Source organism: Notamacropus eugenii, chromosome 5 (assembly GCF_028372415.1).
Source record: "Notamacropus eugenii isolate mMacEug1 chromosome 5, mMacEug1.pri_v2, whole genome shotgun sequence".
Classification (NCBI taxonomy): domain Eukaryota; kingdom Metazoa; phylum Chordata; class Mammalia; order Diprotodontia; family Macropodidae; genus Notamacropus; species Notamacropus eugenii.
The window spans coordinates 130,338,480-130,463,723 of record NC_092876.1 but is presented as its reverse complement, the minus strand read 5'-3'; the positions used below and the strand labels follow the sequence as shown (position 1 = coordinate 130,463,723).

The following is a 125,244-nucleotide window of genomic DNA, read 5'->3' as shown; positions in this document are numbered from 1 at the left end:
GGTTTTAGAATCATAAAATGTCAGAGCTGGAAAGCTTGTTGGACTATAGACTGTCAGAGAACATAGCAAGTCGGGGCTGTCAGGGAGTTCAGAGAACAGCAAGTTAGGCCACAGACTATAGAATCTAGTAAGGGGCTTAGAGATCATCTAATCCATCACCCTCATTTAGGAGGAATCTGGTGCTCAGAGAAGGGGAGATGACATGCCTATGGCTATATAATTAGTTAGCAGCAGTCAGAAAGAGAACTTACATCTCCTGGTTTTCAGAATCTTCTTTTCCCTATCCTGACTCTATTTGAAGAAGTGCCCCCTTCAGGTAGCAACCTGACCGTACCTGGAGGCAGGCTTAGCCAGGTAGGAAAGGGTTGGGGATGTCTGAAAGCATTTTTGACACGCAGTTGAGGATGTGTGGTGGGGGAGAGGGGAAAGGAGACTAGAGGAAAGAGATGTGGAGGTAGAAAAGAAAACCACTGATGGAATGAGAGATTTGGTTCAACAGAGACATCTGCTGGTTCCAGAAGACACAACTGTTTCTCATTTCACATTCTTCAGGAGAGTTACCTATTTTTTCCCCAACATCATATTTTGAGACATATATGCTGACCTTTTAAGGTTAAATTTTTAAAAAATCATTCCAGAATACAAGCAGTTGAAAACATAGTTCCGGAATGTATTCCCACTTCCCCTCCCCCTACTAGTCATTACCTAGCCAAAGGTTATTATCATATCTTTAAATCCCAATTCCAGTCCCACCTTTCCTATGAAGCCTCCATGACTAGCCCAGCTCAGCCCACAGTGATGTCTCTTTTCTGGAATTCCTGCATCACTTACTAGTCTGTTCATAATCAATTGTATGAAAGCACTGGGTACCTGCTTCATACTAACCACATAATTTAGCTGCACTATGGGTAAAGAAAGTCCTGGAGGAATTTGCTGTGTAATGGAAAGAGAACTAGATTTGGAGTCAGGATTTGGATTCACAGTCCAGCTGTGCTCCTTCCTGGTTGAGTATCTTTGAGCCAGCCAACTCACTTCTCTGGGGTTTCTTTGTAATCCTCTATAAAATAAAGAGGTTGAACTAGTTATCCTCTGTGGTTCTCTTCTAACTCTGTAATACTACATTGAACCAACAGTTTCAGGTTAATGACATGGCAGTTAAAATGAAGCCTGGTGTAATGTACTGTCCTTAAAGTCAGACAGATCCAGGTTCAGATCTCACCCCTAAACATTTGCTGGCTATATGGCCCTAGGAAGCCACCTAATCTCTTTGTATCTCTGTAACTCCCAAAGACAAGGGTTCTTAGCCTGAGATTTTTAAAAAATTTTTTAAATTGATAACTGTATTTAATATAATTGGTTTCCTTTGTAATCCTATGTCTCTTATTGTAGGCATTTAAAAATATGATTCTGAGAAGGGGTCCATAGACTTCCCCAGACTGACTGCCAAAGGGATCCATGACACAGAAAAAAAAAAAGGTTAGGAACTCTTGATCTAGAGCTTATTTACTAAATTATACCTGGTTGCCCTGGTTGTAATGGTGGAGGGAGTTCCCATACCAGGAGATCCTGTCAAAGTCACATCTCCTTATTTGAATAGAATGGGAAACAAAAAGCTTCATCTTCTCCCAGACTTGGGAAGTAGATCCGATTGGCCATTTAAATAGATCCAATTTTGAAAAACATGTAGAGGAGGTGGTAGAAGAAGCCAAGTCTACGTTGGCTGATAGTATGTGACTCGTTTCTCTGAGGGTCTTTTGGGGGCGAGGAGCTGGCACGCTGAGGTAAGGCAGGAGAAACATGGTGGGATCAGGAGTGGAAGAGCCATGACAGTTTCCATCTGCCCCCTGGTGGCAGTACATCCACATCACAGTCTCAGGAGAAGGTCAAGGTTGAGCCTAGGGGTTTGGGGCTTAGATTATTTGTTGCTGGTCCTTCTTCTTCTCAAAGAGGACCGATGACATCAGGAGGGTGATGTCTTGACTTGGACGTGAATTAGATTTAAGTGAGGCAGAGCTGGGCAGTCACCAGCCTCACTGTCTCCTTCAGTCTTTGGTGTCCAGTGACAAGACAGCTCAGGAAGACTGGCGAAGGTCCTGGATGCGGTGGGAGACCTTGGCCTTTTTAAGCTAAAGTCTTTCTCAGGTCTTAGCTTATGTGAGACAGTGTGGGTTGTGGCTGGATGGCTCAGGGCCTTCAGAAGACAAAAAACGATGGAAGTCTGAGCATTTAGAAACCAACAAGGTCCTGGTAGATAGGCCTAGATAAGTCACTGTATTTGTGACAAAAAAAGGACTTCAGTGAACAGAGGGAGCTGTAATGTAGTCTGGTTTGTTCTTTACAAATTAGAATGTGTTTGTTGATGATTACTAGGTTCACAATTAAAAAAAAATTAAGAGTCAGGGTGGGGTAATGGAGAGCTATCTCTGAATCCTGAATTAGGAAATGTGCATTTAAAGCCCCATTTGGGCACCTAGCAACTCTGTACCTAAGACAAGTCATAAATCATTGCTTTAGAGATCAAGTCATCTGACTCCTTCATTTTGCACAAGAGGAAACTGAGGCCCAAAGGCCAGTCATGACTTGCCAGAGTAATACAGCTAGTCAGTGACAGAGCAGGGCTTTGAACCCAACAGCTCCCTGGACTCCACATTAAATGTTCTTTGTAACATACTACATTATTATTTCCCTTTACCTCTCTGAGAAGTTTCCTCATGTGCAGAATGAGAATAATAACTCATGTTAGTGACCTCATAGGGATATTGTGATAAAAGCATTTTGTAAAGATTAAAGTGTTATATAGTGGTATTACCATCCCAGGGAGAGAGTATGACAGAGTAGTTTAAGAGATGGTCTCAGGGTCAGGAAGACCTGGTTTCAATCCCTGCCACTGGCTATGTGGCCTTGGGCAAGATTTATATTTAATTTAATTTAATTGTCTAAAGTATCATTTTTCAGTTTCTCCCTCTAAGTCAGGGGTTCTTCACCTTTGTGGTGTCATGGATCCCTTTGGCAGCCTGGGGAAGGTCATGAATCCTTTCTCTTCCCCTCCATTTTGAGGAAGGGCCCAGACCAGCCTTGCCTTCTTCATTCTCTGGACTTCACCGCCATACCTTTCCTCCTCTGCTCTCCACTGCTCTTTTTAACCTCTCTCTGGACATGCAAATCTTCTTCACTCACAGAAGGGCAGTGACTGCTTGAAGTATTTGTGTCCCTAATGCTCAGAACAGTGCCTGGTGTATAATAAGGGTTAAACAAATGTTTGTTCACTTGATTAAACACGTTCTCCTCTTGTTTATTCAGTCTTCTTCGCTTTTTCTCTTACGCTGTAGTCACTCATCTGGGCACCATTCTTCTGCTTTTTTTCACTTTGCGCCATTTATGAAGACTTTTACTCTACTACATCAATGGGGCAGCTAGGTGATTAAAATAATACATTGTAATTTATTTATTCCTGGATTGACTTTTCTATCATTTCCAGTTTTGGGGAGGTCTGTAACTTTCACACTATCTTTTACTGAATTGTTCTCCTCGTTTGGGTCTTAGCTTTCCAATAAGACTAGAAGTCTCTTAAAAGAATGTTCTCCTTTCTCTCACACTTAGTATAGCTAAATCCCGAGTTTGGCCCATGGTGAGTGTTTCTCTGTCTGTCTGTCTGTCTGTCTGTCTCTCTCTCTCTCTCTCTCACACACACACACACACACACACACACACACACACTTCCTCCCATCCTTCCCTCTCTTTCTTTTCCTCCCTATCTGTCTCTTCCCACTCCCATACTTTCTCTTTTTCCCATTCCCACCCTGTCCTCAAGAAGACCTTGAGCTCCTTGAGAAGAGGGCTGTTTTTTGTCTTTGTATACCCAGCACTTAGCACAGTACCTAACCCATAGTAGGTACTTAATAAATCCTAGATGATTGACTGAGGAGAGCCTGATTGATCTGCTTTAAAATATGTTCTTAAGACCTGACATTTATATGGATTCACAGAATTTCAGAGTCAGAAGGGACTTAAACAGCTACTTACTCCAATCCATAGCTGATTCATTCTATGGTAAACCTGAGAGGATCATTCAGTCTCTGCTTGAATTCCTCTTCTCTACTAACTCCCTTCAAAGGCAACCGGTTCACAATCTGAATACTTCCTTTCCCTCTTTGCCTCTGTTTCCTTATATGTAAAATGAGGGGGTTGAAATAGACAATTCTGAAGCTCCTTTCTGTCTGTCATAGCCTATCTCTAAGCAATCTTATGCAGTACCCCTCTCAATCTGCCTATTTCCCCCTCTGCTTCATGGACTTTGGTTGCCTGACGGGGTAGTGAGAGAGCTACAAGAAGTGAGGAGATGAGGAGTATGCTGGAAAATGTTTAACCAATTTTAACTGGCTCTCTGAAAAGGCAGGACACACTTTTAAGTTTAATCTGCATTTTTAACATTTTCTCATCACTTTCATGAGTCTAGACACTAGACAACCAACAAAACAAAAAATGAAGTCCTGATTTGTAGTATTTGCTGGTTTCTGAGCACTAAAATAGAACAAATGACTCTGACTCAGGGCTCTAGGGCTTCCCCAAGTACAGCAAGAGCTAGATGTTTTGGACAAGATACGCAACATACCTTACAGACACCAGAGACGGGACTAGAAGGTTTCCAGGTCAGAAAATTCTTGCCAGGGGACTAAGGCTGAATCCCCTCCCTCCACCCCATAAAGAGTCTGTCAGCCAAGTTAAGAAGCAATGACAGGACACTCAGAGGAAATCACCGGCTCTGAGAACTTCAGATCCCAAGCTTGCGCTGGGCAATATTATAGGAAGACAAGGTGCTTGTCTTCACTTAATAACCAACGCTGCTGGCTACTGTAAGTTGGATAGGAGCTGTGGGTTATGTTGTATATTCTACACATAGGATAGTAGTATAGGGGACAGTTAGGTAGTACAGAAGATTAGAGTGCCAGGCCTGAAGTCAGGAAGACTTGAATTCAAATCCAGCCTCAGACACAAGCCATTTAACTTCTATCTGCCTCATTTCCCTCACCTATCAAATAGGGATAATAATAGCATCTACTTCCCTGAGTTATTATAGGAATGAAATGAGATAATAACTGTAAAGTGCTTAGCACAATGCATGGCACACAGTAGGTACTATATAAAATATTATTAATATAATTATTATTATTATACATCTACCTGCTCACAAAAGTAGGTCTGTGAGGGACTTAGCAAATCAAACCATGTCTCTTCAATGTGGTTTCTTTGCTTATTTCATCCTCTGGTTCTTCTCATCAGCCTTTGTTTTTGCTTGGATCTTAGATATTCTCTCCTCTCCTTTTTTGAGACATTACTCTCTCCTTACTCTTCTCTTACCTATCTGGCCAATCCTTTTCCAAAGATCCTATTCTGGATCTTTGCCTGGGTCGTGACCACTACCATGAGTATCTGTCCTGGGACCTTTTCCCTTTTTACTCCATACTATCTCACCTAGTGATCAATTTTTTTCTCTATGCTGATGATTCTCAAATCTGCTTATGTAACTCTAATCTTCTCTCCTGACCTCCAATATCACCTCCTCAACTGCCTTTTGGAGATCTTGAATTCAGCATGTCAGAAACAAAACTCACCAAATCGTCCCCTCTTCTGAAATTTCCTATTACTTTCAAGGGAACTGACTTCTGGGTCATGGCAGGCTAGACATTTTCTTTGATCATCATGATATCTCAAAGTTCTCTAAAACATAGAGAAAATAACCTCAGCTGTTTCCATGGTCTAGGACACTTAGAATCCAAAAGAAGGTTTAAAAACATCAAAACTCAGGAGCAGATGCTCACTGACCCTAAACTCACTCAGCACCCTTCTCCCACCTCCCACACTACTGATATTGAGGTCAAACTAGCAGATCCAAGGACATGACACAAACAAATATCAGAACCCATCCCTATTCTCCATTCCCCATTCTCTTTCCAGTGCCATAGAAACACTAGTTTCTGGGTGTGGAAGTTATCTCAGACCTCAACATGCATGTTGGGCAAGCCCTTTGGGAGCAAAAGCCTGCTGAGAGCTACAGCCCAGAAGCATCAGTGCTGATAAGCTGGCAGTGCCAGGCTAGAGAAGTGAGGAACAGAGGTAGGAGGACAGGATACCATTCATGTGAGGAGCTATGCAGCACTCCATCAAGCCTGGGGAAAAGAGCATAGCCCTGGGTCAGTTCTTATCATCCAAAAGTCAGTTGGGGCATACACTGGTGAACCAAGAATTGCCCAGTATGGGAGGAGGCTGAGATTCTTTGAAAGTCATCTCCCTAGGAGACCACAACCAAAGGGGAGGGAGTCAGGAAGTGAATAACAAGGAAAATAAGTTGGGGGGGTGGAATCTAAAAGTGCCAAAGATTTCAGGAAGAAGAAATGTCAAAGACCTTGAACATAAACAGAGGAATCAACAGGAAAAATTGTAACAACAGTCAGTAAACAAGTTTAGGCATCTATAAATAAATACTGCCAAATGAAGGAAAATGATCCTATACTTGATGAACCCTGTGGAATTTGAGAACTACAACACAGTATTCCTGAGTGGTTTAAGAAAGAAATAAGAATTATGGGAGCAGCATTTATGTCGTGCAGAGCAAAAATAATGAGCAGAATAGAAAAACTTGAAATTACAATGTAAGCCTCACCAAAAAAAAAAAAAAAAGACAGAACAATAGGTTGGAAATGAAAATATACAAAAATGAAAAAAAATCTGGAAGAGAAGTAAAAAAACAGGAACATTGAAAGAAAATGTGCTTACTACCCAAGTAAACACATGGATCTTGAAGATGTGTACATATAGCCTAAGGCTCATAGGTCTACCAGAAAAACAAAATAGGACAAAAAAACCTAAATAGCACAATAAAAGAAATAATAGAAGTGCCCAGAACTTCTGAACATAGAAAATGAAATTCCAGTTGGAAGATATCACAGATCATCTCTAGAAGAAAAAGAAAATCCCAAAGCTGCAAACTCCCAGACACATAGTGGTTAAATTTAACAATTTAATTCAGAAACAAGTTCTATAAACCATCAAGAGAAAGACCTTCAAATACTTTGGAAAGAACATTTGAATAGCAGAAAACTACTACACGCCCACTAAAAAAAATGGAAAAGACATGAAATATAGTTTTTCCTTATACATCATGGGAGTTAGGTGCCCCCTTCACCCCTTACCCCATGTAAAATTTTTTGGCCTTTCCTTCATACCAGATGTCTGAATCTTTTCTTTTCCTCTTATGAGGTATTTACAATACCTTATTGTAAAATATGGGTTAGGTATTTTGTCATTGGCTCCGTTCTATCTGCTGGTCTTCATGCATTGTCCGTGGCTTCTGCAAAGCCCCCCAAAAATTCTGATTTAATTTCTTATGCTGACCCATATATCAAAACCCATGATGGGGAAAGTTGTGATGGGGAAGGGATAACTGTAATGTATTCTGAAGAGCAATGAAGCTAGGTATGAAGCTGCAAATCTGAGCTTAATCATTCAGGACAAAAGATGAATGTCCAATAATAAAGGAGAACTTGAGTCATTTTTACAAATGCTTCTTGAACACCGTGAATGATAGAAATGCAGGAGTGAATAAATGCAGATAGCAAAGCAATAGAATGGCAATAGAAAGACCGGTAATATAAATGTACAAAATGTACAAATACACAAAAGAAGACAGGGGTGAAAGCAGAAATCTGGTATAGGTAACAATGAAGAGGCAGATGAGGATAGATTATGGATAGAACCTGGAGATACTCTGCCTGCAGGTGAATACTTCTTTTGTAATACTACATTATAACATTCCAGGGTACGTGAAAGGGGTGGAAGGGAGCAGAGGAATAGAGAAAAAGGAGTGATGCATATTAAGGGCTAGTAATAAGGGGAAAGTAACCTTTGGGGTCTCAGAAAAAGAAGAGCCTACAGGGGAGAGAGTGAGGAGGAGGGGGTAAAGATTGAGAAGCTGGGGAAAGGAAGGCCTTCCACTGATGAATTCTCCTATGGGTAAAAGGAAATGAGGACTTTATGCTGGATGAGGCCTGAGGGATTTGGTGCCTGAAAAGTCTACTTGTCTTTGGAGGGGCTGAATTGGAACCCTTAGGGGTAACTGGCAACTGGAGGAGTAGGAGAACATGAACACAGAAAGATTTCCAGCAAAATGAAGAAAGAAAAGGTCAACAAGAGAGGGTATAGATTAATGAAGGAAGAAGGGGGAGGAGGTAGTGCCCTGTCATGGAACAGTGTCCTCTCTGACACCTACAGTAGTTGGCACTATTCTGAGAGTGAGGCACAATAGAAAAAGGGAATCCAGTGATAGAAAGTTCCTAGAGCCTAGGATGGATATCTTGAAAGCTTTGATTGTACAGAGAATAGAGAGAAAAGAGAGAGACCAGTTGGTTATAGAGGTTGTGTCTAGAATAAACAGTAAGAGAAGATGAATAATAAAGAGAGTGAGAGAAATCCCTTTTTGAAAAGGTACAAAAGTTGAAATTAAAAAAAACTAATGAACTAGCTAAAGTGGGGGAAAGGGACAATCTACTTAACTAAGTGAGAGGGATAAAGAGAGGAAAGAAATATATAACCAGATAAAAGTAGGAGAGAGGAACTAATAAACAACATCTTAAAGGGAAAGAGGTAACAAATGAGAAGAGTGGATTAGGGGTGAAGGAAAGAGAATCAATGGGAACAGGGCTGCCTTAAAAAAAGACTAAAGCAACTGAAGAAGAGGGGAAAATCATAACTTCAAAAAAATCTAATTTTAGAGACAAATAGGGGAAAATATAAAACTAACTCATAATGTAAAATGTGAATGGATTAAACAATCCAATAAGATGAAAAAGAGTGATGGACTAGATAAGAAAATAAAACCATCCAACCTGCTGCTTAAAAGAAACACATTAAAAAAACAAAGACGTACACAAAATAAAATTGAAGTGATAAAAAAATCAGGAATTACCATCTCAAGGGAACTACCATCCTCCTAGTCTCCCAGGCTCATAACTTTATTTTTATCATCAACTCCTCACTTACACTAACTCCACATATCCAACCCATTTGTCGACTTTGTCATTTTAACCTCCATAACATCTCTTGCATGTGTCCTTTTCTCTCCATTCACTCAGCCACCACCCTGGTACAGGCCTTCATCCCCTCACATATGGCTAAGACTATTCCATTAGCTTTCTAATTGGTCTCCTTGTCCCCTGTTTTTCCTCATTATAATCCATCTTTCTCTCAGTTGCCGCAGTTCGTTTCCTGATATCACTGCCTGACTCAGTAAACTTAGTGGCTCCCTAAGATCAAATATAAAAACAAATGTTTAGCATTTAAAGCTATTCACAACCTGACCTCCTCCAACCTTTCCAATTTATTTCTCTCCTTTACTTTCAGACTTTGGGCATTTTTACTGTTTGTCCCCCATGCCTGAAGTGTTCTTCACCTCCACTTTCTTGTTTCCTTGGCTTCCTTCAAGTTCCGGGCAAAATCCTCTATAGGAAGCCTTTCCCCATCCCTCTTAATTCTAGTGCCGTCCCTCTGTTGATTATTTCCAGTTTTTCCTGTATATTGCTTGTTTGTACAGTTATTTGCACGTTGTTTTCTTCATTAGATTTTGAGCTCCTTGAGAGCAAGGTGTGTCTTTTACCTTTGTTTGTATCCCTAGCACTCAGGCTGGCACATAGTGAGTGCTTAATACATGTTTATTGACTGACTGACTCTATCTGCTCTACTGCCATATTCTCTACTCTCAGTTATACTGTGTTTCTTGTTGACGCCTAAATAGGATGTATAATCTCCCCACTCCATGCCTTTGTAAGGCTGTTCCCCATGCCTGGACTGCTCTCTCTCCTCACCTCCTCCTCCTTGTTTCCTTCAAAATTTAGCTCAAATTCTACCTTTATTACCTTCCATCAACATTGTACTTACCTTGTGTGTACACCATTTTTTTGGTATTGTCTTCCTCATTAGAATGTGAGCTCCTTGAGGCAAGGCCCTTGTTGTAGCTTTCCTTTATAACCCCAACACTGAGCACAGCGTTTGGCGTGGAGAAAGCTCTTGATATGTTTTCATTAACTAGACCTGTGATTTCATTAACATATGGGACTCCCAGATGAAGAAACTCTCTTTATCAATGTAGGTTGGTACCTTCTTTGCAATTGTTTGGCTTAGAGAGTTGCCTAGAGCCCCAAGGGGTTAAATGATTTGCCCATGGTCTAAGCCAGTTTGTGTCAGAATTGGAATCTGAACCCAGGTCTTCTTGGCTTTAAAACCAGTTTTCTTTATCTGTTACATATGCTTCCTCTGTCTCAAGACAGAAGAGCTAATTTTTTTTTAAATTTGCTCTAATAATGATAATTTTTTGCTTTAAAAAATGTAGTAGTCTTCAAAAAGGAAAGTCTACTTTGAATCTGATTCTCACCCAGGAGAAGGAACTGGTGGTTGTGGTGGAAATGATAGTAATCTTGGGAGAAGTAACAGCTCCATGTTATAATTTCTGATTCAGAAGAAAGCTAGGCAGCTCTGACAAGCATTCCAGGTTATGAGAGAACATAGGTCAAAGGGTTTAGAGACATAACAGACAAGTATCTATAGCCTAAAATTCTAAAGAAGTCAGTCATTGAGGAATGACAAGTATTTAAGCAAGCCAGTCACAAAGTTTATGAAGCACCTCTATGTACCAGAAACCACCTAAAGCAGTGGAAACACAGCTACGTCAAAATTAGTGTGAATAATGAATTCCCAGAAGTGGTCCAAGTCTTCAGATTTGCACTATTCAAAGTTACATTTGTGCAAAATATGGTAATTGATTCCAGCCTGGTGGAAAAATTCATTTGAATTCAAATAATGTACCACCACTTCAGAGGAATTTTTAATATACAAATTGGAACCTAACTGTACAAAGAATAGTAAAAAAGTTCCTGTCCTAAAGCAGCTTACCTTCTAACGGGGCAAACAATTCATTAATGAATGGGTATGCACAGATAGTGGATGAAGGATAATTTTAGGGAAGAAGGCTCTAGCAGCTGAGGGAATGGGGAAGTAGGCCAAATAACCTAAAAGACAGAAGGAGTATTCCAGGATGTATTCCAGGCATGGGAGATAGCCAATATAAAGGCAGAATGGAATGTTGTGTGTGAGGAACAGAAAGAAGGCCCATGGAGTACCTACAGGTAAGGTTAGTAAAGTGGGAAAAGATTGGAAAAGTATGAAGGCACCAGGTTGCAAATACCTTTAAATATATAAAAAATGACTTTATATTTGATCTTCCAGGTAATAGGGAGCCACAGCAGTTTATTGAGGGTGGGAAAGGAAGGATGATATGGTCAGGCCTGTACTTTAGGTTACTTGGCAGCTTTGTAGAGGGTCAAGTGCAACGGTGGACAAACTTGAGGCAGGGAGACCAGTTAGAAGGCCACTGCAATAGACTAGGCAAGAGGGTCTCAACTAGGGTGGTGGCTATATCAGTGGAGAGAAGAGGATGAATATGATAATGGATAAGACTTGGCAACAGATTGGATATATGGAGTGAGTGAAAGGGAAGAGTATAGTATGATACAAAGGTTGTAAACCTAGATGACTGGGAGGGGTGGTAGAAAGTCAAATGCGGCAGCACACCTGAGGATGGCTGCTGTGAATGACTTCAAGGGTCTAATCTCATAGTATAATGAACTCTCTGTTTATTCAGCAATAAAGTAAACGTTCAGTAAAGTAAAGTATAACATTCATAGCCACATCCTTAAGTAAAACATGTCATTCAGTTTATGTATCTCATAACAATGGCAACATCCTTAATCAATACCAAGTATCCAAGTAAAGTCCTTTTTTCAAAATACCACAGCATCCACCTCTAGGTCACAGTAAGAACAATCTTCTTAATCAATACACAGTGTCCAAGTAAAGTCCTCTCACATCTTTACTCAAAGCTGACTTCCAAACCCCATGGCTCCTCCTCCATGGGTCTGATGCTCCCAGATCTTGCCTGGGTTCACATGCAGAGAGCATCTCCTGCTCCTTGTCCCAGCTTCCACTCCAAATTCTTCCTGCTTCTGCCTGACAGCAAGCTCCAGGGGCTCCTGCCCGAAGCTTCTGTTTCTAGGAAAACAAAGCTTAACAGATCTATAACCATATTTATACACATTACTACTGCCATCATCTCAATTCACTCGTAAAGACCAATAGACAGGGCTTCTGTCTGAGGAATTAACATAGATCAACAGTTAGAGCACTGACATCACAAACATTCTTTTTTTTTCAATTTTTTTATCAGTTATTTGTTGTTTATTCATTATTTAGGGTTAGTATGACACTTGAGGAATTGGTTGTGTTGTTGTACATATGCAGATCTTTTTATATAACATGGAAATTTACAACTATTGTGATACACACACACACACACACACACACACATAGGCAAACAAAATCAGGTCCTCTGGAAAGGTGATACATTAGTGCCCTAATGGAGGGGAGCACAAAGGTAATCAATGCATCAATAAAGAATTACTACTGTATGGTGTTTTGTATCTAGGAGTGTTGTCTTCTGGCCCTAAGGGAACCTGTAGCACCTAAATACAAAGCAGGTAGTTTATATACCTATGGGGCACTGGCTGTGCTTGGCACCAACCACTGAGACTCTACAAGTCATATCCAGCATCATATGCTAACTACAACAGGGTTCTATTCCCCATTTCTAACTTTAGGAAGAAACTAGAGTGTGTTCACAGGTTTTACATTTCTGGTGTTTGTTGTTGTTGTGTTCATCCTTCGTTGCCGAAGAAGACCACGCCATCAGAGAAATTATGACATGACTTGCACTTGACTTTGTTTTGAGTGAGTGAGGGCTGTGCAGGTCACCAGCCTCACTTCTCCTCCAGAGCCATCTGAATCCAGTGACCAGATATTCTTCAGGATGACTGGAGATGACCCAGGATGAGGCAATTGGGGTTAAGTGACTTGCCCAATGTCACACAGCTAGTGAGTGTCAAGTGTCTGAGGTAAGATTTGAACTCAGGTCCTCCTGACTCCTGCACTGGTGCTCTATCCACTGCACCATCTAGCTGCCCCAGAATCATAGATTTAACACTGGAAGGAACTACAGAAGTTATTTGAGTCCAAACTTCTCATTTTATAGATGAGAAAACCAAGACCTGTAGATGAGAAAAGATGGAAAATGAATTACTGGGTATTGAATGGCTTCTTGGAAATGATGATGTAACTGAGCAAACGATACTCAGATCTGTAACTGTTTATGAATAAAACCAGGAAGTTAAGGGTAGATATAAGGGACCCCAACAGTGAAAGAATGCAAACCAAGGTAGATCTTTTTTTTTTTAACAACTTGTGCTAAAGGTATTGTGTGAGTTTGGTTTGTTTTTTAATTTGGCTTTTGAGATACCCAACAGAATTATGCCATGTGGACTTTGTTGTGGTTTCTTTGGTCCAAACTATTTGGGAAGCCTCTTAGAAGAACCAGTGCTTAATTCCCTCCCGGAGCCCAGAGGTCGTTCTAGAATTGAAGATTTTGATGCCAACTGCACTCCATTTAGTTTTCTGATGAGAAGGTTGCTGTTCTGTTGCTTTCTGTGCTGCTCTGTGACATTTCCTGAGCACTGGCAAGCAATCCTAAAGTGGACTTATCAAACTAGCAAGTTGGGGGGTTCATTGAATTGGAGAGAATGACCAGAGTCTGGAAAGGAGACAGCAGCACCACCCTAACCCCTGGACCTGACGATTAGTCAAAATACTTTATAGGTCCTGATCTCATCAACTGAGGTGGCCCAGTCAGGGGAAGCCAAGCCCCTGGCCTGCAGCTTTCAGCATGGCGGCGGTGGCAGGGGAGGTGGTAGTGGCAGTGGAGGTGGTGGTGGTGGTGGTAGTGGTGGGGGCAGCAGCAGCACCCACAGCACCCCTGGGGAGCAAAGAAAGACAGTGGCAATACAGGCCTGCAGCAGCCCTCTGCATAGGGAGATAGTCAGGCCTGCCAAAGGGGAGACAATCATCCCTTGGCACTGGCAACAGCTTAGCACTCAGGTCTACAGTAACAATCTGCCCTTGCACAGGGCCAAAGAGCTTGGGCTCTAGCAGTGGCAGGTGTCCTTCTCTGGAAGAGAAAAGGTGCTGAGCTGGACAGATCACAGCAGCCAATGGAGCAGCACAAAAGAACGTTACTGGTTATGTGCAGCATGTAACAAGCAGGTCCAGTGTAGCCCACTGCAATGCAAAACTGACTTGGTCCGCCACATTGTTGCCAATACAACAGTGTACATAGTGTGACTGTGGTAACATAACTCTTCCACAAGGAAGACTTAAGAGTCTGTAATGCGCCTAAGGAGGAACATCCTTCCAATGCCTGTTCTTATAAGCCCCCAGCTAAAAAAAATTCTTATATTTTTAAAAACAAAAATATTTCTGGTGTTTAATCACTAATCAGAGGAAGGGTCTGCCCTATTTGAAAAGCAAATCATACATAACCCCTCAACCCCTGTCATGTTCTCTTGATGGCAACACACTCAAAGGTTTCAAAATTGTAGCTCCTTCTGGATTCCCCAAAGAGTGTCTGCGCTCTTCTTTAAATAGCTCTCCTCCTCCAGGTTCAGGTTGACCTCCACCACATCTGAAATGCCATTCTGCCCTAAGACACATGGGACAGTAAGGAAGACATCCTCATTAATGCCATATAGAGCCTTAATAATGGTGGAAATTGGATGCACTCTCCTAAGATTCTTCATAATGCTTTCTGCCAGATCTGCCACAGATAAGCCAGTGGCCCAGGAAGTGTAACCCTTCAGTCTGATTACATCATAAGCACTTTCAACCACCTGTTTATGAACATCTTTCCAATTCTCTTCATCAGAATCAGTTCTCAGAGAAGGATGAAGGTTCTTTAGAGACACATCAGCAAGATTCACACCACTCCACACAGGAACACTGGAGTCTCCATGTTCCCCAAGGACCCATCCATGACAACATGAAGAATGGACACCAAGTCTCTCCCTGATTAGATAACAGAAACAGGCAGAATCCAGATTGCAACCACTTCCAATAACATGTTTTTTAGGAAAACCACTTAGCTTCCAGGTCACATATGTCAAAATATCCACTGGAGTGGAAACAATAAGCAGCTTACAATTAGGGCTATATTTAACAATATTGGGAATGATGAATTTAAAGATATTCACATTATGCTGGACCAAATTAAGACGACTTTCTCCCTCTTGTTGATGTGCCCCAGCTGTAACAATGACCAGTTTTGAGATTGCAGTCACACTGTAGTCTTTACCAGAAACCATCTTTGGTGTTTTGAGGAAAAGGCTGCCATGTTGGAGATCCATCATCTCTCCCTTTAGAGTGTCTTCTATTACATCAACTAGGGCAAGTTCATCAGCCAATTCCTTTGTTAAGATACTAATTGCACATGCCATGCCAACTGCACCAACCCCAACAACAGTGATCTTGTTCTGGGGAAACTGGTCTTCTTTTAGGACATTCAAGATAAGCTGATCCTTGAAAGTTGATGCAATTTTGGAGGGCAGCTGCGGGGATAGTTGGTCAGGCTGCAAAAGTTCTGAGTGAGATGTGAGGTTGCTGCTCCCAGGCTTGCACCACAAACTTCTTTCTGTTAGGCCTCCCCATAAGCAAGTTCCCCTATCCCCTACATATATATATGTATATATATATATATACATATATATATATATGTATATATATATATATATACATATATATATATATATATATATATATACACACACATATATATATGTATAGTTTCCAACCAAAGATTCTTGATTGATTCAGAGGCAAGACTCAATCAAAGGCCTTTGATTGGCTAAAACCCAAACAGCAAAAGATGCTACTTTGCTTGCCATTACAGATGGTGGTACTCTTTCCATTAATAACAAAATTCAGAATCAATCAATCAACATTTCATAAATAGTAATATAATTTGTTTGCATAAAACAATCATTAAACATTTGTTACACACCTACTACGTGCCAGGCACTGTGCTAAGTGCTAGGGAAACAAAAAAAGGCAAAAGACAATCTTGACCCTTAAAGAACTTACAGTCTAATGGGGGAGACAGTATGTAAACAAATATATACAAATCAAGCCATATCCAAGATAAATGTCAAATAATTAACAGGGGGAATGCATTGGAATTAAGAGGGAAAGCTTCCTGTAGGAGGTGGGATTTTAGTTGGGACTTAAAGGAAGTCAGGGAAGTCAGTAATGGAAACAGAGGAAGGAGAATGTTCCAAGTATGGGGGACAGCTAGAGAAAATGCCTGGAGTCAGAGATGGAGTGTCTTATCCAGTGTCACTGGATTGAAGAGTAATTGTTAGGGGGTAAAGTACAAGAAGACTGGAAAGGTGTGGGGGCTAGATTATAGAGGGCTTTGAATGTCAGAGAGCATTTTGTATTTGCTCCTGGAGGCAATAGGAAGCCAGAAGAGAGACTAGTTTGTGGGGAAAGATAATAAGTTCTGTCTTGGGTAAGTTGAATTGAAGATGTCTGTAGGATACATAGTATGAAATGTTCAGAAAGATGTTGGTGATCTGACACCAGAGCTCAGAAGAGAAACTAGGACTTGGCATATAGTTCTGGGAATTGTTTACCTAAAGCTGAAAACTGAATCCATGTGAGTTGATGAGAACACCAAGTGATATAGTATATAGAGGAAAGAGAGCCTGGGACAGAGTCCGGGGATTCACCCATAGTTAGAGGGTGTGATACAGATGAAGATCTTGTAAAGGATCCTAAGAAAGAGGGGTCAGAAAGTAGGAGAACCAAGAGAGAAAATGACATGAAAACCCAGAGGAGAAAATATCCAACGACAAGAATCACAGCACCAAATGTTGCTGAGAAGTTCAGAAGGATGAAAATTGGGAGAAAGACCACCAGATTTGGCATTTTAGAGGTCGATGGTACCTTTGGAGAGAGAAGTTTCAGTTGAATGACGATATCAGAAGCCAGATTTAAAGTGAGAAAAGTGAGGGTTTTAAAGTGAAAGGAGAGTAAATAGAGGCAACAAAGATAGATTTTTCAAGGAGTTTAGCCATGAAAGGGAGGAGAAATATAGGATAACTAGATATGATGATAGGATCAAGTGAGAGGATTTTTTTAAGGGTGAGGGGGACATGGGCATGTTTGTAGAAAGTAGAGTAGAGTAGAGTAGAGAGTAGTAGTAAAAAGTAGAGAGAGAGCAGAGATAAAAGAGGGGATAATCTTGGGGGAAAAGGGAATTGGGACAAGGGCATATGTAGAGGGCCTGGCCTTGGCAAAGACATCAGAGACTGGACTGAAATTGGACATAGTAGGTGATGATGATAGAGGCATGTGAGATAAGAGAAGTAGAGTTCTTGGTGAATGGCCTCAGGTTTGTTTCTGTTTGGGTGATATGTGAGAGGGTTCCTCAGCTGAGAGAGAGGGTAGAGAAGGTGCAATGGGAAGTTTAGGTGAAATGAGGTTTGTTCTGAAGGCAAGCTAATGATGAAGAAATAGATGAGTTATCCAAAGAGACCCATGTGAATGCACAGGGATTTTTATTCAGGAAAAGCCTATTCTAGATGGCCCCTGGGGTCCTTTCCAACTTTGAGATTCTATACAGATTGATCTCATTCAGGAAGTACATGTACCCTTTTCCTCCCCTCTCTCTTAAAAAGAGTAGTTAGCATCTTCTCTCCGCTAAACGTTATTATTATTCCTCTTCCACAAATAAGAAAAGAAAGACCTAGAGAAGTCTGGTGATTTCTTCAAGAAGCCACTTGGAAGTGGTTAGATTTAAACCCAGGTCTCATCAGAGTCTTAAGTATGGCAGTTTTTCCATTATGCTTCCATCATTCAAAGAAAGGGAAAAGTAGAGAATTCGGTGAGAATTGAGGGAACCTATTTCACTCTCAGTTTTTTTTATGAGGAAGTCATTCCTGATATGAACCCTGAATGCCCCTTCCTGTAACCTCTCTCCACTGCTCTAGGTTCTATTTTTAAAGGTAAAGGAGAATACACCTAATCTCTCCTATATCAGATGTTAGAAGACAGTTATTATCTTCATTATCATCATAACTGACATTTGAATAGTGCATTAAAGCTTTATATAAATGATCTCATTTGGTTCTCCCAACAACATTATAGAGCAGGTTCTTCAGATATTCTTTCCATTTTCCAAATGAGGAAACTGAGTCTCTGTGATATCTTCACTATCATATATCTTCACATATCATAGCTATATGATAGTGTCAGGGGCCATTTTGAATCTGGGCCTCTCTTTCCTCTCTACTTCCTTGCCTTTCTCATGCCATGGGGCTTATAGCTGTTGTTGTATTCATCCTTCGCTGCTGAAGAAGACCATGCCATCAGGGAAATGATGACATGACTTTCACTTGACTTTGTTTTGAGTGAGGCAGGGCTGTGCAGGTCACCAGCCTCACTTCTCCTTCAGAGCCATCTGAATCCAGTGACCAGATATTCATCAGGATGACTGGAGATGGCCCAGGATGCAATGGAAGACCTTGGTGTCTTTAGGCCAAGGTCTATTCAGGTACTCACTTAGGGTGAGGTAACCCCATTTAAGAAGTAATCAGGGGATGGCCCCTTTAATGAGGTAAAGAAAAAAGGGCTTATAGCTGAAGGAATTACTTCAGTTATCTGGACTTCAGCTGGAGATCTCTTTCTATTCAAAGCAGTATAGCTCATAATTTTTTAACTTGCTTTAATGATAATTTCATCCTTCAAAAGTGAAATAGCTTTAAAAATTGTAACAGAGCACTGGATCTAGAGTAAGACCACTTGAGTTCAAATGCAACCTTAGACATTTACTAGTTTTGTGACCATGAACAGGTCTACCTGCCTCAGTTTCCTCATTTGAAAATACAGATAATAGTAGCTACCTTCTAGGGTTGTTTGTTGTGAGGATCAAATGAGATAAATACAAGTTATTATTATTATTATTACCCATTCCAACTTCATTTTACAAAGGCAAATTTAATGGTCTGAGTGAAGAAGGGACTTGCTCAAGAGGTCACAATGATAATAAGGGGTAAAAATGGGGTTTGAGCTAGATCCTGAGACTCTAAGATCTGGGTCCTCTGATCTAGGTCCAGTCTAAAGGTCCAGTCTTTTTTCTCCCATCTGCTTCTCTTCCTTTAGGCTAAACAAAGTCTCAATTCCCTGTTAGAGACTGTTAGGTGGTGCAGTGGACAGAGTGCTGGAGAGAATCTGAGTTCAAATATGACCACAGACACGTACTAGCTGTGTGTCTCTGGGCAAGTCACTTAACCTCTATTTGCCTCAGTTTCTTTGACTGTAAAAGGGGAGCCACCAACCTCCCAGGGCTGTTGTGAGGATCAAATGAGATATTTGTAAAGCATTAACTCCGTGTCTGCCACATAGAAGGTGCTTAATAATTACTTGTTCCTTTTTCTTCTCTGGTCCAGCTTATCCTTCCTAAAATGTGTTCCCAGAAATGAATTGAAGAATAGGTTCTTTCCTGTTCCATCTTTCATTGTTCCTCCAAAGAATGACAGCTGCCTTCTCTTATCTCTTTACCTCTCCTCTAGGCTGCTAGATCACCATCACCCCATGCACCACCCCCCAACTTCACATAATGTGCATACACTCACACTTTACAGTAGATCAGTACAGCAGTAGACTTTAAAGGTTTAACTGATGTGCTACTCTGCATCACTTCACCCTGGTCCATTGAAGGCAATGCTTTGAGCTGTAGGCAGCATGAGGTACAAAGAGGTCACAGAAAGGAGCAGTCCCATCTGGTCAGAGGGAATCAGGTACAGCTTTATGGAGAAGGTGATATTATAGATGAGTCTTAAAAAATACTATTTTAAAAGATGATCAAGGTTTCTGGGGCAGTGATGGCAGTCCAGGTGGAGGGAATAATACCAAAAACAAGTGACTTACATATGCATTATCACGACTGATCCTCACAACTAATTACCCAAGCCCCTTTTCAGATAGTTTTCCTGATGACAAAACTAGCCCCTTTTCTCTGCCTAATTGCCTAGGAATCAATGAATATTTCTTGACTTCATTTGAAAATAGATCGATAAATAGGCAGTGAAGACAAAAAGACCTCAAGGTTGACTAATATAGATAGATCTTTCCTGGCAACAGCCCAAAGGAAACATCCCCAGAGGAAACCTGAGGTAATTATCTAGATAATTCAAGCCCCAAAGCCCAGGGAGTCTCATTTATCTGCTTATTTACAGGCAGTAGTATTATTTTAGCCTAAAGCTTCCTGAAAATTGCCTCAACTAGTCATAAAGGCAGACGCCTCTAATACACTTTTCTCCAAATTGCATGGAAGGGATAGTTATTCTCAGCTCAGAGGAGGTCAAAAGGCACTCCCAAAGTCCCACAACTATCCAATGATGGCGCTGACGCTCGAATCCGTGTCAGGGAGCTCCCAGTCCTAGGAGGCTTGAGATAACCACACCACCCTGTTTCCTGCCTATGTAGGCTAGACTTGGCCAGGAATTTCCTATGCGCCAGGCTTCTATGCGGGACTGAGGAGCACGTCAGGGGCGGAGCCAAAAGGGACATTATGAATATTTATAAGACCACCTCTAGCCCGAACCCAGTCCCCAAAAGGTTGGCAAGAGCTGGGTCAGCTTGTGAATATGCAGAATAGCTATATGTCGCTCGCCCCCGCTCGAATCTTCTCCCTTCTGAAGACGTGGTCTCAGCACACTAGAGCCCCGCCTCCTTATGAATATTCAGTCAAGCACCACCTAAATAGGCGTTGCCTCGCCCTCTATCTTTTTCCCACTTCCCCTCCTACGGCCGGGCCGCTGAGTATCCCGAATTTGTAAATAGAGCACCGCCCCCCTGAGCTTACGGCCTCTCCCCCTTCGTTTCCACTAGCCTTCTCTGTGGGGCAAAGGCGAGTCTCAGAGAGCGTGAGCCACGCCCTCTTATGAATATTCAGATAGCCTACTCCCGAAGTGATACAGCCCCGCCCATTTCTCTCTCTTCTCCTGGATAAAAAGAGCCACAAGAGCCTAGGCCGCTAATGAATATGTAGATAGATACTGCCACCCTCCCTCCCCCCGCCTCCGCCTCCGCCTCTCGCCCCCAACGGTCTCTCCCTTCAAACGCGAAACAAGATGGCGACGGCGGCCGCTCTGAGGCGGCGGGGCCGGCGGGGCGGCGGGGAGGAGCTAGCTGCGGGCACGGCCGCGGCGGCTGCCTGCCCCGGTTGTTTGGCGGAGGCGGTGGTCCTTCCGCGCGGCCACTCGCTGGGCCCGGCCTGCGCCCCGCTGGCCGCCGAGGCGGGGCCGGGCCCCGGGCCCGGGCCGCCCTCCGGGCCCTCCTGCTGCCCGCGCTGCGGCTGCCGCAGCAGCCGCCCCTCAGGCCGGGCCCGCCGCCGCCCCCGCCCCCGCCCCAGCGGCCTGGCCGAGGCCGAGCTGTGGGAGCGGCTGCACCGCGGCCGCCGCCGCCTCCGCCGCCTGGACGGGGAGCCCGCCGGGGCCAGCCCGGGAGCCGGAGCCGGGGCCGGGGCCGGGGCCGCGGGAGCAGAGGAGCAGCGGGCCGCGGCCGCCGAGGAAGGTGCAGCCTCTAGTGCCCCCTCCTCCGGGTGCCCCCCACCTTCCTCCTCCTCCTCCTCCTCCTTCCCGTGCCCTACTGCCCCCCTCCTCTTTCCCTTTCTCCTTTTCCTCCTCCCCGTTTCTTCTTTCCCATTTCCTACTTCTCCTTTCCCCTTCCACCTCCCCTCCTTTTCTTCCTCCTCCTATTCCTTTCCCTTCCTTCTCCCTCCTCCTCCTCCTGCTTTCTCTTCCTCCCTTTCCCCCCTTCCATCTCTTTTCTTAACCCTAGTACAACCCAACATTCCGGGGGCGGGGCCTCGCGCATGGGGGAGCGGGTCAGATTTGGGGAGAGGAGAAGCTCCTGGACCCGGAATGGGGCAGGAAGCAGGTTGAAATGATGAGGATTGTGGGTCGGGGTGCTGGAACCCCGAGAATTCCAAGGCAGAGTTGCCTGGAATAATTCCTACACTCAAGCCTTCTCTTAATCAAGTGGCAAAGAGTTTATTGTAACACTAGCACAAGTGAGCAAGGGGTCCTTGGGGAACCTGTGAGGCTGAGGATGGGGCTGAGGTTTATGTGAGAAAGGAATGCCAGGGGTGCTAAGTAGGTAATCTAAGGATCCAGGTGTCTTTGGGAGCTGTGGATGGGAAGGTATAAGGAGTACACCAGATACTGAGGGAGTTGTCAGAGGCATGGACTTTGGGGATCTGGCAGGAGGAAGAGTCCTTGGGCCAGGCACCCCTTTGTTCTGGTAAGAGAATGTGTTCTGCAAAGAGAAAATTTTCTCACAAGTCAGGGGCCTTCTGAGACATTGGGAGGCTTCCAGAGACATGATCTTAGGTTTGGGGCTTGAGCACCCCACTAATGCAGTTTGAATTTAGAGGAAGACTGAGCAAGGTTTTTCGGCTTGGAATGAGTCTGGGAGGTAGGTTGAATTTAAGTTGAGAATCAGGAGGAATAATGGCACCTGAGGTTTCAGGGAGGTGGTTGGGAGGGGTGTGCGTGTAGGTAGAGAGACATATGGGTTTGAGATGATGGAGTTGAGGAGTGAGATGGGCCCCTTGGGCTCAGGGGCAAATTAGGGTTGGGGGAAGATTGGAGGTGGATGCAGGATGGGTTAGAGGCAGGTTGAACTTGAGGGGGAAAGAAGGAATGTTGTGGACCCAGTATGACTTGAGGACTAGGTTAGATTTGGAAGGAGGGGATAAAGTGTATTTGGAATGAGTGGGCTCATCTTTTGGCATGGGTCTAGGAAAGTTGGAAATTCAAGGAAGTTTGTAGGCTTGGGATAGGTTGGGGACAGGTTAGATTTGGGAGAAGGTGGATTTATTGTGGATGGGAGATTGAATTTGGTGGTGGTGATGGAATCCATTCTAGGTCAAGGATGGATCCAGGGGATGGGGGGAGTGGTTTGGTGGGGACATCAGGAATGCTCTTTAGAGCCCTTGGTAGGACACTGAGCTTTATTATTGAGAGCTGTTAAATTGTCCTTTAAAGGGAGAGGGCTCTGGAGATTCAGTTTGTCGTACAGGTTTGGTGCGGTTTGTTGGTACGGTTTTGGGACTTGGTTTCTTACCATACCTTCCCTTCATACCCCTCCGTGAACAAGTCTGTTCATTGAGATTAATCTTGCCCACTGGCTGTTTCTTGGAATGAGAAGTGTAGACTGGAATGAAAGTGTAAAGAGCAAACAAAAACCAAAAGATGATGTTGTGACTTGCCTTCGGGCTATGATGAGGTTTACACAGTTTTCTCTGGCAAAATTAACTTGGCTTATCTCTAGATAAAAAGTTGTCTCCTTCCTTCAGTTTATGGAATGGATTATCAGAGTATACAATGCTGCTCCTGCTGTTGGCATGCTGGGAGCCCTGGCATGTGCAATTTTCATAAAGGGGAGGAGAATATTGTTATGAAAAAATCCAATACTGTAAACTACAGCTCCCAGAATTCAGTGTTCTGTTTTCATCTAAATAGTCAGTGAGTAGCAACTGTCATCTTCCTGGGCTTTAGTGCTTTTATTAATGAGATCATTCTTGGCTGCACTCTACCCTCCTTTTTTTCTTTCAAGTGCTTTGGGAGGTATTACCTTAAAGCCTAACTTGATTTGGCATTATTGTGTTATCACTGCACATGTCACTTAATATAGTTCCCTTAATTAGCATCATATCTTTAGTAAGTGGTTAATAGAACTGTAGCCCCTCTGGGGTTAGTTCTGTTGGCTATTTAAATGTCAAATGGGATGAATAGAGGATGAGGGTTTTTATTCCTGCACCCTTTTAAGCCTGCATTACCTTTAGAATTCTCAAGTGTGAAGTTGTAACCACCAGAGATATTACAGATGGCTAATGGTTGGAAAGGGTGAGTGAGTAGCCCTTGATGGACAGTCATGGCTGAATTGCAGTTACCTTATCTTTCCTTTCAAATCCACCTTCTTCTCAACTTTGGCATTTCTATCAGGAATATCACCATTCTTCAAGTTTTCCAGGTTTCCACCTTCTACTTATCTTTTGACTTCTCTTTCAACTGAAATTGTTCTCTTCGAAGCTACCAATAATCTTTTTTTAAAAATTATTGCTATCTTTTTTTCATGAGTTTTCCCCATATGTCCCTTCCCACTACTTTCCCAGTGTACTGTCTCTTATACCAGAATAAAAAAGGGTGAAAAAAGTTCAGCAAGACTATACAACATGTTGTAGAAGTCTGGCATTGTGTGCCTTGTTCCACATCTGTGGTCATCCCACATGTACAGAAGAGGTAAGAGGAGGTATCTTCTTTTATCTCTTCTTCAGTGATGATCTGATAGTTTTTTCTCAGTCTTTATCCTTCTTGATCTTTCTGTAGCATTTGACATTGTTGACCATCACCTTACTTTCTCCTCTTTGGGTTGTTGTGATGCTGCTCTTTCTATGATTTTCCTCCTATGTGTTGCTTCTTACTTTTGTTTGTTGGGTCATTATTTGTATACATCTTCCTAACTGTGGGTGTGTCCTGAAGCTGCATACTGGGCATTCTTTTCTATCTCTATATTGTCTCTGTTGGTGACTTCATCAGCTCCCATAGGTTTAATTATCGATTCCGTGCAAATGACTCACACAGGTCTTTATATACGATCCAAATCTCTCTACTGAATTCTAGCCTGTCTGTTGGACATTTCAAGCTTGGTGTACAATATGCATCTCAAATGCAATGTCTTAAATGGAACTCCTTACGTTTGGCCCCAGACTTACCACTCTTCCAAACTTCTGTTTCTGTTGAGAGTGCCAATATTCTTCTAGTCACCTAGGTTTGCAGTGTTAGTGTCATACTTGACTTTCCCTTACCCTACATATCCATGCAGTAACCAAGTATTACTTCTAGCAATATAATGTCCTTCTGTCTACTCACATCACCACCAGTTCTGTTTGATCTCTTCACTTCTCATCTGTACTATTGCAGTAATCTCCTACCTAATTGATCTCTTTGCCTCAAATCTTTCCTTTCTCAAATCTGTCTTCCAGTACGTTTGCTGAAGTGATTTTCCTAAGCACAACTGATGTCACTTCCTACTCAGTAAACTCCAGTGGCTTCCTATGTACTCTAGTATCAAAAACTCATCCTTTTTGATATCTTTTTTTTGTATAAGTTTTGTAATATATTAGTACAGCAGTACATGTGTATAATTTATAAATAAGTAAATATTTATGCATTGGGGGTATGCTCAAAAAGCCTTTTATTAATAGGATCAGCAAAGTTTGAAGACCAATATATTTAGAGTGTTAAGCAAGCAGATTTAGATTGATTTAGATCTGGAGGGGACCTTAAAGATTATCTTTCCAAACCCCTTCATTTTATAGAGGAGGGAACTGAGACCCAAGAGAGGTTCACTGATTTGTTTCAAAATGCTAAATGAAACCTTATCACCCCAGAAGAATCACAGTAAGCATCTTCTAGGAGGTCAAATTGATTTGTACTTTAAAGGATGAATAGGAGTTCAGTAAGTATAGGAGGGGTTAGAGGACATTCCATCCTTAGGAAATGTTCCAGTAGGCAGAGAGGAGGTCAGTTTGACTGGAACTTAAGAGTGTATATGTAGGGCTGAAATAGGACGTAAGAATGAAAAGGCAGGTTGGTACCAGATTGTAGATGGCTTTCAATTCCAGGTAATGAATCTGACTTTGCAGTAGGAAGCCACTGAAGATTTTTGGACTTAGGAATGACATGATCTAATTGATGCATAAAGCCTATTACTTTGGCAGTTGCATGAAAGATAGATTGCTACCCATTCTGAGCTTCAGGTTCCTTGCCTTTAAAATAGGATGTTTATACTTAAATTACATACCATGAAGAAGGTGCTTTGTAATCCTTGAGGTGCTGTAGAAACATGAGCTGCTATTGTTATTACTACAGTAGCACTTTGTTTATCTGGCATTCCAAGGGAAACAAGGGAGGCACTCAACATGTGTATTTTGGTGGTTACTAAAGCTTATCTATATTATTGTACCCATTTTTTTAAGCTATACTCTACCTCCTCCATCTTATTTCTCATGCTTATGATTAAATCATAAATTATTCTTTGGAAGATGCAATAAAATATCAAGTAAGCAAGAATGACACAAAGACATGCATATGTTCAACAAAGGTTTTTGATAGACATCTTGCTAAAATGCATGGAATGCTTCACTGTGTTCTAAATAAGAGACATTGAATGCTGTTTAGTCTTTTCATGACTTAGGTTTATTATTAACAAGTTGCATTATTGTACTGTGTTATGATGCAGTGACATCCTGATTAATTGTTTTTATAGTAATTTGTTGTAGCTGTTATATTTATTTAGTTCTTTCTATTTTTAAAAAAAATTTTTCTGTCAGTCACTTAGTCACTTAAGATCATAGAATCTTTGGAAGAGACTTCAGTGATAATCCGGTCTAAGCTCCTACTGAAAGCAGAAGTCTGTATATCAAATCTAGCTTCTGTTTGGTAGACGGACAAAACAAATGGATCAGTAACAGAGTGAAGGATTGATCAGAAGGCAAGAGAGCTGTATATGGATCCTCAAACTTCTTATACACACATGCCTCCAGGGCATTACAGGAAGCAAATCCTTTTTGGACACTTTACGTGAAGACCTAGTAAAGAATCACAGAATGAGGAAGTGTGGTACCTTCTAAGATAGGTAGGCTCAGAGGTATTGCTCAGGGCCCATACTTTCTTGATAACAAGACCTATTAAATTATGCTGCTTCAATGAAGCATTTGTCTAACAAAAATTTTATCTACAGTAGCATAGTGGAAAGAACATTGGATTTAAAGTCAGATGATATGACTGCAAATCTGGGCTCTTACCTGTGTGACTTTGGGCAAGTCCCTTCCTTCCTCTATAAAATAAATGAGAGGAGTAGTTTAGATGATCTTCAAAGTCCTTTCCAGCTCTTAATATGCATTTTGTTGTTTGCTTTTTGGAGGCAGTCGGGGTTAAGTGACTTGCCCAGGATCACACAGCTAGTAAGTGTTTGAGACCAGATTTGAACTCAGACCAGTACTCTATCCACTGAGACACTTAGCTGCCCCATTGTTAATAGGCTTTATGCATTAATTAGATACTGTCATTTTTATATCCAAAAATCTTCAATGGCTCTGCTCTTAAATTCTATGATATTAAAATTCACCAACCTCTTGAGAATTTGTTTCTTCCTCCTAGGCAGTCCTTTAATATAAATCTTCCTACTGACAAGGCAAAGTATTTTCAACCTAGCGAATGAATGAAAAAAGCATTTACTATGTACCAAATATTGTCCTAAGCTCTGAGGATACAAATGAAAAGAGTCAAAGCAGCCGTTATCCTCAATGAACTTACATTCCAGTGGGGGAGACAACACATAGGAAAAAAATGGCCAAGAAGAAAGAGGTATTTTGATTTAGTTACAGTGATGGTGAATGGAGCCATAGGGGAGGATATTGATATCCTTTTCAATAGCAATGACAATATTGATTTGATTATGGTTATGGAACTGGAAGGAGATTGTGGCAGGGTAGTGGGCAAGGCAGGGGAGTAAAGTGGAGCAGCGCTAGGGCTGGTTTCATATGTAACGTGTGTCTGTGTTTGTGTGTGCATGCCCTAGATTAGGCCTGCACAATCTGTGGCCTGCCAAAAGATTTTAGACAGTGGTGAAAAATGTAGTGGAAAACATCCTTTGTATGTAGAGGAAATCCTTTGGCTTTCTGCAAGCTCCTGGCAGGCTGTAAGCAGCATGCAGGCAGCAGGTTGTGTAGGCCTGCTTGGGATGGTTCAGTGGATTGAATTCAGGGACTGGAGTGAGGACCACCGTGTGATGCTAGGCAAGACACATAACTTCTCTCTGCCTCAATTTCCTCATTTGCAAAATGGTAATAATAATAGCACCTACCTCCCAGGGTTGTTGGATCAAATTAAATAATATTTGTAAAGTGCTTTGCAAACCTTAAAGTGCCATATAAATATTAGCTGTTATTATTTGTGTATGTATATATGCATGCATATATTCAGCTCTATTATTTTAATAGATTTTGATATTTTTTTGTTTTTTATTTTTACATAGCTCAGAATTCCCCTACATCTCCCTCCAATCCCTTATAACTAAGAATGTTCAAAAAAAAGGAAGAGAAGAAAAATTAAGCATAACTGATCAACAAAAATCTGACATTATATACTGTAATCCACAGTCTTTGACCCCAGGCTTTGCAAAAGATCAGAAGAGAATGTCTTCTCATAGCTCTTTGTTCTTTGTAATTTTGTAACATTCAGTTTCTGTGGTTTTGTGATTGTTCTTTCCATTTACATTGTTATAATCATTTATATTGGTTTTTCTAGCTCTGCTTGCTTATCTGTGTTCATCATGCTTGTTTCTTACACCACAGTAATATTCCATTACATTTATATATTACAATGTGTTTAACCATTCCCCATGACGGGCATTTGCATTGTTTCCAGTTCTTTGCTACCACACACACAAAAAAATGCTGCTATTTTTAGTGTATGTGGAGTATGTGGTGTATATGGAGCTTTTCTTGGCCACTGACCTCTGTCACTGACCTAGGCATATGCCTAGCAATGGAATCTCTAGGTCAAATAGTATGTGCAGTTTAGACACTTTATTTGTATAATTCCAAATTGCTTTCCAGAATTAATGAACCAAATTCATAGCTTTACCATAGTGTTGTTAGTGTGACTGGCCAAATGCATTAACATGGCTTCATAATCTGAAAGTAAACTTCCTTGTAAAAACATAGATTAGTAAGCCCAAAAAAAGCCCAACCCTCTGGTTTGGTTTTTTTTTTTTGGGGGGGGGGGGTTAGGGGGAACCTAGCCTCTCATATAGCCAGCTGCCTCCAGTGTAGATATGACCCCTTCTCTAGCATGGCATCCCCACCTTACCATTTTTGGAATCTTGAGACTCCTGTTCCCTGTGCTTGTAAAGGGAGTGGTGGGGAGTGCTCTTCTCTTGGTCAGTACCTGTTTACTCTGGGCTGCACTTATGACATCAAAGTTGTGGAGCCTGGAAGTGCTCAGTGTGTTGTTCTACCTCATATAGGAGGTAGTGTCCTCTCTTAGCCAGGTGTATCAAAGCTGAGGAACAAGAGCTACCCTGATGCGTGGGGAGTAGGGCTGGACTTAGAGTCAGAGGAGCTGGGCTCAATTTCCAGGGCCTCTGCCTACTCACTCTGTGATTTCGGGTTAATCACTTAACCTCTCTGGACATCAGTTTCTTCATTTGTAAAAATGAGTGACTCAGACTGGATGACCTTTAAAGTGCCTTTTAACTCTCAGTATCCAAAGAATAGCCTCTCCCCAGCAGTATAACATAACTCATCTCCTGCTTTGGCTTTGAGGTAAACACACTCATCACACAACACACTCATCTGTGTTCAGATGAGTACCTGGTTGAATTCTTCCTTCATTTCCATTGCCCCTCATGTTTCCAATCCAGTCACATTGGCTTGGCATTTAAGCCTTCTCATACTTGAATTAAAAAGAACCAAATAAAGGACGATTACTTTAAGCTTCACTGACCAGGCTGAATCTTTTGTGAAACCTCCTGAGTCCCAAACCTGTTGCAGGGCCCTGGGAAAGATGGCTTAGATGGGATAACAGATAACTGCTGATCATAGATAGTGGCATACCTCCTAATTATTTAAGGGGGTTATTCTCATATATACAAATAAGAAAAATAGCATTCATAATGGTAAGCGTGGTCCTTTTCTTGTTCTTGAATCATACCTCACTTAATATATGTATACCTGCTTTCTCCTCAGATGATAGTAAATACTCAGTACCAACTATATGAAATCCAACAATGATCTGTTGCCATACTAGTTTGTTAAATTGTTTAATATACCAGTGCAAAAGAAAATGAGCCTTTACTTATAAAATTATTATTGATATACATATATTCTTTAGAGTCATAGTTTCCAGACTTGTCAATAACATGATCCCTCAATTTGGAGGGTGGGAAGACAGGTTACATCTCACTTTCCTTTTTATAGCTAACTGTAGGGCTTGTCTCCACGCTTGATCCATCATCACCTAACATTCTTCCACTTCCTTTCCTCCATCCCCCAAATGCTCCCACTGTTCTGGTTCTTACCTTCCCCTTTTGTGCTTGCCTTGGACTTTTTGGTACAGTTATTACTTTACCACAACTTAGGCCCCCTTCCCGCCCCCAGCTGTGCCATTGGAAAAATGTGGCCCTTCTCCTTTCCTCATGCACTTCTTTTTACCCTCTTTCCCTTTGAATACCTTGTGGCTACATCAGGGTCTCATGAGACATTAAACTCTGTACTCAAGGTCAATGACTTGTGAAGTAAGAAACCTCCTCACCCTCTCACACCCCTTTTATTTTAAGTGAAATAAAATGAGTTATACAGGATAAGTGGGCATGGTTGGGTTGCAGTTTGTACTAGAGATCTCAATACCTTATTCCTCTCCCCATAACCTACTCCTCTTCCAAACTTCCCTGTTTCATTTAAGGGCATCAACATCCTTGTAGTCACCCAGTTTCACAAACATGATGTCACCCTTCATTCAACCCAGATGTCATTTCTATCTCCACATATCTTGAATCCATCCTCTTCTCTCTTTTAATAAAGTCAGCACCCTAATTTAGGTTTTCATTGCTTTTTGTCTGGACTATTGTGATGACTTCCTAGTTGCTCTCTTTTAAGTCTTTTCCCAGTCCAGTCATTCATCCTCCAAACACTTTTCCAAGGTGATTTTTCTGTAGTACAAGCTGACTGTGCCATTGTTTTACTTGATGAACTGTAGAGACTCCTTGTTGCCATTAGCTTTCCATATATTTTACGGCTGTGGAGTCAAACTCAAATAGAAAGTGAAGAGGCACTAAATACACATATACACAGACACACATGTATACACATTTATTTTGTTAAATATCTACCACTTACATTTTAATCTGGTTCTGGCTTCACTTGGGAGTGTTGTTGCATTGAAACCTCTGCTTTAACACATACACAGGGCATTTTTTTCCCCTCAAATAAAATATTCATATTCTCTCAATAAACTAGTATCACTAAAATATTATTATTAGTAGTCATAGTAAAGGGATTCTTTAATCACTAAATAAAATGAAAGTAAATTAATATGTTGTATATTTCATCTTTATCATCCTTTTCAGTATTTTTTGTAAATGTTTTATAATGTACATAGAATTACAGTAACACATGTGTAAAATATACATATTTTGTGGGTGCACAATCAGATTTTTTTTTTACATGGGATGAAAAGAAGTTTGCTTTTGAGAACCAGCAGAATGTAAACTCCTTGAAGACAGGGAGAACTTTAAAAAAATTTTGTGTTTGTATTTCTAGCACATAGTGAGCATTTAATAAATGCTCATTAACCTGTCTTAAACCTAGTAATTAAAGATTGTCAGAGCCCAACCTATTTTCTTTAGAAATATGTTGATGCATTTTATATGGTAGCTCACTAAACCCCTGGTTGCTATAGTATTGTGCTTTCCAAAGAGATGATTTTAGCAGAATTTGGGTTATCTATAGAGATTACATCTATTTTTACATTTTCTCTGCCACTTTGAAAGGATCATCATTTTAGAAACAACTCAAGTAATACTTGTTAAACATCTACTGTATTAACTAGAAAATAGTATATGTGAAGGAGAACAAACCTGGTGTTATAGAATGTCTGTGATACTAGCTACCACGGAGGCTGAAGCTATTGAATCTTTAGAACTCAGGATTTTTGAGCTGTAGTATGCTGTACCATTTGAGTGTCTGCATTAAGTTCATGAGATTTATAAGACATTTTTCTTATAATAACCCTGTGAGATAATAAATGCAAAGCTTGCTTACATTTTACAGGAGAGGAAACTGATATTTAGACAGGTTAAGTGACTTGACCAAAGTCCCAATAGGTAGGAACTCTCAGATTGTGGAGTTGAGCATATGTCTTCTGACTTGAATCCTATGCTCTTTTCAATTCCTCAGGCTGCTTTCTAACAGTATGCTATTTTTTTACATTTTTAAAGTTAATTCTTATCTGCAGTATTGGAGAGAAGTTGTATCAAATACAACAAAAATAAATTCTGTTTGAATCTCACAGTCCTTCGGAATGATTGTGGGAGATTGTGTTGATCAGAATTACAAAGTCTTTCAAAATTGATTGTCTTTACAGTATTGCTGTTACTGTGTAGATTTTTTTTCCTGGTTTGTCTCACTTCATTTTGCATTAGTTCGTACAGGTCTTCCCAGGTTTTTCTGAAACTATCCCCTTCGTTATTTCTCAACAGCAGAATAGAATTCTGTCACATTCATATATTAAAACTTGTTCAGCCATTCCCCAGTTGATGGGTGTGTCATCAGTCTCCAGTTCTTTGCTGCTACAAAAGGAGCTGCTATAAATATTTTGGTACATATAGTTCCTTTTCCTTTTTCTTTGATCTCTTTGTGGTAATAATAATGAATAATATTGTGCCAGACATTGTGCTCATTGGAGATACAAAGAAAGGCAAAATCTGTTCTTGCCTTCAAGGAGCTCATGTTCTAATAGAGAACATAACATATAAATTGATAAGTGTATTTAGGTGTATACATGATATGTACAGAGTAGCAGGGAGATAAATTCAGAGGGGAAGGCATTAGTATCTGAGCAGGTATAAAAGGCTTCCTGTAGTGTAGAAGGAAAGATATAAATTGAGACTTGAAGGAAGATGGAAACTAGAAAAGATATATGCCCTCATTTTATAGGTGACAAAACCTAGACAACCAAATATGGATGAATAACTTTGTATTTTATAAAATCATGGAACAACTGGAAGGGAGTCTAGGAGTTATTAAATTCAACTTCTTCATTTTACAGATGAAGAAAGGGAAGCCCAGATAAGGTCATGGAAGTGACTTGTTCTGAGTCACAGTTGCTAGAACCAAAACTAGTTTCCAGACTCCTGGTTCAGTGCTGTTTAATATTTTGAGTTGTCATTGGGCAGCAGTCTGTATAAAAGGTGAGAGAGGGTTTGTTTGTGCATCTGTGATAGATGTGGATGTCCTGACAATGACAATTTCTTCCTGAGGGGCTTTGGTGCAAACAGTATAATACCTGTCTTGTGGTTGGTTTGTTTGTTTTTATTAATAACCTGTTACCACACCCCAGACAGAAACTTTTTTTAGAGGGAAGGACCTGGTTAATGTCTAATGCTGTTGAGTTGTGGCAGCCCTACTGCTCACTGACTAAACTCATTGTAATTCCTGGCTTAGATTGGAGGATCAGTAATGGAATGTGGTTATTTGACATCCATTAAGACATCATTTCGTTAGAGGTCTCCTGATTTAGACACACTCCTGTTCAGAGGGTTAGAGAAAAAAGTTAAACAATGGAGTGGTCCTAGGGGATCAAAATGTGTGGATCAAAATGTGTCAGATAACTTGGTCACCTAAAGCTACTTCCGGAATCTGTTTTCCACAGGTAAAAGTAAGGGGTTGTCATTTCTAGGCTGTTGAAAAACTCAAGAACTTCTATAGAATCTGTTTTACCTGTTTTTGTATTTGTTTTCTGACTGGGATATTCAATTTTGGCATTTCTCATTTTCTCGGCATGTAGTTTCCCAGCCTTTGTGATAGGACAAGAATGTTTTGCTAAAGTTTCATCTTTGGAATAGAGGAAGGAAGTCACAAAGAGCTGTGTTCTAGCAGAGCATCTCCAGGAGCTGATAGAGGTCATGAAGAACAGGAAAGACCCTTGAGAAAGTAAGCAGAACTTGTTCACCAGAGATTCGCCTAAGGGTTGAAATACACGAATGATTGTATGGAAAATCTTTTGATATCATTAATGACCCAGTGTGATGTGGCAGAAACAGCACTGTGTTTAGAATTATGGAGGAGAAACAGAAGGAGAGATCCAGATTCTGTGTTGGCCACTGTGGAGGGACAGGGAATAATGGACTGAAGCTTTATATGCCAGGTGCTTAGGGTACAGAGAAGGAAATACCCAGGCCAGGACTGAGTGCTGGGACGTTCTTTGTTGTGTATTCCCCCATTAAAATTGCTTCTAGAGCTCTGCTTTCCAACTTAATATCTTCTTTTTAAAGTTTAATTTCTCTTTTGAACCATTCTGGAGTTTCTTGATTCTGCTTCATGATCTCTGGAGAATCTGTAGAATTTGTGTGTTTCCTTGAGAGTGTGATATTAATTCAGTGTGTTGTCACCTTTAAAACTTTTAAAATTATTCTTTTCTTCTGTCTTTGCATTGCACTGTTGGTTTGTCTTTTGGGGAACTTGGTTTATATCCAGTCTTTTTCTCTCAGGCTTTTTGTATTTTAACCTTTATCTCATTATTCTCAGAACCTTGTCTTTCTGTCTTCTCATCTCAGGTTTTGATTCCTTTCTCTTCACTTGCTGTGAGGCTCTTCTATTATATGGGCTCCTGATGTTGTACATCTTCAGCCTTATTGATTTGGAGGGTATGGGGACCCAGCTGATTCTTTACCCAAAGTAAACTCCATGGAGAGTGAACTGACCTCAGTTTTTTAAGTGATTAACTTTAGTTGTCCTTATTCACTTTCACAAGATTTTGAGTTCCAAATCTTCTCCCCATTTTTCTCCTCTACTCACCCCACGACATCATGCATTCCGATTACCCCTTCCCCAATCTACCCTCCCTTCTGTTACACCTCGCCCTTCTCTCATCCCCTGCACCTCTATTTTCTTGTAGGGCAAGCTAGATTTCTATACCTCATTGCTTGTATGTCTTATTTCCCATTTGCATCTAAAGACAGTTTTTAACATTTGTTTTTAAAACTTTGAGTTCCAACTTCTCTTCCTTTCTCCCTCTCCACCCATCCCCATTGAGAAGGCATGCAATTTGATGTAGGTTATACATGTGTAGTCATACAAAACACTTCCATAACAGTCATTATGTGAAAGACTAACTATATTTCCCTCCATTCTATCTTGCCCCCCCATTTATTCTATTCTCTTTTGACCCCCTCCCTCCTCTAATGACCTCCTTCTAATTACCCCCTTCCCATTTGCCTTCCCCATCATCCTTGCTTATCCCCTTTGCCCCTGTTTTCCTGTTGTATAAGAGATTTTCATACCAAATTGAATGTGCATGTTACTTCCTCCTTAAGCCAAATCAGATGATAGTAAGATTCACTCTTTCCCTCTCACCTCCCGCCTCTTCCCTTCCATTGAAAAAGCTTTTTCTTGCTTCTTTTATGTGAGATAATTTACCCCAATTTCTCCCTTTCTCCTCCCAATATATTCCTCTCTCACCTCCTAATTTTATTTTTTAGTTATCATCACTTCATATTCAACTCACCTTGTGCCCTCTGTCTGTATGTATATAATCCCTCCTACTACCTTAATACTGAGAAAAGTCTCAGGAGTTACAAATTTGATCTTTCCATGTAGGAATGTAAACAGTTCAACTTTAGTAAGTCCCTTATGATTTCTCTTTTCTGTTTACCTTTTCATGCTTGTCTTGATTCTTGTTTGAAAGCCACATTTTCTATTGAGCTCTGGTCTTTTCATCAAGAATGCTTGAAAGTTCTCTATTTCATTGAATCACTATTTTTTCCCTGAAGTGTTATTCTCAGTTTTGCTGACTAGGTGATTCTTGGTTTTAATCCTAGTTCCTTTGTCCTATTTTTTAGGATGTTATTTTCTTCAGCATTTTTTGGGGTCCCTTTTAGCAAGCAGTTGACTTGTTTTTCATAATTTTCTTGCATCACTCTCATTTCTTTTCCCAATTTTTGCTCTTACTGATTGTCAAGCTTGATTTGAGCTATTCCATGTCCTGAGACCAATTCATATTTTTCTTGAAGGCTTTGGATATAGAAACTTTGACTTTGTTGTCTTCTTCTGTTTGTATATTTTGGTCTTCTTTGTCACCAAAGTAAGATTCTATAGTCTGATTCTTTTTCTGGTTTTTGCTCATTTCCCCATTTGAGGGCGGGGGGGTGTATTGTCAGCTGCTGAATCTGCCACAGTCTGTGGGCCTAGAGTTCTAGAAACAGCCGCTGCCTCTGTCCCTGCTGCGGCTACCACGGGCTCCTCCATCACCCTGGGGCCAGGACTGGACCACTCTATTCCCTCACACAGGTTGGGCAAGTGTTTTCCACTGACCTTTCAATTTGTCCTCGGCATTTTGGGGTTGTGAAGTCTGGAAATTGCCACAGGTGCCACAGATTCAGTACCCCGCCCCCCAAGGCCTGCTCAGGTGCCATCTCTGTCAGCGCGGCCCAAGATGGACTGTGCTGTGCTCCCAGCATGGTGTGATAGACACTTCCTGTCAACATTGCAGGCTGTGTCTTGGGCTGGAGATTTGCTTCACTCAGTCATTCTGTGGATTCTGCATCTTCAGAATTTGTTTAGAGTCATTTTTTTTTTTAATTTAACTTTTAACATTTATTTTCACAAAATTTTGGGTTACAAATTTTCTCCCCTTTTATTCCCTCCCCCCCGCCAAGCCCAAGCATTCTAATTGCCCCTGTGACCAATCTGCTCTCTCTTCTATCCTCCCTCTCTGCCCTTGTCTCCGTCTTCTCTTTTGTCCTGTAGGGCCAGATAGCTTTCTTTACCCCTTAACCTGTATTTCTTATTTCCTAGTGGTAAGAACATTACAGTTGATCCTAACACTTTGAGTTCCAACTTCTTTAGCTCCCTCCCTCTCCACCCCTTCCCTTTGGAAGACAAGCAATTCAATATAGGCCAAATCTGTGTAGTTTTGCAAATGATTTCCATATTAGTTGTGTTGTATAGGACTAACCATATTTCCCTCCATCCTATCCTGTCCCCCATTACTTCTATTCTCTTATGATCCTTTCCCTCCCCATGAGTGTCGACCTTGGATTGCATTCTCCTCCCCATGCCCTCCCCTCTATCCTCCCCCCCACCCTGCTTGTGCCCTTGTCCCCCACTCTCCTGTATTGTGAGATAGGTTTTCCTATCAAAATGAGTGTGCATTTTATTCTTTCCTTTAGTGGAATGTGATGAGAGTAGACCTCATGTTTTTCTCTCGCCTCCCCTCTTTATCCCTCCACTAATAAGTCTTTTGCTTGCCTCTTTTATGAGAGATAATTTGCCCCATTCAATTTCTCCCTTTCTCCTCCCAATATTTCTCTCTCACTGCTTGATTTCATTTTTTTTTAAAGATATAATCCCATCCTCTTCAATTCACTCTGTGCACTCTGTCTCTATGTATGTGTGCATGTGTGCATGTGTGTGTGTGTACTCCCACCCAGTACCCAGATACTGAAATGTTTCAAGAGTTACAAATATTGTCTTTCCATGTAGGAATGTACTTTAGTAAGTCCCTTATGACTTCTCTTTGCTGTTCACCTTTTCATGGTTCTCTTCATTCTTGTGTTTGAAAGTCAAATTTTCTTTTCAGCTCTGGTCTTTTCATCAAGAAAATTTGAAAATCCTCTATTTCATTGAAAGACCATTTTTTCTCCTGAAGTATTATACTCAGTTTTGCTGGGTAGGTGATTCTTGGTTTTAGTCCTAGTTCCTTTGACTTCTGGAATATCCTATTCCATTCCCTTCGATCCCTTAATGTAGAGGGTGCTAGATCTTGTGTTATCCTGATTGTATTTCCACAATACTTGAATTGTTTCTTTCTAGCTGCTTGCAATATTTTCTCCTTGACCTGGGAACTCTGGAATTTGGCCACAATGTTCCTAGGAGTTTCTCTTTTTGGATCTCTTTCAGGCGGTGTTCTGTGGATTCCTTGAATATTTATTTTGCCCTCTGGTTCTAGAATCTCAGGGCAGTTTTCCTTGATAATTTCATGGGAGATGATGTCTAGGCTCTTCTTTTGATCATGGTTTTCAGGTAGTCCCAGAATTTTTACATTGTCTCTCCTGAATCTATTTTCCAGGTCAGTTGTTTTTCCAATAAGATATTTCACATTATCTTCCATTTTTCCAATCTTCTCGCTATGTTCTGTGATATCTGTCTTTCTCACAAAGTCCTTAGCGTCCATCTGTGCCATTCTAGTTTTGAAAGAACTATTTTCTTCAGTGAGCTTTTGAATCTCCTTTTCCATTTGGCTAATTCTGCTTTTGAAAGCATTCTTCTCCTCATTGGCTTTTTGAACCTCTTTTGCCAATTGAGTTAGGCTAGTTTTCAAGGTGTTAATTTCTTCAACATTTTTTTGGTTCTCCTTTAGCAGGGAGCTGATCTGCTTTTCATGCTTCTCTTTCATCCCTCTCATTTCTCTTCCCAGTTTTTCCTCCACCTCTCTAACTTGATTTTCAAAATTCTTTTTGAGCTCTTCCATGGCCTGAGCCCATTGGGTGGGCTGGGACACAGAATCCTTGATTTCTGTGTCTTTGCCTGATGGTAAGCATTGTTCTTCCTCATCAGAAAGGAAGGGAGGAAATGTCTGTTCTCCAAGAAAGTAGCCTTCAATAGTCTTATTTCTTTTCCCTTTTCTGGGCATTCTCCCCAGCCAGTGACTTGACCTCTGAATATTCTCCTCACACCCACCTCGCCTCCTGGTCCTCCCAGCCAGCGTTTGGGGACTGAGATTCAAATGCTGCTTCCTGCCTTAGGGCTTTTGGTGGGGGCAGGGCTGCTATTCAGTGTGAGAATTAAGTTCAGGTGGTCAGGTTGGGGCAGGGCCACCTCTCAGGCTCAGTTCCCTCAGGGGGTTTATGTACAGACCTTCCTCAATGGATCCAGGCTCCCACCTGCTTGGGGAGCCCTTGTCTGCAGCCGCCTCTCAGCTTCTATCTCCCAGGGGGGCCCGAGCCATGGGGGTACCCCACTCCCCTCTCGACCCGCCAAAGAGACTCTCTCACCGACCCCCGTCACCTGTGGGTGGAGGGGCTTGTGCCGCCGCTGGAGATCCCGTCCCTGAAGCCTGCTCGGATCTGTACCTCTCGGAGCCGTGGCGCCGCAGGTCTGGGCTGGGCTCCGTGTCTGCAGCGTGACGGACCTTTTGCGAGAGGTTTGCAGGTCCCTCTGTGGGTGGAGGGACCCGCGTGGCCGCTGGAGATCCCGTCCCCGTAGTCCGCTCGGATCTTTTCCTCACGGTGTCGCGGCCGCTGCAGAGCTGCCCTCTGCTCCCAGTCCCGGCGCCCAGTCCGCAGCGCGAAGGACCCCCTGCGAGAGGTTTGCAGGTCTCTCCGGAACAGAAATCTCCCTCGCTCCAATATTCCGTGGCCTCTGGGTGCAGAATTCACCGTGAGTTGGTCCCCTCTAGCTGTTCTGTGGGTTGTGGGTTCGGAGCTATGTGTATGTGCGTCTTTCTACTCCGCCATCTTGGCTCCGCCCCCCCAGAGTCATTTTTTACAGAAATTTGGCTGGGCTTGAGGGGAGAGCACTAGGAAGTCATTTTGTCTACTCTGCCATCTTGGTTCCACCCTCAGATAGGTTTTTAGTCCTAATTTTGTGCTTCCATGTCATTTGCCGCCATTCCCTCCACCCAAGTTGTACTGCCTATGTTTTGTGGAGTCTGACTCCGATTATGACTTCTGAATTTCAAAATCGTCTCTCTTCCCCCACCCCTTTCCTTTTGTGTGTGTGTTGTCTTCTTAATTAGAATGTAAGCTCCTCTGAATAGGAACTGTTTTTCTTATTTTTGTGTTTGTATCCCTAGCACTTAACTTAGCACAGTGTTTTTGTACATAGTAAAAATTTACTATTTCCAGCCTTCCATCCTTCCTTCCTTCCTTGGGCTTATATCTCAATGAGTTTGTGAATCATCTTTGTATTTCTAAAAAGACATAGTAGATCATAGTTTTGTTTTGCTTTTCATTATTTCTCTACTAGTCTTTCTTTCTACCTCCCCCCTTCCTTCCCCTTAAGCCTTTTCTGGGGGTAGGACACAATGATTTATAGAATAATAGACGTTATATGGGACTTAAACAGTTATTTATTATAGCCCTTACCAAAAACCCTGTTATCTTCGGTAAGTGGTTAAATCAAGTCCTCTCCTTAAAGATTTCTGATGACAGGATATCTCCCAGGAAGCCCAATTAGAAGAGACCTTAGTGATTATCTGGTCTAACTTTTATATTACAGAAAAGGAAACTGAGGTTCAGGAGATCCTCAAACCTCAGATTCTACCTGTCCAAAACTAAACTTATTATTTTCCCCTCAAGCCTGTGTCTTTTTAAAAAAATTTGACTGTCAATGGCATCACATTCACCCAGTCTCTAAACCTTACATTGGTTTTGAGTTTTCCCTTTCTCTCACTTCTTAAATCTAATCAGTTAATGAATCATGTTGATTCTGCTTCTGCCACCTTTTGCATCTGCCCCTCTCTCTTTTTTCACTCACTAAGTTAGTGGAAGAGATTTTTGACAAAGTATAGGTTAGATTAGATTCCTACTTCTGCTGTTGCAGGAGTTTCCTAACAGGTCTTTCCACCCCTGCTTTTCTCCTTTTCGGTCTTTTTATATTGTTATCAGACTCTCCTTTCTTCTGCATAAGTATAACCGTCCAAAACCTATCCTAAATGCTCACCTTATTTGTGAATTCTTTTCTGATTTCTCTTGCAGCCTGAACTTGAACCTCATGTTACAGCATTTTGTTTTGCACATCTCTACTGCACTTACTTATTATTTGTGTTTTAGTTCTTTCTGTCTTTTTCAACTCTTTCAGGGGTGGAAGTTCCATGAAGGGGAGAATTTAACTAAACTATTTTCTAAACTTTTTTATATACTTTGTATCCAAGTGCTTAATAAATATTTGTTTTAATTGAAAGAACTTTTGACTCCCAGTCCACTGCACTTTCAGTGTGCCAAAATGTAAGATACTCTGTGGCAGTTCTGCTTAGCACTCTGCTTACAGTAAATATGATTATGAACTTTTAGAGTACTTCTTTGTAATTACCAGAAATTACTACTACAGAAAAAGTAAGTTTATCTAAAGAAAATTTTAAAATAGAATTATTGTAGATATTGAAGGCTGCCACTTTAATATTTCTGGATTCCTGTGATGACTCTTATTTAGAAGCATGACTTAGAGTATGTCTATTCTCATTAAATTAAAAATAAAAATTCAGGTGAAAACAGAGTTGAAGAAACATGTTTTTCAATATGTTCACTCTTTTGGAGATTTCTTTGGGTAGAACACAATGGTTTATAGAATAATAGAAAATTTAATTTGTGGGACCTTACTGGTCATTTAGTTCAGCCCTTACCTAAAACTCTTCAACAGCATCTCCCTTAAGTTGCTAACATTCTTCTCTTTAAAGGTTTCCAGTAAAAGGAAATTAATTCCCGTCTTCCAAGGAAGCCCATTTTGTTTTTAGGCAATCCTTTATGAAAGTTCTTTTCTTCTGTTGATCCCAAATCTACTCCTTGTAACTCCCATCCGCTGATCCTAGTTCTTTCTTTTAGAGTCTTATCCCTCTTCCCCATTATAACCCTTCACATATCTGAAAACAGTATTTGTATTTCCCCCTTCCTTAAAATGTTAGTTAGTTAAATAGTCCTGTTCTTCAGTCAGTTCTTCTATGATGTACTTTCAAGTCCCTTCTCCATTCTGATTGCTGTCCTCTGGCCATGTTCTAACTTATTATTGTCCCTCTTAAAATATGGAACTCAGTTTTGAACATCATACTCCAAATGTGTGCTGACTATGAGAGTGTGCAGTGAAACTTTATGCAGGACACTAGTATGTTTTCCCCCCAACAGGATCAAACTAGTTAGAGTTGAAAGAAAATAACCTGAGGATTTTTAGCCTCAGGTGACAGAGCACTGTGTTCCCAGGAACATGGTTAGATTTGAACATCAAAGCATTTTGGAAGTTCTGTGAGATCATTGGCTTGACGGAATGATATCCATGAAGTGTGAACTGGCTCAGAAGCATGCCTGTTCCATTATGGCAGACTATTGGGTTTTTGTTTTTTTCCCAGAAGAGAGGTTACCTGCTTTTGCTGTCATTGGTGAAGGACCTAGACTTCTGAGAACTATAAAAGTACATTCTTTGAAAAGTCCAGAAAACCTAGTGATGGGCAAGTTTTTATTTAGTCCTCAGATTAAGATTTTTGTGAATGGATATATTTTAGCCCCATGGCAGTATATTTAACAACAAAATTTTCATTTGTTTATTGAAATAGTTCTTCCTGGCTATCCATGTGAGTTTTTAGGAATATATAAATCATCACCAGACCTTTTCTGAATGTCACATTTTAGAAGAGTTATTTATAAACTGAAGCATTTCCAGAGAAGGGTAATCAGAATGAGAAAGAGGAAGAAGCTACTGTATATAATGTTAAGTACAGGAAGAAAAGAAGAAGCCTTAGAGAATACTTCTGGGAGTGGTGTCAGGGGTGGGAGAGCCGAAGACTATCTGGAAATATTTGGTTCTAGGGATGGGATAAGTAGAAATAATATCAATATAAAGAAATTAAAAGACAGAATTGGGCTCAATATAAGAAAGAACTTTTTGTCTCAGAGCTTTCCTACAGCAGAATTGGATGCCTTGGTTTTTGTAATGAGTTCTCTGTCACCAAGGTTTTAAGTGGAGGTTGGATGACTACTTGGTGATATTTTATAAGATATTCATGTTTCAAGTGAGGGTTGGTCTAAAAGTCCTTTCCAATTTCTCCAACCTCTCTCAGGTCTCTGTATAGCTCAATCAAAAAGGAATCTGCTATGGTTGCTAAATGCACTATAAAAAGTATTCATATTCCATTACCCTGGACCTGTCTACCCCTCCTCTGTCCTGAGCCTTATGCTTTTCTGCATTTTGCTTAGCAACTTACATGAAGAAATAACAACATGAATATTAAATTTATCTAAGATATAAAACTGGAAGAAATTGGGTAACGGAATCAATCCCTCAAAGACCTCAGCAGTCTGAAATGATGAACTGTGTTGTTGTTTAGTCATGTCAGTCATGGCTGGCTCTTTATGACCCCATTGGGGATTTTCTTGGCAAAGATAAAGTGGTTTGCCATTTCCTTCTCCAGTTCGTTTCACAGATGAGGAAACGAGGCAAGTAAAGTTAAGTGACTTGCCCAGGGTTACACAACTAGTAAGTGCCTGAGGCCAGATTTGAGCTCAGGAATATGAGACTTTCTGACACCAGGCCTAACCCTTTATCTATCATATCACCTAACCTTGAATGGACTATAAGAATATTGAATTGAATAGTGATAAAAGTAATGTTCTGTATTTTGGTTGAAATAAAGAATAGGATGAGGGAAGGCAATTTGACGTAATTGTAGTTTGTGTGAAAAATACCTGGGGCTTTTAGTAACTGCAAGGTCACTCTGGCAGTGTAACACGGCAGCCAAAAGAGCTAAGGTGACCATAGGCCACATAAATAATCACTTCCTAGTGTTCAGAGCGATGAAATGATAGTCTCACTAAATTCTGCCACATCTCCTATCATCTTGGGATATAACCACTGAACTGATGCCATATTTGAATTGAGTTGGGTTCCTGGAGACACAAGATTCTAGCCTAATTTTAGCCTTCCCACAACCTCAACTATCCCCAGCTTCTCAGTGTTTGGACAGAGAACAATATACCATTGTCATATGTCATCATCACAGAACTTGAAAGTTCCAAATGGGAATCCAGTCCCATTGATCAGTCACCATCTCCTGGGGGGAAAATCCCCTTCTCTTCCCAGTACTTTGCTCCCTATCTAGTTCAGTTCTACCACTTCCAAGGCTCTTTTCTCTTCTACCCCTTTCCATTGTTATCTCTGGAACCCCTCAGTCCTGAAAAACTTCTCTTATTCTTTCTTCTGTTCAGTCTTTGTATATCTTCTTGTACTCATGGAAATCTGGCTTTCAGCAGAAGATGCTGCATCCCTGACCATCCTTCCTAGTGTTGGTTGCTCCTTTTATTGTCACACTGCACCAAGCAAATGCTTTGATATACTGGTGACCTCTTGTCCTATTACTATTCACATTCTGCTAGTCCTCAACCCTGGATCATCCTCTACCATCTACCATCTTTACTTTTATTTTTGATCTGTGTTTAATAATATTTGAAAAGTTATACCACATCGCCCACTCGAAATTTATGTTCTAATTTCAAATGCCTTCTTATTGTTGTTTGGCATCTTTTCCTTCCTTTTTAGTTGATTCTCAGTTCCACTCCCACAGCAACTGTTCCATACTTTCTTTTTTCTTTTCCAGCTCTTATACCACTCTTCCCATTCCCTCTCAGCAGAAGACCCCATCTTATTTTCTACTGTTCCAACCTTGCCTCTTTCAGTTGAAACTTCCCTCTCCAAGGTAACCTGCTCTCTTTTAGTTGCTTGATCTGATTTTTCTCAGTCCTGATCTTTTTTTACTTCTCTTTAGTATTTGACACTATAGACCTTTCCTCCTGGATATCCTGTGGTTCTTCTCTTATCTCTCTTATCACTTTTAAGTCTCTTATATGTGATCCTGTCTCCCTAACCATGACTATTTCCTAAGACTCTGTCCTAAATCTTTTTTTCTTATACCTTTATCTTCATGATCTTATTAACTCCCATGAATTCAATTATTGTCTCTATGCAGATGATTCTCAAATATAGACAGACACATACATATAAATGTGTAGATACCATGTGTACATATACACATATGTGTATGTGTGTGTTTGTATTTGTGTGTGAGAAGTCCTAGTCCTTCTCCTGAGGTCCAGTCCCACATTAACAACAGCTGCCTGTTGGACGTCTGCAGTTGGAGATCCCTAACTTATCGTGTCCAAAATGGAACTCATCTCTCTTAAATCCAGTCTTTTTTCAAATTGCCTCCCTTTTTTGAGGATACCACCATCTTTTCAGTCATCTAAATTTGAAATCTCATTACCCTTTTAGTGAAATCCCTAAGTGAGGATGGGGGAGGTAGTTGATAATATACTGTAGTAAAATCCCATGACTTTGGATTTGGGAGTAGTTATAGGGTTGTCAGCTTTCAGAGCTGCTGCTTTTCTTCTCTCCTTGAGGAGAGGATGTTATTTTTTGAACTGGCAAACAACTTAGAAATCTACAGGTAGTTCTAACTGTAGGAACTATCTAGAGCCAGAATTCTTATCCTTTTTTGTGTTGTTGGCCCCATTGGCAGTCTGGTAATGCCTGTGGATGCTTTCTTAGAATATGGTGTTTATTTTTTTGAGTCCCTAATTTAAGGAACTGTTAAAGTCATAAGATAATGAAAATAAAGATATAATTTTTTCCTATCTAAATTCATGGATCCCCAGAAATCTGTGTACCCCAGATTAAGAATCCTTGATATAGAGAATGGATTCCTAAGGCCCTTCAGTCTTTGAAATATTTTTTTCTCTTTGCCTCAGCATGATATCAGCAGGTTGTCAACAAAGCAAGGTACTTAAAAAACAAGATAGTTCCTATGTGAATGAGCTTTACTTTTATGAACTAAAATTAAGATGTTGCCTTAAAAAAATCCCACAGTCTAATCTTTTTGTTAGCCATTTGAAAAAGTTCATGGGGGTAGTGTGGTGTAGTAAAAAAAAAAAAAACAACCCTATATTTGGAGTCAAGGGACCTGGATTCAAATTCTGTTGCTGCTATTTATGACCTTGGCTATGTTATTTAACTTCTCTTTACCTCAACTTCCACATCTTTAAAATGATTGGATTAGGTGATCTTGAAGGTCCTAATGTGTGCTTGAAATGTGCACAGTGGATAATATTCTCAGAATAATTACTAGGAATTTTTTTTCCAGTGAAATGACTAACGGTGATGTAACTTTTGCTGCTCAGATCTGGTGATTAATCAGTCTCTACCACATTGAACCCTGAGTTTCTGTTTACTACCTAGGTTGAATGTGTGTAGTGGCAGTGTTTTCCACATTCCTTAAGTGTTACCACACATCACATAGAAGCATTGCTTTCTAAATATAAGTAACCCAACTAAAAAAGGAAAAACAGTTTGTTTAGATGTTTTAGATGTTGAAAGTGACTTCAAAACCAATATTTATCTATCTGAAAGGATGGAAAATTGTTAGAAAGTTTAGTGATAAATATTTTATTTAGACCTTTGAAATTTTAGCATTTAAGCAAGGACAGATACATAGGAAATTTGACTTTTGGGAAGATTTTAAGATAGCTTTCCTTTGTGTATAGCTTTCACAGTATCTTCATTGTGGCAAAGTAGGAGATATCATGAACAAAGCTTAAATTGTACATCTTTGAAGTAGAGGTTGGATGATTGTTTGTCGGGAATGTTGTAGAGGGGATTCCTTCTCAGGTAGGAACTGGAGGAGACCTTAGGAGCATGTCTGAAGCTGAATTTGAACCCAGCTCTTCCTGATGCCAGGCCTGGTGCTCTATCCACTGTGTCACCCAGCTGCCATGCAGTCTAACTTTCATTTTACAGATTAAGAAACTGAGGCCTACAGAGGTGAAGTGACTTGCTCACAGTCACACAGGTAGAAAATGGCAGAACGAGGATATGAATTTGGGACCTTTGACTTCAGATCCAGTGTTCTTGACCTGGGCTCATGGACTCTGAGCCCTAATTAATTGTAAGGAAGAATCTAGTGACTAGATTCCAGTCACTCTTTTGAGGTCCTTTTTAACTCTGCAGTTTTCTGTGTGATGCTTCAAATAGTCTCATCCCTCTAATGAAACTAGGCCTAGTCTAAAAGGCATGATTTTTAATATAATTTAACGTATAATACACACTTCATTGACACAATTACTGGGATTCTGGGTAGAAAATCTTGTGTTCTGATAGTAGAGACAGAAAATAGGAATCACCTCATTACCACTCATACATCTTGACTGAATATCATTCATTAATTCACCTGCTTGTTCTATTATGTACTGTGATTGTCTATGTATCTTTATTATTAGCTACTAGACTGTAAAGTCCATAAGGGTAGGGGTTATTTTTTTCTTCTTCGTAGCTCCCTCAGAGCTCGTTGAAGTGCTTTACACATCATAATGTTTTACACCAGACCATAATAAATGTTTGAATTGATTTGAATACCAATTCCCTCTTTGAAAAGTACATTAAAGTATTTTCCTTTTATCTTTCCCTGCAGACTTTATATTCAGAGCACCAATCAAATTAAGTAAACCAGGGGAACTTCGAGAAGAGTATGAAAGCCTAAGAAAGGTATAGTATTCAGTTTAACCCTGATTTTCATTTTTTTGGAAGTAACTTGAAATAGTAATGGTAGTGAACACTTGGTAAGAATTTGGATTTATTATTAGCAATATTCTTTGGCTGCCTGGGTGAAAATTTACATTCACAAGTACCATTCCTTACTGCCTCTCATCTACACCCATCTCTTCTCTTAATCTCCATGGTCCCTGTCCTGCCATTTTTTCCATTCTCTTGTGCTTTCTGAAATCCCTATTTTGTTGCTAACAACCTTCTGTTTCTCAGAAACTTGGCTATCACCACAAAATATTTTTTTCTTTCTCTTGTATTAGATACATCTTTTCTCATGTTTAAAGACACACTGGAGCAGAGGGAAGAAAAGTAGCCATTTTCTTTGTTTCTCACTGACAGTTGCAAAGCCTCCCTTTGATGTCCTGATTCAGAAATCTCTTCTCTGAAGTTCACTCCTTCCATCCCTGTAGCCCAATCCAGACCTTTTTTATAATCATTTGCAGTGTTCCAGGTCATTCCCCCTCCTTTTTCAAGGAGTTCACTACTTGGCTCCATAGAATTCTTTTTCTTCTCAATCCTTGCCTTCATTCTTAAAGACATCTGGATACATGTTAGTGTTTCCTTTATTACTCTAGTTTTGTAGTTCATTAACCTCAGCTACCATGACTTTCATTTCACCTTGGAAACATACAGAGATACCCATGTCCTTGATTTTGCTGTCATCTGGTCCAGCCTCCTCATTTTACAAATGAGTAAGTTGGAGCCCAGGGAGCTGAAGTGACTTGCCCAAAATTACCTATTTTGTGGTAGTGTCACAAGCAAGATTTGAATCCAGGTCTATTGGCTCCCGAGCCAACATTCTTTGCATTGTTCAGGACTCAGAAATTCCTGTATTGGATCAAAACTTGCTAGCCTTGCATTTCTGTCTCTGTTTCACTTCTTCCAAAGCAGATAGTCATCCTTACCATGGCCTACAGTGGCTTTACCTGTCTTTGCTCTACCAGTCTGTTGTCTCTGCTGTGGTCTCACTTCAGTTTTGACTTTAAAAAGTCCAACTGGGCTCTGTTCTCTGCTCTTGAATCTCTTGACCCCTGGTCCTACCCTGGCTCATGCCTTGGCAAACCACACTCTGGCTTATCTGTACCATCCATTTTCTTCATTCCTGTTTGAGTGTTGTTGATGGGGAAAGACACACAACCAGTGACTGAGTCCACTACATATTTGTAGTTTCATTTGTGGACTCACACAGCTACACGACAATCCTTTTCTCCTGCTTTGATTTACTCTTATCTTCCCATAGTTTCTCTTATTTCCTTTCCTCAATCCTCTTGCAACATCTTCTCTCCTTTTAACAGATAGCTGTTATGTAGTACAAATCCCTTCCTCATTTTCTCCTCTTTCATTCTGGTCTCTAGTAAGGAGGTGGCTACTCTCCTAAATTCAGTTTCTTGGCTTCAGTGCCCTTCATCTTGTCCCTTTCTTTCTTCTTACAGAACTTAGATCTTTGATCTCCTTAATCTCTTCTACAAATTAGCTTGAATTTACTCATCCATTGCCTCTTGTCTGGACTATTACAATAGCTTCCTAATTTTCTCCCTGCATTTAGCCTCTCTCTCCTCTCCATTCCATCTTCCATATAGCTACTGAATTGACATTCCTGCAGCACAAGTTTGACCATGTCACACTCCCCTGCCCAAGAAACTTTAGTGTAGGTCTAATCTAGAGTAAACTATAAATTCTTGTTTGACATTTTCATACTTTACATTCAGACTGTCTTTCTAGGCTTGTTACAAATTGTTGTCATTTGCCCCCATAGTTTCAACCAAACTGAACTGCTTGCTTTTTCCTGTATATAACATTTTCATCTTCTGCCTCCTTGTCTTTATAAAGGCTGTCCTTGCCATTCCTGGAAACACTCTCCTTCTTTCCTGCCTTTTGGAGTATCTGTTTCCCTTTAAGGCTCAGATCAAGTGCTACCTCTTACATGAATTCTATCTTGACCAAACTCGCTCCTTTTGCCCCCCAATTTATTACTGCTCTTTTCCCTGACAGAAAAGACTTGGAAGAGCTTAGCACAGTGCCTAGCACATAAGAGGTGCTTAATAAATGTTTATTGAATTAAAGAGACTTTGTAATTATTTTGTATGCACTTATCTGTACATATTGTATCCCCCAGTACAAAGGAAGCTCCTTGTAGACAGAGATTTGTTTTGTTTTTGTCTTTTTAACCTCAGTACTTGCCACATAGTAGGCACTTAGTAAATAGTTGTTGAATTGATATGAATCTGTTTTCATGTTGTATTTATATACATGTGGTATATATAAGTTCTTTGATAGCAGGTTTATTTTTGTGTTTGTATCCCTAGCAGAGTACTTTGAGTAAAGGTCTTTAATAAATGGTTGTTGAGTTGAGCGCAGATTATTATTTATACAGTTTTTACAGATGAAGGAAGTGAGACAACTTCATTGTGTGGCTAGCACAGGGTCAGTCTAGGTCTTTGGACTCCAGAGTCTAGTGGTCTTTCCATGTATCACATTGGCTTTCCAAGGGATTCATTTGGTGAAATATACACTATTTCTCTCCTATTATCTTCCATGTGCAAGACCCAGAGAGTTATAGGGAATGATGTTAGAAATAGTGTATGCTTTGGTAAAGAATTAGTCACAGTGATTTAAACAAGCACCTGGATTTTTACAGCTGAAAATATGATTGTCATGGTATAGGTTCAAAATCTATAACAGCAGAATGTACTTTGAGTGAATTTACAGAGTAATAGAATTTCAGAGTTAGAAGAGTCCTTAGAGACATCTCAAAATCCAGTCCATTCCTGAACAAGAAACCCCTCCACAACTTTAGTGATAGATATGTGGTCATCTAGCCTTTGCTCGCAATCTCCTGAGGAGAGAGAATCTATCAACCTTCTGAGAAAGTCGATGCTACTTTTAGATAGATTTAATTATTAAGATACTTCCTTCCTCTTCTTTTTTTTAAATCAAGTTTCACTTTGCCTCTTTGCAACTTCTCCATTCCTACTCCTGGCACCTATCAGAACAAGTATATTCCCTCTTCGTTTGACTATCCCATGCAGTGCAGTGGCTCTTCCAAGCCTTTTCATTCCTCTCAGACCTCCCTAGACTTTTTCTACCCCCAATCTCTCAACTGAGAATGTTGCCTCATATTTTACAGAAAAAATTGAAGCTATTCACTAATAGCTCCATTTTCCCTCCTCCTCATCTTTTCTCCTCTTTCATTCCATCTCAGATGAAGAGGTGGCCCTTCTCTTTGCCAAGGCAAACTCCTCTACAGGCACAAATGATCCCATTCCTATCTGTCTTCTCTAGCAGATTGTCCCCTGTAGCAGATTGTCCCCTCTGTCATTCCCATTCTCTCTAACCTTCAGTTTCTCCCTGTAAACTGGCTACTTCCCTACTATCTGCAAATCTACAACTCATTTTCAAAAAACCATCACCTGATCTAACCTCCTCCACTTTCTTCCCTTTTGTGGCGAAACTTGAGAAAGCCATCTACAGTTCGTTCCTCCATTTCCTTTCTTCTTTCTTCACCTTCAACTGAAACTGCTCTTTCCAAAGTTATCGGTGATCTATTAATTGCCAAATGTAATAACCTTTTCTCAGTTTTAATCCTTCTTGACCTTTTTGTAGCCTTTGATCACCCTCTTCTCCTCAAGTATTCTCTTCTTTAGGTTTTTGGGTCACTGCTTTCTCCTGATTCTCTTCCTACTTATCCAACTGCTCCTTCTCAGTCTCCTTTACTGAATATTCACCCAGGCCACTGTAGTTGGTTGTCCCCTAGGACTTTGTACAGGGTTATCTTTTCTTGTCCCTCTATGTTGTTTGACTTGGTGATTTCATCGGTTTCCATGGATTGAATTATCATCTCTAAGTTGATGGTTTTTAAATCTACTTTTATAGGCCTAACCTCTCTCCTGTCTTCCAGTCTTACATCTCTAACTGCTTTTCAGATATTTCAAACTAGATATCCAGTAGACATCTTAAATTCAACATTTAAAACTGAGCTAATTAAATTTCCCCCTCCCCCCCAAACAATCCTTTCTTCCTGACATGTCTGTTACTGTTGAGGAATCTATAATCTTCCTAGTCATGGAAGCTCATGACCTGGGTTTCATTCTTGACTCCTCACTTTCAGCCCTCTTATTCAATCTGCCACTAAGTCTTGTTAATTTGATTTAGGTAACATTTCTTGGATATTCCCCTTATCTCCTGACACTGTTACTATTCTAGTGCAAGCAGTTATCACCTTACTTCCTGGACTGTTGCCTGGTTGTTCTCCCTGCCTTAAGTCTCTCCTCTCTCTCAACTATGTACTCATCTATCTAATTGATCTTTCTAAAGTGTAGGTGTAACTATACTTCACTCCTCTCTTCAGTAAATCCTTATGGTTCCTGTTGCCTCCAGAATCAAATATATAATTCTCCGGCTTTTAAAGCCTTCATTATCTGGCCCTTCACCACTTTTCCAGTCTTATATCTCACTCCTCTGTTCCCTTCCCCCTCTGCCTTTTGCTCTTCAATTCAGTGTTCCTGGATATCCTGGCTGTTTTCTCATACAAGGCACAAGCAGGAAAGGCTGCGTGGAACTTTGAAGAAATCTACAGAATCTAAGAAGTGGAAGTGAGGGGAAAAACCATTGGATTTGATGTTAAAGGTCTTGGGTTTAAATTCTGATTCTGACATTTATTACCTGTTTGACTTTCAGGCAAGTCATTTATCTTCTCTGGGCTTCAGTCCCTTCAATCTATAACGTGAGGGGTTTGTACTAGATGATCTTTAGGATCATTTCCAGCTCTGAGGTATGATCCCATAATTGCTGTCCCCATTTTACACATTAAAAAAGCTCAGAGAAATTAAATGACTTGCCTGTATCCAATATATAGGCTGAGAAACAAGGATACAACCAGATCTCCAAAGGGGCAGTATACATCTGTTAACTTAGCCAACAGTGGAGATTGGGACCTTAAGTGAAATCAGTTATCTTGAGGCCATGACAAGGGAAAGAAGAGTATGAATGGTTATGTGAAAGCCTCATTCCAGACCCAGGATGCAGATTATACTAGGCTCCTGCCACCTTCTCAGTTCTTTGTTGGCCATCTGGGGTTGTTGTGCACAAGAGAGAGGTTGTCTAGGGTGGAGACTGCTTGTCACAAGAAAAGTTTGACCTTGAAAATAAGGGGGTTATTTAGATTTTCACTGTCATTTATTAGTTATCAACTGTCATTTATTAGCTATCAACCATGGACAAATCCTTTAACCTTTTGGAAATTCAGATTAGGTTTCCTTTTTTTAAACAATAAAATGGGGATAATAACACTTGTAGTGCTTGTTTCACAAGGTTATAATGAAGAAAGTGATCTGTAAAGGGCTGCATAAATGTGAACTCTTAGCATCATCATTGTTACTTCCATCTTCTTATGTGTGTTTTACCTGCTGACTTTCTCCTAAAGAGAAATTATGAACTTTTTGAGGGCAGGGGCTGTTTTGCCTTTTTGTATATCCCATAATGCTTAGCATTGTGTGCTTAGCACATAGTAGGTTCTTAATAAATACTTATGAACTGACTGCCTGACTAAAGACACTTGCCATGGCCACCCTGTCAGGTGTTGCTTCTTCATTCCTGCACCCTTCCTGATTTTTACTGCCCTTAACAATTAGGAGATTGGGAGAAATTAGTATACTCTTGTTGTTTCTCACTGCTGTTTACCTCATTCTGCTGTCATTATTCCGCTTTGAGATTTTTCCCATTCTGGACCTCAGGCCCTCATCTATAAAATGAGAGAGTTGAACTAGCTGATCTTTGGGATCATTTCCAGCTCTGAGGTATGATGTATAATTGTTATCTACATTTTAAAAAAATGCTCAGAGAAATTAAATTACTTGCCATATGCAGATAATTAGTAAGGGATAGGTTGTCTGATTTTTTTAAAGTTTTCCCCAGTCTACTATACTATCTAGTTCAGAGCCTCATTGCTACAATCTCTCAACTTTTAAGTCACTCTCTCCTTTCTCCAAGGAGTTTAGTACATAGTTCTAAGGCTTCCTCTCCTTCCTATTCCCATGGTCAAATCTGTGCTTAAAGAAAGTAGACTTTCTGCTTTGGCAGAAGTGTGGAGGATGGACTGGAATGGAGAGAGCCTTGAGGCAAGAAGATCAATTAGGAAACTTGTATCATTCTAGACAAGAGGTGATGAGGACCTTACCTAAGGTTGGTAGTGTGAGAGTAGAGAGAAGGGATCAAACTTTAAGTTGTTCGTGATGTAGAAACATTGAGATTTGGCAACTAATTTTGTATGTAGAGCAAGGGAGAATGATAATGCTGAGGTTATTAATGTGAGAGACTATATGACAGAACAGTTCATAGAGGACTAGTTGGGTGAGCTGTAAGATCTGGGCATCTCCATCAGACTATAAAACATTTACTCCCCCAAAATGCTTTTGATCTTGCACCATACCACACATCACAAAAGATAAAGAAATGTATCCAAGATGGAAAAAAAAATATTTCAGTGCTCTGAGAACTTGCCTGATTTAACTCCCATTGAAAACGCATGAGCTTAGAAAAATAAGTTTTTCATCAATCCAAGACTTAATATCCATTGTGATAGAAGTATGGTTTCAAGATGAAAAATGAAAGAATGTGTGTCAAAATCTTATGAACTTAACGCCAAATCCTGTAGAAAAATTGTAGCAAGAGTATATGGCCTGTTAAATGTTTAAAGACATACAAAATTTGTCAGTAAGTTTATTTTACTATGACCCAAATATTTCACATATCCCTGTACTCACCTTAACAGCTGTTCCAGACTTTCACCTCTCCTTAAGTGCCCAATGGCACCTCAACTTCTTACTTTTTAGGTAGAGTGTCTTGCTTCGTACTTTACTGAGATTTTGAGACCTTCTCCCATGAGCTCCCTTATGATGGGTAGGTATCAGAATGGGTAGAGTGCAGGACTTGGAGCCAGAAGACCTGAGGTTGAATTGTGTTCCAGACAGTTACTAGTTCTGTGACTCTGGACAAATCGTTTAATCTCTTTTTGCCTCAGTTTCCTCACCTTTTAAAATGGATGTTTTAATAACACTTTCCTCACAGGGCTCTTATGAGGATCAAATGAGTTAACATACGTAAAGCACTTTATACTCTCAGGGTCTAGCGTGGTGCCTTACACAGGAAAGATGTTTCAGAAATGTTTTTGGTTAAATGAATGATTTCTAGAATGTCCTTCTACCTTCTGAGACACTGCCTACAGAAAGTGAATTGCCTATTCTATGGCAATATTATATGCTCTGTGGAAATAATTGAACTTTTCCCTCCTAGATAGCAGAATGCTTATTTATCATTTTTGTATTTTGAAGAATTAATTCAGTTCTAAAAGTCCTGCTCAACAGTAAGACTGAAGTTGTTGTCATCATCTTTGTGAATAAGTAGGTAAATAAGCATACTTTTTAATGACTTTTATTAGAGTTGGAAGAAATTTAAACCAGTTCACTTATTTTATTATTGTACTTGAGAAAAAGTGCATGGTGCAGTGAAAAGAATATCAAACCACCAAAGGCCTAGATTTGAGTCTTTGGTCTGTGACTTACTAGCTGTGTGATCTTGAGCAAGTCCTTTCATCTTGCTGGGTCCCAATTTATTCATCTATAAAATGGAGATAATAATAGTGTACCTTTTCTCACCAAGAGCATTGTGAAGATGAAATCAGATATGCTAAGTGGCACAGTGAATCGAAGATGGGACTTGGAGGCAGGAAGATTTGAGTTCATATTCTGCCTCACAGACTTGTTGTGTGATCCTGAGCAAGTCACTTAACTTTTCTCAGCCTCAGTTTCCTTGAATATAAAATGGAGATTATAATAACACCTCTTAAGGTAAGGATCAAGTGAGATGATGTATGGAAATTGCTGTGCAAACCTTAAATGCTAGAGATTATTATAATTAATTTGATTCAGTGAACATTAAGTGACTACTCTGTGCAAAATTTGATACTTTTTATATTAAATCTGAGTATTTAAATCTGAGGGATTATTCTGGTAAGATACAGTCTGGCACAGTGGATAGAACTAACCAAGGGCCAGGAAGGCCTAGGTTCAAGACTCGTCATTGACGTCCTATTTGTGTGTCCCTGGGCAGAGCACTTCATCTCTCTGTGTTCCTGGCAGCTCTTTCAGATGCAGAGAAGGTACCAGTCTGCATTGTTAAAGGGAGTTTCTCACCAGTTCTTTATGCTATTGAATTCATAGATTCAGTCCCTACCCTCAGTTCCTTTTATTATAGCATCATTAGGTTCATGTGTGAGTTGGATTAGATGATTTATGAGATGTCTTGAAACTCTGAGATTCTGTGATTGTGTTAAAGGATGAGTAGAAAGGGAAAAGACCTCATTTCTAGATTACTTCTTTCCCTTTGCAGAAAACAAAGCTATTAGAAAGCTAGTTTTGGTAAATCAGCATATCACAAATGGTTTAGACTGGTCTTTGAATTTTTGCTAATAACTTTGTAAGACAGTTTGTTTTCTTTCTTCTCTTCTCTCACTGGTTATTTTTGGAGTAGTCTTCATTGTTGGTTGAATCACCGAAGTAGTGAGAAGGTGACTAACCCCTCAGAAAATAAACAAAATAATTAGTGTGATAAATTTTATGAACCTTAGGGTCCTATTAATATCTTTAAAAATCCTTCTGATGAGTTAAGCCCAAATTGAGGATAGAATCCTCTTTGAAAAGCTCTCTTTACTGAAATGCTTTTTTTGCTTTGCTCAATTTTTTTCTGCCTTAAAATTCATTTCATCAAACATTGAAAACTTGCTCTGTATGAGATACTTTGGCACTTAGGCATTTGTTGTTATTCAGTTGTTTCAGTCATGTCTGATTTTTCATGACCCCATTTGGGGTTTTTTGGCAAAGATACTGAAGTGGTTTGCCATTTCCTCTTAAGCTCACTTTACGGATGAAGAAACTGAGGCAAACAGGGTCAAGTGACTTGTCCAGGTCACACAGCAAGTGTCTGAGGCTGGATTCGAATTCAGGAAGATGAGTCTTCCTGACTCCAGTCCTGGCATTAACCACTGCATGCCCACTTAGGTGTACAAAGATGAAAATAATACAGTTCCTATACACAAGGAGCTTAAAATCTTGGAATGGGGATAGTATGTAAGATCATAGACTTAAAGCTGAAAGGTAACACTATCTAGCCCAATTCCTTTATTTTACGTGAAGAAACTAAGGCACAGAGAACATATGAGTGCTGACATAGTATAGTAGAAAAAGCACTGGAGCAGATTAGGAAGACCTGGGTGGAAATTCTTCCTTTGACATTTAATAGCCTGGTAACTGTGGGCAAGTCCTTTAGTATCAGCTTCATTTTTTATCATCTGTAACATGAGGATAATAATACTTGTATCTAAAATCTTGTTACAAAAAAAGGCAGCTGACAAGATATCACTAATTTCTGTAATGCTTATTTGCATATCAGTAAAATTTTTAGAGAGTCCCTGGCACATATTGAGGAGGACATCCTCCATGAAAGCGTGAGAATGGACTGAGTTGTCTTTTACAAGCAGCATTCTTTCTATAGTAGGCCACAGAGTTAATGGAAAGTTGTGCAGACTGCAAGATCTAATAATAGTCTAGTTTGGCTGGGTTGTAGATCATATAAAAGGAAAATATCAAGGATGCTTTTAAAATAGTTCAGGAGAGAGGTCATTTCAGTCTGAACTTCGAATCTTTGTGATAATAACAACTAACATTTCTGTAGTGCTTCCTATGTGCCAGACCCTGCGCTGAGCATTTCACAATATTATCGCATTTCATCCTTAAAATTACCCAGGGAGGGAGATGAGGAAACTGAGGCCAAAAGGTTAAGTGACTTGCCCAGGGTCACATAGCTAGTAAGTATCCAAGACCAGATTTGAACTCAGGTCTTGCAGGTCTAGCTTTCTATCCAGTTGTACCACTTGACTGCCCTAGCTGCCTTCATTAGTAGTTGTAATGAAGATTGAACATAGGAAATGGATATGAGTGAGAGTACAGAGGTAGAATTTATAGAACAGTTTATAGTGGCTTCAGTAATTAGGGTTACAGGATGGCAAACAAAAAGAAAAGGTCAGAGATGATTTTGAGTTTTCTGACTCTAATTGAATATTGTACAGTTTTGTAATAAACTATATTTAAATGTTCTTTTAAACCTAGGTAGTTATGATGTATAGTATTAAGCTAGCTTGTTCTGTTGAAGATAAAGACAAGTTGATCTTAGTAATTTCTAGTAACATAATTCTTTTTAAGTTTCATTCAGCAAGCATTTATAAAGCACTGTGATAGAAGTCTGAAAGGTAAGATAGAGCCAGAAAGGCTTTAGATATCAAGACTTTAGATATCAAAAATATCAAATATTTTGAAATATCAAAAATTGTGAAAGGCTGTAAAACTGAGGGTTTTATATCTTATACCAGAGAGCCACTGGAATTTCACCATTGTGTTGTATGGTGGAAAGGATCCTGGACCTGAGTAAACCAACATATATTAGTTTACTTACTACTTGTGACCCTGGGTAAATCATTATCAAGAGATGTTTTCTCATTTCTAAAGTAGAGAGGTTAAGATTCTATTAACTGTAAGGTCCCTTCCAGCTCTTCAAATCCATCTTGTACAACTTTTCAAATATTTCCCTTCAGTCCTAGGATTTAAAGCCAAATGAACTCAAGCTTGTGACATTTCTTCCATTCCCTATGATTTTTGAAAGATTATAAACATCAGTTAAATAGTCAAACCCGCTAATCTTTTGAGGACCTTGAGATATGGTTTACCATGGCCTGGAGCTTGAATACCTCAGTGACACAAATAGTCAATGGCAGAACTGGAATAAAGCCCAAGGCACTCTCCATTGTACCATACTGTGGTCACTGGGTGTGTTTTCATGCTTTTGTTCTCCTCTCCCCCCCTGACATGCACTGACATGTTCTGACATGTTTCTTCTCTGGGCTAGGAGTAGTGCAGAGGTTTACCTTGTAGGAGTAGTGCCAGTCACATTTTTAAGGATAAGTTAACTACATGGTTTCAAGGAAGAGAAGAAACCTCAGATAAGTAAGTTTTCAGCCTTTTGTTACAAGCATTTTTTATTTTGATTGATATTTGTGAATATACTATCATTTTTTGCATGAGAACCTAAAAATATGCTCTCCATACTTTTTTTTCCACTCCTAAACTTCTTATACAGAGATTTAAAAAAAAAAATCAAATTAGTATACTTATGAAAAGAAAATACAGAGAATCTAAGGCCTTAAGGTCTAATTTAATCAAAGGCATGGGTTATCTGTACCTTTCTTTCATATCTTCATATGGTCTTCCCCATCTCCAGTTTGGGAAGATTTGTGAGAGAATAGGCAAGGCCCTTTGGTTAAGTTCTTGAGGACCCACCACAAAATGACATTGGATTATATTTGAAAAACCAATGAAGAAAGTCATGCATATGCAAATACTGGAAGCTGCTTGTGATCTAGGTTGGAGGAACAATGACTTCTTCATGAAGGCCAACTTCAGTTAAATTTGGTTCAAATAGAAATGACAAATACATGCTTTTGTGTTTTTCCTAAATGTAAAAATTAACCCTTTATACAATAGTTATAAAACTAATTAAAAGTATAATTCAATGAAACATTTATTAAGCAAGTCAGTGTTCAATCTAATAGGAACCCTCTACTACTTATTTGCCTATGTGACTTTAATCATGATGCCTTAGTTCCCTCATCTGTTTTTATGAAGAGTTGGAATAGATGATTTTGATATATTCGCTTATAGTTCTAAATCCTGTGAAGTAATGGGACTACTCATTTTGGCCTGGAAAAATAGTACGAGCTGTGACTTGAGAAATTTTAATTCACTTGTATGTGTAAGTCACTAATCAACTGTTATTTAAGAGACAACTACTAAATCACATTTCTTATTTAAAAAAAATTATTTACTTTTAGTTTTCATCATTTCACTTCTATAAGATTTTAAGTTCCAAATTTTCTCCTCATCTCTCCCCCCACCCCAAGATGGCATGTAATTTGATATAGGCTCTGTATATACATTCATATTGAACCTGTTTTTGCATTAATCATGTTGTAAAGAAGAATTGGAACCAATGGGAGAAACCATGAAAAAGAAGAAACTACAAAAAAAGAAAAAAAGAGAGAGCAAACAATACGCTTCATTCTGTATTCAGACTCCATAGTTCTTTTTCTCGATGTGGATGGCATTTTCCATCACGAGTCCTTTGGAGTTGTCTTGGATCTTTGCATTGCTAAGAAGAGATAAGTCCATCAAAATTGGTCATCTCATACTGTGGCTGTTATTGTGTACAGTATTCTCCTGGTTCTGCTCACTTCATTTAGTATCAGTTCATTCAAGTCTTTCTAGGTTTTTTTGAAGTCTGGCCTGCTCATCAGTTCTTATAGCACAGTAATATCCACTTACATTCATATACCACAACTTGTTAAGCCTTTCCCTAACTGATGGGCATCTCTTCAATTTCCAATTCTTTGTCACCACAAAAATATTTTTGTATACGTGGGTCCATTTCCCATTTGTATGATCTCTTTGGGACACAGATTTAGAAGTGGTATTGTTGGGTCAAAGGGTAAGCATGTTTTTATAGTCCTTTGGGCATAGTTCCATATTGATCTCCAGAATGGTTCGATCAATTCACATTTTCACCAACAATGAATTAGTGTTCCGATTTTGCCCCATCTTCTCCAACACTTATCATTTTCCTGTTTTGTCATGTTAGCCATTTTGATAGGTGTGAAGTGATACCTCAGAACTGTTTTAACTTGCATTTCTCCAGTCGGTAGTGATTTAGAGCAGTTTTTCATATGACTATAGATAACTTTAATTTCTTCCTCTGAAAGCTGCCTGTTCATATCCTTTGACCATTATCATTTGGGGAATGACTTGTATTCTTATAAATTTGACCCAGTTCCCTGTATATTTTGGAAATTAGACCTTTATCAGAGGCTCTGGCTGTAAAAATTGTTTCCCAGCTTTCTGTTTGAGATCACTAATCTTAATAACCTTATTTCTTGAAGGATTATTTTGAGCTTTAAGTGAGAGAATTATATAAAGTATTCTGGGGATACATTTGGTGTTTTTAGTCAATATTTAATGGCATTTTTGTCCTGTAAATTTTTCTATTTAGGAGCACACTGATTTTTCAACAAATGTTAAGTACCTACTGTTTGCAGACTTCTATGATAGAAATGGAAAGAAAAAAGTTTAGATGAGACTTAAGACTTAGATATCTTGAAGCTTATATATAACATGTTCCATATACAATGGTGATATGCTATTACATAAATGCACTAGAGAGTTATAGAACAAAATGCTATGTGAAATCCAAGGAAGAAGGTTGTTTGTTACCAGAAAGGATCAAGGAAAGCTTTAAGGAGAAGTCATTAGAGTGAGGTATTTTAAAATGAATAGGAATTAAATAGTAATTAAACAGACAAAGATAGGGAAGGAGGTTATCTTAAACCTCTGTTTTGCCTCTGCTAACAGAGTTTCTGATAATACAGGATGCATAGCTTCATCTTTATTGGAAGTATTACTTATCCATTAGATGGGGCAAATTATTTTTTTACTGTGCTTGTGGATGATGATAGCAGGTACATTAATAAACAGTATACCAGCTTTTAAAAACTAAACCATCTCCTCAAACCCCAGATTACAAAGTCAGGAGAGAGAGAGCATTTGGAAGCCTGTATCTAATTGACTTAGCTAATGAGGTGATTTTGTTTGTCTCCTTCAATACCCATTTACCAGATTTTATTCTTTTCACTTATTTTATGGTTACTTCGTGTAACCTGGTTTTGACTTATCAAGTCAAGAAACTAATCTGATGGAGGTAGAGACAGGATTCCAGACTATTCAAATTAGGACCACTTGGCAGCAGTTAGAATGAGAACTCCTTGAGTTTGAGGAATTTTAAAATGAGATTTATTCAGTTTCTCTTCATTACAGCTGCTTCATTTGGTACATATGCCTCTCTAAATGAGTGATTTGTGGTAACACAAGCATCTTCACTAGGGAGGGAAAAAGGAAACCCAAGTTATACAAGACTTGTATAATTTATTAAAGGATATTCTTCATTGCTGAATGGAGATAGAAGTGGGATGCCATGGGCCTTCAAATCTATGTTTGTATTGGGATAGTGGTGGAGTAGTTGCCAAGAATGAGGTAGTGTAGCAGGCCTGTGGTTAGCTTCTCAAATTTCCTTTTTGGTGTTCCAGGATAGTGATTGGTGAGGAGGAAGGAAGGTGTAATCTGATATGTGCTTTGGGATATTTGAGCATGGTAATTGTTTAAGAGGTATGAGAGTATGGTACTGAAAGGATTCCTGATTTACCTGAGACATGGAAGGTCTTTTCTATGATGCCAGCTGTTATGAAGCTATCAGAGGCCAGATGGAAACCTATAAGATAGGTTATTGGGAAAAGAATGGAGACCTTCTTGACTTTTTGAGGCAAAAGCAAAAATGAGGAACAGTTAACACAGGATTCATGCTTGTTGTTTGACAGGTGTCAGGGGAATGGTCTTGTATTGTTAAGTGAGGAGTGAAAGGCCTTATAAAGGTGCTTATGTTTTTCTCCCCTTTGGAATCCTACTTGTGAAATGCTAGACTTTAATACACAAAGATCCTAACAAGGGAGAAAGTCCTTCCTTCCTTATTAATATAGTTACATATAAATGTTCATATAAATGTATAGCTTAAAATTGCACTAAGGTTTTTAGAATACCTTGTATTCTACAGCAAGCAACACTGATCCATTTATTTTTCTCAAGTAAAGAAAGATGGGAACTTAACTTACAAAATCCTAAGAAACAAAATGATCTCCTTATAAACACAGTAACTACAGAGACCAGACATTATGGAAAGGATTGTGTCTGTTAAAGTTTTCGTTGGCCTTGTCACAGTACTTTATATCTGGTCTTCGAGACTAAAATTGGAATACCTAAAAAAACCAGAGGATCTATCTCAAATATTATTGCTATTATTACTTCAAAAGATTTGTGATTTTTATCTCGCCTGGCACATGTCACATCCCATTTACATTTAGCATATAATTTGCATGAGTATTGTTACTTAGTGGCCCACCTGGTGGTGACCTCTCTATCTTAACACAGACACCAGAAAAGAGACAGTTCATTATCAGGTCTATACCTAAAGACTTTCCAGTTTGATAGGCGCTATCAGAGTTTTGTTCTTTGCTAGCAGAGCCTTTGAGAACCCATGGTTGCAATCCTTTATATGTATCGTGCATATAATTGGTATTATTTTAGAGCTGGAAGGGCCTGTAGAGGTATTCTAGCCCAACTTTTTTTTTTTTAAATCTCTTTGACTCTCCATTTTACAAATGAGGACAACGAGCCCCAGAGAGATTAAAAGACTTGTCATATAGTTAGATTAGTAGCAGAGCTGTAACTAGAACCCAGATCTTGTGCATCAGGCTAATATTCTTTCAACATAATACACTTCCCATAGACCTAGTAAAGTCATAGTGATGTGGTAAAACAAAAAAAAAAGCTCAATTTGGAATTAGGAAACCATAAATCTATGTTCCAACTATAGGCTGTTCTCCTTCCTAGGAGAGAAGGAAACACAGAAGTTGTTTGTCATAAAAGTATTCTGCAGACCACCTGGACAGAAAAGGAAACACATGAGTTCAGAAAAGAAACCACTGCTCTGTATAGAGGAATGATTTATAGTGATAGGAAACTTTAATGATCAGAAATCAATTAGAGCTTTCTCAGCCCAAAGTAGCGCATTTTAAAGCAGAGAAATTCTGGATAGGGGAAATGAGACTAGGAGGGATAGGAAATTCTGAGGAATGAAGAAGAAAAAATTTTCTGAAGAGAATGATGTTGATGCACAAAGACCTCACCATTCCACTTAAATATTTAAAATACAGGGTGTCTGAAAAAGTCTTTGAGCAGTTCCCTTTCCCCCTTCTTTCCTGCCTCCTTTTGTGTATTGTCTCCCTCTTTACATAGTAAACTCCTTGAGGGCAGGCACTTTTTGTTAATTGTATCTCCAGCTTTTAGTATAGTGCCTGGCACATAATAGGCTCTTACTAAATGTTTATTTGATTGGATTAAGCTATTAACATTTTATGTACAGAAGGCAGAAATGGAAGAGTTTTGCACAGTTCTGTAAAACTGTCAAGTGCTGAAATTCAGAATGAGTAGATTCTGGCAAAAGAAGCTAAGGTAAATAAAAAAGATTTTCCAATAGCTCTTTTGGAGAGAAGAGGATAAAAAAAGCTTAGATAAGACAATAGAGAAAAGGCAAAGATGCTCAATTCTGATTTTGTTTTGTTTAAAAAAATAATTTTTGTTAACATCTTTCATTTTTCTGTCACTTTAATTTCCAATTGTATCTCTTCACTGATGCAAAGTACATCACTGAGCCAGATAGTAAATGCAGTGTTCCACACCCACTGGGCCCTCACCTCTGCCAAGAGTGGAGAGGTACATATTCTCCCCTCTTCTTTGGATCCAAGCTTGTTCACAATTGTACAGTGTTTAATTTAGTTTGTTGTTATGTCCATTTGCATTGGAAGCTTAATTTTCACTGCCAAGGAGAATGACGTTTGCAATGGACATGACAGTAGAAGTTAATAGGAAGTTGAAATGATCTCCTTACTTATCTTGGATAAGAACTCTTTGTCCTTAATGAGTTCAAGTCACATGGCTCACATAAACAGTCTCCTTGAGTGCAGAAGGAATTGGTAGATGTGATTGATAAATTATCTTCAGTGATATTTGAGGCTGTTGAAAAAAATGAAAGAGGGACCATAGGATCAAAGAAGTACAAATGTCCCATTTGAAATGGAAAAAAGGGAACAGAATTTGCACAGCTTAGCCTTGATTCCTTGGAAATTTTGTAGAAAAAATCATTAAAAAATGGTTAGTGAACATGTAAAAAAATAGTGATTACAAAGAGCTAGCTTTGCTTCTTCAAGAGCTGGTCATGCCAGGTCTAAAAATTGTATATATTTGTATATATACATTGTATATATTGTGTATATATATACATATATACATATATGTTGATTCTTACAAGGTGATAACACCTTGTGAGGTCGGTTATTGTCCTGTTTTTACTGAAGAAATTGAGACTGAGAGGTTAAATGATTTTCCCAGGGACATAACAGCGAAGTAAGAGTCTTAGGCAGGATTTGAACTTAGGTCTTTCTGACTCCAAGTGCAGTGCTCTTAATTTTGCTCCCATGGTTTAGAAACATCTTCATCTTGGAAGGTCACTCTACCCCTGGACTACTTGTCACACTAAAAATAAGCTCTGTCCCTTCAGTCTCTCCCTCTGATTAAATTATTTCTCCCAATGTTTCCATTTTAAGGATACCCAGGTCATCCTGTCTTCATTCTTCTCCAAGCTGCAGTCCTGACTCCCCAGCTTTCTCTACCATACCCTCCATACTGAGTACCTTCATTCCTTTGTCCCCAATTCTTCTCTGTTTTGTGCTTCCTTTTATGTGGTGTTATGTTTTCTTCTCTCATTAGAATGTAGGAACTGTCTTTCTGTTTATTTTTATGTTTGCAGTGCATGGTATGGTACTTGGCATATGGTAAGCACTTAATAAATGCTGCTTGACTTAACTAGATAATAATACAATTAGATAAATTTGGATTTGGTTGAAAGGGTAGACTGTAGTCATTAATGGTTCAGGGTTGGCTTGATGGTTCTTCAGTGGGGTGCTCCAAAGATCAGTGCTTGACTCTGTGTTGTTTAACATTCTTATTAATGATGTTTTTGAAGGTGGTGATGGTACGGCTATCAGATTTGCAGATGCCACATTTGGGAAGAGATAGCTGACATATTGCCTACGTTTTCATTGGTTGTCTCCCATGGTTGGAACTCTCTTCTTCCTAATCTCTATCTTTTGTCTCCTTGATTTCCTTCAAATCTCAGCTAAAGCTCCACTTTCTGCACAAGATGTTACTAACCCTCTTTATTTCTTCTCAGGTTATTTTCAGTTTATTTTGTAGGTACCTTGTTTGTACATAGTTTTTACATGTTGTCTATTCCATTGGACTTTGAACTTCTTGAGAGCAGAGACTGATTATTTGCCTTTCTTTGTATCATTGTGCTTAGCATTATACCTGGAACATAGTAAATGCTTAAAAATGCTTTTTGACTTGGCTTCATCAAGATCTCAAGTGATCTCAACCAGTGAGCACTTTGAATTGAATCTAGCAAAATGAAATTTGATAAAGATAAATGTAATTACATTTGAGTTAAAAAAAATCAACTTCTGAGTATAAGATAAAGGTAGGACATTTTGGCATAGTTTATCTGAAAACGATCTGGGTTTCAGTGAACTTTTAAGTTCATTGTGGATCAGCAATGGGTGGTGTGGCTACTAAAACTGCTAATGTGGTCTTGTGCTGTTTAAGAGAGGCATAGCTTTCAGGAATGAGTCTGTCTCCTCTATCTTTGGCATAGTCAGACTACTTTTGGAGTACTGTGTTCAGTTCTGGGCACCACAGTTTAAGAAAGAAATTTATAGCCAGAGAGTGATGAGAGGAGGGTAACCAGGAAGGTGAAGAGCCTTGAGTTCATGTCATTGTGAACTGGTTGAAGGAATAGGGAATATTCAGCCTGGAGAAGAAAAGACTCAGGATGGGCATTATTATAGTTTTCTTCAACTATTTGAATGGGAGGCTAGGGGCAGCTCAGTGGTGCAGTGGAAAGAGCACCAGTGCAGGAGTCAGGATGACCTGAGTTCAGATCTCACCTCAGACACTTGACACTCACTAGCTATGTGACTTTGGGCAAGTCACTTAACCCAAATGCCTCATCCTGGGTCATCTCCAGTCATCCTGATAAATATCTGGTCACTGGATTCAGACCTGCACAGCCCTCCCCCACTCAAGACAAAGTTAAGTGCAAGTCATGTCATTATTTCTTTGATGGCATGGTCTTCTTCAGCAATGAAGGAGGAACACACACGAATGGGCGGCATTGTGGTTCATTGGAAACAGTGATCTAGTATCTTACACTGTATACCAAGATAAGATCAATATGGATTTATGAACATAAAGGGTGATATCATAAACAAATTGGGAGAGCAAGGAATAGTTACTTGTCAGTTCTATGGAGAAAAGAATTTATGTCCAGACAGGAGATTACTATTACTAGATGTAAAATGGACAATTTTGATTGTCTTTAAACCTATGTATCCAAGATTAGAAAGAAAGCTGGGAAACAATTTTCACAGCAAGTATCTGATAAAGACCTCATTTCATAAATATATAGAGAACTGATTTAAATTTCTAAGAATATAGATCATTCCCCAATTGACAAATTGTGTATCCCATAGAGATTTTAAAAAGGAGGAGAGGAAGGACCTATTTGTACAAAAATATTTATAGCAGCTCTTTTTGTGGTGGCAAAGAATTGGAAATTGAGGGGAGGCCCATCATTTGAGGAATGGCTAAACAAGCTGTGGTATATGATTGTGATGGAATTTTACTATGCTTTAAGAAATGACAAGCAGGCAGATTTCAGAAAAACCTGGAAAGACTTTTAGGGACTGATGAAGAATGAAGTGAGCAGAACCAGGAGGACATTGTACACAGTAGCAATAATACTGTACGATGATCAGCTGTGAATGACTTAACTATTCTTAGCGATACAACAATCCAAGACAATTTCAAAGGACTTGTAATGAAAAATGCTATTCACCTTCAGAGGAAGAACTGATGGCATTGAATGCAGATCAAAACATACTATTTTTCACTTTCTCGTGAGAGTGTGTGTGTGTGTGTGTGTGTGTGTGTGTGTGTGTTTCCTTTGGATCTGCATCTTCTTTCACAACATAAGTAACATGTTTTGCATGATTGAACATGCATAACCTATATAAAATTGCTTACTGTCTTAGGGAGGGGGAAGTGAGAAAGGGAGAGGAAATTTGGAACTCAGAATTTTAAAAAAATGAACGTTAAAAATTGTCTGTACATGTAAGTGGGGAGAGACAAAATATTATTAAAAGAAAAAGAAAAGACCGATGAGCTTGGAAGCACAGGACCTAAGTTCTGTTCTGCCTTTTACTACCTGTGTAATGTTGAGAAAATCATTTACCCTCTTAAAGTCTGTTTCCTTTTCTATAAACTGAGAGGACTGAATTAACTGACCATTGAGGTCCTTTTTGCTCCAAATCCTTTCATCTTATGACCACATGATTTTTATGAAGGTGGAAATAGTGTGCTTATCAAATTTTAGGGTGCCACATTTGGGAAGGGCTAGCTAACATATGGAAATAGCTTAGTGACTCAGTGAATGAAGTGCTGGGCCTGGAGTAAGGAAGACCTAAGTTCAGATCTGGCCCTAGACACTCACTAGCTGTGTGACCTTGGACAAGTCATTTAACCTCTGTTTGCCTAATCCGTTGAGAAGAAAATAACTTATCATTCCTGTGTCTTTGCCAAGAAAACACCCAAAATAGGACACGACTGAACAACAACAAGCTAACATATTGACTCCCACTTTCATTCCTTGTCCCTCCATCTTCACTTGGCCTCTAGGATTAGAATTCCTTAGCTTGAAAAATAAGGATAATTCTATAACTATAGCAAATGGAGAGGAATCACTTGAGACAATTTTCAGATAGGAATTTTTTGAGAGATGGGCCTTTGTTCTGCCTTCTTACTAGGTTGGAATGAGGGACAGTTGTTATCAGAGTACTTTGTTTCATGTTTTCCTGTACTGTGAATTATTTTGCCATGTATATATTTAGCTTATAAGTTAAAATATGTGTTAAATGCAAGTTCAGGCATGGTAGAAGGAAAGATTCAAAAAAGTAAGGATGGGCTGCATGTCCTTCTCATTTTACCCCTAAATATAACAGAAGTTTGAAGAAAGAACTGACTAATTAAAAATAGGATTTTGGTCCTAAATTCTTGAGGAGTGCTGTGGATGGTGTGCTTTGCCATAATGGGGGTATGTGGTGTGGTGGGCATAGAGATGGTCATTTTTCTGTCAGGAAAATATGAAGACTATGTTTTGGACTTTAAATGAACTTTAGACATCATTTAGTCCAACCTCTACATTCAACCAATAAAGAAACCGAGGTCTCGGTAAGTTAAGAGACTTGTCTCAAATTTACAGAGGCAGTAAATAGCAGAGCCAGGGTCAGAACTTAGTTCTTCTAATTCCACATGTAGTACCTATCTCACTTTAGGTAGCTACCTAATGACTGTTTGATTTGGAGTCAAAAGAACTAGGTTCAAATGTGACTTTTCTGCTTACTAGCTTTGTGACCTCAAGCAAGTCACTTCATGTCCATGGACATCTGTCAGAGGGTTAGGCTAGATGACGTCAGAGATCCTATCCAATTCTAGAATAGGGATTTATGACTTCTTACCAATCATCATTAGCTCTAGCTGGAAGTCTTAGAACGTCAGAGCTGAAAGGAACCTTGGAAATTATTTAGTCCAGTGCTTTTATTTGGCAGAGGAGGAAACTGAGGCCCAGAGGGGAGAAACTAACCTTCTTGAGATACTTGGGAAGTTAGTGTCAGAGTGAGGACTCAAACCCAGGTTTCCCAAATCTGCTATTTAAGAGCTTTTGCTGCTATCCTATGTCACCTTACTGTACTATCTTGCCTTCTCCAGCTGTTGTAGGAACCAGGCAGGTGTGTCTGGTCTTCAGAAGGGCCTAGCCTTACTGGCTGTGTGAATAAGCCTTATTTTTCTGGTTTTATTTATATTCTCTTAGCTGTGTGGTTTTTGGATTGCTCAAGAATGCAGAGCAATTGGACTTCAAGCCATAGCGAAGTGTTGGTTTGGCAAGAGCTTAGTATGGTAAGCTTACTTAAAAATTAGAAGGGCTTTAGATCTGATAAGTCTCAAAGCACTCACTTGGGATAGATCTGCTGTATCCAAGTCCTTAGGGGAAAGATGATTCTAGGGTTGACTTTAAATTCTTCTCTCTCTTGTGTAATTTGTATTTTTAGTTGAGGGAAGAAAAGTTAGAAGAGGAGAAAAGCTCTGAGGATCTGATTCACAAGCTATTACTGGAGGACATTGAAGCAGGGAAAAGGAGAATGGAAGAACTGCAGAAAAAAGATGAGCCATTAGTTCTCGTAAGTAATCCCTTTTTAATGATAATAATAATAATCATCACATTTACATAGTACTTTATATTTTATGAATTGTTGTCCTTTGTGGTGGATGAAAGATGAAATGATTGAGGAAACAAAGGTTCAATATTCCGAGCATATAGATTTATTAAGCATTGTGTGCCAATTGCCTAACAAAGCAGGGCCAGACCTCCTCAGCTTAGGTATGGACCCTGAATACCAGTGGAGACAGACTTTGATACATTAAAAGCAATTAGTGAAATAAGGCCAACTAATTAAAAGGAAACAATACAACATTAGGTAATCTGATTTCTGGTTGATTGAAAGATCGAGCACTTTCCAGTTTGGGAGGGGAAGAACAAACAGATGCAATTCCCTGAAATCAGAAAATGAGGTATCCCAGTTCCACCCCTTACCCTGCCCCAGTGTCTTGTGAGCAATCAAAGGAACATGGAAATAAAGACTGATTGATCAATATGGGGCCAGTTTTCAGATAAGACATGGGTTGCTTGAGATAGAAAATTGTGAGAAAACTCCTTGCATCAATCTTTTGATCTGACTGAGTTTCTGGTCAGCATAACCTAGCTGCTTGGTTAAGGGTTTCTAAATAGCAGGTAGAGGTGTTCTAGTGTTCAAACAATGCAATAAGATTTTTTCTCAGTTCCAACAATTGAATAGAGTTTTCTCACAAGATAAAAGTTGCACTAGACCAACTTCTTGAATAGAAGAAACCTGAGCTAGCTCCAGATTTGAGTCACAAAGTGGAGTCAGTGTGGTCCATTCAGTTGCCACAGTTAACCACTTGCTGTCCTAATCCCTTCATTTTTCTCAATTTCCTCTCTTTAGTGCCCTTCTTGATGGAACTTTTTTAGACTGACCTTCTGTCATAGGGGGTGAGCCAGTGACACTGTTAGGCTTCCCAATTTATGAGTAGAGCAGTTTAGTAAGGAAGTTCCAGAATAGCACTAAGATGTGAATAGAAAAATTAGATTTGTGTGGACAATGTTAAAAGATTACTAGATAGGTTGGAGTAAGGACTTGGAAGGAAGGAAAGACTTGCATCAAATACAGCCCCACAGTCTCCTGTTATCTTATTTTGCTTTTTAAGCAGTCACTCTGCTAAACACCGGAGATGCAAAGATTAAAATGAAGTAGTTCTTTCTCTTGAGGAGCTTGATGGAGACCTGAGATTCACTCTCTTCAGGAGATTCCATTAGGATTCCAGTAAGACAAGAAAAGCATTGGACTTGATGTCAGAAGAGTTAGGTTCAAAGTCTTGGCTTCAGTGCTTAATGTCTGTGTGTCCTTTGGCAAGCTACTTAATTGCTCTTAGTCCCAGTTTCATCATCCATAAAATGGGGATAAGGAAACAACTGTGCTCCACATCTCAGAGTTGTGAGAAAAAAAAATAAACCACCAGAACTTTGAAAACCATAAAGTCTACAAATGCCAGCTCATGTGAAATAACACTTTTTACATGTATACAACTACTTGTAAATGGTGTGTTTATTCATTAAAAAAAACATGCCTGAGGGTACTTTTATTTCTTGTTTGTATTTGAAAAGAATAAATTGATTTTTAATGTGAAGTATTTTCCCCATTCCTTCTTCTCACCCATTCGTCTTTTGAGATCGTTCTTAACCTAATAGAGTCACACCCATATCCTGTCTAGGAAGACTTCTTCTAACTGCCATACTATGATACAGTTCTTAGGGATTGTTAAGTATGAAGTTCACATTTAGGAATCTAAACAGCCTAACCTTATGATTTCTTGCTCATGTTTCCTTTTTTATACTTCTTTTGATTCTTGTGTTTAAATGTTAAATTTTCTATTCAGGTCGGGTTTTTTCATCAGGAGTTGTTGAAATTCCTCTGTTTCATTAAATGTCCATGCTTTCTGCTGTAGGATTATACTTAGGTTTTTCTTGATTGTAATCTTAGAATCTCATATTCCATGTCCTCTACTCTTCTGTAGGGGTAGTTGCTAAATCTTGTGTGGTCTTGACTGTGCCTCCATGGTATTTGTTTTCTTTTTTTCTTGCTGCTTGCTGTAATTTCTTCTTGATCCTGAGAGCTTAGGATTTTTGCTATAATATTCCTGAGGGTTTTCATTTTGAGATTTCTTTCAAGAGATGACTGGCTAATGCAGGGGAGATGACCTGGGAGAGAATTGAGGGAGTCAAAGGAGTGGAAGTTACAGTGAGAATGGAAGAGTAGGATTTTTGAAGGGAAGGCAGAGGGAGAGGTAAAAAGCAATAGATTATGTTCAGATAAGAGGATTTCAGAATTCTTGAACATAGTGGTGTTACATTTATAGGTTATGGTTAATGTATAAGATTAAGGATATGATCATCTCTATATGTGACTGAGGTGGGGTGGAAGAATTGGTTGTTGTCCTTCATCTTCGAAGAGGACCAAAATGACACCACCATGACAAAGTGAAATTTCAGTGTGTCTGACTGTGGCTGACCAGACCAATATGAGCTCGAAATGCTCTACCACATGTTGGGCACAGATAGTTCATGTGAATATTTGGGGTGGATATCCCAAATTTGCGCATCCTGCGTTTATGTGCTGTCTCAATTCTGCTTTGGGGTGGAAGAGTAGCTCATGGGAGAAGAGTAGGCTGAGAAATTGAATGTTTAGGGTATTGAGGGATAATCCATATGCATGTTGAAATTCTGTATTATGAGGGCAGGAGTTGCAGAGGAGAGAAAAATTATGAGCTAAGTACCAAATTCATTGAGGAAGGAAGGGTAGGGACATAGGGGACTACAGATAATAGCGGTCAGGATTTTGATTGTGTAGTGGGCATGAATAGCATGAACCTTAAAGGAAGAGGTTATTGAGTGATGGAGGAAAGGGAGAACCTGGAGATGGCAATGGAGAGCAAAGAATATTCCAACTCCCATTTTTGGACTTGGTGAGCTGAGAAGGAATGAAGGTACAGCCAATACTAGAAAGTGTGGCCAGGGAAGCTGTGTTATCAGGAGACAGCCAAAATTCAGTAAGAGCTAGTAGAATAAAGCAGTGGGAGAGGAAAAGATTTAAGTGAAGGGAAGTTTGTTTCCTGTGGAACAGTTATTAGAGAAGGCTGAGTGGTATTTGTTTGGTACTTTTGGGTGGGAGGGTTGAAGGGGATGGGAATGAGGAATCAAGTGGTGGGACATGGGGAATAGGGTTTGAATAATGACCTCCAGGGTTTCAGAATCACTGGGATTTGTAGGGTATTACCAGATAGGAAAATGCAATCTGTGTGTGTGTGTGTGTGTGTGTGTGTGTGTGTGTGTGTGTGTGTGTGTGTGTGTGTGTGTGTGTGTGTGTGTGTGTGTGTGTGTATCTCAGTTACTACCCCTTACAATTGGATTACAGCTTATCATTTCCAGATTTCTTTCACAATTTTACTTCCCTTTGTGCACTCTGATTTCCACCCATATTGGCCTGCTCTGCTGTTCCCTGTACTCTTCATTACATCTTTCTACTTCTGTGCTCTTGTACCTTTGATCTCCTTGCCTGTGTTCTCTTCTCATCTCTACCTCAAAGAACTTGGGCTCTTAGTTGAGCCTTAACTTCAAGGCTGAACTGTAGTGCAATCATACAGTCTTTTCTGATCCCTCAATTGTTATGTGTTATCAAATCATTTGTAGTTTTTAACCTATGTGCAACTTGTATGTTCCTAATAGAGTGTATGCTGTTTGAGAATAAAGACTTCTTTGTAGTCTATATCTCCATCTATATCTCCAAAACCTGTTGTGGCATCTTGCTAATTCAGTTGAATTGAAGTGATTTGCCTTAAATACTTACTCAGAATCCCCTCCCCCAGCTCTGGCATCAGGGCTGCACGAACCAGCCCCCAGACTTACAACAGAAAGCAACTCCATACTCCAATAGTTCACCTTCCCCCACCAGTACCATAGAGATCCAGACTCCAAGCAACAGAAATTTGCTCAGTCTGCAGTAGCCACATGGTAACATTCTATGCTGCAACAGTGCCTAGCCTGAGCTGAGGCACAGAAGGAACAGGAAAGACATGTATCTATATGTTTGTCACAAAACTCAGGACTCCACCATAACTCTCATCTTGTCTCAGTACTGTGAAGATCCAAACTTCCAGTGGCAGAAATTTGCAGTCTGTGGTAGCTAGCTACATGGGGCCTCTATACCACTGAGCCAGAGAACTGAGGAGCAGAGGAAACATGGTAGGATAGATGTACTGGGGACTATGTCTCAATCCACTAAGCCTGAGTGAAAGAGCCTAACATCCAGCTAGAGCCAGTTCTCCCCTCTCCCTCCCTCTTTCCCCCTTTCCCCTCAAAGTCACTTGAAGGCTGGTGTACTGTGAATTGCCTAGCTTGCAGTATAGCCCCCAGGGAAACCATCATCAGAAAGGGGAGGAAGTCAGAAAGTTACCAGTAAGGATTGTGCTTGGCTGTGTGAGAATCACAAAACAGTAGAAGCTCAGAATCTTGGATTTTGTCCATACTGTTGATTTTTGTCTAGTTGGAAATATGAAGCCCAAGCTTCTCCCTTCTGCATAGCACCTTTCCTGATGCCCTCAACTGCTAGTGTCTTCCTTCTCTGCTTTGTGATTATTTTGTATTTTTTCTGTGAATAGTTATATATGTACGCATTGTCTTCCCAATAGAATGTAAGCTCTTTGGGAGCAGGGATTGTTTCATTTGTAGTCTTTGTGTTCCCAGTGCCTAGCAGATAAGCGGGACTGAAAAAGTGTTCATTGGTTGATTGACAAGATGTAACATACATGAGACAATGAGAAAAAGGAATAAAAACAATTTAAGTGGTCAGGTGGAAGATTTTGTTGTATGGCGTGTGCACGTCGTAGGGAATTGGTAGAAAATGCAATCATCATTTTAAGAATGTCAGTGCATTATATTTTTGCCTTGTGATGGAAACAGTGGGTATTATCTTGATTTTATAGATGAAGAAATTGAGATGCAGAGAGGGAAGTGATATGCTTAAGATTCTATAGTAAAGAGCGAAGCCAATTCTAAGCTAACTCTTAGTCTAAGTCTCTTTTCAGCAGAGTACACAGATGTCATTTTTTAGTTCAGCCTGGGGAAGCTTAACATGGCCTGAACTCTTCTAAAACATAACACGACTAACATTGAAATTAAGTTTTTATTTTGAAGCTATTTCTAACTATAGCCATATTTTTTCCTTCAAATTTCAGCTTTAGCTAAATGAAATTAAAAAAAAAATAAAGAAGAGGACATTTTAATGACTGGCAATATTTGGGGGAGGGTAGAGCTCATATACCAATACAAACATTTAAAACTAGAGACCCTTTGCTTGACTAACAGAGATAGAAAAGTTAAGTTCACTCCAGACTGGAATTTCAAATGCTATAAGTGTACCTGGGGTCTCCTTCAGTATATCGTATCAAGATTCACTGATTAGTTGATCTTCATTGGTTCCCCCATCATTGGAGATCTTCAAGTAGAAGCTGGACAACTAATTGTCAAGGATATTTTTATTTAAGGAAATTTTGTTTAATTAAATGACCTCTGAGTTTCTGTGATAATTGTCACCACTTTGGGCATCTTCCACTTGGCTTGTAAGGGCTTCCCTATTGGGAATGTTTGGTGCCTCAAATTCAAAAGAGAACTCAAGGCGAAGTTAAAGTTAATAACTGTCCAAATCCTTCACCTGTTTCTCTCCTTTGTCACTTCAGGAAATTGAAAAGTATTGCTTTTGAGAATAGATAAAAGCTTGGCTGCCCTTGTAGCATAGGTCCTGTACTACTCTAATGCAATGTTTTTCAGACTAGCAGACTTTGTTGTAATTGTCCCTTGTTCACAGTATTGGGATCAAGGCTTTATCCTGTTTTTCCAGAAATGTAAAGAATCACTCTTGTGCAACTCATCACTTGTCATGTTGGATGGTTTGTACAAGTTATTAGGAAAATAGAAAGATGAAGGAAGAGTGGAGCAGGAGAAATCAGGAAGCTTATCTGCCATTCTGAATGCAGTGCTATTGAGTGTCTATTGTCTAAGATGGTAAAACTTTACATTTTATAATGCTTTGCATTATAATTGCTTTGCAGCTTCAACTCCGTATTGTTGCTGTCAGCTGTTGGCAGCTGGAACCTTGAGTGGAAGTATCTGGAAATGGAGGAGAAGAGGAATAATTAGTTTTTAGATTTTAAGAAATAAGGATAATATTAGATAATAATGAAACAAAAAAAACCCTTGAGGCCCACTAACAGTTTTATGTGGAACTCCAGCAAGTGAAAAGCATTCTAATATAGCATTTGCTAAACTCATTTGTCCATTGACTTTTGAGCTTGAAATGTATCTACAGAATCCACAAAAGCTGGTCTGAAGTACCCCCAGAACAGAGTAAGATTGGAGAAATTGTGAAGCAAAAGAGGGGAATTAAGTCTGTTTTCATACTAAAATTGTTTTATGTAACATTTTTGATATGTACATATTTTTCACTTAATACATTATAACAAAAATGCTAATTGGAGCATTGTCCTAATATCTGTATGTCTATGCTACTCCTCCAGATCAACAGACCTCTTTCCTTTCATCTTCAGAAAAAAATACTTGCTGCCATTGTTGTTCTGATATATCGGTATGCGTTCATTGTGTGACTATAGCTTAAAATCATGCTCAACTGCCAGCCCTTTGTCTGCTGAACATCCTCAGAGATGGTTCCATTCATAGCATGAAATATCTGAGGCTCAACCACCTGACCTTTGTAGATGATATACATATATATTGACTAAAGCAAAGATTAGAGGCAGCATTGTTTTTTAGAAAGGAATGGTCAGGAGACCCAAATTTGCATGTAAGATTAGACAGTTGTTTCTTAGACAGTCTTAGGCAAATCACTTTCATTCAGCCAAGTTTTTAACTCTTTAAAATAAATATTATAATTCAGGCACTCCTTCTCCTTGGGATTGTTATGAATAAAGCATTTTATAAACTTCAAAGTTCACTAGGCATGTGAATTATTGTTAGGTAAGGCCAACCTGAATAGGGGATTTTTTCTTCCTTTCAGGTCCTCCATGACTTCTTTGTCTGTCTTCTCAGTCTCCCTTGACATCACAAGTTACCTGTTTCTACAGATTGTTTTTCTTGGCCGCTTGCATGCACAGTCTGGATGCATTTTCTTTACTTTTGATGATGATGAAAAATTTCTATCCTGTGTATATCTTTGAGCCATGCAGCCTTTGAAGTTAAAAATGCTATGTGGTTGGGGCAGATGTTGAGATACCCTAACACTTGAAAGCAAATTTCAGTTCAGTATAAGGAAGAAATAATGACTAAAGCTGTCCCACAGTAGAACAGACTACCAGCTAGTAATTCCGTGCCACTGGAAATTTTTCGAGAATGAACTGGGCAACCGTTTGTTGAGAGTGCTGTAGAGGAACTTCTTGTTTAAGTATGGGTTGGATTGCATGCCTTTTTAGGTTCCTTCTTCCTCACATTTAATGGCTCATGAGAATTATTTCCAGCCAGAAGAAAGAAATATGCAAGTGAATGTGTCATGAATGAGTGAGGCTTCATGACAATTCTGAAATTAAACAGTACGGTAGCTTTCTAAGAGGGAAGCCCAGGAAATCTAGGAAATATTTTACAACTCAAGATTTTGTACGTGAATTTGGTAGTCTTTATGGGAGCAAAGACCCACTGTATATATGATATATATATAAAGTCTGATTTCCATCTTAGAATTTAGCAGTAAAATCCCTGAGAAACAGAAATACTTTGAGGTTGCTAATTACAAGTCAGGAGTAAATCAGAGGGAGTAAGGTCGTATGTTTCTACCAGTCATCAGAGGTAGAACAGAGATAGCATGAAGCAGAGTGAGGTTAGGGTTCCCTCTGGAGACAGATTGTTGTGGAAGAAGCACTGAACTGTTAGTCAAGAGGCCTGGGCTCTAGGCTTTGCTTTTCAGTAATTAGAAGTATCACTTCAACTGTTACTTTGCTTTTCTGAACTTTTAAAAAAAATTTTTTGGTAAAACAAAAAGGTTGGACTAGATGATCTCTCTGTTAAACTGTGACTCATTATTCATTCATAGTGTTTGATTTGTGGTTTGTATGACCATTTCTTGGGATGTGTATGAAAGACATGTTTGCTTCTTAGAATTTTTTAACTGTGTGCTGTCCTTTACTCTGAGGAATATGAATAAATTGATGTTACTTGCTATAAAATCTACACATGGGCATTCATATTTCTCACATTATTAGGGTCTTTGTGTATTGGAAGTCTGTTTCCCCCTCTCCTGTGGAATCCTGAGGGGGAAAAAGGCCAAAAGTACCTCTCTAAAGCTTTTGATCCTTACCCCAAAAGAATAAAATAACTCAGGTCTGTTCTAGAACTGGCCAACCAGTTTAAGAGGGAAAACTCCTTAGGAAGAAGATTCATGCATATGTAAATTTCTTAGTGTCTTTTATTAACTCTTTCTTGTTTTTACCCCTAAAACCAGCCAAGAAAGCCCATCTGGGTTCAAATGGTCCCATAGTACCTAGTGTCATAGTTAAGATCCTCTACATATCATTTTTGTTGGCTGTCATCAGATGTATCAGGAAACATTCTGATATTATATTCTTATTCCCCTCAACCAGTTGTTGAATTCAAAGATCCCAAAGAATATATCTGAAAGTGTAGAAGGTAGAAGATAACAAACCCATAATAGAGATGGGACTTTGCTTACACAAAATGGGAAAGCTGGGAAACTGTCTTTGGAGCTACCTCAATGTCATATCACTCTAATCTGGATGTAGATTTGCAGGACCACAGCACCCTATTTGGGGTTTTCTTGGCAAAAATATTGGAGTGTTTTGCCGTTTCTTGTCATGAAGAGTTTGACATGACTGAAAACAACCAAACAATGAAAAGGAATTCTAAGATGTAGAAATGAAGAAGAAAATGCATTCTAGTGGCAGCTAGGTGGCGCAGTGAAGGGAGCATCGGCCCTGGAGTCAGGAGGACCTGAGTCCTCAGATCTGACCTCAGATACTTGACACTAACTAGCTGTGTGACCTTGGGCAAGTCACTTAACCTCATTTGCCTTTCCTTACCCTCTCCAAAAAAAAAAAAAGTGATTGAAAATGTATTCTAGGCATGAGGGCAGTCAATCCAATGACACTGACAGAAAATGGAGTAAGAAGGCAATTTCTTAACTGGGCCATAGGTAGTACGATAAAGAGGGATGTGTAATATGACTGGAAAGTCAGGTTATCAGGTTTTGCTGTCAAAGCTTTACTCCTGGAAGCATGATGGATTTCTTTACGTATTTAAAAGATATTATGTTTGAGAGAGATTAGACTTGTTCTATTTCGCACACTTCAGGGCAGAACTAGGAGCAGAGGGTGCAAGTTGCAAATGAGCAAATTTAGCCTTAATGTCAGGGGAAACTTGCTGGCAATGAAAAGTTGTCTGAAAATGGAATAGACTTCCTCAGGAAGTGGGTTCTTTTCCCCTAGAGGTCTTTAAGCAAAGACTGGAAGACTACTTGTTGAGTATATTATATAGTTGGATTTCTTACACGTCTGGATTGGACTGAATGACCACTCAGACTTGTAACCCTCAAAATCCATGATGCTTCCTTCCCAGATTTGGGATAGACCATACCTTTACAAGTCTGTCATTGCTTTTTGACATTGTATTCTGGAAGGAGAGGGGAGAACTGGTGCCTACAGGATGTTTTATGTGAGAACAAAATACTAAGTGGTGACCTTAAAGGGAGAAGCAATAAGGGAGTTTGGCATTTAGTAGATGATGACCTATCAGTTTCTCTCTAGTGGCCTTAAGATAACTACTATATTAGGGAAATGACTTCTTGTCTAGATTTCCACTTAACCAGGAGGTCAATGGGACGTTTGTCATATACTAAAACAGTGCATTATTATTTTAGAGGGGCTAATTTAATGAATTTAATGAAAAATGGTTGGATTTAGAGTGAGACCAGAATCCAAATCCTACAATTTGCTACATTTGTGAGTATGGACAAGTCATTTAACATTCTCATTTGCAAAATGAGGATAATAAAATACTCTCTTTTTGTTTTAGATAGGTGACCTCATTTGTGTGGGTACAGATATCCAGTAGTGCATATGACAATTCGTCTACATCTATGCCCTTTCTTCCTGTGCAATTCTTATGCATGTCTTTCTGTAAATCTTTCATAGGGGATTTCTCTAACCAATATGCTAGTATCATTATCTAATAGAAAATAATTCTTTAAAAGTCTTGGTTTGTGTCCTTTACACTTAAAAATCTATGTATACCTTCTCTGTAATCATAGGGAAATTTCCATGGGTACCGCAGATGGACAAGTGTTGTCTTCCTTGTTGTCTCCTTCCCAGTGTCCTGAGCGCCTCTCAGATTCAGAAAATGAAGAACCTTCCCAGGGCAAGATGACACATCGTTCGGCATTTGTTTCCAAGAGCAGCGTTTACTCCTTAGCTTTCCTGGCAGGGTAAGAGACCATACCAAATTCAGTCTGGATCTGTTTATTTGGGGAGCAGGGGGTGGGATTGGGCAGACAAAAAGAACATGGGAAAGACAGATTGTTGCAGCGTTTGGGAATGTGGGGAAGGAGAGGGGAGAACTGGGGCCAAGCTTGAATTTGAGAGGAAGTAAAGTGAGAATGTACCAGATTTTTAAAAGTGAAAAATAAAGGTAATTCTTTGTGAAATTGTACTTAATATTATTCCTTTGGTATTGGGACCAAACAGCAGCCTTGGTAGCCTGACACTGTATACTTCCACTGTCTGTTTGAAAGGAAGAAGAGAGAAAATTGTCTGGGTTCTCCTAATTCTTCCCATCACCCTTTCCACATCCCTGCAGTACAACAAGAAAATGGGCTAGCAGAAGGAAGACCACTGCTTGTTTAGGAATGTTACATAGGGAATTGGTGCATTGGATGGGAAAATGGGCTATTTGGCCACAAAGGTCTTTTCCAATAATAAGATTCCTTTGTTTTAAAAATGTCACCTCTTGGTTATACATTGTGTGAATTTTCTACCTTATAGATAATGTGTCACTAGTGGTTAATACAAACAAGTTTTCCCTGATTTACCCCATTTCCCTTCTTCTGCCTCCTCCAGGATGCTTCTCAGTCAGTTCTCATGCCATTCAGGTTGTATGAATGTAGATTAATGTTACATAAATTGGATATTACTCACCACTCTATGTCAGAGGTTGGATTTGATTCTGAGGTCAGCTTTTCATCCACTACACTGTGCTGCCTAATGCTAATTATTAGCATTGTAGTCCACTGAATATGAGGTACAAAAGGGATGTAATGATGCTGATCTAGAAGAAGAAGAAAGAAGAAAAACCCAGTCAATCAACAAACATACAGTAACCATTTGCTATGGTTCAGACACTCGTTTTGTGTTCTTTTATGCTCCATTGTCTCTGGTGCTTCAGCCTGTGTAGTTTTCTGTTCTATGACTGAGACTTTATCAGGATAGATTAGAGGAATGGGAAGGTTGTCATCTGATCTCTGAAGTATCATCATGATGGGACAGTAGCAGCAGATTTGTATCCAGGTTATTGGATAGCAGATTTGGGCTCAGTAAAAGGAAGATCTCTAGCCATCAGAACTGACCTACGATGAAACAGGCAGCTTCTGTAAAGGAAATTATCTCTTTATTACTAGAATTGTTGAAGCAGGTACTGGGTGTTTTCTTGTCAAAGATACTGTGTTGAGCATTCCTATACTAGCTGAAAGGTTGGACTTGATGACCTCTATGGTCCCTCCTCATTTTGAGATTCTGTGATTTTATGAGCTAGGAAAAATGAGAGACTAAGGCAATAGTGGTAAGTAAGGGAAAAATGTTGAGTTTAGTTATAAACATGTTTTAATTTTCAGTGTGCATACGACTTTGAAGAGGCAGTGCTTTGTAGCCCATTCCAGTGAAATATTTACCAAGCTCATATCAGTGTCCTGTTTTCTCCGCGGAGACAGAGGGAAGACCCAAAGCTGTCTACCCTTGTGATTTAATAAGATGGATAAGACATATTGTATGTAATCATAATAAAAATTAGGAATATGATCATTGCAATGAGAGATACAAATGAGGTCATATGAAAGTTCAGAGGAGGCAGTTAACTCACTGTGGAACACACATATAGAGCTTGTATATAGCAAATGCCTGTGGAGCTTGTATGTAGAAAAAACAACAAACTCAACAGAGAAATAGTAGAGAACAGGCATAGAAGAGGAGAGGTGTAAGCAGGAAAGAATAAGGGAGAGATGAGTTATGAGCAAATTATATTCCAGCTTTGGAGAATAGATTGTGAAGGAGGATGGTAAGTTCAAAGGAAAGAAAAAAGGATATGAAAACTATCATCAGAGTCTGGGCAAGAGGGAGAGAAGAACTGTAGAGCAAAAGCAGATTGCCTTGCTCAGGTGAAGCAGATTCTTCCTCGCTACCCTGTCCTTTGTAAAGACTATCTGGGGATAAGGAGAAGAAAAAGTATTAGGATATGTAGGAAGGAAATATGCAGTTAGCGTAATAATTAATGTGAATGAGATGAACTCACCTATAAAATGGAAGATAGAAGAATGGATTAGAAAGCAGGGTCCCATGATGTGTGGTTTATAAGAAACATGCTTAAAATAATGCAGTAATAAAGATGATTTCAGACAGGGCAAAAGTAAAAAAAATAGGCATGATAAAAAGTTAAACAGAGAAATTACATTATACTTAATGGTATATTAGACAATGAATTGATGTTAATTGATATGCATCAAAATGACATAAGATCTAAATACTTAAAGAAAAAGTTAGTTGATTTACAGGGAGAAGTAAGACAGTAAAACTGTAATAGTTCAGACTTAGAGCTAACAAAAAGATAAACAAAAAAGAAATTAAAGACCTGAATAGAATTTTTGATAAGTTCTTTATGATAGATTTCAGACAGTTTCACTGAGGGAATAAAAAGGAGCTGTTCATAGCACCTTTCCAAAAATTAACTCTGTTGAGGGCATAAAAATTTCACATAAAATGCAGAATAATGGAAATATTAAGCATATCCTCAACTCCTCACCGTCTCTTATCCTTCCTTATACATTCTGTTGCCAAGGCCAATTGATTTCACATTTATAACATTTCTCTAATAGTCTTCCTTCTCTCCTCTGACACTGCCACCACTATGGTGCGGGTTGTCATAATCTCACACTTGGACAATTGCAGTTATCTGCAGGTGCGTCTTTCCCACTCCAGTCCATTCGCCATTCATCTGCCAAAGTGATTTTTCTAAAGCTCAGGTCTGACCATGTCACTTTCCTACTCAATAGGCTCCATTGGTTCTCAGCCATTTCCAGGATCAAATACAAAATCCTTCCTTCATTCGAAGACCTTCATAACTTAGCCCCCTCCTATCTTTGTAGTCTTCTTGTACCTTATGCCTCACTAGGCTCTTCTACCCCCTGTTACTGGCCTCTTTGCTGTTTCATAAACAAGAGGTTTCATCTCTTGAGTCAGAGCATTTTCCCTGGCTGTCTCCCATGGCTGGAATCCTATCCTTCCTCATCTTCACCTAGTTCCTTCCCTGGCTTTCTGTAAGTTCCATCTAAAGTTCTGTTTTCTGTCAGAAACTTTTCCCAACCTCTCTTTATTCTAGTGCCTTGCTTATGTTAATTATTTCCTACTTATCTTGTATACAACTGATTTGTACATATTTGTTTGCTTGTGGTCTCCACTAGAATGTGAGTTCTTTGGGGGCTGAGATTTTCTTTTGCCTCATTTTGTATCTTAGTGGTTAGCACAGAACTTGGCTTAAGAAATAGTAGATGCTTAAGAAATATTTATTGACTGACATCTTTTATGGTCCACAATGCAATAAAAATTATATTCATTAAAAAGCCTTTGAAGAAATTAATCATTGTATACATTAACAAAGTTAAAAGAAAAAAGTTAAATAAAACTAGGAGCAGTTTTTTAAAAATTCAAATAACATAAATTGCTAGCTAATCTGACTTTTAAGAAGAGAGGAAAATATTGCTAGTACTAAAAAAATGAAAAGAGAGAATTCACAACAAATGAAGATGAAATAAAGGAAATTATCCACTTTTGCTCAATTCTATTGCTCAATTCTATTCGAACAAAACTGATAATTTAGATGAAATATATAAATACCTACAAAAATATAAAATGCCCAGATTAATAGAACAGTTGGAGCATAAGCCAATTCCATAAAAAGACATTGAAGAAATGTATAGTAAATTAATTCTTGAAGAAAAAAGCCCAGGAATACATGAATTTTCAAGTAAATTTTATCAAATATTGAAAGAAATGTTTACTACCTTTACATAAAAATATGAAAACAATCCTAACATACTCCTTCTGTGATATTCTATGTGTGTATATATGTGTATGTGTGTGTTTGTGTGTGTATACACAAACATATTCTTGATACCTAAGCCAGGGAGGGAGAGATAATTCAGGGGAGAAAAAAAAGCAAATCAAGGGAATGTTTCGTGCAAAAATAGGTATGATAAAAGATAAAAATATAGGAATTTAACAGAAGTACAAGAGATTAAGAACAAGTGGCAAGAATACGTAAAACAACTGTGCAAGAAAGATCTTAATATCATGTATAACCATGATAGTATGATTGCTGATGCAGATCCAGACGTCCTGGAAAAGGAAGTCAAGCAGGCCTTAGGAAGCATTGCTAACAGTAAGGCTAGTGGAGGTGATAGAATTCCAGCTGAGCTATTTAAAATCCTAAAAGATGATGTTGTTAAACTGCTGTACTCAATCTGACAACAAATCTGGAAAACTCAACAATGGTCACTGAATTGGAAAAGATCACTTTGTGTTCCAATTTTAAAGAAAGTCAATGCCAAAGAATGTCCAGATTACTGAACAGTTGAGTTCATTTCACATGCCAGCAAAGTTATGCTTAAGATTCTGCAAGCTAAGCTTTAGCAATATGTGAATGGAGAATTTCAAAGAGGCAGAGAACTGGAGACCAAATTGCCAACATTCACTGGTTTATGGAGAAAGCAAGGGAGTTTCAGAAAAACATCCCCTTCTGCTTCATTGACTGCACTAAAGCCTTTGACTGTGTGGATCCCGACAAAAAGTGGCAAGTCCTCAAAGAGGCAGGAGTATCAGATCATCTGCTTGTCTCCTGAGAAACCTGTATGTGGGCCAAGATGCAACAGTTAGAACCAGACATGGAACAATCGATTGATTTAAGATTGGAAAAGGAGTAAGACAGGCCGTATATTGTCACCTCATTTATTTAGCTTACGTACGTAGAGTGCATCATGTGAAATACCAGGCTGGGTGAATAAAATCCCAGATTTAAGGTTGCCAGCAGAAATATCAACAATCTCAGATATGCAGATGATACCACTCTAATGGCCAAAAGTGAGGAAGCATTAAGAGGCCTCTTGATGAGGTTGAAAAAGAAGCGTGTAAAAGCTGGCTTGAAGCTTAACATAAAAAAAAACCCAAGATCTTGGCCACCAGTCTCATCACTTCCTGGCAAATAGACAGAGAAGAAATGGAAACAGTGTCAGATTTTATATTTTTGGGCTCAAAGATCACTGCAGATGGTGACTACAGCCATGAAATTAAAAGATGCTTACTCCTTAGAAGGAAATATGGCAAATCTGGAAAGAATATTAAAAAGTAGAGATGTCAACTTGCTGACAAAAGTCTGCATGATCAAAGCTATGATTTTTCCAATAGCAGTATATGACTATAAGGAAAGCTGAGCACTGCAGAATTGTTACTTTTGCGTTGTGGTGCTGGAGAAAACATTTGAGAGTCCCTTGGTGTTAGGAAGGAGATCAAATCAATCAATACTTAAATTAATGTAGTCTATTCACTGGGAGGTCAAATATGGAAGCTGAAGCTTAAATACTTTGGCCACATAATGAGAAGACAGAACTTATTGGAAAAGACCCTGATGTTAGGAAAGATTGAAGGCAAAAGGGAAAAGTAAGAGCAGAAGATGAGGTGGATAGATAGTGTCATGGAAGCAACGAACACAATCTTGGACAGACTTTGGGAGATGGTGGAGGATAAAAGGAATGCTATAGTCCATGACATTACAAGGAATTGGACAGAGTTCAATAACATCAATAATGGGTCAGTATCCCTAATGACTGTTGATGCAAAAATAGTAAATAAAATACATAGGTTGCAACAAATGTTAAAAAATATTATACTTTAGGACCAAGTTGGATTTGTACCAGGAATGTATTGTTTTATATAAGAGAAACTGTCAACTTGGTTTATAAACCATATCAATAACAGTAAAAATCACATTGCTTATATCACTCATTAGATGCTGAAGAGACTTTGGCAAAATAAAAACACATTTATGTTAAAAGCACTAAAAAGCATAGGAATAAATGGGCCTTCCTTAGTACAGTATATAGCGTTTATATGAAATCAAGGACCAACATTTTATGAAATAGAGAAATAATGCAAGAGGCATTAAGATCAACGGTAAAGAAAGCATTTCCATTATCATCAGTTCTAGAAATGCTAGCTGTAACAATAAGACAAGAAAAAGAAATTGAAGGAATAAATGTAGACTCCGAAGAAACACAACTATCACTTTTTGCATATGATATGATAATCTATTTAGAGAATCCTAAACATTCAACTAAAATTAAATGAAATAATAACTTTGGCAGAATTGATGGACGTAAAGTAAGGTTGTATAAATTATCAGCAATTCTGTATACTACCAACAAAACTCAGAAGGAAGAATTAGAAAATGAGACAGCGTATTCAAAATAACTTCTTAGGAACTATTTAGGAATCTAACCAAGACACATGTGGTTAGAATGGACTATGCAAATTACAGCTACAAAACGCTCTGAAATGTCACACCTAACTAATTGATGAAATAGTAATTGCTCATGGGTAGCCCAGGTTAATATGATAAATTATTATACTAATTTATCTAAATTAATTTGCTTAGTGTAATATCACTCAAACAAGCAAAGAATCACTTCAGAGAATTAGGGAAAAAATATTGAGTCATCTGAAGAAACAAAAAGTGAGAACCTCAAGATAAATAATGAAAAAAATGGTGAGAAGGGGGTCTAGCAATACCAGATATCAAACTGTACTGTGAAGCAATTGTCAGAACTGTTTGACACAAAATGAAACAATAGAATAATAATAAAATAAAATAGAAAAGTAAAAAAAAAACTAGAAAGGTTGGTCAGTGAACAAATTAGTAAAATAGGTCAGTGGATATGGGAGCAAACAGACATAATAGCGCAGTGTGCCATAAACCTAAAGACTCAAGTGCTGGGATAAGAGCTCATTAATTGACAATAACTGCTGGAAAAACTGGAAAACAGTCTAACAGATTAGGTTTAGGTTAGTGTCTCACAACATTTTCCAATACAACCTCCAAATGAATTCAAATGAAAGATCACAAAAAACAAATTAGAGAAACAGGGATGGAAATACCTTTTGCAGCTATAAATGGATGAAAAATTCATGGTCAAATAAGAGGTAAAGAGAAGCATACAAGATAAAGTGAATAGAATTTTTTTTAAGGGGAAAAGAGGGTGGGATTTGCTTTGCAGCAAATATTTCAGGAAATGTAAGGAACTGATTCAACTATATAAAAACAAAAGCTATTACCCAACTGGTAAATGATCAAAGGATATGAGCAGGCATTTATCAAAGGAAGAAATTAAAGTTATCAACAGCCATATGAAAAAACATGCTCCAAGTCTAATAATTAGAAAAATGTAAATTAAAGGAACCATGAGGTTCCACCTGACACAAGTCAGATTCACAAAGATGACAGAAAAGTGAAAATGACAGCTGTTGGATTGTAGAAAGATAGGTATATTAGTTCACTATAGATAGGAATTGTGAATTGGTTCAGCCTTTCTGGAAAGCAGTGAAAAAAATATTCACAGCAGCTTTATTTGTTTTTAGAGAACTGGAAATGAAGAGGGTGCCCATCAGTTGTTCAGTAGGTGAACAAATTTTGATATGTAAACATAATGGAACATTATTTTCATATATATACACACATATACATATACATATACATATACATATACATATACATATATATATATATATATATATATATATATATATATATATATATATATATATATATATATATATATATATATATATATATATATATATATGATAAGTAAAGTGACCAGAACTGGAATAATTTATAGAGCAGCAACACTGTGAAGATAAATAATTTCTAAAGATTTAAAAACTTGGTCAGTAAAATGATCAAACACAATTTCAGGAGACCAGTAATGAAACATAGTTATGCACCTCCTGACAGAGAAGTTATAGAATATAGAATGAGCATACATTTCTGTACCTGGCCAATGTTGGAAATTTTTCTTCACTTTACATTTTTATTTTTTATTTTTTTACATCCCCCAATTTAAGGGAAGGAATTAAAAGAGGGAGAATAGGGTTAACAATACTAATGCCACAAAAAAATAAGATTGTTGAAGCATTTCTAAAAATTCTTGAGAAATGCAGAGAAGGAAGCTTAGAGATGATCAGGACAATTTTGAAAATAACTTTTTTTGCAGTTTCATATAGCCTCATTTTTTTCTCACAATATCCTCCATCGCCCACTCTAGGCATTTTTACTGACTGTCTCCCATGCCTGGAATCCTTTCCCTTCTCTTCCCCTGGCTTCCCTGTCCCCTGGCTTCCCTGAAGTTCCAGCTAAGGTCCTAACTTCTGCAAGAAAACTTTCTCAGTTCCTCTTAATTTCAATGCTTTCCCTCTGCTGGTTAATTCCTGGTTCAGAGTTGTTTGCATTATGGTCTCTCCCCATTGGACTGAGCTCTCTGACCTCAGAGACTGTTTCTACCTCTGCATCCCCAGTGCTTACTTAGCACAGTGTTTGGCACATTAAATGATTAATGTTTATTGATTGACTCTCTGCTCTGCTTTGTAAGTGGAAGTGCTTATTTCATTTGTTGTTTGTGAAGTTCAGAATTTTTTTAAAAATTTAAAAAGAAAAGTAAATTTAAATTTCAGCTAGATTGCAGAGATTCTTGAATACTAAACTGAGGTAAAGGAGAAAAAGGACTAAAAAGAAGGTGAGTGTCCTAGAAAAAAGAGGCAGGAAGAAGCGTTGTGTCCATATATTTGATATGAGCTGGATCTGAAGGGTAAAACAAGCCAGATATGCTGTTTGATTCTGTAGGGTGAAACTAGGACCAGTGGGGAAAAGTCATAGGAGGTAGGTTTCAGCTCAATGAAATAAAGATTTTGCTGATAATGAGAGGCAAATTGACACTTGTAAAGAGTCCTGGTTTTAGATGCTGAGGACCCAGATTTCATTTCCAACTTTGCTATTTATTACCTGTGTGACCTTGGGAAATCACTTATACTCTCTGGACTTGAATGTCTTCCTCTCTAAACTAAAGTTCAAATGAATGTGCTCCTTTCTAGCTCTAAATCTTACAAGTCTAGATAAAAATTGTATTAGAGCAATATCACAAGTTGCATCCTCACTGGAGATGTTTAGGCAGAGAATTAGTGACAAGAACTACTTGTCACTAATGTTATAGAAGAGGTTGGGTTGGGACAGATTTTTTAAAAAAGTTTCTCTTTTTAAAGGCCCTTCTAACTCTGAGATTCTATGAAATGCCCATCTGCTTATGATCTCCTTTCTGAATTTTATTATGAAGAAAGCAGTCCTGTGTGTGTTATGTTCCTATCTATATATGTAAAATGTTCACAGTGAAAAGCCTTTGCTATGTGCTTTAAACATTAAGTATCATAGCCTGAGCCTTATGTCTGTGGCAGCCACCCCCCACTTCTCATTGTTTGTGACTCAGACACATTATTGTGGTTGTGGGTATTTTTAGCCCAACTAGACATCCCTGAAACCATTTAGTCTCCTGACTGGAAATTTCAGCCAGTCACTTTCAGAGAATGCTGATTTTTTTCATATTTATTGCTGTCTTGCATGTTTAGCATGGAAACCAGGCAACTGGCAAGAACTTCCCTCAGGCTTTAAGGATCAGCATTTGAGGGAAGGAAAAGCATTCCTTTTTGGTTCTTGGGAACTTTGCAGAAGACACTGCTACAGCCTATCCATACTAGAGCTCCTCAAGTAGTCCATGCCAACTCCAGAATTGCCTTAAAGCCCTATAATTTGAAACAAAAATGTCAGTGACTAGAGCTTTTTAGGGAAATAGGGCATTTATGAATTCACATCTCCTGTCTCCATAGAAACATTATCAACGCCTCTCTTCTTAAGTGACGTATAATGGGTTCATTACCCTCCCCTCCCCGCACACCACTGGCAGTCCCATGAGAGGTCAAATGTATACTCTTGCACTTGTCTGCCAGTTGGCCTGGAATCAGTTATAGAATATCTATCTATCTATCTATCTATATCTATATCTATATCTATATATATATCAGGAAGGGACCTTATGTCAATCCAGCAAGTGCCCTAGTAACTGTTCTGGATTCTAGGGTTACAAAGATAAATATGACACATTCTGATCTTGAACTAATCATCACATTTGGGGATTTTAGAGCATCATCTATTAGAGTGGTAAGAGACCTGAAAGCGTCAGAAGAGAGAACTGAGAGTTTGGGAAATTGGACTAAATATGAGGCCTCATCCATCTCTGAGTCTATGATCTAATGATTTGGGAGATTACCGAATCCAGGCATTTTATTTTACTGTTGAACACCCCTAAATGCCCCTAAAAGGTTGAGACCTGACTGAATCCTCAACGCTTGTCAGTGATCTCCAGATGCTGATTTGTGATATAGCAGATCACTGTCTCTAATTAAATTCCCTAGACTTTGTTCTGTATTTGTAGGAAGTGAATTGGCTTCTGAGATTCTCTTAGATGCAGTCACTTTGGAGAAGTCTAAAGCTTAATTGTTAGTATGGCTTCCATATCTGAAGGCACTTAGAATATAGAGAACTGAACTTGAGTTTAGAGGATCTAGCTCAAGCATTAACTCTTAAAACTTACTAGCTGTGCGACGGCTATGTTGACTTCTCTGAGTCCTAATTTCCTCATCTGTAAAATGGAGATATTTTACATGATTTCTATCATAGGTAAAAATAGTACTTTTAATCCTTAATGTGGTATACAAATAGGAGCTGTTGGTAATAGTAGTAGTTGCAGCAGCATCAATAACAGCAGTATCCTTGAATGTCATCCTGTTATAACTAGTGACATATTTTGAATATACAGTTTGTTTTTCTTCTTTATTAATCCTCAGTTATCTTCGCATAGGATTATATATTGCAATAAGTCTCCTGCTGTCTTTTGTCACTCAGAACATTTCTAGGCCACCCAAACCAATATCAAATAGTATGTGCTCAAGGTATGAAAAAATTTCATTATTATTCTAATTAAAGCGTGGGATCAGCCATAGGCAGAGTAAGTGAAAAACTGCAAGGGGTGATGGTAGTCCTTTGGCCCCCATGCCAGAATATTTCCTTTACTACATCCCAGCTCTCATTACTACTTTGTACCTTTCAACTCAATAAATATTCAATAACAAACACATTCTTGCATTTAAGGAAAAAGGGGAGAGCTGTCTCGAGAAACCAATGTGGTTCCACAGGAAGCTCACTGATCACTTCACCTTTTAAGAGACTTATATAGAACATGGGGGGCAAAGAGGCAGGTAATAAAGAATATGTGCAAAAAAATAGCACATGTTACAGGCCCTGTAAGAACAGTGTCAGAAGCTTCAAAGCCCACAGTAAGTTGAGTTTGGCAATGAATGTTAAGGATAATACAAGAGCATTGGTTGAGGGGAAGAAAAGCAGAATAAGTATTGTGGTATATGAGATGAAGGACAAAACAGAAATGGTTAACAAAAAACTGAAATAACCTAATAATGCACTTGAGAAGGTTGTGAGACGAAATACTTAATTCCATCTTTCTCCTTCTCAGTTCTCCCTTCCGTTGCTTTTAGTTCATATTATCAGGCCAAGACAAAACTATACCCTAGGGCACTGAAAGAACTGGCAGATGTTTTTTTGAACTATTGTCTGTCATCATTGAAAGATAAGGAGAGTAGGACTGGTGCTGTATGATTGGAGAAAGATGAATGTCCCAAGTTTCAAAAAAGAGAAGAATATGGCATTAACAATCTATACTTTATAGAGCTAAATTTTGATTCTTGGCAAAATTCTAAAATAGATTATTTTCTTTCTCATCAAACTCTCCCCTCTTCCAAACTTTCCTATTACTTTTTAGATCACTATAATTATCTTGGTCACTTCACCTTTTCTCTCATATTCTCTATATTCAGTTTGTTGTTAAATCATCTTGTTTCTGCCTTCCTAACATCTCTTGTACGTGTCGCCTATCTCCACTTACATAGTAACCACCTTGGTGCAGACTCTCATTATCTCGCTCCTTGACAATCACAGTAGCCTTCTGTTTGGTCTCCTTGCCTCAAAGGCATTCTTCACTTCTACTCAGCTATCAGAGTGATTTTCCTAAAACCCAGGTCTGACCATGTCACTCCTCCTTCTTAATAGATTTTTATTACCTCTAAGATTAAAAAAAATGCTGTTTGACATTTAAACACCTTTACAACTTTAACCTTTCTAATTTTTCCAGTCTTCTTGCATTTTACTTACTTCTGTGTACTTTAAGATCCAGAAACAACTACATTTTTGCTGGGGTTTTTTGCACATAACCCTCCATCTCCTGTCTCTGTGCATTTTCACTGGCTGTCTCCCATGGTGGAATGTTCTTCCTCCTTATCTCCATCTCTTGGCTTCCTTCAAGACCCAGCTCACATCCCAAAACTGCAGGAAGCCTTTCCCATTACTAGTGCTTTCCATCTGAGATTGCCTCCTGTCTGCTCTTTATACTTCTTGTATGTACATAGTTGTTTTCAAGTTGTCTCCATATTAGAATGTGGATGTTCCTTGAGGACAAGAGCAGTAGTTTTTTGTTTTTCTGCCTTTATGGGTATCCCCAGCATTTAGCACAGTCTCTGGAACACAGACCATTTATAAATATTTGTTGAATAACCGACTTCCCTACAAAGTAGTGGGTTATCTTTTACTGGATATTTTCAAGGAGCAGCTAGTGGACCTCCTCATTAACGATATCAGGACAACCCTTTATTAGGAATGGGTTGGGCTAATGGTTCTCCGAGTTCTTCAGAGCTGTGAAACTCTTATTCTGTGAATAAAGTTAAGTGCTTGCTCTTTGCAGAATTTTGTACTTGTTGCCAAGGGAGATAGAAAAATAAGGAAGTCTATGTCCCTACCCATAGGTAGTTTGAAATCAGGTCAATTCTGAAGGAACAGCCCACTTTCCTATTGCATGAAGAATAAATCTTTAACCTCATCCTAGAGCTTTGCTTTTTTTTTTTCCTTTTTGTTCTGTGTTCAGTAAGATAGTGCAAGTATTATTGTTCCCATTTTACTTTATTGTTCTCAGAAAGGTGAAGTGATATCAACCCTGGCTACAGAGGTAGTAGTAAGTGTTAGAATGCTAGTTGCTAGAAGTTCCTGTCTTTCCACCCCCCCCAGCACCTTGGTGTCACACACACACACACACACACACACACACACACACACACACACACACACACACACATATACACACACACACACACGTCTCCCAATAGAATATAGACATCTTGATGGTAAGGGCTGTTTCACATTTTGTCTTTGTATCCCCAGTGCTTAACACAGTGCCTAGCACATAACAGGAGTTTACTATCTTACTGATTCATTGATTAAAACCACTATTCAAATCCAAGTCTGGCATTCTTTCTACAACCTGAAAGCATCTGGGGGATTGGCTTCCTCTAGTAGCCATAAGATTTCATCCTATCAGTATGACCAAGCTTATCTTCTCCACTCAACTCAGAGATGCAAGCATTTACATATCCATGTAAATGAAAAAATAAAAGTAATAAAATAATAGTTTATAGGGTTATAGAAATTGTCAGTTACAAAGTCCTGAATGTTTTTCAATATATTTTTATTTCATTAAACATTTCTCAATTACATGTAAAAAAAATTAACTTTCATTTTTTAAAACTTTGAGTTCTAGATTCTCTTTCACTCCTCCCCCTTCCTCGAGAAGGCAAGCAGTTTGACTTCAATTGTACATTTGAAGTCATGCAAAACGTATTTCTATATTAGCCGTACTGCAAAAGAAAACAGACAAAAAAGGGAGAAAAAGTTAAAAAAAAGTGTGTTCCAGTCTGCATTCAAAGTTCATCAGTTCTCTCTCTGGAGATGGATAGCATTTTTTGTCATAGGTCCTTTGGAATTCTCTTGGATTATTGTCTTAATCTGAGTAGCTAAATCTTTCATAGTTGGTCATCATTATGATGTTGCTGTCACTGTGTACAGTGTTCTCCCAGTTCTGCTCACTTCACTCTGAATGAGTTCATATAAGTCTTCCTAGGTTTTTCTGAAATCATTCTGCTTGTCACAGTAGTGTTCCATCACAACCGAATACCACAGCTTGTTCAGTCATTCCCCTCAATTTGCAATTCATTGCCACCACAAAAACAAGCTGCTTATAAATATTTTGATCTCTTTGGGATACAGACCTAGTAGTTGTATTGCTGGGCCAAAGGGTAATTATTCTTCAGAATGGTTGGAGAGTCCTGAATATTTTTATCCTTATATTGCCTTACAGCCTACTGTATATATCAGATATATAGCTTAAGTCTAAACTTAATCCTGCGGCTCTCTGAGGAATCTTGGTTTCACATCCATATAGCACTGCCATATTGTTTTGCAAGCAGTTGCCCACTACGCTAAAGTATTGCCCATCTCTATTAAAATTTAAATGTTTCCTGAGAAAAAAATATTCTCCCTGTTCATACCTTCATTTAACACTGTAGCAAGTAATTATTTAAAGCACCATGCTAAGCATCAAGGATATAAGTAGAAGAGCAAGTCATTTCTACAAGGCAGTATGCCCCCCATTAACACAGATTATTGCAGTAGCCTGCTCGATGGTCTCCTGCCTGAAGGCTCTTTTCACTTCAGTCTGTACTCCATTTACCTGTCAATATTGATCTTACAAAGTGCAGGTCTGACCTTACTCTTATCTCCACCATTCAGTAAACTGCAGTGGCCCCTTCTTACCTCCAGGGTCAAATGTATCTTCTGTTTGACATTCAAATACCTTCATAACCTGGCCTTTCCTAACTTTCCATTCTTACATTTTATCCCCACATACTTTTCAGTTCAGTGACACGGGTTTCCTAACTGATCCTCTCTCTAGACACTCTTTCTCTTGATTCCAGGTATTTTCACTGGTTGTCTCCCTTTCCTGAGACATTCACCTTCATCACCACTTCCTACTTTCACTGTCTCCTAATTTATCCTGTGTGTGTGTGCATCTTGTTTGTATATATTTGCTTGCATGTTGCCTCCCCGCTAAGACTTTGCTTCTTGATAGTAAGGACTGGTTTTGGGTTTTTTTGTTTTTTACCTCTCTTTGAATCCTCAACACTTATCACAGTCCCTGGAACTTAAGTATGTTATTCATTAAGGTTTATGACCTCTGGGATCCCTTCTTGTTTTGGGATTGCATGATTCTCAATGTTCATAACATTGAGAAGGGTCTCATGATTGCTGTCATGATGACCACTTTAAAATCTTAAATTTTCCTAAAATACAGTTCTGATTGTGCCATTCTGCCCATCATAACTCCCCACCCCCATCCCCAACTCTACTTTAGGAAAATCACTCTAGTAGCTGAATGGAGAATAGATTGGAGTAGGGAGAGACTTGAAACAGGCAGAACCACTAATAGGCTATAGCAGAAATCAAGACTTGAGGTGATGAGAACCTCTGCCAGGGTAGTAGCTGTCTCAGAGGAGAGAGGGGGGATATTCAAGAGATGTTGCAAAGATGTTGAAATCAACAGACCTTGTCAACAGCTTGGTTTTGAGGGAGGTGAGAGATAGTGAAGAATCCCAGATGATTCCTTGGTTGTAAACTTGAGGGACTAGGAGAATGGTGTTGCCTCCTCTACAGTAATAAGGAAGGCAGGAGAGGGGAGGGTGTAGGGGGAAGATAATGAGTTCAGTTTTGAACATGTTGAATTTAAGATGCCTATTGGACATCTGATTCAAGATGTTTGAAAGACCCTTGGCAATATGAGTTAGGAAGTCAGCAGAGAGATTGGGGCAGGATAGATAGATTTGGGAGTTGTTAGCATAGAGATGGTATGGGAATGTTTATGAGCTATAAGAAAGGATCCACTGGAGAGGGAGAGATTGATGATAAAGTAGTAAGTGGTAGTGACATTGCCAGCATTGGCTGGCACCTTTTCTGCAACTTAGCATCTTAGAGAGTTACTTAGCACACTGAGAGGTGGGAAGATTCTGGGAAGATAGTGGAGTAAGTCAGAAAATTCCAAGCTCTCCAGATTTTCCCCACCAAAGACACAGTAATAGCACTTCAGGGCTAACATGGAGTGGTAAAAATAAATGAGTAGGGACAGAACAGTGGTCCTCCTGGGACAATAGGAGAAAATCTGAGAAAAATTCCCAGGATGAAGTTTGGTCCCTGTGAAGAGTAAACATTTCCAGGCTAGGTCTGCTTAACGATAAAGGGCATTCCCTGGGGTTAGCTGGGTTGGGAGGTTACCTTGGCCCTAGCCACAAGAATTTTCACCTCTGAGGCAGTGAGGGGAGTTGAACATCTGAGCCAGGGAAGATGGAGGGAACCTCTGCTGACAAGGAATGCCAGACCCAGCTGTGCTGTGGAGATATGGCTGAGAATGAGAAGGAACCAGCACATGTAAAAGCAGTGGGGCAGGGATGTTGTTGGCTGTGGCCACTTACCGGAGGCTGGAGTCTTGGTTCCAGTTCCAAGCCAGGGGAGAGAACTGAAGAAGGATCTGAGACCAGAGGCACCACCTCCAACTAGAAGTGATTACAAAAATCAAGCTGCTACAAATTTTAAAAAAGTGAACAGGCAAAGGAGAAAGAACCCAACCATAAAGAATTACTGTGGAAATAGAGAAGACCAGGTTTATTTTCAGAGGATACTAAACAAAGAAACCTTCTTATATCCCCAAAGAGTAATGTCAGATGGTCACCTGCCCTAAAAGAATTCATAGAACTTAAAAAAGACTTTAAAAATAAAATGAGAGAGATTTAAAAAAAAAAATAAGAACAATCCAAAAAACCCAAGAAGATTATGAAAAGAAAATCAACCAATTAGAAAAGGAGATCCTGAACCTTAAGGACGAAAAGCAACTCCTTGAAAATCAGAGTTGGACAAGGGGAAACTAGTGAAGTTATAAGAGATCAAGAAATAATAAAACAAGGTATAAAGAATGAAAAAATAGAAGAGAATGTGAAACATCTCATAAGAAAAACAACTGATCTGGAAAAAAGATCAAGAGAAAAGATAAGAATAATCAAGACTACCTGAAAGCTATGATCAAAAAAAAAAAAAAAGAATCTTGATGCAATAACATAGGAAATAATTCAAGAAAATTATCCTGAAGCATTAGAACAAGAGGGGGAAGTGAAAATAGAAGAAAAAAAATCCATCAATCATCGTCTGAAAGAGATCCCTACAAGAAAACCCACAGGAATATCATAGTGAAATTCCAAAACCTCCAACTCAAGGATAAAATATTACAAGTAACAATAGCAAAAAAAATTTTAATATAGTGGTTCCACAATTAGAATCACACAAGCCCTAGCAATGGTGACACTAAAAGACCACAGGTCTTGGAACATCATATATGAAAGAGCAAAAGAACTGGGGCTCTAGCTGAAAATATACCCAGCAAAGCTAAGCGTCATCCTGAATGGAAAAAAAATGGACATTTAAGGAATTGTTAAACTTTAAGGATTTTGTTTAAAAACAAACTCTGAACTTAATAGATCTGATATACAAGAGCCAAGAGAAATATAAAGTGCATACCAAAGAGTGATTACAAGGAACTTTATAAGAACAGATTGTTTACCTTTTATGTATGTAAAATGTAAAACGTATAATGTATGTCTAAGATTGTTATTAGTAATTGGGTAGTTTGTAAGAAAAATTGGGATAGACCTGAGTATGATATGATTTTTATAAGTAAAAGCTTTTAGGAATGGCTAAAAAGAGTTACTATCTTATACAAATGTGGTGCAAGAGGAAGAAGCAACACAGAGGAATTAGCTAGGGGAGGAGGGTTATTAGTTCTGGAAACCTACTTTCATAGGGAATGGGTTCAAAAGGGAACCATACATACATACATGTATATACATAAGAGTATAAAAGTCTTGTAAATTTAGAAAGAGAAAGCTAAGGGGATAAGGAGAGATTTTTAGCAGGGAGGGTAAGGGAATAGGTTTAAAGGGGAGTTATAGAAGTGTTTAGATTAATGGGAATGGGAGGATAAGGGAAGGATTTGTGGAGGTGGAGGTAGGTTAAGTAATAGGAGGACAAGGTAGTAGATAGAAATAAAGTAGAGAAGTCAGGAGGGATAGGAAATAAGAGATATGCATAAACATAAAATAAAAATCAGGAGTAGAATTTGTTAGGGAAAGGGTAGGGATGGTAATCATGATCTCGGACAAAGTTAAGGTTAAAGTAGATTTAATCAAAAGAGAAAAATAGGGAAACTACACTATGTGTCCAGCCATATTTATCAATGTTGTTTTGGATTATTTAAAACAACCAGACAGTATACGGTTGGAGCATTGCTCTAGTGTAGGAAATGATAAGCTGGTAGACTTGGAAAAATCTGGAAAGACTTGGACTTACAAAGGAAGAGATTATTCATCCAGGAAACAAGATAAATAAATGTTGTACAATTTTACATAGGAGCATATGAATGTATATGTCTGTATATGATTATGATTATTGATACTAAGTATGTCTATATGTAAGTGTAGATATATACAGGTGTATGTGTGTTTATGTATATATGTATATCTTTGCATGCATATATATGTGTGTGCGTATATATATGTATATATGCATACACACATATCCATGTTTAATTGTAGTTATCTACACAGCAGAAAAAAGAAAACTTACAAGGAAGCAAAGAGAAGATAGCTCTCAATACAATGCATAGTATTTATTATATAGGCTTTCTTGAAATGAAAATTTATTGCTGTACAGTTTGAATTATTATGTTCTGCTGTGCCCATGGCAATGGTTTTTTTATATTTAGTATATAGTGTTTGGTTTTAGTGTTTAAGTTTTTATGTCTTTTCTTATTTTGTATTTAAGTTTAAAATAAAAAAAAAATTGTGTCCTCCCCCAAAAAGAACCCAACCAAAACATTGAGAGGTTAAATAACTTGCCCACAGTCACACAATCACTATGTGTCAAAGAAGGACTTGAACCCAGGTTGTCTAGGCTTAAAAGACTAGCTTTTTATCCACTGTTCCATGGTGCCCAAGATGAAAAATAAAACCTTCATTTTCCAGACTAAACCCAGTATTATTATTTTTAACTGGACATCTCAGATCTGTAGAAGCCAACGTGCCACCAATTACAGCTTCTTTTGATGGTTGTATGTGTTTTTCCACTTTAAAAAGCTTTGGTTAGGATAATCACAAATCTTTGTGTGTATGTAGACTACCTATCTTTCATCTCCCCAAAGAACACATATGAGAGAAGTGGGCTTAAATGAGAAGGTAAAGTCTCTACTAAACTATAAATCATGTCAGAGCAGGGACAACATTGAATCTTTTATTTCCTAACCTGGAAATGCCCAGATATCATTAATTCAGTAGTTCAAATTGCTTATGAAATTTGAGTGACATATGAAGAAGAAATTCTTGCCCATAAAGAGGATAAAAGCCTAAACTGGGTTAGTAATAGAAGTAGTGGAATCTGCACCCTTGGAGCTTCTCAAACCTGGACTGTATAGATAGTCAGTGATTCATCTTAGATCCTTTAAGCCAGGTTCAGTTGGAAGGATGAGAGCTGGAATTAGAGGGCTTCTTGAGACCCCTTCATCTTTTGGCATTATTTGATCTTATAATGCTAATTGAGGAAGAAATAATTGCACCAGTTTTTCCATGGTACTCAGTGATTGTTGCCAATAAGTTCATCCTAATTAAAGAGTTCAGTCTTCATTGGTTGATGGTTTAAAAGAGCTGGAGGGGACCTTAGAAAGATCATCCAGTACCATCACCTGAAACTTCAAGTGATGTCTGTTTTATAGACAAGGAAACTGAGTCCCAAAAGTGACTTGCCCAAGGTCACAGAACTGGGACTAGAATTTTGTTTTACTAACTTCCAGCCTCTTATCCTTCCTACCACTCTTAATCTTCTTCCAGAACAGATTCTAATTCTTCTGATTTATCTAGCCTATTAACAGTTGTATGTACTATTTTTAGTTATGTTACTTTTGTTTCGACTTTTTTTTTCTTTAGAAACCTGAACTCCAGAGTGGAGAGGAGCCAGAGTTGTAATGACACAGCCCAGGACAGAGCAAAAAGCAGAATTCGATCAGTTCCCACCAATAAAGCGAAGGTACTATTCTGAGAGGCCTCAGGGAATCCACCTTCCTGTCCCATCACTTTTTTTTTTTTAAAATACAGGTCACTTCTGGATATATGACTGCTGATTTGCTTTCTCTTTTGAAAGAAGGTAGCTACTAAAATGTAGTGGAGTATGAACTTTTATACATTCATGAGGTAGACTAGAAAAAGACAGAATATGTCTTGGTTATACTAGCTTTGATGGGGGTTCCAACAGACAGTTGAGGAAAAAACAGTGAGTCTGATGCACTGGAATTAAGACCGGTTGATGAGCATTTGTAAAAACTTTAGCTCAGGGATGTTTTCATCATTTAAACCAGTTGAAAAAGAGGACTCAAGAATCTCTGGTCAAGTCTGTTGTTCTCTAGAAAAAAAGGCAGCATTGTTTATAAGTGCTACTTGACTTCCATAGTAGCTATAAATTTATTCCTTCACTTTCCAGTTCCTCTAAATATACATTTTTAGTTTTCTTTTTTGTTTCCAGATATGTTACATTTGTGTTATATCTTAAGTCTTATTAACATGGTGTGCCTTCTTAAACCAGGACTTCTTTGGTGCTTTCATGTCACCTTCTGCCACACAGACTTCAGAGTTCTGTGATTCTGTTCTCTTCCTTAATAGCACTAATGATCTTGAAAGAGGAGAAGGAAGGCATCAAAAACAGAGGAGAGTAGATCATTATCTGTCCAGTTTAGAGTCTTTCATCATTGCTGTTTTTCTTACAGTTTTTTACAGTTATAGTTCAGCTTCCACAGGATTCCTGAGATTCTAACTTCAGGTTGAGAAATACCCTTCTGATCCAGACTTGCAAATGAGAAGGGTATATTTAACTACTTGGTGCTACTTCTACTTAACCTGCCAAATCCTGAAGTGGACCATGTGGGTAAAAGTTGGGGTCTGACTAACAGGTACTCGGGACTGGAACTGTGTGGTATCTTAGAAAGAACACTGACTGTGGAGTCAGAGGACCTGGTTTCAAATCCTGCTTCTGATGCTTATGTGAGATTAAGTCACTTCAACTCCATGAACCTCAGCCTCTTCAGTTGTAAAATGTAGGGGTTGGACTAGATGATCCATGAGGTCCCTAAATATATGATCTTATGAGGCTGTGTGTATATATATGTATATAAATATATATATGTGTGTGTGTGTGTGTGTGTACACACACACACACACACACACACACACACATACAATTTAGTAGGTATTTAGTAGGTGTAGAACCAGAGTGGTTTTCTAATTTAAACTTCAGTTTATAGAAGAAGAAACGTGGAGATTAAGTGACTTGATCAAGGTCATACTGGTAGTAAGCATCATAGGTACATCAAAGGCCTTTGCCTTGTATGTAAACAGATGAATTCACTAAATACAAGGGTTAGTGGGATGGGAGGAGGCTGAACTGAGGCCAAAGACATTAGGATAGGAGGAAGCCATGGTAAGGATGAGGGAAGAAAAATGAAAAGACATTGTTAATGATGGGAGATCTTTATCAGCAAGGAGAAAACTTATGAGGGCTGGGCAGTAGGTAGAGCAGTATGAGGGATAAGTGAATAGACCAGGTCCAGAATGGGGATAAAATGACCAAAGATCATGAAAGAGGGAAATATAGGAAGGAACATAGATGGAAGAAGCAGGATGAGAAAGAAAATAATGAGACCACATAGAAGGAGCTGAAGAAGGGGAGCCAGAGTATAGGTGACACCCAAACATCTGGTGCCCCACAAGTAGTATCAGGTCCCAGTTTAAATTGAGCCCCTTGGGGCCACAGTAGTTATTGAAGGCCATTTCATCTGTCTGTACTCTAGGGTGCTATGGATTCTCCAGGACCCATAGAGAAGAGGATAATCTTATTACATATTGAACAAGAGACCAGAATTACTAGTCTTCAGAGTTCCCCAAGATATGTTTTGGTATAGATCAGAGATTCTTAACTTAAGGACTGTGAACTTCAAAACAAACAAAAAGCTGTTTGTTTTGTAATTCTATGTATTTAATTCACGTGAAGACATTTAAACATATATATGGAGAAGGGTTCCATAGGCTTTATCAGATTGCCTAAAGGGTCCATGACACAAAAAAAGTTGAGGTTCAAAACCCATCTTTAGATTGTTAACTACAGATGCCTTTTTTGGTTATGACCCTGAACTTAAAAAAATCTTCCTTCTTATCTTTTTTCTAGGTCACAGCAGGGACTGTTGGGGTTCTCTTGTCAACCCAAAACAACCGCTGTCTCTCAGCCCCCGATCTGACTGTGGAAAAACGCCTAGCATTCAGCTCCCTCTCATCACTGTCCTCCTTGCATAAGCCCGAGCGATCTATTAGTCCTGAGAGCAATGACAGCATCTCAGAAGAGCTGAATCATTTCAAACCCATTGTCTGCTCACCGTGTACCCCTCCCAAGAGACTCCCTGATGGAAGGGTACTCAGCCCGCTGATCATCAAATCAACACCCAGAAATTTGACCAGAACCTTACAGAAGCAGACCTCTTATGAGGCTAGCCCACGAATCCTCAAGAAGTGGGAACAGATCTTCCAGGAGCGGCAGATCAAAAAGACCTTTTCAAAAGCAACTCTCACTTCCATGCCTTCTGAAACAGGGGAAGACTTCCTCATTCCTGAAGTTGTCCATCCCAGCAAGGAGCAACCAGGGCTGGCTTTACATGTGAGACTCTTCAGTGAGCAAGTAAGCTCAGATCATCCAACACTTGTCATCCAAGAGCCTGAGTATTTTCCCTCAATTAGTCAAGTGAAAGTAGAAAGGGGAATTGGTAAGAAGAGCAGTGCCAAGATCCTGTTGGAAACTGACTGTTCCTTGGAATCTAAAGGGAGAGCAAATGGAACTCTTTTGGACAGTCAGGGGCTTGAGGGATCTGAGACAAGCACAGACTCTGACCTAGACAAATCATGGATGAGCACTGATAAGAAAGTCACTACAAGGAAAATTATGGCAATTAATCCAGCACTGCCTGAGAACAACACACTTGGTGTAGTTCTCAAAACCACAAAAAAGCAGCTGAAGACACTGAACCATTTTGAGCTGCCCAATGGCACCTGTGATGTTATGGAAGCTATCAGTGATGCACCACTCCCTCCCTTGCGTCGTGGCCGGAAAAGGCACTGTAAGACCAAGCACTTAGAACAGAATGGCTCCTTTAAGAAACTAAGACAAAGTGTAGGGGAGGTGGGCCTGACCTCTGGGGACCCAGCGTTTCAGGAGATGGAGCAGAAGCTACAGCAGGAAGAAGAAGATCGGCAGCTGGCACTTCAGCTCCAGCACATGTTTGACAATGAGAGTAGGACAGTGAGCAGGCGGAAAGGAGGTGTTGATCAGTATCTCCTACGGTCCAACAGCACTACCAGTGCCAAGTAGCACTTGTGAACAATGTTGCCTTTTTCCTAGAGGCCAATAGGTTCAGTCAGAGATCCTTGAATCCACTTTTTCGGTTAGGTTGAGTGATGAAAACACCTTTGATTATGGATCTGAGCCAGGGCCTTATACTCACAGTCAAAGGGATTCCTTGTCCCTGCCCCTCTTCCATGATCAAGTCCTTTCAAATAGGAAGCCCTCCATACTGTATATAGTCTAGAGGGTGTTTGGGGCCAAAACTGGCAGGGCCAGATTGGTCTGAGCCTTGAGCTGGCCATTTTCAGGAACCTGTGGCCAGAGTTTGCAATTCCTCCCTTTCCTCATGCCCCCAACTTCCTTCTCTCTCTTTTAAAAATGAGTGTAGAAAACGGGTTAACTTTGTGGGAACTATAAGACTAGACCACCTAACCTTTTTCATCTTGGCTTTGTTTAAACCAACCTTGCAGATAGAATGTATACTGTTCTGAATAGTTAATTGATAATTGATAGTTTGATCTTTTGATCTTGAAACTCATCATTTTAAATTCATCTCCCTCCTGAGTCGTCTCCTTCCCTCCCCCATTCCCCAAAATATATCTTTCTAATTGTGTTGACTCTGACTAATTCCAAAATATTAGTAGCAAACTTTTTTTTTAAGCACTGCTATCTACAGAATGCTGTCTTTTGGTCAGGGAAGATGCAAAGTTTAGATAGATGATCCTTCTCCATCAGTAACCTTATAATCATGTAGGGCTGGATAAAATGAATTTCTGTTCCCTTTACACATAAGCTGGTGATTTCATAGTCTCTAGGGAACAGCAAAGATTAACTAAGAAGCATTCACAATTAAGCATTGAGAGGAATACTGGTCTCACAACTTTCCCAGCCTCCTAGTTACCTATTTGTAAGTCAGGAGGCATTCTCAGTGACTCCATGGCACGTGGTTTTCTGCAAGGTTGATTTAACTTAGCCTTTTAAATAAGAATACTGTGTCAAAATCAGACAATAATATTTATTGAGCACTCATTGTGAACTGTTGAAACAAAGAAGTTGATTCAGCTATGACCAAGAATTCTGATATCTGTGACCCTTCCCTTCAGGGGTTGGTTTTTCTCTGAAGCGCTGTACTGCATTTCCTCCCTCATAGTAGCTGGTACTTCTTCCCTTCAAGGCTGACTCAAGTTTAGGGATTAGTGTTCTTTCAGGTCATCTCAGAGGACTTTGCTTTTCCTGTATACATACAAAGTGTGACTTCTAAGTAATGCAGCTGATGTTTAAAAAACTAAAATGTCCAAACAAATCTTTATCCTCTTCATAACAGCTCCTTTGGGATGCTGGTATTGTTCAATATTTTCTGGAACTCTTTTTTTAGAAATTGCCTTTAGACTCTCTATAGAAGATGCTTCCCCACCTCCCCCCCCCATCCTCATGGTTGCCATATCTTCATTCTTTGAGAATGGATTTTATCTTTGGAAATAGTTAAAAAGTCATCATGTACAGCCAAATCTGGTGAATAAGGTGGGTGGGCAAATTGAATTATCACATGTTCAGGTTACATATGAGATATTGCCAGAAAGGAATGAGATTGCTGTTTTTGAGTGGCTTGAAAATTAGCTCTGAAGGTCTCAAGAGTTGTGGCAATTTCATTAGAATAAGTATATAGCCTTCCAGAGGGACTAGGTTTAAGGACATTACTCATTTGGATGGCTAAGTTCTAGTATAATAGTTTTTTTAAAAATCAGTTTTATTACTTTATGGTCATGCTATGTATGCTCTAGGTCCAACTAATTACTAGTGACATGATACCTTTTTAAAGACTACCTGAGTGACAGTGTCCATGATGAAATAGTTAGAAGTGGTCTAGAAAGAACAGAAAAGTTGGCCCTTCTGTTTTCCCTTATAATCTCCACCCCAAGACACACATATACTTAGAAAAGCCATCAGTTACTGCCATTAGTATGCTTCCAGTCTGCCATTTGCAAGTATTAATGGAAGGTTAACTCTGTTGGTAGCAGCAAAGACACACTTATTTTTTCGTTTTATCACTTTTATGTCCAAGAATCTGAAAACACTTTTCAGTTGGGACTCACTTTTGTTTAAAAAAAAAAGGAGAAAAAACTAAAAAGATAAAAAGAAAATATTTTTAATAGATAAAGCTATATATTTTCAATATTTCCCTGAATCAACACTCTCATTTTTAGAAATCTCATAGCAATGACAACAGATGATAGTTTTGGCTACAGCTAGCAAAGCTATTTCCTGTTAAGCTAATGCCTCAGGCCCTGGTGTGGTCTCCCAGTCTGGTACTTAGAATGGCATTGGCCATTATCAATGGTTTGGGAAACATAACTGCTGAGAAGAGTTCCCCACATGTAAGTAGAGTGGTATCACTTGAGGAACAGGTTGTATTCCCTATATCTGCTTAGCTTTGGGGGGGGGGGGTGGGGACATGGGAAGAACACAATAACCAGAGACCCTGTCTCAGTATTGTCTGTATTTTGCATTGCTTTCCACCTTTTAAAAAAAATTACTTGGAAACTGAAGCTTGAACTATCTATCTCCTTTCTGAAACTTGCCCCTCATTCACTTGACTAGTTTATTGTGGATTGGAATCAAAATCGAGTTGCAGGCCTGAACTCTCTTTTAATGAAATGAAAAGCCAGACAGAAGATGGGGAACTTTGTGAACCAGAAATGAAAAAAGTACACTTCAACAGGAATCTTTTTTACAAATCAGCAGGGCTCAACTCATCATGCAAGTTTCCCTCTGCCGTTAACTCTGCTCCTGATGGGGTAGGGGATGATTTTCATTAGAAGTCCAGAAAACCTGAGACTTGCAGAAGGTACCTCACTGGCCATAACTGGGAAGACACTTGGGGAGAGTGCCCATGACCTGTTGATTGTATATGTTGGAAGAAGTCATTTAGAGCCCTGTTGGGCCATCATTGAATCAGGCAGTTATGTGTTCTGTCACTTGCCCATTCTTTGGTCTCTCTACTTTTTCTTTCCCTAAACCAGGCAGGCAGACCTATTACAAGCAGCTTGATTTTCTTCATACTCTGAGAGGAAAAATTCCTGATACATGCTGTCTCCAGATATATGTTAATTGGACCCAAAGGAAAAATGCCTTCTTTGATTATAGCTGCTTAATTGTTATCTAATTGAATCCCAGTGACTAAGACAGAAAGCCAACATTTTGCCTGGATGACAAAAGTTATGACTGAAGGTTATACTCTTCAGCTTTTGAATGTATTTGTGACCAGAGGGTTTGTGGATCATCTTAGGGGAAAGTTCATTCTTTCATAGGAGTGATCCTGAATGGGTCAGTTAAGGACATTATATGGCTTTTTGCACATAGTAGGTGCACAATAAATAATTTGCTTTGATTTTATTTGGAAACTTCTCTTGGTGTTATAAGTGCTTTTCTCAGTAAAGAATGGAATTTTTCTTCACATGACTGCAGATACTGTCCAAGCTGCTGAGGATTGCTCCATTAACAGGTTGGTTGGCTTCCAGAAATGGAGCAACAAAATGGCAACTTCCAGTAAACCCAGGTAAACAGAATTACATAAGCACACAGAAAGAACCATATGGCATCTGTGATGACATAGCTACTGGGAGTCTACAGAGGAACATGGCAAACAGTGTGAGGCCAGCTACTGTGGTTATAGTCTCAGAGAAGTAATTGAAAGACAGTCCCAGAGTTGTGATGCATTTTCAGAGTTTCACAGGCTCATGTGGCCACATGAATTGAGCTGGTGAGGGAGGGAAAACAGAACATGCTGTTGCAACATTGGTGTGTACTGTGTTACCATATTTTGGGGCAAAGGCAAGGACTTAGAATAGCTTTCATAACAATAGTGGCATCCTATTCTTATCTTTTCATTATGTCATTTGAATTTGTGTAATTCTGATTTCTTGCTGTGGCATTCAGTGAGTCTTATTTGTATGTTATCCCAGAGAGTAAAAATATCCTGAGAATAGATATCACAGGTTTCTGTGGGTCATTATAGTGAGCTAATAGCCTGATTTGGTTTTGCTAAATAAGTTACAACAGGAATTGGCTCACATGGAGATCTGAATCTAACCTGTTCTAAGTGGCGCAGGATCTGAGAATGTGTTCTGACATGTAATTTGTCAGTTAAAGGAGCAGTAGCTTTGGGATTACCCAACCCTAGATAACAGATCTCATCTTGGTTCTGGATGGACCTCAACATAACACTTTAATATTAACAAAGTAGTTTCTGTACATTATCTCATTTGAGTTTCATGACTACCCTGTAAGAATAGATGCTATGGATATTCTCGCATTTTATAGGTGAGGAAACTGAGGTTCAGAGACATTAAATGACTTGGCCATGGTTACATATCTAGTAAGAGTCAGAGGTATGATTTGATCCCAATGTTTCCTGAAGTCTAGGTCTTCAAGTGGAATACTCTCCACTTTGACATGCTATTTGTGGAATGTTAAATCTGAAAGGGTACTTTAGAGACACTTTGTTTTGCAGGTGAGGAAACTGAAGCCTAGAGAGGGGAAATGACTTACTTAGCCACATGGTCAGTGAGTTGTAGGACCAGGATGCCAATCAAAATCTTCATTCTCAAAAATTTCCCCCCATTCTACCACATTGTCAGGCTCAGATTTTGTAACTGGCCTCTTAAAAAAAGAAATCAAGTGATTTCCCTTCAGTACTTTGTGCTAGTAAAGAGAACCTCTGAAAAAACTTTATTAAGCACCTACCATGTGTACTTTGGGGATAACAGACAAAAATGAAACAATCTGGTTAATCAAATTAACATTAAGTACCTACTGCGTGCCAGACACTGTTCTAAATGCTGGGGATGCAAGGAAAGGCAAAAGAAGAGCCCCTGCTTTTAAGGGGTAAACAGTGTAACAAGGGGTAAACAATGGGAAGATGACATGTAAAAAACTATGTGCTAACAAGATATATACAGGAGAAATTGGAGGGAATTTAGAGGGAAGGCAGTAGCATTAAGGGAGATTGGAAAAGACTTGTAGAAAGTAGGATTTTAGCTTCAACTTGAGGGAAGCCAGAAGGTAGAGATGAGGCAGAATCCTAGGACTGGGGAGAGCTAGTGAAAATGCCTGGAGTAGCGAGATGGAGTGTTTTGTGTAAGAAAAATAGCAAAGAGGGCAGTGTCCCTGGGTCCCAGAGTGGGGAAGGAAGTAAGGTATATATAAGAAGATGGAAACTCTGGAAGGGGGCTTTGAATGCCAAACAGCATTTTCTTTTTTTTCAGCTGTTGGAGGTGATAAGGAATCACTGGAGTTTGTTGAGTGACATACTTTAGGAAGATCTTATTTAAAGCTGATGGAGAATGGACTGGAGTGAGAAGAAACTGGGGACAAGGAGACCAGCAAACTATTGCAATAGTCCAGGCATGAGGACCTGCACCAGAGTGGTGGCAGTGTCAGAACAGAAAAGAAGACATGAGATTTTATGAAGGCAAAAACATCAGGGCTTTGCAACAATCCTGTTGCCAGCAGGAGTGGAAGGAAAAGAGGAGTTGAAGATGACAGTTAAATTTCAAGTCTAAGTGACTTGGAGGATAGTGGTACCCTTGACAACGATAAGGAAGTTAGAGTGAAAGGTTTGGGAAAGGGACAGGAGATGACGAGTTTCAGTCGATGATATCCAGCTCAGGAAGTCCAAAACGCAGTTGGAGATGTAAGACTAGAGGTTGGGTCTAGACAGATGTGAGAATCATTCGTATAGAAATGATCATTTAATCCATGAGAGCTGCTGAGATCAGCAAATAAAATAGCATAAAGGAAGAAGAGAAGAGGGCCCAAGACAGTCTTGGGGGATGCCTGCCATCAGTGATCTTAATCTGAATGAAGATTTAAGAAAAGAAACCTAAGAAGAAGCAGTCAGACAGGTACAAGGACCAAGAAAGAGTAGATAGAATCAAGAAGAGTGAGATTGATGGTGTCAGAAACTAGAGGTCAAGAAGGATGAAGACTGAGAAAAAGCCTTTAGGTTTGTCAGTTAAGAGATCATTGGTAAATTTGGAGAAAGCAGTTTCAGTTGAATGATGAAGTTAAGCCAGATTAGTTTGGATTATACCCCAAGTTCTTTTGCTTTTGAGGAATGTTGTATATGTGTGTATGTGTGTGTGTATGAGTTTTAGCTGGAGCTGAAATGAACATATCACTCTGGGCAAATCACTTAACCTCTATTTCAGTTTCTTCATTTGTAAAAGAGGGAGAATGATAGCACCTACCTCCCAGGGTGGCTGTGAGAATAAAATGTGATAATTGCTGTCAAGCATCTTGTAAATGCTAGCTACTACTATTACTACAAGAAACATTGCAGGTAGCAAGATAGTAAACAACCTGTGGTCAGTAGTTGGTTGCAGATTTTTGGCCATGCTCTTCACCATCCTGGTTGCCCTTTACTGGATGTGAGCCATCTTAATTCATATCCTTTTAAAAATGTATTGAGAACTAAACACAATACTGAGACATTATCTAACCAGTCCCAAGTACAGCCAAACAACACTTTCCATGTTAGACACTAGTTTAAGATTGAATTGTTTGGGTTGTGGTTTTTTTGTTTTTTGGGTTTTTTTGGCCTTAACTCATTGAATTTAAAGTTGTCTAAAACTCTCAGATTTTTTTTCTGATAATCTGCTATTTATACCTTCCCCTCCTCCCCAGTTTGTGAAGCTGATTTTTTGAACCCACATGTAAGACTTCACATTTATCTCTATTGAATTTCTTCTTATTATATTTGGCTGGTGTTCTAGCTTGTCAGGATCTTTTTGGATCCTGAATCTGTTACATGAAAATTTAATAAGCATGATATTTTCACCCAAATTTCTGATAAAAAAAAAAAGTTGTTTAGCAGCACAGAATCAAGAGTAGAATTCTAAGAAATTCCTCTTTATAAAGATTTTTTCAACTTAACATGAAACATTAGTGACTAATCTTTGGATGTGGTCATTGGACGGGTTATAAATTTACCTGATTGCCTGATTATCTAGCCCACAGTGCTACTTGTCAGTCTTGTGTGTGTTCGTCCTTCGTTGCTGGAGAAGACCATGCCATCAGAGAAACAATGACATGACTTTCACTTGACTTTGTTTTGAGTGAGGAAGGACTGCGGTCATCAGCCTCACTTCTCCTCCAGAGCTATCTGAATCCAGTGACCAGATATTCCTCAGGGTAACTAGAGATGACCCAGGATGAGGCAGTTGGGGTTAAGTGACTTGCCTAAGGTCACACAGTGAGTGTCAAGTGTCTGAGGTGAAATTTAAACTCAGGTCCTCCTGACTCCTGCACTGGTGCTCTATCCACTGTACCACCTAGCTGCTTCTACTTGTCAATAAGGAAAGCATGAAAGGTTTAGTCAAATGCTTTGCTAAGATCTCAATAAGTTATATTCATAGCATTCTCAATCTACCAGTTTAGTGATCTTGTCAAAAAATAAAAACAAAAAACCCTCAAACAAATGAAATTAGTCCTTTTCTTACTATGTTCTATATTTTCCCCAGGAATTAAGGTCAAGTTGGCTGGCTCTTCCCAGTTTGTAAGTTGGCAGTATTTCCCACTCAGGTCTGTCCATTCTTTCCTCCATGCGTAGTGACTTGAACTCATTGAGGGCAGCCAAGTTCTCTTATTATCTCTTCACTTGGTATCAACTTCCTATTAGCCATTTTTGTCCCAGTCTTCTCGGGAAAGAGTTGATGAGTTCTAATTTAGTCATTACTAGCATTCCCTCTATCCTTAACAGCAGGCTTATCCCTTCTTTGATTATAAAAACCAACAAGCTTACTACTATGGATAAAAAGAAAGGCAAAAACAGCCCCTGCTCTTAAGAAACTCACTTTTTAATGGAAGATAAAAATAGGTACATATAAGATACAGAATATTTGAAAAGTAGCTATAGAGGGGAAGGCTGTATCAGCTGGGGAGATTCAGAAAGTCCTATAGAAAGTGATATTTGAATTGAGTCTTGAAGGAACTGGGGTGTTTAAGGAATAGAGGTGAGAGGAAGGAGGGCATTCTAAGCATGAAGATAGTTCAACGAATCAAAAATGGGAAATGGAATGTTCTTTGTGACACAGCAAGGAAGCCAGTGTATTTGGATCGTAGAATATGTGGAGAGGAGTGAAGGGTCAGAATGGAAAGAGCTTTAAATGTCAAACAAAGGATTCTATTTGATGCTAGAGATACTAGTTACTGAAGTTTTTTTTTTTTTTCCTAACAGCTAAAAAAAAAGATCTGAATAGTTTTTGTTGAGCTTAACTTTCCTTATTAGTCTTGACTTAGGCTGGGATTAGATGATTTTGACTCTTAAGGAAAAGAAAAAGATGTTTCAGAGAGGATTCCTGCTCAGTCACAGGTTGGAATAAGTGACTCTTGAAGTACCTTTGAGCTCAAATTCTAGGTTTCTAAGAAGTTATTTAGAGACAGTTAGGTGGCACAGTAGAGAGGGTATCAGGCCTGAAGTCGGGAAGACTCATCTTCGTGAGTTCAAATACAGTGTCAGACATACTAGCTATGACCCTTGGGGAGGTCACTTAACCCTTTTAAGATCTGTAAAATGAGCCGGAGAAGTAAATGGTAAACCACTCCAGTATCTCTGCCATGAAAATCCCCAATAGGGTCACGAAGAGTTGGACATGACTGAAACGACTGGACAAGAAGAAGTTATTTAGTGACAAAGAATTCAGCTTACCTGATTTTCTTTCATTCTCAAATTTTTAAACAAATGTAATGTCACACTTTCCCCCCCTGTACTCTTCCCCCCACTCCCAACCCACTAAATTGGAAAAATGTGTTTTGGTTTTATCAGATTTCCTGAATTTGGGATGGAGAGGAACTTTTGGTTCCCTTTCCACTTGTTGACACTGTTCCCTTAATTTACAAGCCATCAAAATAAGCATTTTGAAAAGGAATTTGAATATCTCTAATTAGAGGAAAACATAACTTTGGAGTTAGAATGGAATTCAAAACATCCAATGTTAGGTCTTAAATGCTCTTAGAGGGCTACCTAGTCTCCCACCCTCCCTTCACTTCACAGAGAACAAAACAAGGTGTATGAAGAGTTAATCATTTTTTGTTCATAGTCACAGTTGGGGTGAGTTGGGACATCTCCGAACTCCCAGTTCAAGTCATTTCCTACTGTATCAGTAAGTCACTAAGAATCTCCCTGCTAGTATTGGTTGTCTCTGCTACCAGTAATCAGGCATTACCATTTTCAGCCCTATAGTGGAAATCTGATTATGAAATAGAGCTGGTTGACCTTGTCTAAGAGTGCCAGGTGTACAAAGATATTTGTTTATACAAACTGTACCAGAGTACATTCTTCAATATTTATTTTCCCGCTGGGGGATGGGCTTGGAGAAACTCTAGAAAAACAAGCTTCTGAAAGCAAATAGATCAAAATACTGAGAAGCCACAGGCAGACCAAGGGCAGCTATGACAAGGCTGCCCACCACTATGCATGTAGCAACAATGAAAATGGGCCCTTAGGTCTAGTCACACAGCCAGTATGTGTCAGAGACAAGACTTGGATCCAAATTTTCCTGGCTTCAGGGATGGCTATCTGGTACTCCACACTGCCTCTTCTGGCTTACTTTCAGCCTTTAAGCATTGTGTTATGGTGGAAGGATTCAAAGATGAGTATGAAACAAACTCACTGGAGGAGTTTATAATCTAAGAGAAGAATAACAAGTACATAAATAACCATGCTACATGGAAGGAAGAAATGCAAAAGAGAGCCATGCAAAATGCTATAAGAAATTTAGGAGGGGGGAAGAAGAATCACTTCTCCATTCAATTTAACAAATAATAATACCAACTTTGTATAAGGTACTTACAAAGCAAAAGTCCCTGCTCTGGAGCCTATGTTCTGCTGGTGTTGTAAACACATGCCTAAATATGATGTGTGGGAAATTGAGGAGGGAGAGAGCACCACAACTGAAGGCATTAAAGAAGGCTTCATGGAAGAACTGAGTTTACTTAAGCTAGCTGAGTTTTGGAGGAGGATTGTGAGGATTCTGAGTAGCTGGTCTTAGGAAGAGAATGCATTCTAGCCACAGAAGGATGAAGAAGAGGGTAGCTTATTCAAATGCAGAGACAGTGTCAAGTTTGGGCAATGGATAATTGTTCAGTTTCTCCAGAATGTAAAATTTATGAAGGGTAGCAATATGAAATAAAAGTAGGTGGGAATCAGATTGTATAGGGACTTAAATTCTCTATTCAGTGGTTTGTATTATTCTAGAGGCAGTGGGGAACCACTAAAGATTTCTTGAGCAAAGAAAGTTTCAGGAAGAAGGAAGACCCTGAGGAGGCTTGGTGGAAGGAAAAGACTTGAACAGTTTGAAACGGAGGATGAGGAAGGGCAACAGTAGAAGTCCAGTCCAGGTGTTGGAGACTGAGCAAAAGCAGAGGTTGGAAAAGGCAGGATAAAAATGAGATACGAAGTAGGCTAGTTTGGATGGGATGCAGGATATGTGAAGGGGAAAGAGAACTTGATCATCTTGTCCAATCTCCTCATTTTATAGTTGAGGAAACAGACACAGAATGTGCAGTTGGAGTCAGCTTGTAGAACACCTGAAATGGAGTTTACACTTTATAGCTAGTGGGGAGACCCTTAAGGGAACAGTTTCTAAGCAGAGGGGGGTTGGGCATGATGACCTCTAAGGTCCTTTTTATCCGGAAATCTATGATCTTGTGACTAGAGTGATAATTAGAATATTCAGGTAGAAAAATTACTCAAGGTAGTGTAAAATTTGCTTAGGGGAGAAACAGACAGAAAGACTGATGTTTTAGTAAGAAGGTACTGAAATTAAATTCTGTCAAGAAGAGATGAGGGTCTGAAGTAAGGCAGTTGTAATGGGAGTATAGAGCAAAAATCGATGTGAAGAAGGTTGTGAGAAAAGAAACAAAAGGACTTCTTAACTTGGAGGAAGGAAGTGAAGATAATTCCAAATTTTTGAGCTTGCAATTATGAGAGATCGGTGACATTAACAGAAAGATTTGGGAGAGGAAAGGATTTAAGGAAGAAGATGAAGAACACTACCAGTTCTAGAGTCAGATGACCTGGATTCAAATACTGCCTCTGATGCTTACTGTCTTGGCTAAATCATGTAGCCACCCTGGGCATCTCAGTGTCCTCATCTATAAAATAAGAGGTTTGAACGGGATGACCCTTTCATCTCTGGACCTGTAATCACATCCTATAATCTTTCATTTTTAGACCTCTCAAATTTTATTTGCATGTCTAGGTGAAAATAGTTCTGACCCTTTTGCATTTCAAAGTTTCAGTTCAGTTCTGATCTTTTCATGAGGAATGCTTGAAGACCCCTTTTTATTCAAAGTCTTTACCCCACTCTGTGTAGGTATAATCAGTTTTTCTGGGTAAGTTATTTGATTTCTGGGTAAGTTATATAGATAAGCCTATATCTTTTATCTTCTGGGTGTCACATTTCAGGTTCTGTGCTCCTTTATAGTGATGGTTCCTACATCATGTTTGATACTGACTGTGACTCTTCAGTACTTGAATTCTTTCTTTCTGACTAGGTGCTGGCAGTATGTTTTTTCTTTGGCTTGCAAACTCTGGTTATCATGTACCTGGGAGATTTCATTTTGGGATTTTAGGAAGTCACCAGATTATATTTCTATGTCACCCTGGTGGAATATCTGTGCTGAGTTTTTGACTTCTTGGGTCCTTCCACTTTTAGAGGGTATTGAGTATTGTATTTATTCCAGAATCTTGGGGATAACCCAGGCTGGTGACTTGCAAGCTTTCAGTGCTTCCAAAGTGGCATGATCTAAGGCAAAGTCTGATCACTGCCCTCCTGATCTGAGCTCTACAAGTTCCTGAACCAAATTTGGGTCTGCTCAACACTCCTGTTGGCTTACTCCTGCTTGGAACTTCCAGTAGTTCACTACTAGACTCAGCTGCTATCAGCCACTTGGAAAGTTGTACTGATTTAGAGGAACAGGACTATGGAATCCTCCTTGGCTATTCCTCTGCAATCTTCAGACTGTGTTGGAAGCTACAACTGAGACCCCACTCACCTTCTAAAGTCAGAGCTTGCTATTGAACTTGTTCCTTGCTCAGTACACAGTCCAAGTCCCTTGACTACTCGTCATGGGAATGCCACCCCTAGTTGCAGGTTCCCTTCTCAATCTTCTCTGGATCTGTGACCTGGAAATGGGGAGCGAGAGACAGAGCTGCCAATTGGCGTCTGTTCTCACATCCTCCATAAGTTCATGATCTTCCGGTATGGGCCAGGAATGTATTCTTGCCATGTTGTATTATCTGTCTTCTCTTAGTTCCTGTGTGCTGGAATGCTCTTCTCAGCATGCCCTAGGCTAGATCCCCCATCTCCACTAAGCACAGACCTCTCTGTTTACCAGAACTGGAAACGTGACTCATTATGATTTTTCTCTTGGATTTCCGGATCAGGACTTGGTCAGCTGTATTTTCTATATGTTTTTTGGATGAATTCTGTTGGGAAAGCTGAGATGTACTTCCTTCTACTCTACCATTTATGCTCTAAACCAGAATTTCTAGGTGAAAATAGTAGGAAATTTGCAGCATGGTATAGCAAAAAGTGCTGGTTGGATTGGAGCCAGGCAACCTGGGTTCAAATCCTGATTCCACTATTTTTAGATATTTAGTGGGTTAACCTTTAGAAACCTCTCTCCTTATCTGTAAGTTAGGGCTAATGCTAGCAATACCTGCTTCACAGGGTTGAGACACTCAAACAAGACAACAAACATTAATTAAACATGGCACATAAACACTGTAACTAAGTCCTAGAGATCCAAAGAAAAAGCACAGAGCTTACGTTCATTAAATTCTATTTTTATTCTGAACTTAAATACCAACAAAAATGAACATTTCCATATATACAGCAAGAAATAAAAGAGGGCTTGTATATGAAACCGTGTTCTCTGCTTCATGTCTCTTCCCTTTTCCAAAAGTTTATAAATTCAACATGTTATTTTCAAAGCTGTTCTTTTTATGCTTCTCTCGAAATTTCTTTCCACTCTCTTCTGTACACTTAAAAAAGTAATTTATTATTTTTATTTTTCAAGTAACAAATATTTTTATGCATCTGTCTTTCCCACTATCACCCCCTTTCATTGAGCAAATTTGACAAATAAAAAAACTCAAAAACAAATCCCCACATTAGCAGTGTCTGAAAATGTGTCTCTGAAATTTAAGCCTGTCACCTCTTTATGGGGAAGTGAGTGGCATGTTTCATCTTCATTCTTTGAAATTTGTTCATGATTTGTCATTATGATAATTAGAGTTCTAAAGTTTTTCATATTTTTTTTGTTACCCTGTAAATTGTTCTCCTAATTTTGCACACTTCATTCTGCACCAGTATGTAAAGTCTTCCCAGATTCTTCTGAAATCGTCCATCATTTTGCATGGCATAAAAATATTCCATTTCATCCATATACCAAAATTTGTTTAGCCATTTCCCCGATAGATGGATAGCCCCTCAGTTTCCAATTCTTGGCTACTAGGCAGAGAGCTTCTATAAGTATTTTTCTATATATATATAAATCCTTTTCTCGATTTCTTTGGGTTTCTATGTACTTAACATATTTTAATGACCTTCTTTTGGCATTTGCAAATGCTCCTCTCTCCCATCCCTCCCATTAAAAATAGGAAAAAAAAAATCTTTAACAGCTAAACATAATAATCAAGCAAAATATATCTACACAGTGGCCATGTCCCAAAATATCTATCTCTTCCTGCACTTTGAATAAATCACCTCTCTGTCTTAACATGTTTCATTATCAGTCCTTTGGAGACATAGTTGGTCATTGCTTTGATATGATTTCTTCAGTGTTTTTGTCCTTGTATAAGTTGTTCTCCTTGTTCTGCTCACTTTACTTCAGTTTATATTTCTCTGGATTCTCTGAAAGTGTCTCTTTCATAATTTCTTATATCACGTTGCTATTCCATTGCATATGTATTCCATCTTGTTCAGCCATTCTCCAGTTTTTCTTTGAGGTTCCAATTTTTCTTTAATTCACACCCCCTTTTCCATGTTTGTATATTCTTCATATCCTCCAATTATTTGAAATAGCAAGTTCCACTCCCTTCTTCTTTTATCCATCAATGTATTTCTTTTACCATCCTTTATCTTTCCCCCACAAAAATCTTCAGAATAGATCCAAAGGTACTCTTTTTTTAAATTATTGTTTTAACTTTTCTTAACTTTTTTTTATAACAATTATGTTGCCTTAACCTTTTGAAGACATTAAGATTCTGAAGGGACACTTTGTTTCATCTGATTCTCTTAGAATGTTAGCACTTTATCGTTTCACAGCTCCCAGGTTGCTTAAATAAATTAAACATTTCTAGTTTTTTCTTGAGTCTTGAATTTCAAAGTTCTTACACAGCTCTGGTCTTTTTAACAGAAATGCTTGAAAGTCACCTCTTCTATTAGTCTTCCTCTTCCATTAAAGTTTCCCTCCACCCCACCTTCCAAGTAGGATTATATTCAGCTCTGCAGGGTAAATTATTCTTGGTTGTAAGTTCACATCTTCTTTCTTTTAGAATAGTGTATTCTAGTTGAAAACTATTGATGATGACCCTAACAGGTTTCCTTAGTACTTGGACTCCTTTTTGGCTGCTTACAGTACTTTTTTCTTTGATGTAGAAACTTTGAATTTTGACTATGAAATTTCTGGAACTTTTCCTTTAGAGGTTTCTTTCAGAATTATATCTTTATTTTGTCTTCAGGTTCTACTATATTTGGGCAGTTTTCATTTGCGATTTCTTGAAATATAGTTCCAGACATTTTTAATCATCATTTTCAGGGAGTTCCATGATTCTTAAATTATCATTCCTTTTTTTTCCCCTGTATCAGCTATTTTTTTATATAAGGTATCTTACATTTTCAGTCTTCTAATTTTATTGTAGTGTTTCTTGCTGTTTTATGGAGTTATTGGTTTTTATAAGACCTATTTTAATTTTTAGAAAATCCATTATTTGAGTTGTAAGACTTACTATTTTCTCTTCTAAGCCATGTATTCTCCTTCCATTTTTTTCTTCCAGGGCTTCTCATGTCTCCCTCTCCCTTCCACTCCTATTCTTCCTCCTCCTTTTATTTCTCCTCCTTCTCCTTTTCTGAAATCCTTCCCTCCCCCCACAGTCTTTGTTTGCCATTGTTAATGGAGATACTCCTTCTGAGTCAGAGTTTTGGTATCTCTGGATTTACAAGAATTATTTGTTGTCATTAGCGTCTTCTGTTTAGTCATCTCTCCAATCTTATTTCTTGAACTGAGGCCTTATGCCAGGGCCAGGCTCTGCCTCTTGTTGCACTTTTGCTGTGGAAATCAGTTCTGATAGGTCATGAGTCATGTGGGCTTATGCGCTAATCTCCACTTCCACCTGTTGGGGCCCCCCTAGGTCTTGGAGGTCAGAGTGCTAGATGTTCAGGGGCCTGAATGGTATCTCAGAACAGAGTGCAAGGACATCTTGGAACCTTTGAGGAGGTCCTGGTCTAAGCACTGCTGCAACTCCAATAGTTGCTGCTGCTCCCTTTCACTTCCAAGGTCCATTGTGGGTTTCTGACTACCCTGACCTTTTCTTGGGGTAGCCATTTAGTATCTCTGGTCACTCTAGGGGACTTCCATCTTTGTGTGACTTTTCTGTTGGTCCCCTTTCCTATTTCCTGTAGGTTCTGGCTGACTTTGGGGGAAGTTCTGGGTTTCAAAAGTCACTTATACATCCAATGAAAAGTTTTATTTGGGTCTCTTTATCAATATTCACTCTGATTTTTAGGGTTTTTGATGGACTAAGTATGTGAGAGGTAGTCTGCCTCACTTTTGGCAGCCATTTCAGCTGCAAGTCTCCAGGAACTTACATCCGAATAGAGGAAACAATGTGTATATAAATAGGTACATATAGGACACATGAATAATAGATGAAGGCATTAGAGGGGAAGGCATTAAAAAAGAGGGAAGGAGAGATCAATAAAGGCTTCCTGGAGAAGGATGGGTAGGAATTCAGCAAATGAAGACATGGAAGACATCTCAAGCATGGTAGACTATGAGTAAGGGTTCCAGGCGGGAGAGCACAGTTGATTTTTAGGAGCAAAGAATAATCTACTTTGAGACAGAGAAGGCTCAGAAGGCAGGCTAACACTAGATGACTGACAGATGAGTTTGGGCTTTACTTCAAAAGCAATAAGGTGCTAATGGAGATATTTCCCAAGTCCATCTCCTTGGAAACATGTGCAAAGCCACAGATTCATGTAGCCAACAAGAAAGTCTCCTATTTAATCCTTACAACAAGTTACTAAGAATGTATACCTCTGGTACCACCTCTTCCATGAATTTTCCCCTGGCTTTCTAAATGAAAAATAGTTTCTCATATCACAATTAATTGCATATATATAATCCAGGTGTGGTACAGACTCTCACTCTCTGAGCTGGTCCAGTCACTTAACCTGTATTCATGTTGCTGAGTCTAGGGTTCCCAGAGGTGGTTATGCCACACTGCTGACATATACTACATTCAGGATCCTAGGGGTAATGGTAATGTGGAGGAGATACATTCCTGTTACTATTCTGATTTCCCTGTAGCTCCTAAGTTGCTAGTTATAAAAAAAAAAATCAGTCACTGACACCAGTAACTTAAAAAAAATTAATTGATAACTTTTATTTTATATCACCTAAACTTCCTCCTATATCTCTCTCCCTTTCCCCTCCAAGAAAGCCATTACTTAGAGTAAACATTTTTTTAAATGAATTAAATAGCAAAACCAATTAATATACTGAAAATAAAATCTAAGTGCCATGTCCCACATACTTTTCCCCATCCCCTCTACAAAGGAGTTGGGGTGGAAGGAAATGACAGCATTAACCTTTAAATATACAATATTTGCTTAACAATAAAGCAATAATATTTATTTAGGGGAATAAAGCAGAAATAATCATAACTTTAATCAATGCAAGTCAAAATCAGGAATAATGAAACATGTACTCCATAGAAAGCAAAAGCAGGAATAATCAAAACACAGTTCACTCCTAAACCAGGGTCATGCTCTCCCATCAATGCATGGAGCGTCCTTGGTGAAGAGTGGTCGCACAGTTCTAAACCTAGCTGGGACGCAGTCATGTACCTGGGGCAATTCACTAATCTGAAATGTGGGCATTGATGTCCTTGCTCCCTTCAGGAGCAATGCAAAGCCACTTCTCTTTCCTCTGTTCCTCTAAGGAAGCACTAACAGGCTCTTTTTACTCACAGCAACCCTTAACAGGGTAACTGAGAAAACGTTACACTCTTGTAGTGACAAGCAATTCTCTTCAGAAAATTGCCAAGCTCCTCATATTTGCAAATAGTAAGGGATTCTGCTTTGTCCAATCACCTTCAAGCCAGCTCACTGCAAAACAAATTGTAGACCTATCTTTCTCCTTCTGTTTCTCCTCACAACAGAGAGGGTAACATATATGCCTAAGAGGTTTCCCCCTCTCATCTTGTACATGACATTAGAGAGCAATAAACCTGGTTAGCTCTTCATAGAGCTGGATTCAGCTCTCTTTTAATGAGCTTCTAGAAGCTACTTCAGCTGGTCAGGAAAGCAACGTTTCTCTCCCAGTCAGCAAGTTCCCAACCAAGCTGCTGAAGTCAGGGGCTCATTGGGAAGCCGCCTTTATTCTGTCCCCAACCCTCATTCACAGGCCTTGCATCTGTAACTAGATTTCAGTGGGCCTGTGAATTTGAATAAAAAAAATTTGTATTTTTAATCTTTATTAATCTCTAACTGAAATTTACTACTTATTTTATCTATTTTAAAATATTATTCTAAATAGTCCAAAGGTTCTTGACTGCCAAAGTACTCCAAAGCACACAAAAATGATGAGGAACCCCTGCTTTAGATTGTTTCCTGGAGGAAGAGACATATTTGTAACTCAATATTTTTAGTCCAAGCAGAGGGCTTTGGTCACAGGGGCTTACTGAATGTTAATTGTATTCAGTTGAATAGAATCACAAACCTTTGAAAAGTTATTGACCATTCAGTCCTGCCAGGTCACGGAAAATGGGATTTATGCCCAGTCTGATAGGCAAACAAAATGGCAAACAGGATTGGCCACTGAATGTCATTCTGCATTTTTCCTTTTTTTTCTAGTCTAATTATGCAGAGGGCATGAGTGTGATTCTAGTATATTTGGATGAGCTCAGAAGAGGAATGGAAAGGTTGGGAAAAAGAATGTACCGAGAGAAAGAAAGGAGAGGAAGAGTGGAGAAAATTACCTTACTTGAGTGGAGTATACTAAGAAGAGTTTATATAACATTGAAGGGATAGTTAAGGGGAACGACAACACTTGCACCAAACACAAATATACATAATTGAGTATACAAATACAGCTTACCCAACAGAGAAGTGGGAGGAAAGGGGGGAAATAAGAAGGAGGAAGGTTTGGATTAAAGGAGACATTAATCAGAAGCAAAACAGAGTTATAAAAGGGGGACAGGGAAAAATAAAAGAAAAGTAGAATGTAACAGAATGGAAGAAAATAGTTTACAGTCATAACTGTGAACAGAATGAACTCAGCCTTAAAAAGAAGAGGCAATATTAGACACGAGAATACAACAATATGTTGTTTACAAAAAACACACTTGAAAAAGAAAAATACAAAGTTAAAATAAGGGGATGGAGCAGATTCTGTTATGTTTCAGCTGAAGTTAAAAAAAAAAGGCAAGAGTAGCAATTATGATTTCAGACAAAGAAAAAGCAAAAGCAGACCTAATTAAAAGAAACGGAGAAACTCTATTTTGCTAAAACAAAAGGGGGGGTATATCATAGACAATAAATTAATATCAATACTAATATATATATGGAATATAATAACATCTAGATTCTTAAAGGAAAAGTTAAGTGAATTATAGGAAGAAATGTAAAACTGTAACAGTGGGGGAAACCCTAGATAAATCTAACCAAAAAGTAAATGAGAAAGAAATTAAGAATCTGAATAAATTTTAGAAAAGTCAGACATTTTAGAGCTCTTGAGAATATTGAATGGGAATCAAAATACATATACCTATTTTTCAGCTGGATGTGACATTTTAACAAAAACTGACCATGTCCCAGACAAATAAATGCAGAAAATCAGAAATATTAACTCTTTTGCCAACTATAATGCAAAAAAAAAAATTCATTAAAGAGCCTTTGAAGCAAAGATAATAATTGGAAATTAAATAAATCCTAAAGAATGAGTAGGTCAAAGAACAAACTGGACAAACAATCATTTCATTATAGATAATAATGACAACAAGGAGACTATGCCAAAATTTGTGGAATGCAACCAAAGAAGTACTTAGGAAAAAAAACTTTACCTCTTTAAATTCTTTCATCAATAAAAGAAAGAGAAGTACTATGAATTGAGTATACAACTGGAAAAAAAACCAAAATCAACAAATTAAACACTCGTAACTAAAAAACTAGAAATTCTGAAAATCAAAGGAGAGATTAAAGAAATTGAAAGTTTAAAAAATTGAATTAATAAATAAAATCAGCAACTTTTTTGGGGGGGGGGAGAGGGGAATAGGGAGAGATACAATAAAACAGATGTCACTAGCTAATTTGATTAAGAAGAAAAAAGCAAACCAAATTACTAGAATAAAATTTTTTAAGGTGAATTAACAATAAATGAAGGAGAAATAAAAGAAATCAAGAGCTATTTTACACAGCTACATATGAATTAGACTGAAGCAGAGTGCAATAAAATACATAATATGGAAGGAAATGAGCACAGTAAACAAGTATTTGATAAACTCAAAGATCCTAGCTATTTGGGCTAAGAACTCACAAATTGTTGGGAAACTTGGAAAGTCTGGGAGAAACTAAGTATAGACCAATTCGTAATTTCTTATTTACTTGAGTTTCAAATTTTCTCTACATCTTTCCCCTCCACCCCACATCAGATGTCATATATGCTGATTACCCCTTCCCCCAGTCTGCCCTGTCTTGTATCACTCATTCTTATCCCCTTCCCCCTTTTTTCTTTTTTAAAAAAATTTATTTATTTCTAGTTTTCATTATTCATTTCCACAAAATTTTGAGTTCCAAATTTTATCCTCATCTCTCTCCTTCCCCCACCCCAAAACACCTTGCATTCTGATTGCCCCTTCCACCAATGTGCCCTCCCTTGTAACATCCTTCCCTTCCCTTTTCCCCATCTTCTCTCTTGTCCTGTAGGGCAAGATAAATTTCTATACCCCATTACCTGCATTTCTTATTTCCCAGTTGTATGCAAAAACAATTCTCAACATTTGTTCCTAAAACTTTGAGTTCCAACTTCTCTTCCTTCCTCCCTCCCCACTCATCCCCACTGAGAAGGCAAGCAATTCAATATAGGCTATATATGTGTAGTTTTGCAAATGGCTTTCGTAATAGTCATGTTGTGTAAGACTATATTTCCCTCCATCCTATCCTGCCTTTCATTTCTTCTATTATCTCTTTTGACCTTGTCCCTTCCCAAGAGTGTTTACTTCTAATTGCTCCCCCCTCCCATTTGCCCATCCTGCTTATCCCTTTCTCCCCTACTTTCCTGTGGTGTAAGATAGATTTTCATACCAAATTGAGTGTGCCTGTTTTTCCTTCCTTGAGCCAAATGTGATGAGAGTAAGCTTCACTTTTTCCCTCTCTCCTCCCCCCTCTTCCCTTCCATTGGAAAAGCTTTTTCTTCCCTCTTCTATGAGAGATAATTTGCCCCATTTCCTTTCTCTTTCTTCTCCCAATATATTCCTCTCTCACCCCTTTATTTTATTTTTTTTAGATACGATCCCTTCTTCTTCAATTCACCCTGTGTTCTCTCTCTCTCTCTCTCTCTCTCTCTCTCTCTCTCTCTCTCTCTCTCTATATATATATATATATATATATATATATATATATATGTATACACACACACACACACACATAGGCATGTGTGTGTGTGTATTCCCTCTAACTATCCAGATATTGAGAAAAGTTTCAAGAGTTAAAAATATTATCTTTCCTTGTAGGAATGTAAACAGTTCAACTTTAGTAAGTCCCTTGTGATTTCTCTTTCCTTTTTACTTTTTTATGCTTCTTTTGATTCTTGTGTTTGAAAGCCAAATTTTCTTTTCAGCTCTGCTCTTTTCATTGAAATCCTCTATTTCATTGAATGACCATTTTTTCCCCCTGAAGTATTATACTCAGTTTTGCTGGATAGGTGATTCTTGGTTTTAATCCTAGTTCCTTTGACTTCTGGAATATCATATTACAAGCCCTTCAATCCCTTAATGTAGAAGATGCTAGATCTTGTGTTATCCGGATTGTATTTTCACAATACTCAAATTGTTTCTTTCTAGCTGCTTGCAATATATTCTCCTTGACCTGGGAACTCTTAAATTTGGCTACAATATTTCTAGGAGTTTCTCTTTTTGGATCTCTTTCAGGAGGTGATCGGTGGATTCTTTCAATATTTATTTTGCCCTCTGTTTCAAGAATATCAGGGCAGTTTTCCTTGATAATTTCTTGAAAAATAATGTCTAGGCTCTTTTATTCACCATGGCTTTCAGGTAGGCCTATAATTTTTAAACTGTCTCTCCTGGAACTATTTTCCAGGTCAGTTGTTTTTCCAATAAGATATTTCACATTATCTTCCATTTTTCATTCTTTTGGTTTTGTGTTGTGATTTCTTGGTTTCTCATAAAGTCATTAGCTTCCATCTATTCCATTCTAATTTTTAAAGAACTGTTTTCTTCGATGAGCTTTTGAGCCTCCTTTTTCTATTTGACTAATTCTGCTTTTAAAAGCATTTTTCTGCTCATTGACATTTTGGACTTCTTTTGCCAATTGTGTTAGCCAGTTTTTAAAGGTGTTATTTTCTTCAGCATTTTTTTGGGAGGTTTCCTTTGTTGTTGAAGGAATGACAAAACAAATGTTAAAAATTGTTTTTATATGCAACTGGGAAATAAGACATACAGGTAATGGGATATAGAAATCTATCTTGCCCTACAAGAAAGTAAGGGTGGAGTCATGGAGGCGGAGTCAAGATGGTGGAGTAGAAAGATGCACATATTCTAGCTCTTCTCCCACAGCCCATAAAATACCTGTAAAGAAAGACTCTCTTCAAGTTGTTGACTCGCTTTTCATGATTTTCTTGCATTGCTCTCATTTCTCTTCACAATTCCCCCCCCCCCCCACTTGATTTCA

At 38.9% G+C, this 125,244-nt stretch overlaps 1 protein-coding gene and 1 pseudogene across 2 annotated transcripts; one reads left to right on the top strand and one right to left on the bottom strand.

The window, feature by feature from the left end:
- Positions 1-11,646: 11,646 nt before the first annotated feature.
- Positions 11,647-15,640, bottom strand: LOC140505163 (L-lactate dehydrogenase A chain pseudogene; annotated as a pseudogene).
- A 5,464-nt stretch (positions 15,641-21,104) lies between these two features.
- RNF169 (ring finger protein 169) lies at positions 21,105-106,441 on the top strand. Of its 2 annotated transcripts, XM_072610845.1 has the most exons (6): positions 21,105-21,561; positions 46,998-47,071; positions 69,114-69,242; positions 79,582-79,694; positions 99,598-99,697; positions 101,885-106,441. In XM_072610845.1, exons 1-6 carry the CDS (start codon positions 21,120-21,122, stop codon positions 103,073-103,075), a joined length of 2,049 nt encoding a protein of 682 aa, XP_072466946.1. In that variant the 5' UTR covers positions 21,105-21,119; the 3' UTR covers positions 103,076-106,441. The 2 variants fall into 2 exon arrangements, with proteins under 2 accessions (XP_072466946.1, XP_072466947.1); XM_072610846.1 differs by lacking the exon at positions 69,114-69,242.
- Positions 106,442-125,244: the final 18,803 nt, after the last annotated feature.

What these genes read in the sequence shown, in the direction of transcription:
- RNF169 (XM_072610845.1), top strand. Translation starts at nt 21,120, where the DNA reads ATGGCGACGGCGGCCGCTCTGAGGCGGCGGGGCCGGCGGGGCGGCGGG. An exon ending in AGTATGAAAGCCTAAGAAAG is followed by an intron (nt 47,072 to 69,113) that starts GTATAGTATTCA and finishes TTGTATTTTTAG; the next exon opens with TTGAGGGAAGAAAAGTTAGA. An exon ending in AAGATGAGCCATTAGTTCTC is followed by an intron (nt 69,243 to 79,581) that starts GTAAGTAATCCC and finishes TCTCCTTCCCAG; the next exon opens with TGTCCTGAGCGCCTCTCAGA.